Here is a 144,179-nt window from a genome sequence, read left to right as displayed (position 1 = left end):
CTGAAACAACTTCTATATTGTGTATTCAAATTCAAATCCAAAGACTATCAGCAGTGAATCTGGAGGTGACAGGCTGAATGGGAAGGTTTTGATTGCAAGGCCATCTGGCATTGTTATGAGAAATGTTCTTGAATGCTTAAAAGAAACCTAAACCACGTTGCTCAGTAGGTGCTGACTCCAATGAAATTGAACCATCTTAATGCAGGTTTGCTGTCTGAGTGTTGGAGAGACTGTGGGAAAATCAACTATTTCTATACTGATGAAGTGACTGTGGCTGAGAATCATGACTTTAAGGGAAAAAATCTGAAATGGAATGTCTGGCATGTTCAAGCAAAATGTTTTAAAATTGTAACTATTTTTTCTTTAACTTCCTGCAAGACTCATGCAAGAAATACCTTTTTAGAAGGCCAGAAGAGATAATGAATATACTGTTGCTTCAGTCTGGTCTTAGAGAGAGAGACTGAAAAAAGACAAAATCTATTTACTGTCACAGAATGGTCTGAAAGTGTTGGAGCAATACAGAAAAATATGCTTCTGGAGAATATGGAGACTATTACTTGGGTTGGTTTCCTGAAGTCTCTGTTTTTAGATTTCTGTGAAACTTGATTTGTTTGCCTGCTTTTCTTAAAAGTTCGTGTGCTGTGTTTTCCTACAAGCTTCACTGCTTGGATGGAACCAAAGGGATTAGAGATGGGATGTAAGGGCTTTTCAATCTAGGTCAGATTGGATTTAGCACTGACTGAAAATGACACCGGTTGTTTAGTATTCTGGATCAAATGTACAGTGGCCAGATTCATAGCAGGCTGGGTCATCTGAGGTCATAGTGCAGCTAAAGTTGAGAAAACATAGCCAAAGCTGAAGCAGCATTTTAAGACTGCTAAGCAGGGCAAAACAGCACCAACTATTCCCACACAATGTTTCCTTAGTATGTATTTCTTCTTCGTTTTTGAGGCTGAACACTTTATTCCTAGATGCCACATGTAATGCATTTATGAGCTAGGAAAGCCTGCATCAGGCCAGGCATAAATCTAGTACATTACTTTTAGTTCGAATTCCTGAGTCTGAAATACTTTGTCACTACTATGAATAAAAAATCTGTTTCTGAGCCTGTCAGCAGGTTCAAAAGCTGCTCCTTCAGTATTTGAGAGGGGAGAAGATACTCTTTGTTTTTCACTTTGTACAAGATTTTTTCAAAATAGAACAGTTAGGAATGAAAAGTCTAAATATCCCATTCAAAATGTGGATATAGAGAGCCTTGATCACTTCAAATTACTTTACTTCACCTTTAACTCTGTGAGTTCAGTTCCACAGACAGTGTCAGTTTTAGTGGCAAGCAGGTTCCCTGGACTTTACACAATTTGATGCTGAAGCTCCTGCCACAAGCTTGTCCACCTGAGGGGCTGTGGTGCCAGCAAACAGCCAGTGAGGAAAAGATAGGGAAGATGGAGTCAATGACACAGTAATCTTCTTTGTGAGTGTTTCTACCCTTTCCTTTGCTCAGTGGAGAAAGGAATGGGAAAGTAAAAGGAACTGGTTTCTGCTTTGGCACTGAAGACCTGCCTGCACAGCAATCTGGTGGCTTGTGAAAGGCAAACAAACACTGTTTGCCCAGGTCTCCTTATGGCCAAGCTGGGTTACTTCTGTTATGCCTGTGGGAGGAGGTTCAAGCTGGAATGCACTGGGTGACAGCAAATGACCAAAAATCAAAAGAATGAGGGTTTAAATTTTGTTACCTGCCTTCTGCATACCAAACCCAGGGTATCCACCATGCTTGTTGCTGTGGCATCTAAGAAATGCAATTCATTTATTGTTTGCAGTAGTGGAGCCCTGGTTCAAGACCTTAGTGAACTGGTGAAGCAGTTCAGACATGTAAAAATTAGATTTCTAAGATGTATAAATCTGCCAAAGCATGGGACCCTCTCTGTTACTGAGATCTTTCTCATGTCAGTGGGCAGTGAGCTCCAGTGACTTTGCAGTTGCAGACACTTGGAGCTGTGTTGGTAGAATATTTCATGTTTTAGGCACACAAGATGTTGTAAATCTTCATTCTTTATGTGATAAATTGTGTGTTAATGAAGATAGACCTTGCTTTGATAGGAAACCAGGTTAAAATTCTTCTGATGAGACAAATCCAGAGATAGCGAAAATAGAAAATTAGGATACAGGAGAAATGATGGATCCTGAAGAGGAATTTTTGTGTGCACAATGACAAATTCTGTACAGTTATACTTGAATATTTTTAACATTTGAGTTAAGATCTAAAGAGTGCATTTACAAACTATTAGAACAAATAATTACTGAAAAATTTGGTGCTGAGTTTTGGGCGCAAGATGTATTTCGCTATGAGCACACCTCCTCTGTTCCCATAAAACACAACCTGTCTCTGTATGTATAGTTCATCTTGCCTTATTCCACAAAAAGGGTCTGCGAATGAGTAACTAAATGGCAGAAGGGATAATTTGCCCAAAATGCTGTCTGAAGGGTTTGCTTTGATGCTTTCACATATCTCACGTGCAGCATGTCAGGAAATGAGCCCTCGTATGGGTTGATTGGTTTTTCCTTGGTTTGACTCACCGCTGCATTATTCCAGTTTTATATTGATGTATCACCATGGAAGTGACCTCTGAGCTTTTTATCTCTGTGTCTCATCAAGGCATTTATTAAGCATACTTAACTGAGCGCCTTTCAGTCCTGTGCATAAGGCTGGCAACTCTAAAAAGGGCAGAGTGTGCGTTGCTACTGTATATCTACTGTGTCTTCAGGACAAAATCACTCAGAACTTGGTGGTACACAGAAAAATCTCTTGATACCTGCAGGTGTCCTAGCACAAAACATGCTGAAATCACTAGGGACTTTACTACAGACTAAAAGGTCACCTTCTATAACAATTATTCCCTTTTTACAGCTCACCTTCAGTCAGAATCAGGCTGCACATTTCTGTGTTGCTTTCCTTTCTCCCACTGACATTGGATGTTTTAAGGAAGCAAACTCTGGCCTCGTCTATCATTCTGTCAAATGCTGAACATCAGACCTGTACTTGAATTATCAGTTGCATGTGGATTATGTTACCTGTCTCTGTTCTGATCCGTTTCTGTTTTCCATATGATACAGCTGGTGTAGGGTTTTTTATCATAGAAAAGCTATAACCTGGAAGAACCAACGTTAATTTCCTCTGGAGCCTTATGAAAAGTATCAAGGGTGCGCCTGACTTGTGGTGACAGAGCTTTTCAGCATACTCTGAGAAAGAACTGCTTCTGGGCACACATGGCAACCAGATATAACTTACACACACAACGGCGTACACACAGTACTAGTTAATTAGCTTTCCATCCATGACTGTGCTAACCAGATACTTCACTAGCACTTTTAATGTACCATCACATGTCTGAGATCAGATACTAGTAACACCCAGCTGCAGATCAGGTTGGGTTTCCATAAGACCACAAACAGTAGTGATAAGGTGAAAGCTTAATACCTTTAGAGTCTTACGAACCCTCTATCTCATATATTACATCAGACATTCATGAAAGGACAGACAGAATAAATTAGTCAATGTAAAGTGTATCTGAAAGCCGGAGGTAATCCTATAATTCCCAGTATTATCCCTAATAATGTGACTGGAGAATCAGTGATGAAATGGAGCAACGAGGTCATTGCATGTCAGGGTTCAGATAAGATCTTCTTCGGATTCTTTCCTGTAAGAACTAACCAAAGAAGTTGAAAGTAATTTAAAAAGAACTCTTTAAAGTAGTCTTTACTCTGAAGGGATTAGGAGCCCACAGATGAATATGATGTTCCTCAATCTCCCTGGAAAAAAAACCACCTTTGCCAGGACAGCCTCAAATCACTACAAAGAAATTGTAAGAATTCAGAACTCAGCTCTCAGACACAATGAAGCATATATTTGGTATGATTAAGGAATGGTACAAGGGTACTTTAAATGGATCCTACATGGGCAGCTGATTGAAAAAGCTTCTGGAAGGGTCATGTTTCTGGGAGAAGGAGAGCAGCTTTTGGAGTTACTCATCTTCTGCTCAGAGTTGCAGCAGAGGCAATAAAGGTGTGTGGTGGTTCTCAGGGAAGGGATCACAGCCATGCAATGGTCCTTGGCTGGAGCAACTTGGCCTGAGTCACCTGCTTGTGACTGCTGTGTCCTCTGGCCTGTGTGGTGTCAGCTCTGCAGTGGTGGCTTCTTGATGACTGCACTGTCTTCTTGGTTTTGTGTTGGACAGGTACCCACCAGCAGAAGCTGATGGATGAAAAGGGATCAGGGGAAGTGGTTGATGTGAAGGTTCAGGTGACATTTGACCAGTCCTGTGCCCACAGCTGCGTATTGAGACTATGGGTGCCTGTGGCCCTCTGGTTATTGGGATGGCAGTAGCAGAGGTGCCATCAGCTGGGACAAGAACATCTGATGAACAGGTCACCAAAAGTGCAGTGGTGCATATCCTGAGCTGAGAGGGGAGTCTGAAACAAAAAAAAAACTTGTTTGCTTTTCTTTTTGCAGAGAAAAGGTAGAATGTAACTGATTCCAAGACATCTGCTTATAAATTAGTGGTGCTGGTGATGTATGGGGCTTAGTACCACATAGCTTCTTAAAACCACTCCCTGTTCATTCTTCTCATAGGATCCTAGGAGAAAGGGTAAGCAAGAATTTCTTGTTCCCACTGGAGTAGACTATGAATGCAGGATGACTTTCCATGATTTTCTCAGGAAAGGAATTGTGGTTGGAACATATGGTCTTCTAATTTGGAAAAATCTTATATTTTCCAGGGTGCTTGCCATAAGTCAGGGAGAGCTTGGGCTCACAGCAAAGGCGGGTGGGTGGAAAAACTTTTTTTTTTTTATTTTATTTTTTTTATTTCTCCAGTTTGGGCTCTGCAACAGAATGTTTCACTCTGTTGTTTGAGATTTTGCCACTAAAACCTTGGGAAGAAAGGAACCTTCTTCCCCATTGCAAGGCTGGTATTGTTTGGGATACCCTGCTGGGCTTCTGAAGAGAAGTGATGACAGACACCCTGCAACAGACATAAAAACCAGCTCTGGAATCTGAACAGCAAATCAAGCGTGTGAGCAAAAGCTACTCTGACTTGTGTGTGTCTTCATCATCGCCTGCCAGTTTCAAAACAGGCTGTATCAGTGTAGCACTTTAAATGCTTCTTGGGAGAACTGACTGCTTTGAATAACCAAAAAGAAACGTGAAAGTTAACTTACAGCTATGAAATGTATAGTGCAGTTTCTGGAGAAACAATGCAATGTAGGAATATGGAGATCTGAGCTGTAAAAGCCTCTGTCAGATAAACCACCAGGGATTCTCTTGTACAAGACTGAGAAGATTCCTAGTCCTCCGTACAGATGTGAGACATCTACGCTCAATGAGAAAGAGCTGAGCCCCTCAAACAATTATAATTGGATCATTAAATTGAAATGTCAGACTGTATCTTTATATTGCAACAATAAAAGTGTAGTGAGAACCTCCAGTAAGAGAGTCAGATGATGTGCTATTTCCAACCTGTCTTTCCCATGGATCATGGGTAAATGTGCAGCCAACACACAGCATAGTTCCCATGTGAACAGATCTGAAGTAGACACAAGACTTTCAACGAGGTGAGCTCTAGTCCAGTTTGGATTGACGGCAGAAAGTGATTCCTGTGCATAAACATTTCCACTGCTGTGGTGTCTGAGGGTGTCGTGTGCTGATCTTACCTCACCTGAGAGAAAAAGGATGAAGATGAACAAATAGCTGCATTCATGGTGACAGAAGAGTGGGAGCAGAGAAGTGTAAGCTGACGTGGTTAACTCAGGCTTGGTTAGTCAAGGGCTGTCTGGGGTATAGAGACAGCTTCCAGCCAGGGAGGGTGGCAGTAGCAGCTTTCACTCCCCATAGCAAATGTAGCTGTGTCTGCTACATCTATCCATACTGAAGCAAGAGGAACCTTAGGCTAGTATACCTCTTCAGGTCAAACAGCAAAATCAGTCACTTGGCACACCTGAAATTGCTTGTTGAAATGTTTTTTTCCTGTTTTCCTACTTCTATGTTGATAACCATATATACTTGCAGACTTATAAATTTTACAGGGGTTAATTCATTGGGACTACCTTGGGGATAGAAATATTTGGAAACACTGGAATTCCTGTTTCTCCAAGTGTGAGTGGATGTTATCTGTTCATGTCTGACTGTGTCTTTGATATCTTCAGATGGAAGGTGATGGTGACGCCCCAAGCCATTTCATGCCAGCCATATATCACCGTTCTGGCACCAGTCCTCCTTTGACATCTGACCTGAGTACTATCAGTTGCAGAACATTCAGTTGCCTACAAAAGACAGCTTTTGCTGTAGGGAATAGCATTTCCTGCAGCTCCTGGCAGACCTGAGAGGCCAGGGAAATCAGTGTGCAGGGCTCTTTCCTCAAGACTGTCCAAAATGCCTGTTTCCACTGTAGAAGAGGCCCTCTCTACCCATACATACCTTGCACCCTAGAGTATTGCTTAGCCTTGCACAGAGGACAGGATAGATAGCACTCACTACATGAATGAACAGTTATTCAGCATCTCACTTCATTATTCCATGTTTTTTGCCAGATCTTTTGGGTCATGCGTGTTTCCAAAGTATTCTTTTTTTTATAAAACTCTCTCTTTTTGTGGACATTTCTACAGTGCTGATAGTGGAGTTACCTGAGACTTTGATATCAATGCATTAATTTTTACTCTGCCCCTGTGAGGTGTGGAAATGGCCCAAACCAGTGGTAGAGGGGGGCAACAGGGATGTTGAGAGTCTCCAATAATTTCAGCTGGTTTTATGAGAGATTACAGCTGTAGACAAATGTGGTTCAGACTTTCATCCCAGGGTGAGACACCCAGAACTGGTGACATGTTTGGGGAGCTGGCAGTACCCAAGCTGCCTAGAGCCACCTGAAAGCATTGCCCACTGCAAGAGTAAACTTGAATTGCTGAGAGCAGCTTTCATGTGCAGGAGCCATGAAAGTGGATCTCCCTGCACTCACTTTGCACCTTCCAGTCTTCCCAGAAAAAAGGCAGAATGAGGAAAAAAGGAACAGAGGTGTAAAAATCTGTGAATGGTAAACAGATAGTTTATCTCTGTGGTTTTTATTTATTTATTTATTGTTCATCTGTTTGTTTGTTTTTAAATCTCCCCCAGCGGTGTTGATATTCAACAGAATCCCTGTATCAAACCTACTGGCCAAATCCAGGTAATTTTGTTCACCAAAACACTCTGAGTGCTCCAGTTGAGAGCCTTAATGCTCTGCCTTTTTTTTTTTCTTTCAATGGATACTGTTTTTAGTGTGAGTCCTGGGAATCTTTGCACAAAATCCTTCTCCCTAAGCATGTATAAGACTTACATGTGATCAGTTAGTAGGTCTGAACTGTTGAAGCCAAGCACAAGCCTAACTCGTGGGAGAATATGTTGTCAGACTAACCATAGCCTTTCTGGAAACCTGGCAGAGACTCCCTGAGAGCACCAAACTGGGAGAAAAGTCAGTACAGGAGATTCCATCAATAGCTGTAGCTGAATATTTCCTTTTGCCAATGGGCTTCCCAGTTAAATGGAAACAGAGGAGGGCTTGTAACTCCTGACTGAGGTTTAGTGGCATAGGAGAGAGGGATATTTCTTTCAATGTGATTCTGACAATAACATCTACTAAGCTCCTTTTGGCAAGATTCACAAAATAACCTCTGCCAGTTGGTATCACCTGGACCACTGAATTTTTTCCCCTACATTTTAGAATTAAATATTCACTGTATTTTTTTTATTTTTGAAAATTGTAGAATTATTCTAGTTTTGTTCATACTAAGGATTATAAAGCCATAAGGACAACTTTGGTTTTTTTCCCTGAAATTTAATCTTTCCAGTTATTTAATGCAAACAGTTTTGTCTATCTGAGACCAGCACTTCCACCAAGGTCTAGTAACTGAATTCTGACTTTGCTTTTGAGCTGTGGGTCATCTGCTGCTGGGAGGGAGCATACTTCTTTCCAGCTCTGTAGTTAGAGCTCATAAAGAAGAAAGACCAAGTTTTTCTTGCTGACAGAGTACTTTGGAAATTTAGATTTGGGGTTTTATATTTTTAATATTACCATACCTTGAAAGGGAATAGATAATTAGGACTTTTTTTTTTTTCAACAGAAATAAAATGGAAGGGAAAGATGAGAGAGAGGTCCAGATCTCTGTCTGACAACATCAGTCTTTTGAAACCAGCACTGTGGTGGGCACTTTCAGTATGATGATTTGTTTGATGTACTATAAAATCTTTCCTACCAGTGTGTAGCTACCACCCACTTATATTTATTATGCAGCTTTATTTTTGCTTGGTAATATTTTTCTTGTGTTTATTTTAAAAGGTCTACATTTTGTGGTGACAGTCTCCCATTTTCCAAATTAACTGCTAGCAGATGTTGCTGTGTGGTGTGAAGCACACACAGCAGCTGAAACCACCAGGGTCTGGATACTGGCTTAGGAAAAAAAAAAATCTTTGTGTTATTCAAGCAAGTTTCAGGAGTGTCTATAAAGTGCTTATGTAGAATCTTATTCAGAAAATAAATTACTGTTGTTTTTATAGCTTTTAGCTGGTTTTAGTGCTTGGAATTACTGCTGAAACCTCACATGTCTGTACCATGTTTAAGAAATGAAATATCATTTGGGCAGTGTTATTTAGGAAAGGATTAGCTGCTGATACATTATATAAAGACAAATGCAGGTAAGTCCTACTTGGAGCTACAGCTGCCTGGTTTTGTCCTTCATAAAATCCCTGCCACTGTTGCACATGTGTGCTCAATCTTAGCTTGTGGACCGAAAAACTTCAGTGTAAGCAGAGCACTTTGAGTAGGCTATTTTTGAAACTGTTGCTGAAAATGAGATTGAGAATTGGGGATTGTACTTTTCCTTATGGAATAAGGTATTGCAATTTTGCTGGGTCATTAGGTATGCTTTTTTTTGGTTGGTTGGTTTGGTTGTGGTTTTTTTTTTTTGTTTGGTTTTTTTTTGTTTGGTTGGGTTTTTTTTTTTTAGTTTTTTTTTGCTGCATCTATGAAATTTCACCCAGTTTGGACAAACCATACATTTGTGAGAAGGTGAGGATGCGTGTGTTGCAGAGTTGACTGGCTAGGCAGTAACTAACCTGCTTGCATCATTTATATATCATGCTACTATAATTGCTCATCCAACTTATAACTAGGTAAGTTATAAGCACTCACTCTTCCCCATGTCTGCTGTGAGTAGGACAAGGGGGGAAAGGAGTGTCATAGTGTGGAAAGTAATTCACTGCCCAGCTTGTTGCTGGAGTGCTTAGTAGGAAGCATGGTTAGTGTGGCTGCAGCTCCATTATGAAAAGGTTTTAAGATGTGTTTCTGTGTGTTCTTTAGGAACAAAGCAAGTATTAGAGAAATATGGAATGGCCTGGATTGGGAGGGACCTTGAAGATCATTTAGTTTCAACCCTCTGCCACGAGCAGGGACACCTTCTACTAGACCAGTTTGCTCAAAGCCCCATCCAGACCAGCCTTGAGTGCTTCCAGGGATGGGGCATCCACAGTTTCTCTGGGCAAACTTATTCTAGTGTCTTGCTACCCTCATAGTAATGAGCTTCTTCCTAATGTGTAATTTAAAACTGCTCTCAGTTTAAAGCCATTACCCTTTACTTATCATTATCACATGTCCTAGTTGGTTCTGCATTAGAGCAGGGAGATAGACTAGAAAACCTTTAAAATTTCCTTTTAAATCTACCATTCTCTGTCTGAGCCTTGCTCTGTAGACTCCCTCAAAGATGTTGGAAAGTTAACTGGATTTGCCCCATTAGATACACGACTGTAGAAGAGCTGCCCACTAGATGTCACTGGCACTTCACTGAAATAAGATTTAAAAAGCCTTTTCTGGTAGGTAGTTAAAAAGAGATGATGTACAGGTGAGCATCACCCGTGTTCTTGCACGCCTCTTGGTGCCACTCCTGTGCCCGGGCTTGTGATACTTCTCACTCTACGGGACATCCTGTGTTGACCCAAGGAACGGAGCCATCCTGGGCTTGTGTGTGCTTACACAAGTTTAAGATTAGAAAATTGCACTGTGTTATATGTTAAGGTTTTGAAGAGCCTGTGGGTGGCTACAGTAATGCTTTTGGGGTTAGCACTGTGCAAGCACATTTGGGCAAATGCCTTTCTTGTTATGAAGGTATTTCAACAGTACTGTATTCACTCGGAATGCTAAGGATTTTGTTTTCTTATCTTTCAAATGCAACAGCTAATTCTGTATTTGATTCTAAGACAAAACTCCGTGCTGATATGGAATATGCAGACTTTTGTCTGTAAAGAGGACTTGAATGTCCAATAATCTTGTTAAAGAAGGGTTATCACAAATGTGGCAGATACACAGTAGCTGGTCTTCAATAGTGTTTTTAATGCAGAAGTTGGACAAATTATATCTGCTTTATTTCACTTGACCTACTAGAGGTCCCTCCAATTAAATCACCTATAGTTGGCCTACAATTGACCCTTTTTTTACTTATTTAGTCATCTGCCTAGTTTTCACAACAAGTTATGAACATTCAGACTTAAATCAATCCTTGAAAAGGTCCTGTCACTGAGCAGCGAGGCTCATACCTGATAATCTGCCCGTCACATAATATGAGCACAGATGACAATCACTTACCTCTTTTATGTCATGATATAAGGCTGAAATTGTCTAAAATGAGGAAGAAAGCCATTATTTAATCAATGGAATTGCGTCAATTGAGTAAAATTTGTCTCTAGTGTAAACAAATGGAATGTCTTTGCGCTCTGTGAAAACAAGACTAAATTACTTGCAGATCTCGCAGACAGAAAAACATAGGAAGTGGACTTGTAGGCTGACACATTCGGGGTTTTGGAGTATGCATTTAAAATAATTATCCAGATTACACTGGATTACTTAATATATTTTTTGCATTATGCATATGCACATTTAGTTTTAAAACAATGAAAGCAATATTAGTCTTTTTTTTCAGTCACGTTTGATTATTTGATATATTCCTTAGAACAACGTGGGACTATTACCAATAAATGTACTAATTAAATAAGAAAATGTCAAAAAACAGTTTTAACTTTTGCAGGTGGGTTGAAGAGTATTCCTTAGTGTGTCCTAGGACAGAGGAAATTTTGGTACATGATGTGAGAAAATGATCTTTTATTAAAAAACTCAAACCCAAATCCCCAAGTTTCCCTCTTGTAGCCTCATACCTATACAAATAACAGAACACAGTAAAGAATTTAGCAATATCTATATCCATACTTTTAACCAATTACCACTTTTTAGTACTATGAACACTCAATATTTAGTGACTACAGCCTGAAGATCAGTCTGAATGTGGAAAAACCAGAAGCTGCGTGGGCTATTGGGATATCGAGCTGCAGGAATTTTACATATACTTAAGTTTTCCACTGATTAGATGGAAGAAAATGTGAGTGTGTTAAAGAAGTATGTTTCTGATCTGTAGAAATTCTTACTTGCTAAAGTAAATTTTGTTTGTGCTTTTGGAACAGATCTAAAGTGACCAGCTGAAGTAAGATCAATTGTGTGCTTGATCTGATGCCTCTAGAATGCAAGATATGCCTATGTAAGTCTTCCTCACTGATTCATAAATTGGGATTGCTCTGCAGAGAACTTTGTAGGAGGAAGCTAGTCTGGGAACCAGATATTCAATATTTTCTCTTTTTTTTAAAGGTCCTGTTGTGTGGCCTTTTGAAGACAATGTTGAATGATTGAAAGAAACACTGTGAGAAAAGTGATAAACTGTGTGTTTAGATCTTGATTCAAGAGGCTTCCAGCACAGTCCCTTTGCTCAATCAATGCCTGAACCAACCTGAAAGATATTTAATAATCTCAGCACTTCATAGAGTTGGTCCTTAACTGCGACAGGTGGTGGCTGAGAGGCAAAAAGTAGAGGGGGGTGGGCAAGATTTCAGCACCAAAGATCACAGAAATGGTATAGTAAATATGCAAGGTGTTAGTCCTCCCCTCCCTCTTGAGTTGTCTAGAGTTGTGAAATGTCATGATTTTGAAGGGGTAGGAAGGATTTATCAACCAAACAGGTCTGCACCTCACTACGACGTTGTTCTCCTCTGTCGTGGTCTGACCAGGCTCTGGTGAGGAAGCTGACTGCCTGCTGCTCCATTAGCTGTGTGCAGAAGTTCCTGTCAGCCAGATTCATCCATGCAATGGTGGGACTGTCTGCCTACTGTCTTCATCATTTATCAAGGTATGCACCATGGAAGAGAGCATTTGAAAGATGCTGTGTTGCATCTTTCCCCGAGTTGAGGTTAGGTAATAGCAGTTTTGGTGGTGTTTTATTCATTTTCAGGAAGATAAAAGGAGACAGAAATGGTACCTTGGCAAAGCTGGAGATTTGGAGTCAGAGCTCTTGGTTCTGTCCTTGATTCTGCCAATATAGGAGAACAAATTATGAACCAAAGTTATGGAAGAAACTGGGGTTCCTTGCTGCCCCAAAGTGTTTGGTCTGGATTTCTGGCAACATGCGGTGAGGGAGCTTGGCACTGTGCAGTGCCTTGAGATCTCCTCTTCTTGGGTACTAGTAGCTCCCATGCACTCTCCCCAAGCCATGGACATTAACTCTTCGTAGAGGGATGTGAAATTGAAGCTTCTTTGGTTTATTTGAACATATGACATCTACAGCTCTCTCTTCACGACCAGCCCTAAAGTCGCAATCTGAGTAAACACCAGTCAGCAAGTTTGTTGCCAGTGGAGTTCCTGTACAGCATTTCCCTGGTGTTAGCTTTAACTGGACCAGACCTCAGATTCCACAGATGGCCTCTTGCAATGGGGTGTGTTTCTCATTTTATGGTGCTGGTTCTTTCTGCAGGCAAATTCTATGGGGAAAGGTGTGAGTGGGTAGGATTTGGGTAGGAGAGTCTGTAAATCCTGTGGGTTCATATTATTCTGGATTTTGAGAAATTAGTAGGAAAGTGGCTGCCAGCTCCAGTTTCATCAGGGTGATGTTCCCTGAAACACCCTTGGCAGCTGGCTTTGTTTATAGGTCAGTATAATGACGAAGTTCACTTCCTTCCATTGCAGGAGTTGCTTTGGATATCTGAATATATTTATTCAGAAATGCCTGACATAGTAGCTGATAAAGAAAACACTATGCTAGATCTTAGTAAAATAAATGAATCTAGTAGCCAATAAGCAGAGCGACATCTCTGTATTTGTCTGAGAATCTGATTCCTACAACTTCTAATTTCATGGTTTAGGGTCTTGTTTCTCTTCTTTTGTCATTTAAGATAATTTGTTACCTTTTAACTGAATTTAAAAAAGGTCTTTATTGTTACACTCTGCATAGTAAAGCATACTTAAGCAGCAAGGTAGAGAGATCTGTACCTTGAGAGAGTATCATGTTGTGCTGAGACTTCTGAGAGATTAGCTTTTGAAGAACCTCTTTGTTTTTATTCTGAATATGATCCAGTCCTGGGAATTTAATTTGCTTCTTCAGATCATTATGTTTGCATGTTTTCTTATCAAAGGAGGCATAAGTTTAGGGCATGAACCTGTAAATCTGTTTTCACATAATTTATTAAAAGTCACATGGTACTGTTGCTGTTGAAGGGAAAGATGCTGTTTATCTTTTAATTCTACAATGAATCTAGTCCTTTCAACATAGTTTTCATCTTTAGAGGTTAGTGCATATTCTGACTTCCTACACCATGATTTTCTGGTATTGGTAGGTTTGTGAATAAAACTCAAGTAAATTTTGTTTTCTTTCTGCATAGTCTCTCTACCCCTTCCATATCTCCTTACAGGGCCCATCATCCAATGAAGTCAAGTTACCTTTAGTAATGCAGGATTGGCTTTTTGCTAGATAGTCTTGTCTGAACAGAGGAGCAGAAGTTTAGCAGGATCTTTTAAGTTGTTTGGTTTTCTTTCAATTTTGCCAGCCTCCTGTGTTCAGAGGCCAGCTTGTTATGCTTTTGTTCAAAAGACTGCTCTCGTCCATTTCCCACAAAACTCAGAAGAGTTAATTGTTTCTGTGTTGTGATCCCTCAACAGTTGCTGAGGTTTGTGGGTGACTTTTTCTATAATTTGTGAAAATGCTATGGAATACTTTGTGGGATTTGCAGAAAAAAGTTTCTGATTTTCTCCTCCTTCCTTCCATTAACACTCTGAATATCCCAGGCAGTGAGTAAGAACCGATAGCGTGCTGGTGTGTTGTGTCAGCCAGGCACAGTGTGACCATGGGGAATCACCCCACATGTGCCACGTATGAAGCAGACTACTCATGGCTAGTGCTGGTCCTTTCTTTGCGGGGACAGACAAACAGCCTGATTCTGCTTGTACAAGCTGAAGCCACTTTTGACTCTAAAGCTGGTGGAGGGAACAGGACCATTCAGTTTTGAAAGTGAATTTGAAAGCCGCGTCTAGTTAACTTAGATGTCCTTCTGTTTAGGGCCTTGAACCTTAGGGGATGGGATCTGGAATGATCCCTTAAGGTCTTCAGCTTCCACATCCATCTCCTGTTGATGTTAATGGGGACTGAGCTCACAAGACAAAGACAGTAAATGTGGCCTCCAAGGGTAAGTACAGTTGTGGTTTCCCAAGCATTTGTATCCTACTTTCAGAAAAAAGGCAAAAAAGCTTCCCATTGCCAAAGGTTCAAATACTGTATTTAAAAGGGGCTTCCTCCAGGTTTCTAAAGGCAGCTGATCAAAGTGTGGCTTTGTGCAGAGAGCACAATACACCCAAATTAAGTTGCTCCCCTGTGGCAGCAGCAGCATGGCTGAGTGCTAGCCTGTGCTTCCCTGTGAGCCCGCTCACCACGTCGCTCTTCTTCTCCAAACAAGCAACTCTCAGCAGGCAGCTGCTCTCTAGGCAGCTTGCTTTTAGGTAAGCTTAGTACAAAGAGTGGGATTACATTATAACTATGAGGAATTAAGTGTCAAGGTTTTTTGAGTGCTTGTAACGCTAGGTTGTAAATTTAGTTGTAGCAGGCTCCAAAGACTGTAAAATTGTGACCTATCAGTCCAGAGGCTGGGACTCCTGTTTGACATTGTCTACTCAGGTGCCAATATTGCTGAATAGCAAGACTTGATTCAAACTGGATACTCTTGGTTTCAAGTTGGGAGTTGAAAATGCTGCTTCTAGTGTCTATGAATGTCTTTTGAGGGTGTGGGATGCTGTCAGGCTTGGCTGACTGGCTGATATTTGCCAGTGTTAAGACCCTCATAAGTTTAAACAACTGTACATTACTGTTATAACAATCATAAGGTATTTATTTTATTATGACTTGGACAGTATTTCATTCAGAGCAGCTCAACTCATCTTCTAGTATCTGTGAATTATGAGTTGGTTCTTTGCCACTCGATTCTCCAAAAACTTCTTGCTCTTGATTTTGCTTTGTTCTTCTGGTTTTGGGAGCTGTGGATGTAAACAGGTGACCTTTCATCTCACAAATGGCATCATGTTTACAGGATCTGCTTCACCTCTATGTTTCAGACTATGTTGCCATAACCCCATTTATTTCAACACAACTGATCTGCAATAGTGCAGCTGAAAGACAGAAAAGTTAACAAAAATGCCTATGGGCCACTATAAGTAGTTAAAAGTAATACAGCAATCTGACTCAGCCTCTCAGATGGCAAAAGTTCCTCAGCTGCATTAAAGTAAGGTGACCAGAATACTGGGATCCATCTTCATTACTTGATTATTTATTGTGTTTAAAATGATGATTAAGGGAAAGTTTGAGAGGAAGGTAGAAAATACAGAATGCTTGAATAATTAAGAGACAGAGGAGATTCATTAAAATGTGCTTTGTAACCCCAGACCGGTTCCTTACCCACTCTGTAGAAACACAAACTGCAGGTTTTTTTTTAAATCCACTACCAAGAAAACAAAATGTTGCTTTCTTTCACTTTCCCCCCTCATACTTTCACTCTCTGATCAGTCCCGTTATTTCTGTATGAATAAACCTGACTGCATGTCCATTCTCAAACACTTTTGTGCCTCGTCCACCAAATGGATGCTGTTTAATACCTTCTGATTTCTTTTCCTGGTGAACCTCTTCATTACCTGTATTGTTACAGACACAATTCAGTTCAAGCTTATTTTCAAAATAGAATCAGGATGATGTTTTCTTACTTGTATGATGTTAGCCCAGAAGTCCTTTCCTGGGCTCTTACTCAGCTGTTCCAGGAGCTGTATAAAACCAGAACCAAGGCAATGTGTGTGGTATTCCATACTTTTAAACTGATTCTCCTAGAAAGTCAGGATTTCTCCTTAACTGTGAGACAAATTCTTTTCTGCTCAACTTGATTAGCTGTATGTCAGGACTGAAAAATCTGACCATTATCATTTAACAGTAGATGTTCTTCATACTGTCCTTGAAAACTTCAGTGGTAAGAATGAATAGCCTGTTGCAAGAGACTGCATTTCAGAGGATAACTTGATATTTAATTTTTCTTGAAAATGACATCATATCTTAATTATTTTCCTTGTAGAAAATTCTGGTTCCTCAAAGCCTGATGTGCTGCTTAGGTAAGTTCACATTGCATGACAGTATGAAACACTGAGCACTGGGATGCCACAAGAAGATTTTTCAGGGGCTTAATGTAGCATGAACCAATTTATCAAATATCTTTTGTATTTATTTTTCTCAGCTAGCTTTCTAGGGCATAATTAATTTTTAGTCTGACTGGTTTCTAGCAGCTCTTACTTGTATAGAACTTCCCGGTTATTTGGAAGCTTTTTCTACTGATAATCTTTATGCCAATATGTAAAAACAAATACTAGAAGACAGCAGAGCTCCTAGAGAGCCATCTTGCTTATATAGCTGTTCCTTCCCTGGGTATCTGCCACTGCCTCTAGGGAGCAGGATGCAATGAAACTGTAGACACTCCTTTGAGGGATTCTCACTGAGCTGTTGACAAGTTCTTCATGGGCTGTGGACAATATACCACTATGCACTCGTGTCACACCACAGGGCCTCCCATTGACGCTTATCCTTTTCATTTGGCCTCTGACCTCCACTGCTTGCCACTTAGTGAAGCAGCAGTTCAGAAAAGAAAGCAAAAGTCAGACCAAAGTAGCTTTCATCTACTTTCCATAGCCTACCTTGTACTTCTTGCTGTTTTTTAAATTGCTAATAATTGAGATCCTTTATATTTTTCTCCATTTGAAATAAAATCCATTCTTGAGTATAAATGGTCAAAATAATATTGTTCCACTGCTATCCAGATGTGTGAATTTTCACCCTGACATCATCATTTTCCTTTTTTCTTTTCTTTTTTTTTTTTTTCTCAATACATATCAGAAGTAACCCAGAACTAACCCCAGAGATTTAAAAAATGTACAAATGCAAATTTACACGTTTGGTGCCTCTACAGTTTCTGACTTTCACACATGTTAGTGATCTGTGCTTGGGCTTACTGAACTGAAGGCAAAATGTCATGTTTAAGTGCAGTTTAGCCAATCCATGCAACAATGATTTTTGATGTGAGCATCTCATTCATCTGGGTAATTAAAACACTCCATTACAATTGTTCACTATATCAATGCCAACATTTGAAGTCTGGAATGGAAGTAATTGTATTACTCTGGATCTATGACTGTAGAGCTACAGCAACCCAACTCTACACACTGTGATGCCAAAGAATAATTTCAGTGGCCTCCAAGTCTGTTAATTGAATTATAGGAATACTGAAAACCCTCTGTCTTTAACCAGGGTTCTGTGGTGTCGAGGTGTTGTATAAAATCAGAATGAAAAATCACCTCCCATGACACATGGGCTGGAAAACAATCCAAGAAGCCTCTTCCATTCCTCTGCTTGATTCCCAGTAGTGGTTGAACACTACCTTCCCCCTCCCACTGGTTTTGGAAGTGGTCATCAAATGAAAGGGTAGAGCTAGAGGGAGGGAAGATGGTGATTTAATTAGAGATCTGAGGGGTCATTTTTTTCCCTCCCAGCATGTAGTATTGTTGTAAGTCAGCACTTATTGATGTGTCATGATTACAGACAGCCAAGAAACTGGCTTGCACATACACTCTTACAATGGCAGACACAGGACCCTTTGATATTAAGAATGAGCAGTTAATTTGTTTACAGTTAAACTGATCTAGATGAAAGATTATGTGAAAATAAAATTAGATGATATATATAGGAAGGACAACTTGAAGAGCAAAGCAAATGTGAAAAATTGAGAGTGGTCATTTACAACACAAGCAAAGATTTGTTGAAATATGTTCAAGAGATTTAGGAGGAGAGATTTTGCTGAAAGTCAACAGGATTTATATTCTAAACCCAACGTAGAATTTGAAATATTTTCTCTGGTATTTGTGCTTCAGTTTAGCAAAGATAAAATTAATTTAAAATGTTTAGGTTTGTATTTTAAGATGCTGAACTTTGGGAAATGACTGATTTAGTTTTAAGGATGTTTACTCGCTAAATCTTCAGTTTTGATCAGAGGTTTCACAGTTTTACCTAGTGCTGTGGAATTCAGAGTATTACTTGCAAAACTATCCTTTCTTTCATTCATTCAAAAGAGAAAATAAGATTCTAACCCTTAAAAGACTGGAAGAACTCATGATTTAAAAAGCTATCTTGTATATGAGGGTGGAGGGATATCTGACCTATGAATTTAAGAATATTTTTTAATATTACTTTTGGTAGAAGCATTAAAAAAGGGACAATCAAAACAAAAATTTCTTAGTGATGATTAAAAATCAAGACACTAGGGGTGAAAGGAAGCTGCTGAAGTTAATGCTGTAATCAAATTGCCTTCATTTGCTCCTTCATTTCATGGGGATAGAAGAGTGGATCACAGCAGAGTGTTTAATCCTTTTCCATGCCTCACAATGAACTAAGAAGGTGGTCCATGCTTAAAATAGGTAGACAATCATCAGACCTCTAAGGCAGACGATTGTAGCTTCATTCACACTGGTGCTCCATGGATGCCAAGAGTTTGCAGGATCGAGGCCAGTATTTATAACTCCATTGTTATAATGAGCATAGCTCTTTTTCAGTTCTTGATTCTTAACAGGTGCTCTCCCCCTGCCCAGTGTTCTGCAGAGTGTGAAAGCAATTGAAGGTATTATGGTTAGACACTAAATACATCATGAAGATTAACTTGATAAATGATCAATTTTGGCCTCATGCTTGAAATTTAAGTCAATTGTCTGGATGAAATGTGTAAATCCCTGTATAACAGACATTTATCTCTCTCCAGACTTTTCAATGCTCTGCACGAGATGAAAGCCAGCAAGCAGACAATCTTTTCTGGAGGTGATGCTGTATTTTTTTTTTGTTCCATTAGGAATAATTTCCTGGGATGTGGTGCCCAGCTGTGTGCATGCAATGTATACCAAAAATAAGGGACACAGGTACTTTGGATAGTGTTCCCACTGGTGATGTTCTGAATAGCCTAAGGTCTGAGAGATATCCCAGGCAGAAAATGGAATCTTACTTTCCAAGCATTCTCCCCAGCGTCCAGCAGGTCACACCCCTGTTCTTGGGGCTTGCCCCTGACAAGAGTGATGGGAGTACTTGTTCTCCCTAATAGACTTCAGGCAACGTGCTGCATATGCTTTAGTGGGAATATTTTCTTTTTCTCTTACATCTTTCCCTTCCTTTTGCTTCTGATCCTAGCTTCTCCCCTTCTTTTACCTTTTCTGGATGGATTGTACATTTTCAAAGCTTAAAATTTTCTTATTTTCTTGTTTTTCCCTAAGTGGCACAACTGAAGTGTTACAGGCAGGTCATCAAACAGTTTTAAAAAGGGAATTGTCAGGAACTCACATATTTTTGAACTATATATTTTTTGCACAGTAATTTTCAAGGGTTATCAGAGGAAAACATGAGTTGCTTTGACAGTGGTCCCATCACAAGCTCTTACCTTCAGGAATTCAACCTCCTACTTTTACAGCCTATTCATAGTCCCTTTGGAAATTTTAAACACAGCATGTTAGGATGTTGGTTAACAGCAAATAAAGCTGTGTGCTGACCTGCCCATGTGCTAATAATAAGTCATGAGTCTGTTTTTTAAGAAACTCTGTCACGAATGGTGGTTGAAAAAATAAATGAATGACTGAATTCTTACAGATAAGACCATCCAGATGGAACTGCTGGGGGATAGGTTAATGAGTTGGCTCTGCAGCCTTGACAGTCTTCTTTCAAAAAAAGGGGCACGTGTTGTTCAGACAAGCCCATGGCCTCTGTTTTCCAAAGGTGAAATTTACCATGGAGTGAAGGGCCAGCAAAAGGTCTCTGCCTTGATCTCTCATGCGATTGGAAGGACAGATAAGGTTTGTGCCAGCGAAACTTCGTTTTTAGGGAGTAAACTATCTCTTTTGGTGAGTTTCTGAAAAGTAATCAAGCATAGGCATGAATGTTTTGTACACTCCTGGTCCTTAAGAATTTGCAAAGAGTTATGCATTTATAGGTTAGATAGGGAAATACATTATTATCTTGCTTATACCCTCATATGAGTTGCATAAAGACTGCCTATGTGGGAAACATGCCATCATTTTTTGCAAGAATTGGATGACTTTAATTTTTGACTTTGTTTTTTGTTATATCACTAGAGTAATTAGTTCCACTTTCCCATAATACTAATCAGTTCAGCATATTCTGAAAGGACTTTTTGTATTGCAGAAATTACTTCCATTTGCATGCAATGCTGGATTTACTTAATATAAGAAATTATGGTTTTGGCTGGTAGACACCCTAGATATTGTGTATCTTTTCTGGGGGGAGGTGGGAGGTGGCTGAAGGGCAACACCAGTAGAAAAAGCAGCAATATACAGCTATTATCTCTGTTGCAACAGCATTTCAGTTTCTGGGTGTACGTGGTGACTCTGTTCCTTTGTTTCTTGGACAAAAACGTAGCATTGATAGCAACAACTAAACTCCTTGGTCTTGTGAGTTACTTCCTCTTCTGGCTGACGGACAATTTGCAGAGTTAGTTCCATGATTTCTAGTGTCTCAAGAGTGCATTAGAGTTTCACAGCAGGAGATTTGTAAAAGGGAAAGGAATGGTGTACAGGGAATTAAAAGGTCTGTAAAACTAGAGGCTCGCTCTCCTGTGAGGAGTGATCTTGTCTAAATCAATAAACGTCCACGGTCTGTGTTTTTCAGCTGTGATTGTTAGGATTGTGTGTTCAGTCAGTGCGTGCTGAGCAGAGCCGATATTGGCTTAATAACACCAAAAAATGTATTTACAGCTATTTGTCCAAATTCTGAATAACTGCTCCTTTTGTTCTCTGTCCTTTGCTATTCCCAAACCATAATGCAAACAGATTTTGGCTCTGAGTCCAGTGAAGTATTTCTAAGCATGCTTAACTCCAGGCACATGACTACTCCAGTTAACATTTGTAAGACTTTCTACAGGCTTAAAGGTAAGCACGCACTTAAATGGTTTGCTAACCTGGAGTCTCATTTTTCCTGAGTATTTAGAAGAACAATATTTTTAATGACTGTGCCATATACAAGAAAATACGTTCTTGAATAAAGATCATTACCACCTGTCATTCATTTTCCATTATTCTGTATTCTGTATATGTTTCTGCTGAGCTGTTTGTTTTGAATCAAAAACTGCAGTAAAGGGGCATCGATGAAAAGCTGCACTGTGATATAACAAGTAGTCAAAACCAATGACTGGGCAAAAAAGTCTTAGAAGTCCAAGATTTTTTTTGCAGAAATGCTGTGTAAACATATGAGGGAAAAAAAAAAAGAAATATTACTAAAGAGTACGAAAGCAGGAATGAAGTGTATATGTGTATATTTTTACTGCAAAAGGGTATCTTTTTGCTGCAGCTTAACTGGTGCTTGCTAAGTCTTACCCTGTGAGGTCCTACAGACATTACAGATTTCTACCACATGGCAGCTAAGCAGGCTTAACTCTCACACTCGGTAGTGACTAACTTTGCCTACTCCAATCTCTTAGAAAAACTGTAGTGCTTAGCTTTTGTTAAGTGGGATAGCTAACATTTAATTTATAAAGTTATGCAATTACCACAGCAACTACCAGAGTAGTATTGACAGTGAAGGAGAAACCTCTTTTATTTTATAATAATTATTACGTAGGTTCTAGTTCCAGGGTAGCAGTTAGAGAAATGAAATTCAGAGGTATTAGGCAAAAATAGGATCACAGTTGAATTATTAAAAGTTAGAACATGAAAATGAAAATGAACTAGCTTGTTATGAGGAGAACATGTTGTTTATGAGCTGTTCGCTTACATGTTCTGATGTTCCATCTGCCTGTGGAAATCCTTTGCCATCCCTCATAGACTAAAATATCATTCTGAAGATAGAGGCAGGATTCAAGCAGTTACAGTCTCCCCAGATATCTTCTGATGAGGTGTCAGCTTCCTTTTGGCAGAGTCTGAAGGATAGATAAGGGACTGTGGTTATAGGCACAAAGGGCTTTTATGACAAGGTGAGAAAGAGAAAGTTTCAGATTAGCAGGAATTTGTATCTTTATTGTGCTTTTAACTTCAGTTTCAAATCTTAAAACAGATTTTTGCTGATACATGAACTCACTGAACTAATGTCCTCTAGCATTTTAATTTCTTCACTCTGACTCTCTCACTTCAAAGCCTGCTCCAAGTCTAGAGAAAAGTCTGCAATCCACTTGATTTGGCTACAGAAATGTGGGTTTCTTGTATGTGGTCACAAAACAGGGGGAGCTCTTGAAATATGTCAGTGAAGAATAAAAAAGACTACTGTATATTTTGAAAGATCCATTGTATTTGTACCTGGGTAAAGAATACTCTTTACTGTTAAAGTAAGGACTACTAATTTTTGAGGAAAGAAATAGAAGAAGCCTCAGAGGTAGACTAACTGAAAATAAAATTAAGTACATCAGTAAAACAAATTTAAAAATATAGGCAGGATGTATTTCTTTCTTTTCCCTAACTGTCTCCTATAGTTGTCTTATCCTCTGTTTTTATTCATGTCTTTGGATTTGCAAATCTCTTTCACAAATTCATGTTTTGGAGCTTTAAAATTGTGACCTGTCAAAGTTCACTCTAAACCTGAGGGATATATCACATTCCATAAAATCGTTAATACTATCCATCAGATCAGATGGAATTCTAATAAATGCAGTAGTATTTCACCACTTAGGAAAATGCCCAGCATTTTGTATGGCCATCCTTTGAGATAAAAGTCAGTGGTGTGTGAATTCAATTATTTCACATGCATAAAACTTTCCAAATCACTCTCGAGTTCACATGTTTTAGGTATACCCATATCTGTTGTGTTACTTCAGGGAGTGTCAACTGTACTTTGACTTTGTGGAAAATGAGATCAAAAAGAAACAAGATTTGGTTCATTGGAAAAGGACAGTTAGAGGGAGTGTAGCTGGTGAAAATTCAGGAGGTTTTAAATTCTCTACATGGTTGAAATAATCCATGTACACTGGGAAAATGGTATTATTTCTACCATTACAGTATATAGAAACTGCAGAGTAGAAATCAGCAAAGAACATTAAGACCCCAGATTTTGGCCTGAACATTTTTCAGAAGTGATAAGAAACTCAGGTCACTGTTATTTTTACTAGAAACTGGATATGTCCAAATGTAGCACCTGATTCAGGTTATAAGCCAGGTACAAATATTATTCTTGTGGTGGTCCATCAGATTTATCAGTCTATTCTCATTTGCAGTGGGACTCTCTGTCCAGCAACCATAATTTGGCCTTTGGTGCTTTGGGACAACTTCCACAACAAGGCAAGTAGTGGCCAATACTGAATGTACCTGAACTCGGGTTCTGGATATGTGTGTCAGTCAACAGACCCATCTTCATCAGAATCTGCAAAGGTAGATCAGTGGTCTAATGCTGAAAATAGCCACTTCTCTTTGTGGTTCGGGGTAACTGGTAGGTACTCAAATGTTTTTCAGAGTAGAACATTTAAAATCATAAAAATAGATGCAGTGCCTAACTCTAGGGGCTTACTTCAAAAGTCCTGGTAGTCCATATTTGGGCAAAGCAAATGTCAACATCTTTGCAGTTTTTATGGTGTGAAGGCTCCTGGATAGGCATATGACTATTTTCTGTTTACTCAAAAGCAATTTGTTTATGTCTGCTATATTTAACTGTATAATATCATTTGATGGCAGATGAGTATATAAACAATCCTAGGCTGGTCTATAACAGCAGCATCTATCAAGATTCTGGCCCTGTCTGCTCACTGGTGCTATCTGAATTTCTTACTTTTCCTTTTCTGTGTACTGCATGAAGTCTCTCCTCTTTGCGTATCTGTACAAGGAGATTTATTTGGCAATAAAAATGTCCACTTAAATTGAAAGTTCAGTTATTTACTATATAGAAGTGAATAACCTTCAATAAATCAGTCTTTCTTTCTCCCTCCTATTATTATTTATTGTTTACATTACTGTAACAGACATATCTCCTGTAAAGCCTTTCAGCTTTAATCCACCAAAGCAAGGAAAACATGATGTTGAAGTACAACTAATGCCAAGGAGCAGCAGACCCTCTGAATTTTATTTCCCACTGATGGATGAAGGGCTGCTCTGTGTGATGTCATGTATTGGAGAAAAGCAATTTTCACTTGTTTTTTGAGGCAAGAATTATTGTCTCTTTTTATGAGTTCTGAGGGCCTAGAAGAGAAAGACAAGGGTCTTTGAGAGGGATGTGTGGATGCCACCACAGAGGGAATGGCAGAAAGTAGACAGAATTCTGCAGTAAAAATGCTAGATAAACCTCATAGACAGTAGGAATAGCTTGTGTAAAAACTCAGATGCCCATCTATAACCCTAGACACCTATGTGTTTTAAAAACATGAAGTGTCTTCTGGAAGGAAGTCCTTGGTCACAGCTGAATACCCTGTACCTTGGAGTGCTCTATTGTAGTGCAGGGATGATGAATTCTGTGAACTCAGTAAGGATTTGTTTCTCCGAGGTGGACCATAGACTACATTCATTTTGTATGATTTCTGATTTGTATATTGGAGGTGGTAATTGTGCACCAATACAGACATTTATGATGTGATTAAAGGGTATTCTTATTTAACCCTGTTAATGCTTTGTGTCACTTCATCCTTTCTGTAGATGTTTCACCTCTTTGTCTACACTTAATTTACTGCTTGTATTTCTGAAAATCATTCAAGTGCACCAGTGACTGAAAGAGCCTGACTAAATGTTTTCTAAAGAAAAACAGGGCAAGCCTGTAAAATAGTTTGCAAAATGTACTTATCAGTGTGTGCTGTGGTATTGTATGTACTCTGTGTCACATGTGGCAAGAATCCCTGGTCTGTCACTGCAGCTCTTCCTTATGCTGAAATTGTTTTCAACCCCAATGTTATTTGTGCCCTTATTTTTGGCAGCAGGGTTAGCAAGTTTAAATTTTGAAAGTCAGGGAATGAGAGAGATACAGAACTGCTTAGTGAAAGGGTCAGAAAGGACAGGCTAGCTGGAAGCAGTCGGGACTGCTTGTGGGGCAGAGGAAGGTAAAATCCTACATGGAGCCCAGATGTCCCTCCCCCACACTTTCATCTCACCCACCCTATAAGCTTCGTGTCAAAGCCGACTTCTTCCTGTTGGAGACGACTGAATGCGATTCCTTTCAGAGGCTGTCAGCGCTTCTCCTGTAACTGCCCTGTAGAGATGCTGTTGAGTGACACGAAACACTTTTTCTCCTGACAGGATTAGCGAGCCATCTCTCCACACTGCCCAGCTTCCCCCTCTGCCTCCACCAGCTCTCTCTATGTGGCCCAAAAGGTATGCTTGTGTCTTGGGTAACAAAATAGCATTGCATCACTTCTCCTGTGTTTGCTACTGACAGAGGAACTCTGTTGGTAAGAGAAAACTTTCACTCTTCACACAGCTCCATTTTTGGAACCAGAACAGGAATTGTTAGTCTACGTCCATTTCTTTTATGCCTCTCCATTTATGTCTGTGGAAGCATAGGGATTGTCCAGTGTTATGCCCAGTCTGCAGTCCTGCCAGATGCGTTCCTGGTCTGTCCCCAGTCTTCTCATCAGGTGTTCTGCAGGAAGGAAAAGATGACAGTGGTGGTTAGCCTGCCCCAGCGGAAATGCCATGACTAATCTCTGATAATTGAAAACTTCCCTCTTTCTGGGAAGATGTATGATAAAACCTTGCTAATGGAACTTCCAGAATGAGAATTTTTATCCTGGGTATTCATTTTGACTCCTCAAGTAACAGTGTAAGATAGGGAGCTGTTTTTTAGGCACTCTAGTGGGTAATCAATCTAGCAAGTTTCTGGGGGGAATCAAGAAATAGGTACTAACTTGCCTCTCCCAAGTTGATGCCTGGTTATCCTGTCTGTTTCTTCATTGTCCCCCTGATGAGTTTGTCTATATTGGGGTACTCAAGCAGATCTTCTCTTTCATTTGACTGCTTCCCCTTCATCAAAAAGTTACTGTGTCTTTTTTTGAATAACTGTGCTTAATTAACTTACGCTAATTAAGCATACCAGCCAGATCTTCAAAGACCAGTTAGTCTTGCCTTGAATTTAAATGTATACTTTTCTTATTGTGAAAATATACATGCAAATGTGTATGAAAAAGTAAATTTGTTATATGATTACATATAATAAAGAAGAAAAAAGATCACAATTTTTTTTCATTCCATATGTTAGTATATATTCATCTAAGCAGGTATTCAAATTATTCATTCAGATTGCAGTAAGCATGTGTATTGAGATCAATGTTGGTCTGCTTATGGGCTGAATCTGGCTCTGCAAATTTACAATATAATGTTACTACATTACAATATGCTGTCATGTTCAAACCTTCGAATTTATTAAGCAGGATGTAATGTGCCAGATCTTTCCAAATTTCTCAGTGTCTTAATACTGGATGTTGGCAGTCTTATCATTAACACAGCAAGCCAAATGACCCTTGCACTAGATTTTCCAAGCAGATGTCAATGCAAGAAACTAATCTCAGTTTATCTTAAATTATTGTACTTTCAGATGGTTATTCAATCTGTGAAGTATGGGACGATCCATACTCGCATTATCCCAAGGGAAGCTCTTTGAAAGAACTGCGACCTCTTTGCACTTGAAGGTTAGAGGAAAGCATTTTCTTCCAACTCTTTACAATTCCATTTCCATATGTTGCCAACTGTACTAATCTTTTTGCCAAGGAAAAACAGCCCTTTCTGTCCTATTCCACCTTTAATTTGTCTTGTTCATATTTATTTCTGGAGAAGAGGATTTATTCTCTAAAGCACTCTTTTCTTGCAAGCATTATGGTCTTAGCATGACCTGGCCTTTTTGGAATCACTGTAATTTGAAAAGGGACACTTGGATGCTGCGGTGATGAGCAGGCTTAAAAACATTTAGGTAGATTAAAAAGATTGAGTTGCTGAGTTTTGTGACTTCTATTTAGATTTTTTGTTTCATTTAACCTGTAATGTCAACAGAGCCAAAACTCTGAAAGGCACACCAGATAGAAAAGCCAGTTGGAAAATGACCTGAAACTGTTGTGGGCACCACACTTTGAAAACGAGTCTTTTTATTGTCTGGAAAGCAGTGGTTGCAGACAACTATAGTTGTGTTATTATTAGCTGGTGAAATGCTGAGGATATATACTGAATATGTACAACTGGAAAATCCAAGAAAACTCATTTCAGACTTGAAGTTTTGGTTTTCCAATGGCAGGAATTTTTCTTTGCCTGATTTTGAAACCAAAGAAAAACTGTGTCACAGGGCCTGACTTTTCATCAGACACTTGAAATCAATTATGAGGCATGCTGAAGAGACTTCATGTGCTTTATAGAATCCTCATTATTTTCCTAACACAAGCTTCCTCTGTTGCCTAACCAGCATCACTAAGAAAGACAAAATGGTTGTCTGCTATGCAACAATTAGGCCATAAAGAGAAAAGAAAAAAAGAATGAGAAAGGCAAAGGCATTATAAAACTAGAAAGAAAACCTCATATACAGTGACCTATCTTAATCTTTACTATCAAGGCACAAAGTATGTGTTTCTTAATGTCCAAATCTAGCTAAATTTAATCTATACGCTGTCTACCATATTCCCTCTAGGGAATGCAATGCCAAATGAGCACACAGTGTTCTCACATTAAAATCTCCCATCAGCGTTGCTGTGGGTTGTGGGGGATATGAAGTCAGGCAGTCTCCTTGCTGCTCTAGCCTGAAAAAGAGGCCAAAGTTCAACAGTTTCATTAATTCATTCAGGAAGAGAGGAAAGTAAAAACAAACCATGCATTTTCATTGGTTGTCCATGTTTCATTGATTGTCCAGACATCCAACTCACTTTCTTTTTCCCGTTTCCCCCTTTTCCTCTTCTAGAAATCAAGGGGTTATAGAATTTTAATGTCAGCAATGAAGATACTTAAACGAATCATTCCATCATTGTCAACTTTTTGCTCCAAACTTCTTTTGCTTCATTACTTTATCAGTCTGATAGTAATTTTTAAGCATAAGCTCTTTATTTGATTATGGTTCTTTACCAGTGAAATTTTACTTATTTTCTTTTCCTACTAGTTACTGAACAAAGACTGTGTTTCAAGAATGCTGGCTGGTTTGCAGAGCCCTGGCTGTATGAGATAGCTCCTTCTCCCTCTAAAAATGCAACCTCACGTTGCATAGAGCCATTAAACTGTTGGGAAATCTGAGAAACCCTGTGGTCGCAGGAGATGCAATCCTACATTGACTGCAAAACTCCCTGCCAGATGAAATAAAAATAGCTATTAATTTCACCATGTTACAAGCTAAGAGCGCATACAGGAGCCAAGCTCAAAAGCCATCCCTTTGTACAGGCTTTCCCCCAAATGTAAATGCAGTCATGCTGTCAAATAAAAACAGAGGCAACAATATTTATACAAGACACTGCTGTTGCACTTGTAAAATCTGAAAAAAAAAAAGCTTCATCTGCTACTGATGTGTATCAGTTTGAGAATCCCACTGGAAACTCAGAGATCATATTCACTGTGCTAATACATATTTCACCCTTACAAATGTACCAAAGTTACAGCACCAAGACCAAAGAAATGAAAGAAGGTCCAGAAGTATGGAGGAAAGCAATAGATTACCTTGGTTAACTTGGTAGTTCAGGAGTTCATGAGAAGTTTGTGACTGCTGTTCTTTGTTTTTCTTCTGCAGAGCAATTTCCCCTGTCCTCTTCCGCCTCTTTCATGTTATTTATTTTCTGGTAATGCTGACCTTCTGCATCAAAAAAGAGTTTCCTCCTCAAAGAGGGACTTCTCTATGTGAAAAGATTTTTCTTGAATATGAGTTCACATTTTGTAAATATATTTTCTTGCTGGTTTTTCTGTCTTGTGCATAAAACTTTATTCTAGAGTTTAGGTAAATTCTTTAAAAGTGCATTACTTGGAAACCTACATTCCCTGGTTTTCATTAAGATCTGAATTAGTCTTTTAAGTCAGATTTGAAAATAAAGCTGAGGCTCATAAGTCACTTAGGTACTCTTCAGACTTTCGGGGTAAATCCTGATAGCAATTTTTTCCCTGTGTGTTGTTTACAGTGATAGTCTAATGTTTAGCCAATGCTTGGCTGTGGAACAACAGAGAGTTGTAAGATGACCAAGCTCATTTCCTGAGTTGCATCTTTTTGTTTTCATAAGAAGACTTTATTTAACATTTCATTTAACAAGCCTTGTGGACTATCTCTTGATTAGATTCTGCCTTTCTTGCTGCTTGCATGAGCTGAGAAATGTAACCTTAAAGCCAGAGCCAATATAAATATTTTTTCATAGAGTGATGTAACAACCAGCTTTCTGTTTCGTGAAATTTAGATTTACTAGAAACTCTAATACTTTCCTCCATTTTTGGTCTGTCCTGAAAAATCATTTCAGTTGGTCGCTTATAAAAGTGAAGAAGCATTGTAGGAAACTGCTGCAGAGTCACTATGAGGAAAAAAAATAGTTACATTTTCAGAAGGAAGATTGTGGTATCAGTGTTCTTAGCATTAAATTAAAAAGTGGCATAGGATAACCTGTGTGCACTTCATTTACCTCTGTGTAAAGTGAGAGTCCCCTTGTATTATTTGTTCACTCTTTCGTACATTCAATGCTAGGCAGACAAGTTATAAAAATCTTCATCTAGTTTGCCTTGCAGTCAAAATCAGCTATAACTTTTCCTCCCTGCGTAATTCCTGAATTTAATTGCTGATTTGTGGGACTAACTTTGTAGGCCTGTAGTCTGCTCTTAGGTTTCATAGTGGAAACCTGGTTTGACTTCAGCTGAGTGAGGTTACTCTGCAAAAGTGTTGTGTGGAGACCAGCAACTAGTCCAGAAGCAAAGTGTCATGGTAGGTATTTCTGGAGAGTATGAATAAGAAATTGTGGATGATGGTAGCATCTAGGCCAAGAGGAAATGGAAATTTGTGCTAAAGGCATAGTTTTGGGGAAGAGACCAGCTGAGATAGTCAAGACTAACGATTGTCACCATGGGATATGCCCCTGAGAGGTTCAGCCAAAGGACTTGAATGTTGGAAGTTTTTCAGATTTTTTCTTCTCCCCCCCCCAATGTAAGATTAATTTATAGTGTTTGGGCAGGGGGGAAGTTGGGGGATGGGGTCAAGTTGATGGCAAGCTGCCAAAATCCGCTTAACTTCTTTATCAAAAGAAAAATAAACTTTAATCTGCTTTTCTGATGTCTTTGAGTGTGAAAATGGGTGTGTTGCAAAATGAAGGCAAAAGCTGCTCTGCGGCAATGAATTTCAAATTCTTAAAGTTTATGGGACATTATTAAACCTGTAGTTATGGTGGTATGCTAACTATTGCCAAGTTTTACTAGATTTACTTGAGTTCACTTTAAAAAAAAGAAACATCTCAGAGAATTACTGCTGCTCTTAGTTTCCAATGGTCAATGTTCAATTGCTGCTTGGATTTCTCTGCTGATTGTTTTGATTTGCTGCTCAAAGGCCAACATGTAATTCACTCAGTCTGTTCCTGAGTCTGATTATGATTTTTATAGTGCCATCTCCCAGTCTCAGTCTTTATAGGTTTTTTTGATTGGTGTAGGGCCATTGCAGCTCAGTTTTCTATTGTGAACTTTCAGTGAGATGTGCCAGGTCTGCAAGATGGTATTATGTTTTTCCCCTTCTGTCTGATTGTTGTGAAACTACACTTGAATTCAAGGATGCCAAAGCTCCCCAGATATTCTAATTTACTCTTTGGTATCCCAATTAACATGGTGTTAATAAGTTCTCCAGTTAATGAATTTACCTGGCTCTTCTGTCCATTGTCATAAAACTATTCTTATAAGACCCTGTTAAATAAGATCCTATTTTTAGTCACTTTAGGTTTGCCAGACTTTAACTGTTAGGTTTAAATTTTGTCAGGTGTCTGCATCAAGCAGAGTGTGTTTCCTTGGACGAAAAATACAACACCACATTCTAGCATTTTTCAGAGTAACGCAAAGGAAAAAATACTCCATTTCATTTATATTTTAACTTTAAAGTATTGAAAAGATAAAAAAAGTATTTGTAGCCACATGCTTTTAATCAGATACCAGAAGCCAGAGGTTTGAGTATTTGGCCCAGAAATATGTTTTTGGATGTATCTACCCTAAAGAATCTTACCTTATTTGATGAAACTACCACCTTTTTAAGAAATCTGAATTTAAAATTTTTTTGGAAATATTTTAGTTTATAAAGTCTGAATTATACAAAGCATTGACATTTCCTGGGTGTTGAAAATTTCAGTTTTGCTCAGCTGTTACCAAGGTAATTTCTTCTTTAATTCTATATGGCAAAACGCTTTCAGATATTGTACTTTGGAACTACTAGTGCTAAGAAGCTAACTCCCAATTCTGATATCTGGAAGATTTTAAGTAAGGATGGTAAAAAAGAAAAATAAATGTCCTTTGTCATATGAAGACACTTTCTCTTCGTTCATGGTTAAATACTCATAGTGGTTATGGCAGATTTTGGTGGTGAAGGATGCCTACAGACAGGCAGTTGAAGGTCCTGTCATGTAACAAGTACACTGGAAAAGGCTGAATTAAAACACTGGAAAGGGGCAGATAAGGATTTTCCTAAATGTTAAGTTTGTCGTGGGTAAAGAAGCTTTGACTTGGGGAATTTTACTTATATTAATTTATTGGCAATTAAACTTTTAATTCCTGATTCAATTATTGAGCTCCACCAATGGGCTTTGGGCTTTAGTTTTGAGGTGCTCATAGTTGTGTTGGAATCAGCAGGACCTTGTGGTGACCAGCCCTGGACCTCCTCCACGCAGAGTCCCTGCATTCCCCGGATACCCACACCCTGCCATTTAGGTCCCGTGGAAATTTAGGAACATTTCCTAACTTAGAGTGTAGGTGAGCATACCCTGAAATCTGAGTCTTGGAGAAGGCATTCAGATTTGGTACACTGGGTATGGAGCTGAATCTTGTGTTTTGCTATTCCATGGAATTTTGTTTTATTGGATTTTCAATGCTTTTCTGCAAAAGCTACAATTAAAGTTTTGAAGAGGAAAAGAGATGTCAAATAGATTTTCCAATATTTTTGGGTTCTTGGACTGAAAAGCCACTGCAGCTAATTTATCCCTCTAAACATTAGGCACTGCTATTGAAAACATGCAGAGAAAACCAGGATAGAAGTGTCCAATAAAAGCATGAGTTTAATGGAAAATTTAAGAATACAGGACTGGCAGAAACAAGGCTAAGTATTATAATGTTTTCATCCTACAACATTGTTATGTTGATTTTTAAATACAGTTCTGATGAAAATAGTATCCCAGCTTATAGTTGAGCTGCAGTCAGCTCCCTTTGTGCAAAACACTAACGGATATGAATGAGTTATGCCAGCGAGAAATAAAGATAGAATATGTTATTTAAAAGCCATGTTTGTCAGATAAAAGGGGGAATAAATTATTATGTACCTTTGGAAAAAATACATTAAAAATACAGTGAAGAGAAAAGCATTGGGTGAAGAAATATAGTTAAAAGAGCACATCTGTTTCAAATTCTTGTTTGGGGCAAAAGATCCTCACATATGTTTTTATTTTAAATTTGCATGTGTGTTGTTATCCTTGTGTAAACTATTAGGTAAATAAATGTATTGAGAACCCATTTTCCAGTGAAGTTCAGTTAGGAATATTTGTACACACTGTGCAAGAGATAATTTGAAAGCTAATTGAAGCTTTGTGAGGAACCAATTGCCCGCAGGTCCCTTAATTTAAAATACCTGCCTTTTGTGTACTAGTATCAACCAAAGGCATTTATTTATTTTGAAAATGAAATAATTTTCCCCTTTAGTTTGCATTTTTGACATGCCTTACTAGACTACAGCATAACACAGAACCTTGTCACAGTTATAGCTGTAGCAAGAACTGAACTGTAGAGGAAAACTTGTTTAGTTTTGGTTAATGAGAAACATGTATTCAGCCATGATTGGTTTAGATAGTGATTTTAGATACACTCTTGTAAAGTTAATAAGTTTTCTACTGAATAGATAGGGGGATCTCATGCTAATAAACCTAGCAGTTTGGACATAAGGAGGAGAAATTTCGGTGCCATTGAAATTTTTGGTAAAAACTCCGTCAGTTTCCTTCAGTGGAACTTGTGTTTTATCTCACAGCCCTTGTACGAGTCTCCCAGTCTCAGTCTGCACTTTTGCAAAGACTTGTGGTGAAAAAGTATTCACTTTACATTGCAAGGTCCCTGACATTAGAAAAAATAGTTGCATGAGCAGAAGATCCTGTTCTGCTTTTGTCATCAAATTAAATTGCCTAAATTAGGAGCCTTGACCCTTTCCAAGGTCAGCGAAGAGAAAGGGTGCAGTGATCCTGGTGGGATCTGATTCATCCTCTGGATGTGACTCAGGAGGGAACCCCCTTGCACTATGCACAGGTGGGAGAAGCCTGGCTGTGGAGCTGCCCATTACTTCTACGCTTCCCTGGAGAACACGAGGTCCTTGGGTGGTCCAGGGAGCATTGATAAGCTCTATTGCAGGCACTTTGAGGAACAGTTGCTGGAATATCACAAAATAGAAGTCAAGGTGGAACTTTTGGATTTACTCCCCAGGTAGATGGGAAACAAGAGCTCACCTTCTGATGTTGACTGGGAGAGCACACAGGTGAGAAAGAATTTTTACTGTTTTGCACAAGCTAGAAACACGTTGGATATTGGTCTTTGAATGAAAATAACTTAAAGGACTGATTACGCTCTCTTCTTCACTGCAGAAAAGTTAATGATTCAATATTACCTCTGCCACTTTATTGGTCCAAGAAATAGTCATAAAAAGTAGCAATAGAGTCATTAGAGAACTCTATTAAAGCCATCACTGTGCCTCTAACTACTGCAAGGAAAGAAAAAGGCTTCTGGGCCAAAGTTTTCTGTCCAAGATTTTTGCTCTCTGTAGAGACGAAGGAGACTAAAAAAGAAATCCCTGTCTGTAGTTCTTGCCAAATAGGCATGGCTTCAGTGTTTGGAGAGTCCCTCTTGGGAGATCAGGAATGGTTCAATGTAGAGATATTTACAGAGACTTAAAACTTATAATGAAACAGTTATCTTTGCTCTCTCTCCTCTTTCTAAATCATATGAAGTCAGGTGGTATGTTCTCACAGTAGTATTAGTAACTGTCAAGTCAGACATAAAGCAAAAAAAATATTCCTGACTTGGGTAACAGTTAGAGCTGAGGATGAAAAATGTCGGTTGAGAAGTGATTTTTGCGTTGTCTCCAATAGTAAGGTGTTGCTTTTGCAAATCATTCTCTACAAGATGATCTGGTGCCAAGTCTCATTAATTTCAGCAGAAGCTTCGTGAGAGTCTGGGGATCCTGCCTTTCAGAGCAATTTATGTGACTGAGGCTGAGATGTAGAAAGAGCTTTGTGTGTTGGAGGGCAAGGTGGGGAGCTGCTGGCAGGGGGAACTAAGGAGGGAGGGAGCTGGGGGGAACTAGAAGGGTAGTAATGCCATTACAATCAGAAGAGTTTTCTTGAGTTAAAATCCAGCTGAAATACATTCTCTGTTCTACTTATAAAAATACAGGCCTAATAATCCTGGATTGCCAGGGATCAATCCGGTCTCCACTGAGAGCACTGAAGTCTGTTGGTTGGTTTTACAAGCCTGGGGTTTCAGTCCCTGTCAGATCATTCACATACATATATTTCTGACTTGCACAAGGTTGCCAGAGCACTGCAGGGTTGGTTTATACCCTCCCTTATTTTAATGCTAAAATGGAAACATTTTGAAACCCAACTTGGGAAAAGTGAAATTTTGAAAGAAAACACAGAAGTCTCTGTTAAATACTCTGGAGCTCATGTTGCATTATAAAATTCTCCAAAGCTATCTTGATAAATGTGGGAGATTGAGGATACATCACCCTATCTGTTTTTAGACTTTCCTCTCCTCTAGCCATTAAAAAATTGCTGCTGTGGTAATCATTGCAGCTGATGCTCTTAGGAGTAGAAACTCAGTTTGCCATACTGAGGTATACAGAGGAAAAAAGTGAGAATATACATTGAAGAGCACATTTTCCCTTTTCTCCGTGTATTTTCTTGTACAGGACAATTTTTTCTCGGGTTTTTGTTTGGTTGGTTGGTTTTCTTTTTTTTTTTTCTTACCCTGTTTAAGACCCTCAGTTAAAAAGTTGGTATGCTTACTTTTGGGACTTGTTTGCTAACCTCCTCCCCAGCCCAGTCCTGTGTTCTCTTTCACAGAGGTCAGCACCACCCATGAACCAGAGAAGGTTTCACAAGTCGCTGAGATATGTGCTGCTGAAAAACCTGTCTTTGGGGTAAGTTTCTCCTTTCACCCTCTTTTAATAAAAGTTTTGCTGATGTGATGAAGTCTGAGCACTTGTCATTATTAATAATTAAAAAATAGTATCTACAAGTTCCTGAAAATAGGAATATATGTGATTTTTGTGCATTCAGAGTTAATACCTAATCTACTTGTGCTGTACGAAGCATAATATAAATTTGTTTCAAATAACTTTATTGCCTTCAGAGACTTCTATCCTTTCCCCCTGGCCCCCAGTCTCTAAACACTTTTAACCTCCCTTTTCTAGATTTTATTCTATGCTCCATATGTATGAGATCTTACTTTGAACACTTATTGTTAATTTTTATGAGTGGTGTAAAAGAGAAGCATGGAATCCAGGTCAGTTGGACTGAATCCATGGGAAAATGCCCCTAAAAATTAATTTATGATGGATGAGATTGATGCTGAAAAGGCTGACTTAATTTGTTTCATTATGTTTGAAAAATGAATCTGAAGGCTTGACAGCACCAAATTGAGGTGGGTACAGTAAAGCCAATTTCTTGGCAATCTTCACTCATAGCTTTGTCCATGCATCTCTTTAATAATTAATATGCTGATCTTTGGCAGCTCATGAACAAAATCCTGAATTAATTTTGCACCCAGGGGAGAGTACAAATCATCAGAGTGATGCTGTTGATGGTGTTTATTTTCCAGAAACTTCAGTGGTGTAAAGAGATGGTTCTGAAACATAGACCGGTGAAGGGAGGAGCAGGAGAAATAAGGTAGTCAGAGTAAGAAAAGAGGGTATTTCTTACCACTGTGTTCAAGTAAGAATGGAGATGGAGTGTTGAAGACTGGGTACTGCTTAACCTGTGGAAAGCACAAGTCCTTAGCAGGGATTTGTACTTCTGCATACATCATAACTGTTTAGTGCTTAGTGAGCAATGGTCTGCTGGTAACAAAAAGATGTCAGCAAGTTAACTTCTCTTTGGAAACAGAATCATCTTAAAGCTTCTGAGATGACAGGATTTCTCTTGTTTGCCTCCATTGAATCAGATTAAATACAGAGCATATTTTTTTTAACTTTAATGTCAGAATAGCTCTCAAATATGTTATTGTGAGAACTTCTGTCATGAACAGAAGTATTAAGTGCTGCCCCTTCTCATTTGACTAATGAAGGGAATGATTAATGAATTGAGAGTGCAAGAGTTCACACATAATTTCCTTCTATTTGATTTTGAAAATGCTGGGTTACAAAAATGTTAAGAATTCCCATTTGCAGAAGAAAGATAACTATTAGAACAGAGCTCCTACCTCAAGCTTACTGGAGTGTTTTTCTTTAACATTTCTTCTTTTGTCGCAGGAAAATGTAGAGATTCTGAAAATATTTTTCAGTTTTAAACAAAGGGAGCTGTGTTTCTGGGTTAGTCAATGGTGGTGCTGTCTGTGCCTTCATATGTGATATTGACACTCTGGATCTATCACAAGAAAAGCTGAGGGTTTTGCATTTGATTAATAATGACAGGAACCTACCTCTGGCACTATGAATCTATCACTAGGAAAGTTGAGGGTTTGGCATCTGATTAATAATGATGGGGATCTACCTTCTTTGTCATCGAAATTCATTTTGGGGAAAATTAAATTTTCTTTTAAAAGAATACATTTAAGCCCAATTATAGATCAAGCCAAATTTGAGAAGTAAAGGCAAGAGTAACTGCCTGCACCTTGTGGTACATCCGACAGCAGGGCTGTAAGCTGCTGTTACCTGTGCAAATGGTGTTTCCATGTGCAAAAATGGAGAAGCCTATGGCCACTTAGGTGTTTACAAGCACACAATGTGTGCATGTTTATGGCTGTGCACAGGCACACGGACTTTGGCTGTGGAAATGTTGTCAATAAAGTGCAAAACCATAGATGTGTACATAAGCACATTCCCTGCTTATTAGCAACCTGCTATAAACCCCTGTTGACATAGCTATTGGTTGTGCGTAATCATCGTGCGCATTTTTAACTATCACATTAAGATTCCCAGTTTCTTGTAAAATCGGTCACTACAGTATTTTCTTTTTTTTATTAATACCTGTGTGTATGAGGTGTCTGACAGAGTTATTATCCACTTTGGTGATGAAAAACTCCTGCTGAGGTCGGGGAGAACAGGATTGCAAAGACCAGCACGATGTCTGTCTTATAAAGCGCTCATTCTTCTGACTGACCATCTGTGTGTGAAAAAGGACTGCTCTTACGCAGCAGTAGTTTTGTTGAGTTTGGCCTTGATTTCTTTTTTCCAGATTCTGCCTAGAAAAAGGGAGGGAGAGAAGGAAAAAACCAAATTTCATTGGGGAATGGAGGAGGTGGGGGTGGAGGGAAGGAGGGTTGAAAGCTTAAAAAATGAGTGACTGGTAGAAGAGTACAGTAAAGTCAGTGAATAATTTTACTGTCCTGGTCTAGCAGCTTGGGAATGTGCCATGTTAAACAATAACATCTTCCAAGTGAGAAAGACAGAGAGGGAGGGGAAGGTTGGGGTGAAGTGAAGGGAGGGGACTGGAGGTGAGAGAGGGATTGGATCCTTGAGTACAGTCACTGCCAGTCCTTGGATCAGCTACTTTTTCTTTTTCTTTTTTTTTTTTTTCATTAAATATTTGACACTGAGTCAATTCCCAGGATATAAAAATCTGTACTAGTCTGTTACCATTGCTTGACAAATAACATTACAGGTAGGCTGCTGTCTTTAGGTTTTATCCAAATAAATTAAATTGTTATTGCTTCTTTGGAGCCTTATGGACCTCACTTCTCTAAAATCATTGTACTGCACTGAAGCGATCCAGAGGCATGGTTCCAGCAAAGATGTAGGGCTGCCATGCATCTTGGCCTAAGTCTTTTTTCATTTCTTTCCATTTGCCTACTGAAAATGTTATCCAGAGGCTTTTGAAGGCTTCACAGACATATCCATGTTTTCCAATTGCCTTGTAGGCTTTGTCATTGAGACACCTGCTGCCAGTTTGCTCTTAGCCAGGACTGCAGTGCACCTCTGGGATTTTGGCACAGAAGGTATCTTGGTCAGCATGCTGTGCTGCTAGGAAAAATTAAGGTACCTATGCATATAATGCACAGTTACTGGGTGCCTTGGAAAGAAGCGTGCTGCTTCGGAAAGCTTTGAGTAAGCCCAACAGAGCATTTCCTGCTCTGTTCCAGGCTGTTTTCTATACCTGGTTAGCAGCAGTGCTGTGCTGCAGGAGTATTGATTTCAGGTGTGCCACGCAGAATAGAGGGGGCTTTCAGGGCATGGTGGCCCAGAACAAAGGGACTGTCAGTTCGCTGAGGGAGAAGACTTGTCCTGACAGAGACGGTATTTGAGCTTGAGCAGTGACCACCCTCAGCCTGGGTTTGGGCTTGCATGAATGCAATTTTTGTGGTGTCTTGCAGATGGCCCAGCATCAACACATCAGGACAGCGACCCTGAGCTGCTGCTGGAGCTGTGGTGGATTCGTGCTTAAGCCTTTCATCAGTGACTGAACAGATCCCATGAAACACATTTCTCTGGAAGGGTGCAACAAAGATGAGGTTCAGCTGCCTGATTGACTGGTAGGTTTTTCAGGAGAGTGTGAAATTGTAGCAGGCTCTAAGTTTGTTGTGCAGGAGGAGAGAAAGGATGAAAAACCTGAGAACACCTCTGGGATATTGGATAATTTCAGGCATTTAAGCCAATGGTGGTAGGAGACAAGCCTCTGATAAACACTGAACTGGTCTGAAAAAAACCCCAAAAACCAAAACGCAAATCAAAAAGCCAACCAAGGAAAACAAAATATATATAGGAAGCTGAGCTTCTTATATCAGATTCTTTCTTATAGAGCTAATATGTATCATAGCATTGATGGAGACGCAGCAAGGAGGTAAGAAGAGAAATGTGTTGCCTTACTAACTCAGAAGCCATGTCGGTTAAGAGGTGTTTCATGTTTTTGGGAGGATGGATGTGGCAAGCCTCCAAGAAATGGGTGAAAACCTTGTGGAAAACACTTCCCCAATCAGCTAGAACATCACAATGATGTAGAAGGAGGAATGGCAATCACAGGAGGGTGGAGGTTACTGACAAAAATCTGTTCCATGTTATTCAAATTATTCCTGAACTAAAAACGTGGATAAGAGGACAAGATTTGTGAATGGCACAAAACTATTCAGGAAAATCTAAACTCAAATCAACTCTGGAGAATTGCAGATGCTATTAAGATGTTGAATGACTGAATCTCTTGTCAGGTTATTTCCTTAATTCAGGTTATATCTTAATAAAGGAAGAGTGGCAAGACCAGTATAAAATTAGTATAAATTATATATATGCCGTTACTAGGAGGACATAGCCATTTCCCCCTGGGGGGGGGGACACACCTCAGGTGTCATTATGGCTATCTCTGAGAATATCACCTCAAAATGATGGCAGAGTAATCTAGAATGCTAGGAGTTGGTAGGAAGGGAATGGAAATCATACAGATCAAGAGCATCCTGCCACAGATCATTCACACCTGATCTTCTATGTGAAACTCTGGAAACACTGTATTTTAAAAATTCTAAGGATTTTAAGAGAAAACAAAGAGATGGATCATAAGGATGATGTAGAATGACTTCTACATGACGAAGATCTTGATGGACTGCCTAGGCTGGGAAAGAGTGACTGTGAGGGAAAGATGATTGTTGTCTTTAAAAACCATAAGGGTGAATGAAAAAGGATAGAGAAGGTAAATAAAGGACTAAACAAGAACTGTGAACACTCAAATTCTCAGATAGCTGATTTTAAACAAGCAAAAGGAATTGCAATGAAGTTGTGGATAGGCAGGTTCAGAAAGTGATTAGTCAAATTAGAAGAAGATAGGTTTATGAGTACATAGTAAACATGATAGTGCAGGTGCAAACTCTCAGTTCGGGAAGTCTCTAAGCTGGTACCTTCCTGGGAGCTGGATGGATACAGCAGGGAAAGAATTACTCTGTATGTACCCCTTTTCTTATAGCTGTTGTTACACTGGACTATATACACCTTTGGCTCAGTCTGGTAGTGCTAGACTATGAATTATGTTTTTTCCCCACTTAGTAGCATGAGAAATGACTTCTTGTCGGTCTGGTACAAATGGCACAACACATCACAGAGTGAATGGAGAGGGTGTTTTGTGATGAGGTGGTCTCTGCACAGCACATGAGGAGAACCATGCTTGTGGCAAGGGTACCCACATTCCTCTCTGGCTTTACAACGGGAGGGGATGATGGAAAGTACTACAAAGCAAAGTGCTCTTCATTTTATACAGATCATATGTCCTAAGTGATTGAAAACACATTTTTACAACAGAGAGAATGAATGGCCACAGTTAATTTCGTAGATGGGAATCTGCTCTGGGAAAGTGAACAACAGCTGATCAGAGGGTCATGTTCTTGCTGATAGTGTGGCTGCTGATGTTTTTTCCATATCAGTGTTAAAGAGGGAAACCAGCAGCTCATATGCCAATGGAAGGGCTATCTGTTACGAGTGTCAGCACTTTGTAAACTACTTCACTATACTCCCTGTCTCTTCTCTTTACCTCTTAGCCTCTGCTTTAATAAATATTTTAGATGGAGAGATATTCTCCACATGACCCAAATGTGCTGTGTAGATGTACTGTAAATGTGTAGAAGAACAGAGCCTCCTTTTACCACCTGCTCTGGGTTCCACTTGTGAAAATCTGATGGTAGAATGAGCAGAACAGACTGAGGGAAGTCATGTGAAACAGTAAATATGCTCCAATTCAGTCATAAAACCTGATATTAAAAAAATGTTAGTCAAAACACTTGATAAATCTGTGTGGGTAGATGCTGATTTTTAGAATGCAACTTAAATGAGTTGTGCTGCAGTTCTGCAATATTTAGTTCATGTTGTGGGGTTTTTTTTTCCTTTTTTTTTTCCATTTCTGATTTTTGTCCAAAACTAGAAGTGCAGGAAATCCCTCAAGAAATGCAGTTCTGGAGATTTCCAGCTTACTTTGGGGCTCTAGAGATTCAGATAGTTTGGGTAAACCTGTGAACTTTTGGATGTTTATCTGAACTGAACCTGAACTCTAAATCTTCTAGGGTTCACCCAGCTAAGTCACAGGGAGGAAGGCCTATAATGATAATTTTAATGTTATTTTCTCATTCATCCATGGGTATGACCCTCCCAGCCTCCTGAGAATTTCTTTGTGCTGCATGAAACAAAGAGAAAGCTAAATAGTGTGTATTACATATGCACAATTAAACATTGTACGCACCATTACAGTTTCAGCTGCTATATATCCTAGTTGCTGATCTTCGCAGTAGGATTTAGTTAGAAAACAGATGGCTGTTTCCAGCCTGGCACCCCTCTAATGACATCTTTCATGCTACATGAAGATAACTTAGAGAAAATGTACCAGAGACAAAATTACTAAATTATAGTAGGCAAAGCAATAAAAAGAACAAAAAGCTCTTAAAAAACACATACATGAATGTGTAGTGTTCATTCTGTCAAGCTTTAAGAAGTGACTATAATCACTTTTTCCTTGTCTGACTGTCTAATCACAGCATCTGAGTTCTTGATGTTTATCTATGGAGACCTCTGGGAAACAGGGGAGCAGTTTATAATCTCTATTCTGTAGAAAAGAATTTTCTATAATACCAAAGATAACATCATACCTTTCCTGATGTCAAAGGCAAAGAACTAGCTAATTTTTCTTGCTGTGAAATTTTCCTAGTAGACGTTAATGTAAGAAATCCACAGCAGAGTGAGGAATGGAGTCACGATTTCCTTCTACTTTGTCAAACTATCCACACATACCCCATCATCCACAACAATTATCACTAGGTCAAATTTGTACTCCTGTATTATGTGTAAGGAAGCCATGATATGTTCCCTGAGGGTTCTCTGGTTTGAAAACACACAGAAGTGCTACACTGGCCTAGCTCTCATGTCTTCTGTTCTTTTGAGACTGTATCAGGAATAAGAGTGCTCTTGCACACATTGACACACAGGTGTGGTGAAAACATAGTGTATATAGTATTACAGTGTCCTTCCAGATGCAAGAAAATGAATTGCTAGAAAAGAATGTGACTAAATTTCCGTACGTGTACCAGCAGATAAAAATTTTGGTCACAAGTCTGGAGAAGCAGTGCGCTTTGTTCTAAAGCTTACTTCCCAAATGCCTTCCCAAGTTGTACTTCTAATGCTTATGAAATCATTGTGACTGTATTACCACATCAGCAATCATTTATGGCTTTGGAGCTGCCTGTCACTCTAGGGGATATTCAGAAGAGCTCATTTGATTTTCAAAGGAATTTGGAAACCATCGGCGCTCTGTGTGAGCTCCCGGGTTTTCCACAGAACTTGGCATTCAGCAAGGCTGCGCTGCTCTCATCAGCTTTTCTCCATGGGAGCAGCTGCACGTTGAGACCTCTTCAAAACTTTAAGGACTGCTGTTAGATCCTTTAGGCATATGAAGTGTCTGCTGCAAAGCTCAGACTAGGCTTGATTTTTGACAGGACTCTCAAACAAATTACAGTTACTTTATACTTTTGAACAGGAACTGTGTGGGATTCAATAATTTTGTGGGATTTGCAGATTTTTGAAATTTGGCTAGCTTTCTGTTTTCTTCTGAGTGTGGATCCATGCAGACACGAAGTTCACAGATATAAAGCTCCAAAAGCTGTAGCTTAAGGAATGATTTTCACCAGTCTTTGCAAATGGAGTTTCCCAGCCTGGCATACTTATTGCACACTGTATTTCACATTACACTCAGTCTTCCTAAAATATCACTTCCCGAAGAGTAGGCTTGAATCAAAACACTCTGTAAGCTTATTCAGCTTCTAGAAATATCCTACTGGAAAAGTTTGTGTTTTTTCTCCTATTGAAGCCAATGCATTGGGACAATGAGGGGGAGAAAGGTATTAATGAACAAATCCTCCAGAGGCAACAGCTTAGAAATGTCCATGCCAGTAGGATGCAGGAATACCTCCTAGATGTACTTAACTTCGTGTGTGCAACTATGTTTGCATAGCAGATCAAAGAAGATTACCTTCTATACACAAAGTCCCAGGAGATCTGAACCAGGGGAATTATACTTACTTGAAGGATACAACAAGGTGAATTTTTTTATGATCAAAGATTGCTTTGGGGCTTTTCCCACAGAACAAACTCTTAGCCTTAGATGAAGATATAAAATTGATTCAAATGTTCACGATCTGAAACCTTTCTAGTTTATCTAAATATGCATTGTTCCTCTACTTTTGTCTTAGTATTGATATTTATTTTGTCATCCAAAGAATGGTTATGATTTATTTTGAAACCAAAGTATTGGATGAAATTGGATTATTTGCAAAAAATACTTAGAGTGGTGAGACTTGCAACATCTTTTACTCTGAAAAGGTTTTACAGAGAAGTACACTGAAAGCAGGTCACAATCAGCAGTAAGATTCTAGCGCTGATGTAGATTCATCTTGGAGAGATAAAATGGGATTATCAGTGGAAATTAAAACATTCAAAGGAGTGAAGCATAAGAATAAGCAGTCTATTTCACATGCCCTCAAAAGAGAATCTTTCAACTGGGGCTTCAAATAAGGAAACATTTCCACTAGAGGTGCAATTAGGAGAAATAATTGGGTTGGTTGAACTCTGGGTGAGTTGAGCCCCAACCTCAACTCAGGTTGTGACTCAGGTCTGATTCTGCCCTGACCAGAACACATACTCTTTGGGGAGACCAGATTCACCCCTTTCTGAGTCCCAGTGCCACAGGTTGAAGCACTAGCTCTTAATAATGTCAAACAGTGAGGCAGCTAAGATCTCAGGCCTGATGGGGATCTATGCAGCATGGTTTGGACCCCCTTTATACCTAGGGCACTGTAGTGTGCTATGACACTTTTGATTTCCCTTGTTGCACTTATTTGTGAGTCATACAATTCTATCAGCTCACAGTCCAGTTTCTTCTCTTCTGATGAATTCTGAGAATGGTGATTAACATCTTATGTTTTGTTGTGCCATGAGTTGCCATGGAAATGAGCTTGAGATTGCAAATCTAATAAGTATCCTATATTGTGGAACAAAGAAGAGCAGGAAGTGATGACACTTGTGGGCAAGAAGCTTTATGTGAAAGTTTGTTGCCTGAGATCAGTATGGGTCAGCCTGACTGTCCTGGTAGTGCCTATTTTGTGTTTTAGCACATCAGGAGATCGTACTGCAACTTCCTCTGATGAGGAGTAAGTCATTACATAAGTATGGATTTTAGAGCCTCATTTTCTACATGCTTTTTAAAATACTGGGCATGAAATTCTTGTTGCTTACTGGATGAAAGTTTTGTAGTTGCAAAAAAAGGGAAGAAAATATGACCAAAAGCAAAAAAAAATGTAGCAAAAATTCAAGAATGGCTAAGAAAAATGCCAAGGCCCTCCATTCTATCCCAGGATGCAGTGCTCTGTAGTGAATGTACCGAGGATATGTGTAGTATCAGAGCAATGTTATACGATGCCTCCATTGTTAAACTGTCAAAACAGCTGTTAATCTGCAGTGTAGGGACTTCCCGGGGCAGGCATTGTGTCTTGACCTTTGTGTTTTATAGTCAGTGGTCCTTACTTCCTTCACCTCTAATATGCTTCAAAATCATACAGGATTTTGCAGACTGAAAGAAACACAAAGTTATTAGAAGGGGTGGTGCAATCTCTGAACAGCTTACTATTATTGTTTCCTAGTCAGTGATACTGCCAAGTGTGTAGGAAACTGAATTCTTCCTGTACAAGCATTTTTCATAATTTGTACCTTAATTTTTACTATACTGGGTAAAATCACTTCCTTTCCTGGTTTTTTTCTCTTTGGGCATGTGAAAAGGCCGGAAAATTCTAAGGATAATGCAGCTGCTCAGTGCTGTCCTTTTTCAGAACTACGGTGCATGCAGCATGCAGGATTGTGCTGGGAATTTCTCCCCTCGTGCTCGAGCCCTGCCTACGATTTATAGGAGAAGGATGGAAGGACTGACATTTGGAACACAGCGATGCCTATTGCTTATTTCCCAGTAGAACTTTCAACTTAAAAGATTGAGATGCTTTTCTTTATTAAATAGAGTGAATACTTCAGTGTTTTCAACTCCAAGCCCATCAGCATATCTCCATATTCTGTCGAGGGGCCCAGCTGCCAATTCTCTGTGGAAGTGCTGTTAGCGGTGGTGCTAATCCAGCCTGGTGGTCTGAGGAGAGGAGAGGAGCCAGACCTTTGTGCTCAGGCTCTGCTGTTCTCTCTTGGGTTTGGCTGCAGTCGCTGAAAGCAAACCTTTAAAAAAGACTGGTTTGTGATAAACAAGGTGGGCACTGCAGAGCCAGGACTTGCCCCCCCTTGTTTGTGAAAATGTTATCTGCTGCCTTTGAACCTCTGGTTCTTGAGCTGTCAGCTCCTCATGAGGCTGTATTGTACTGGGCTGAACCGGGCTGAACCGGTCCAAACTGGTCTGAACCGGTTTGAACCGGTCTGAACCAGTCCGAACCAGTCTGAACCGGTCCAAACTGGTCTAAACCGGTTTGAACCAGTTTGAACCAGTTTGAACTGGTCTGAACTGGTCTAAACTGGTTTGAACTGGTCTGAACTGGTCTAAACTGGTTTGAACTGGTCTAAACCGGTCCGAACCAGTCTGAACCAGTCCGAACTGGTCCGAACCAGTCTAAACTGGTCTGAACTGGTCTGAACCAGTCTGAACTGGTCTAAACTGGTCTGAACCAGTCTGAACTGGTCTAAACTGGTTTGAACCAGTCTAAACCAGTCTAAACCAGTTTGAACCAGTCTAAACCAGTCTAAACCGGTCCAAACCGGTCTGAACCGGGGGATTTGAGGGGTCCTGCAGGGGGTTTGGGGGTTCCTGGGGTGGTTTAGGGGAGATTTTGGGGTCCGGGGGGGAGGTTGAGGGGATCTGAGGGGACTTGGGGGGTTTTGGGGGGTCCTGGGTTGGTTGGGGGGAGATTTGGTGGGGCTTGGGGGGGGCTGAGAGGGAGTTTTGGGGGGGCTTGGGGGGGGTCTGGGGGAGGGTTGGGGGGGATTTGGGGGGCTTGGGGGGGATTTGGGGGATCCTGAGGTGGTTTGGGGGAGATTTGGGGGGGCTTGGAGGGGTCTGGGCAGGGGGCTGGGGGGGATTTGGGGGGGTTTGGGGTGTTTTGAGGGGTCCTGGGGTGGTTTGGGGGAGATTTGGAGGGCTTGGGAGGGTTTGGGTGGGGTTTTGAGGGGTCCTGAGGTGGTTTGGGGGAGATTTGAGGGGCTTGGGGTGGTCTGGGTGGGGGTTTGTGGGGGATCTGAGGGGGCTTGGGGGGTTTTGGGGGGTCCTGAGGTGGTTTGGGGGAGATCTGGGGGGACCTGGGGGGGTTTGGGAGGGAGCTTGGGGGGTCCTGGGGTGGTTTGGGGGAGCAAAGTTTTATATGCAGATTACTAATTTTAACCTGATTATTGTTTGAGAAACCGATAATTGGAAGAAGTCGGTTATTGCTTAACAGCTTTAGTGGTAAATGAGTTCCAGCAGCTTGCTGGGCTGCCACTCGCATGAATCCACGTGCTTCTCAGCGAGACGCTCTCGTCCCTCTCTCCTCCCCTCTCTCTTTCTCTGAGATCCTTTGCTGGGTCCGTATGGGATTGAGGATGTAAGCCCCTCAGAGGAGTGTTTCAATATATGGTTAGGATTCTAATTTTTGGCATCAGCTTTTTATTACAAGTTGTTGCCTGGCTGGAGGCGTGAGAGAGTGGGAGCAGGGAGGGTTCTCGACCATGTGTGAAGCAAGGAGACAGCAGTAGCAGAAATAGTACAATAACTTTTCTCTGGAACATGAAAATGGGGTCTGGAGCGATCCCCTTGGCCCCTAATCTCTTGCTAATTGATATCTGTTGCTAGCTCTGGGGTTTATAGCATGGGCTGTGACAGTTTTGCTGCAAGAAAGGGTCAGGATTTCAACCACAATAAAAATTGCAGCTCAACTTAGTAGCATGTAAAGTATTTTTGTCTAGCAAAAAAAAGGGCACTTGAAGTATGAAACCTATTTTAAAATAATACGTATTCTAGGTAGTGATGCTCATTTTCAGTACTGTTTTGTGTTGTGAGTCTAAAAATGTAATAAAAATGCAGATGTGTCTCTATGATAATACAGAATAAGCTCCTGAAATGCAGCAACTTGGTTTTTATTTTATATGAGGCAGGAGTTGATTCTTAATAAATAACAACTATAAATGCAACCTCATTTCCAAATGAAACCAGTAATAATTATAAGAGATTGCACAAAATCATTAGTAAATGGCAAATACAGGGAGTAATATCCTCTGATTATCAATTACAAAACCCAGAGATGATTACAGAGATTACAAAATGTTCAGGCTTTATCCTGTGAAGTAATTTTGTGTAGTTGACTCACGAGCAGACATTATTACTGTGTGTGTAGTACCACCCTAACGGAGCACTGATGTACCATGGTTGATGGGAAAACCAGAATAACACGGATTCCCTACAGCACAAAGGGAGCAAAAGTAGTGGACTGACCTAGCACGGAGCCAAGTCTGATCCAACTAAAATTTTTTACTTTTGTCTGACAGGAGCCCTGCTAAGCATAACCTGGTCACTTTGTGATTATGAGGTTGCCTGTATACCATGTTTCCTTGTGCTCTGGGTTGTGCTGGTCTTATAAAATAATAAGAACCAGAGCAGCCTTTTTGAGCCACCTTAGGGCTGGATTTGCTGGACTGTAGCATGCTGAAGCACCTGGATCAAGGGTCCTGAGAGGCAATACTGAAGATCAGAGGTTTCCAGTGGGGTGCAGGCACTAGGTGTGTGTGGGTTTTGTGCTTTAATCTCAGGTGCTTTTACCTCCTCACAAACTACACAGGTAACTGAGGTACCTAAATGAGAGTCAGAGATCCCAAAGAGTCAGAAGTGAGGTGGACTGCATGATCTCTACCATGCTTGCCTATAAGAGAAAGTTTTGTGGTCTGTTGTATTTTGGATGAGTTTTGGCCCTTCCAGAAAGTACTCAGGGAACAAATGAATGTACAGAGTCTGTCTGAAAGAGAAAAGGATGAGAGTATTCCATGGAGACGTATTAAAGTCAATCCAAAGTGAACTGATGACTTTACAACCCTCAAGCAAATTACCCCAGGTCATTTTTTTAGTGCAACAGGGTTGTGTATGAAATATGAAAATGTGTACATGACCTTCTTTTAAATGGCTGTGATTTATTGCTTCCAGAACCATGAGGGAATCAAAATGAGTTTATGAAGAAATCAGTGTTATGTGGGATTGCGAAATGATGCTGGATCTGATGAATCCTTTCTGAAACCCTTTAACCACATGAAATCAGCTTCTTTACTCAGATGTTGCAGGATGGATATCTCATCCACTCTGATTCCAAAAAACTTCAGGTCTCTAAATGATTTTCAGGATGGTGATGTTTGCTTTTTTTTTTTTGTTGTTGTTGTTCTGTACAATTTTCTGCATGCACCTATGTTTTGTTATAATCGTGTTTTTAATTTGGATGATGCTGTTTTTATTTTCTTTGGCTGCGTAAAACAACCCCATTTACCTTTTTCAGATTATTCAGCAACCTTTTTTTCCCCTCACTCTGCTAAATATGTTTCAGTTTAAAAGCTACTATATTCTTTCATATTTATAATTTGATGTATGATTTTCCTGTTTTCCCCATGCTTCTCAATACCTTCATTCTGCAGCTGCTGTTTTCAGGTGATAGTTCTGAAGCAAGCAGCAGAAAAACAGGGAGAACCCAAAAGTTTTGTTTGTTTTCTTCAGAAGATACTCTTACTTCTCTGAAGAAATAAAATTCTTTGAGCTGAAAAAATGGGACAGCACAGCCTTCAAATCATAAAAGAATTACTTGTGTTTGGGAAGGTACCGTGGTGTGACTTCTGATTTTCTTTGCCTCTTGATGTTTTCTACAGTATAGGAGTAAATATATCTCATATTTAAAACTAGGTTTTTATTCTCCTTTTCTCTGTGTGCTTTTGTGAACAACTAGTGCAAAATCAAGTAGCATGCCTAGAACAGGCAGAATTTCCTCTGCTTCTGGTAGGAAATAGGCAAGAGTAGTCTGTGTGACAGGACTGTGTGCCGTATGGATTACGTTAATTCTATATGCATCTCACCTTGAGGTAAGTCTGGCCTCACTCACCAGGACTTTGTGGTTGTGTATGAAACAATGGGATTTCTTTTCCTCAACCCCCTCCCAACTTTTTCATTAGAAAACCTTTGTGCTCAAACAAGATTAGCCATTTTAGTCAGTTTCCCATGTTTTGATGAAGAATCATATTCCTGTAATATTTATTTTATTATTATTGCCATGTGTTGTTGTTATTACCATTGTTTTCAGTCAAAGGTGTGAATTTTTTTCAGTTTTATTTTCAGAAGCACATTTTTTTGGGGGGGGGAGAGCGTCTGATTTGGTAATATACTGTCCTTCAATAGGGATGAAATCAGCTCAGGAAGGGTTTGGTTCATGTGTCAAGGATACAGATTTTGGGACTGACCTTAGAGAATTAACTTGACAGGTTGCTTTGTTTCTTCTCCTTCTGTTCCCACATTCTGCTTGTGTGAACAGAGCAATTGGTGCTGAGGGACTGGTGTCTGCATGAAGCATGTTTCAGATGCCCTGTCTTGAACTGTTCTTAACTGGAGACTCATATCCATAACTTGTGGGGGTGCAGTAAGTGTGCAGCTGGAGTGGAGTTTAGTTTCATAATCCAGTTTATGAGCCCTAAGGATGTTTGAAGTGCAAACTAAAGTATGGTACGTAGGATGATGAGGACACTTTCTTGAAAACCTTGTTCTGATTTGAAATAGAAAGTTAGTGGAATCAAGTGCTACCTTGATTTCTTGTGCTCAGTGACTCCTGACACATTGCTCTCTATGTGAATATCCCTTGCACAGTTAAATCTTCAGAAATGCAGCTGTGATCTCATGCTAACTTAAGCATTTTGGACCTTTACATTGTTAAACAAACAAACAAACAAACAAACCAGACCCACAAGTCAAAACCTAAGTACTGTAAGAAGTCCTCCGCAATATGCATTAAAACTGTGTGAATGAAACATCCAGTGTTTCAGATCACTTATAAGGCATCTGGAGCGAGTATCTTGTGTGCAATTTTCATCAGTTCAAAATGTGGACTAATTTTTCCATATCAAATGGCCTTCATCAGTAAGCTTTTCAAAGCCCCGTGCTATCTACAGTGTCAGCTACTCTTTTTACCTGACCTGGATTCTCTTTCACTTGCATTGCACCTTCACTTCTACATACATTCTACTTTTGCCCAGTTTTGTCTTACCATCTGTAAAATATCCACTTACCATCTGAGACAAAAGCGCCCAACTTAAATTTGGGAGCATAAGGTGTCCTATTAAATTCAGGGTTATCTTCATCTGTCACCCACTGGTGTAAGGAGAGCTACAAATCCAAAGAAAGTAGTTTTGTATTAGCCATATTTTTCTACGTATGTATGTTTATAGGAAAACTATAGTCTAATGTGCTTGGATGTTTCTAGTATGTTAAATACATACGACAAACAACAACTAACGAGTTTTAAAACTGTGATGCTTATTCAGTCCACTCAGTGCTCTTGAATGTGAGCCAACATTAATTCAAGCTCAGTTGATCCTAATAAGTAACTAAGACCCCATTTCATAAACATGCAATTCTAGCTTGTTATTTCTGGCACTGCCATTAAGCAAAAGTCTCTACCCTCAGAATGACAGAATTAAGGGATTAGGGATAAACTGAAAATCGTGAATAATTCACAATTTCTTCCCTTCTCTCCTTCCCACCAAAGGCAACTCTAGAGGGGCTCAATAATTGCTCTCAGTTATACACTTTTTCTTCTGGGAGTTATGCACAGGAGTGTGATCTACCAGTGCAATGGGATTTGCTCATATGAATGGAGTCTGTAGGATTGGATGTAATATCTGATACTTTCTATTGTCATCAGAGGGTCACTAGAACAAAGCACCAATGCCTGCACTAAAAAGTACTACTTATACTTATCCATCCTGAATAGGGATCTTTAGTGTCTCCTTGATGTATGTCGTCCCAACAATATGTATGATTTTCCAAAAGAAATCTATGACATTTTTTACTAAGATTCAATCAGGGTGATTTCTTACACCGGTCCTTCAGATAATGTAGAACATGGAGTATACTTGTTCCTGAAATAGATTTTCTTTTCAACTTCGCTGATGTTGCAGAAAGATATTTTATGAAAATCTTGTCAAATAGAAGAAGCTTTGCAGCAAATTCTCAGGAGATGCATTTTATTACAGAAAATCCTGTAATGTAGGATTTCACATTAAAGCAACATAGATTGAACAACAATGTATTTCTCAGTACAGACATTTCTTACTCAACTTTTATCTCTGCCATGCCACTGGGTTTCATGCAGCTGTTGAAGTCTTAGAGCTGTAGCATATAGGTTTAGAACTGTCCTTTTATGTGTTTGTATAGTGCCCAGCCACTGGTGTCTTTGGCTCTCTGAACCTGTAGGCATTACAGTGATATGGAAGAGAGTAAAAGGTAAGGATACAGGTAAGGATACACTTTGTCTCTCTCCTACAGCAAGAATTACTTGCATTCGTAAGGTCTGTGTGTTGCTAACATACTCTTTTCCTCAAAGGCTGAGAATTCTTGCAGATGCTACAGTGTTTGTATCATGCTGCTGTATTTTTGCAGCATTGTGCCAAAATAATAATCAAAAAAAATCAGTTAAATTTAAAATTGGGATACTAATGGCCTCATAGACTTGCTGTCTTCTTTATTCAGTGTCAGTGAATGGCTCTGCTGTTCAGCAGCGCTCATTAGTCTTTCTCAAGCGGTTGCTGTTGTCGTTATTATTCTGGGTTTTCTTTTTTCTTCATGTGCAATTGTTATTTTTATCAAAGTATGTGGGGAGAATGGTGTGCACACAACTGTGTGAGGAACAAATTCAGAAAAGGCCAAATCAGTTTATAAGAGAAATAAGGTGTATTGCCATCAAGTTTTGGGTCAGTAGCAGGGCACCAAGTGACTTTGGCTTTCTTAAAAAACAGACCAAGGCTTTTAATTTCTGAACAGAACAGGGGAATGCATGCAACCCACAGAGACTGGAGTCTCTCCAGGCCTATCTAATGTAACGAGAGAATTCTTTGTGAAATGCATAAAATGATGACATTTTAGTGGTGAGTGAAATATTTGATTACTTTTTCCATAACCTAAAATAGTTGGAATGTTCTTTTGCAATCCCATTCCCGGTGAGGACTAAGGATGTGGAACCTCACCATATATATTCCTGAGAGACATCTCCAGGACAGTGTGTGGTGATATGGAAAAATGGGTTGAAAAATCTTTTTTAAGCCCCAAGGAAAAGTTAAAGGCATGCTCATCTGAGGAAACATCCAGAAGATGAATTCAGTCATGGTCACAAGTCTGAGGAGAGAAAGGTTGGACCGGTTGAAGTTTGGTGAGTGCTGTGGTGGGCAGTAAGATAAGGATGAGTGCCTGACTTATTCTGGCTTGTCTACGTGGCTGTTTGCAGAAGGGGAGAAGGGACACACTTCTGGCTGGCATCCTGGGACAGGGCAACACAACCATGGTCCAAGGGAGCACCAATTTGGTGCCATTCTAGAGGGACTGACTGCCAAAAAGACAGCTGGGCCCTGAGTACCTCTTTGTCCCCTTTCAGCACACACTGCTCTCTGCCACCATCCTATGGGGATCCACATCCATGCCGACCTCTCCTGGGGCTGGTGTAATTTCTCCTCAAGTTTGTACATGTACTCCTAAGTACTGTGTTAGGGGCTTGGTTTTGATGCATGGACAGTGAACAGCTCTGTCACAGTTTAGCATCATGCTGACGCAAGCCATAGCCAACCACAGAGGAAAAGGATAGTCTTTGCCCTATGGAAATGGCAACTGGACATTCAGGAGGAATCTCATGGATTGAGATTCCTGGTACACAGAGAACTGCATTGGCATATGAAACAGGAATACACAGGCATTTGGTGATATCTCTTTGAACTGCTTGGGGTTGCTTTCAAAGTAGACCAAATCTTTCTCTTCCCATTAACATCATATTCCTGCTAGCAGAGGATTATGTATATTTAGTCACTGAGGATGGACTATACGTTGTTCAGCATGGCTGTTTTATCAGGCTCAACGGATAGGTTTTCATATTTTATGTTGTCTGAATACAGAAAGACAGTTTATCAAAAACTAGTTTGCAACTGGACTGTGTTGACACAGCATTTTGTGGGGACACAGAACACCCAGAATGGCTGTTTCTAATGTAAAAAACATCAAACCATTTTAAACTGGACCAGTTTCATTAGGGAGTTAGACCATGAATAGTCTGGTGCAAAGGAGCTAATTTCTATAAGAGATTGAAAGACTGGAAAGGGCTGGTAGAAGTTATATATTGACAGAAGATGAGCCAGACTACATCTTGCCTGTTCTCCAAATTAATTATTTGTTTCAATATTTATAAAAGTGAATAGGAAACAGATGGTAGAACTGAAGATGCTTGTTAGGTTTCTGTAATGGAGAAAGGAGAAAGAGTGAGAGGAAATCAGAATCCCATCGTAAGAGAGGAACAGGAAATTAAAACGTCAGACAACTGACAAAACTGCAGGACCACACACAAATATAAAGAGGTTTCTCATAGGATCTCCAAAGCATTTTAAATTTAAGTCTTCTCTCTTTTGCCACCCAGAAATCTGAATAAAGGGGTTTTTTAAAGAAAAGAAGAGGAAAGTCCAAACGCAAATCCTCAACCCAGTTGTTAGAATAAAGTCAAAACTTATTTGGAAATATGTATGACTAGTTTGGAAAAGTCCTACTGTGATATCTAGTGAGAAGACATAAAGGAGCAGAGACAGGAGTTCCTGACTGGTGTATGGAGTATCCATATCCTTGTCCTTGGGCCTAAGAATCCATGGTCTTTATTCTACAAAGACTAGTGATGTGGCAGACAAAGGTCTTGCAGATTATGATTATCAGGGAAATGGGGTTGTGTTTATCCTCTGCAGTCATTCTGAGCACCCAGGGCTTGTAGTTTGTCCTTGCATTTGACTGAGTTTATGCTAATTACCCCTGAGGTGCAAGATGTGAGAGATGTGGGCAAGGCAGTCTGTGGGTAGAGGAGTAGCCTTACAGTATATGTTACACCTAGAATGTCAGAGTGGGGGGGTGGATGTGAAACTGAGAAGGTAAAAGGATAGGAAGGCTTCATGTTGAATAAATTTGGTGAAATTGTGCCAGTTGTATTAACTGAAGGTCAGGATCTTCAATTTATGTGGGATTCTGATAGTCCACCTGCAGCCAGCACACGGCAATGTATTCTCCTCGCATGTCAGTAGAAGACAGAACTGGAAAAACCACGTTGAACTTAACAAAAATCTGTTTGAGCTGCATCATTATCTGAACCAGCTGGATTTGGAAAGAGGTTGAGAATCCAGATAGGATTACTGGTCTCTTCCCCTCTCAGAACAGCTTCTAGCTTTAGAGGCACAGGGAGGTATGTGCTTTGTCCAGTACCCTTCCCAGCTGGGAAGGGTTTACTGTCACTCTAATAATCTCTACTTCTTTAGTTGTCCCTTGCTTACATCTCTTCATATTCAGCAGTCATCACTGAGTAAGGGTTGTCTGCTGACCTTTCCTTCAACAGCAAATTCTGAGCCAACTCTGCTGCTCTGCTGAGATAGGGATGTTTTTCTTTCTTTCTGTCTTTTTTTTTCTGTCTTGTGGTAGGGTTTTGTATGTCTCACTTTGACTTTGGCCAAGTGCCTTACAAGCTATGGACTCTGAATGTCTGCCTTATTTGGAGAAAAAGTAGGCTTTTCAGTTGGCTTGACCTCCCAGTAAGTTTCCCACTCTCCTTTGACCTGCTTCTGCCTTGCCACTCTTTGTATTGTTTTTTTCTCTCTTTCACATGTAAGAGTTCACTGATCCTTCTTCCTTCCCCCCAAAGGAGACGAAAAAATGTAGTAACTGCAGCTAATTGTTCCCCAGTCCTTCTGCTGGTGTTTGACGTTCACCCCAGGAATAAGACATTTGCAAGTTCACTTTCATACCAGGTCAGCAGATGCTGCTGCTAGGGATTATACTGTAACTTGTAAAATAGCTTGCTTGAATCATGAATATGGACAGGTTTGCCTCATAGAGCTATTGCCCACTGCATTTTAGCATAGACTGGCAAGTTCAGCTCTGTGCAAGCAGGCTCTGTAGTCAGCCCCTGAGGAATAGTCTGTTCTATCTTTATATTCCAAGAGTAGGCTGTTTAGGTCAGTATTGCTGAGGATAACTATAATTTTAGACGTAAATTCTGATCCCTCAGTTGGACCAATGAGACAAGTGCTAAGCCTTTAAGCCTTTTAGATCAACTGCAGACCATGGTCTACCAGAAAAATGGCTTTGTCTGCAACCAGCTCTTCCTATAGTTAACAACTGGTGAACCAAAGAAAGTGAGTAGCAGAAGTTGGCATGGTGAAGTCCTTGGTCAATGACAATAAGATGCCTGCAAAAAAGATGAATCTTGTGATTTCCCTTGTATTTGCTTTCAAAAGGAAGCATTGGAAGAAGAGGAGAAATAATGCAAATCAATGGTGCAGCAGTCCAGGATCAAGCAGAGAGCCAGTTGTGTTCATTCTTTATTTGTCTGGTGGTCTATAGCGGGAGTTTTTCATAAATTCATGGTTTTACATGGCCCTTGTTGTACGCAGGTACCATGGGAGCAGCAAGTAGATTTGGTTTTAGCTGGGTGCCAACAGGAGGAGTTAGTGCTTTTGCCTTTTGCATTTCTGCTTTCCTCCAAACATGAGCTTCACACGGCAGATAGATATTTCATGAACCTGGTGTTTCCAAAAGATCTGAACTGAGGTTGTCTGAACTTGTTAACTTGTCTGAAGTTATCATTTACTGACCATGCGAAGAAATCAGGGATGTTCAGGTGAGGGACACTAGGAAGGAGTGTCTTTGCTTATCACTGAGTAAGGTGAGACTCACCTGAGTTTTTGTACAATTTTCATCCGCTTTTCTTCTGACACCATTTCTGATACAGCCAGATCTAAATTCATCCCAGTGGCTACTCCAAAGATGAGTTGTATTTGGTCCATTGAATTTGTGTCTTAGAGGCTAAAAGAAGACATACATGTTACAGAAGTGTTGCCTGTGACTGATTGAAGAGAAAAAAGAATTCAGTCCCTTGTCCCAGCCTGTTCATTTCTGTGGGCTTTTCTTCCTTGTCAGAGAACCACAAAATGGGTAAGGTTGTAAGGGACCAGAGTAGGTCATCTAGTCCAGCCCCCCTGCTCAAGCAGCGTCATCCTTATGCACAGTGCACAAAACTGCATCCAAATTTATTTTTTTCAAGGCTCTAGCTAAAGGAAATGGACAACCTGGAATAAATCTTAAAGATATTTTCTTCCCGTCCTCTCCACTTAACTGAATCCTGAAATGTGTTTCCCTGGCATTCTTCCTGCCTGTCTCCCCCATCGTGCTCTCATAGGACTGTTGTTACACACAGAAAGATGTCATTGTGATGGACAGGAGTGACTTTGTAAGGCTCAGTCCGGTGTGGAGAAATGTACTGTTAGGCGTGGAAGGAAAAGGATCAGCATCAGCACAATATCCAAGGATCTGATGTCTTTTTCAGAGTTATGCTTATCCGTACTCTCAAAGCATGCCTTTCATAGTGTTTCTTTCACCTGCAAGCCTTGAAAACCCCAGCCCCTGGTGGGCTGCCTCCCTTTGCATCAGTCCCCATTTTACCACACAGCCACTGCTGTCTGTGTGGTCTTTGAAATTCGCACAGCTTGGTGGCAACCAGTAGGGAGGGAAAATAACGTGTTTTATTTATTTAGAGTCAAGCACAGTTTAAACTCCATTCTAAATAAATAAAAACTCCTAGCCAGATTTATATAAATAAAAAAGCAGATTTTCCCCTCTCTTTTGGCTGCTGTTGAACAGCATCAGTTTCAAGACCACACAAGGAGCTGTGTCGACATCTCAGAAATGTGCAGTAGAAGCAAAGGTAGGAGGGGTAGGAAGGATCTTGATAGCTTGCTTTGGACTTCTAATCCATGGAGGTTTCCTGTGGACATAAAGAAGTAGTCCTGACATTGTGGTGAGTTAAAAAGTTAGAAAACTGTGAGCATCTTAGGTCTCTAACACAGGAATATTTCTATAAAAGACCAGTTTTATTTCAGATGGTTCATCCACTCAACCAAGTCATCTGTGCAAATTGTAGGATTAGTTGACAGAGGTGAGCACTATTATTTCAGTCTATTAGTATGGCCTAGAGGTCATGGAGCACCTATAAAAGGCAGTGATTTGAGGAAGAAACATTTTATTCTTAGGAGGTTGGTCACATTTGTCTTTTGGGGCTTGAGTTTGGATTATACAAAGGTTCCCAGTTTCCATCAAATGGTGCTCCCACACAGGTGCTGACAGTGCCATGTCTCCTATTACAACCATCACTTAGGGAAACTCCAAGCATGGTTTCATTTTCTTGGGAGTGAAATGTATTATGTCTGCATAAGGCTTCAGATCTCTCCTCACTTGCAGACCTGCCAAGCTATCAGGAAGAGTGACAAGCAGCTGCTATATGGAGCACCTGGGTTTTGTTACTGCAGATGAGAGACCATAACAGGCCTTAAATAGATATCTACTTTAAGTGGGTTCCCCTTGTGGCAGCATTTACTGCACTACTCGTGGATGAGGATGGGCTGGAGAACATGATTCTGCTGGTTGCAAGATTAGGCCGAGAACAAAAATAGCCCAGTTAATGATTGTTATTTTGTGACTGGTCAGAGGCCACTACAATTTTGATAAAAAAATAAAAATCAAAGAAACACTCTTGCAAAGCAAAGCTTTTCTCACAGTTCATTACCTCTTTCATATTCTGAACTTCCTTGGGCTGGCGGACAAAATGATCAACAGATGTTAGTCCCATTGAGGAAAAATTTCAAAGAATAATTTTTAAAACATGTCCTTTTATAGCTTGCTTTTCCCATTTTATATATTGTATTTAAAGTTATGTATGGTCACATATCCCACAATACTTTGGGTTGTCTTGTTTTGTTAGTAAAACACCAACTCACTTTTCTCTTCCCGGTTAATGACACTGCTAAGGTCACAGCTTGTCATAGGCAATGGTGTCGGAACTCCTAAACATCTTCCCTAAACTCTTCTCCTGAGGGTAGTACATCTCAAGGCTGTATTGCTCTATGGTCCAGTTAGCAGTAAAATGCCATTTTTCTTTGCACAGATGAAGTAATTACCTACTTCTGTGTGTGCTGGGCCAACTTGCAGATGATTGCTTCAGCTACCAGAAACTTCAGATATTGCAAATGGTCTTTGTCTCAGCCCGCTCAACCCAGAGACGTGAAGAGTTTCCCTCCTGGTTCTACCTAGTGGTGGCTCAGTGAGTCTTTTTCCTTGAGAACACTCCTTGCCTCACTAGAAAGAACATACACTTTGAAAATGCTACTTAAGGGTAATTATTCCATTTAGTTCTTATTATTTATATCAGTTAAGCAAAAATTCTTACTAGTTCTTAGTAACTTTGAAGGTGGGCACTTGGTGGTGGACTTGGCAGTGCTGGGTTAATGTTGGACACAATGATCTTAGAGGTCTTTTACAACCTAAATGATTCTATAGTTCCATGATGCATGAAGATAGGTAGTGTGGCATAGGATCATGCTGCCTGCCTGCCTGAATTTCAGGGCCCCTCAGGTTGTTCCAGGTGTAGGGAAGTGGATTCCATTTTCATGTATGCCTATTATTATTTCAAAAAGAGATGCTACATTTTGAAAACCTTAATGTAGGGAGCTAGGACAGATAGTGCAACATACTTTCAAACTTGAATTATATTGATTTTTAAAAAAATTTTCCTTCTTTAAAAAAACCATTTATTTAATGCTTTCTGCTATGGATAATGTCAGTGACAGTGGACTGTATGTGCAATAAACAGCTTTTTGTGGTTATTAAACACCTAGATCTTGCCTTGCAATTTAACCAGCCGCAAGGTCATTTATTGCATTTTATGCTGAGCTGCCATGAAGGGTTTCACTTACTTATCACAATGGTCTAAGTAACCACAGCAGAGACCATTCATTTTCACAACACAGAACAAAAATTATTTACCTGATTTTAGCTCTCAATAGTAATGAGAGATGTTTAAGGCCTTAAAGATAATTCGATGTATGAGTTTTAATTAATTTCTAAAAATGATAGCTGAGCTATTAGAACTGAACCAGAATGCAGGTGGTTCTATACCTTTTTTGTTGGTGACTATGATACTATCTGGCAAGAATGGGGTCCTGGAGAAATTCTGTGCAAGTTTACATAAAATGATCAGCAGATCCAGGTCTTGGGATTCTCAGGGAGATGGAGCTGCTCTTCCATTTTAATTATTTTAATGGAATTCAGTGTAAATATTAGTCCTGAAACATCAAAAAAATTCTAAGAAATAAAAAATGAAATCCTGCAGGAGGCTATGTTTAAGGAGAATAAGCATAATAAGCTGTGTAACTGTAGGCAGGCTAATCTGGTACTGATTCAGAACAAAAAAAAATCATTAAAATCTTCTTAGGACATACAATTAGCTAAAGATTGTAAAGTAATTGCTGTCAATGAAGATACTTCTATTTAAATCTACTCTTGCCAAATAACTGGATTAGATTTCAAATACTGTGGGCAAAGTTAAATGTGATGACAAGCTGCTCACTTAATAAATTAGATTAAGATAATTAGCAGGAGATAAAAGCACTCCATACTGCAAGGATTAAAAATATTTTGTAAGAAGTATCTATAAAAAGGTTATCATCATCATAAGGATAGAAAAGTGTTTTTGTTCAGGAAATCAGTCAGGCTTATTGCTAGTCCACTGCTATTCATTTGACTCTTTTCTTCGAGTTATTTGTAAATAATTATGAAGCTATTGCTAAAAAAATATTTTGATGGAATCTCATTTTGTTCTGGTAGGACCTTTTTGCTAACCAGGGGGTACTGTTTGATAAGAGTATGTTTGGAAGAACAGAAATTTTATCGCAGACAAATGTGAGCCCAGAGGTGTGTATTTAAGAGAAAGAAGGCCTCCCATGTAAGATTTCTGAATGCTAGAAATTGGTGATCCTGGAAGTTTTAGAGTACGTGGTAGTCACCTAAGCTAACATGAGCTTTTAGGTTGCTTTTAGGAGCATGACTACAGTATTGTGTGAGCAGGTGGGAGAATATTGTGTAGCACTGGAGAGCTGATTATTGTTGTAGATAGGACTGATGAGCTCTTTATTAGATAAGCAGGTTAATTTCTGGTGTCTCTTAGCAAAGGGGATGATAAACCAAGAAAATATGGGTTAAAACACTGCAGGAGTGCTCTAAGGGTCTATTGATACTACAGATGTTTAAGACTCTCAAATACAGTTTATAACTTTCATGTATAGCACACAATAGATACCAAAATATTTGATGTTATAATTTTATCTATAAATATATAAGCATTTGTATAAAGAAGGATGTATATATATGTACCTGTAAGCTTGGGAGGTTTGTGGTAACACACCTTCTTAATTACAACAGCATCCATGTAAAAATCTTAGCCACTTAAAAGAACAAATTAATTCTGTTATTAAGTTGTTGTAATTAAACTTGCTTTACCTCATAAAATATTTTTGCGCTTAAAATGCAGCAGTATCTGGTGTGACTAATATTATATACACAACTATAGCTCCAGACAAGCTTCATTGATATCAGTGGCATAGCGGACAGTAGGACTTGGCCCCCTAAAATTCGACATGTCAATCCTAAAATAATTTAAAAAGGAATTTCTATTATCTCCTCCTCCTCCACACTGTTTGTAACCTGAGAGCATCCATGTGGCTAAAATGCAGACTTGTCTTCTCTAAGCTGAAGACATTCTGCTCATATCAGTGGAGAAACAAACTACAAAATAAGGCTACCAGATGTTCAAAAATGTTTAAAGTTCCTTTTTTGGAAAGGTAGAAAATTAAATGCTAAATAAACATTAAAATGCTATTTTTTCTATATAACTATTCATTTTAATGGCACCCCAAGAGTTCATCCAAAGGTCTCTGGGTCACTAGGGAGAAAGTACAGTATATTTTGGCTTCACAGCCTTCGACTTGCTACAAAGAGCTAATTCTTCCAATTAATGAAATAAATGTTGCTGATATAGATGGGTTGACAAATTAGTTTAAAAGCTAGTTTATTGAAGCAGATAGCAAGTCTGATATGGCTAGAATGCTGTAAGAGGCCTCCCCTGGCAGGAAACACTATTAATGACTATTCACACCTAGTTTACTCCTTTGGATATTTTCTGTCCACAGTAGAACTGCAACAAAACTAGGAAGTGTGAAGACTTTTTGTCATGTAAGGCTTTCAATAGGGCTTTCTGTTTAGGGCAAAAGAAACCCAATGGGACAAGATACTCAGAGAAGCTGAGGTAGCTGTAAGTCTGGTATTCCCTGTTGGGCATACTAAAGTTTGATGTACTATTTAATAAAAAAGCAGGTTAATTTATGGTGTCTGTTAGGAAAGGTGATCATAAACCAAGAAAACATGAGAAAATAATTTCAGGGAATGCTCTGAAGTTTACTGTACTTTTTCTGGGATCAGATGCTGAAAAGTTAAATAAAGCAAGGAAACTTAAGGGAGAATTTCAAGGCTACAAGTCTTTTTATGTGGGTAAAAGACTCTTGGAAACAGTATGCTTTCCTTTCAAAAATACATTCCTCTCCTTGGGACAGCATCCTGAAATAGCTACATTTTAATTCAGTTTGCAACAGTTTATGAGAGCGGATGTATTGCAATGTTGGTATTTCAGGAGTGGATCAGCTCCATGGATTAATGCATTTACATGCCTTTTTAATGGTGGAGGTGGGTTACTGCACACCTGAGACCCTCTGTAGGGCATATTGATGTCTGGCTGCAATTTTTGGGCTTTACAACTTTTAGCTAACTAATGTGATAGCCTCTCTGTTTCCAGACAGGAAATAACACTCGCTGTCAGCTGTACTGTATGTAGTGATGGAAGGTGTGTTCTGCCTTGATACCTAAAGACATAAAAGGGGTTGCAGAGAAAAGTCTGAGGCTTTCAGCTGGTGCCCATCAGTGTAACGTCAGAGGGCTGTAAGGTGATACAGGATGTTGCACACTGCAGTAATCTGGATAGAGCAGAGCTGGCTTTAAATCTGCTACTTGATGGACCACAGTCAGACCTCCTACAGCACAGTGCTCAACCAGGTCTTTGCCAGAGCACAAATATGTATATAGCAAATGCAGGGATCCGTGTTGCTGTAGCTAAGCTGCTTTTTTCCCTCCATGTGTTTGCTTGTTTGGAGCCTGGTCAGCTATGTGCTGTGCTGTGCTAGATACCAAAGAAATGCCGCAACTGGGCAGAAAGCAGTAGTGGAATTATCATTCATGGTCTCCGAGTCCAGCTCAGTGAGAATAACAACTTCAAGAATTTGAATTGAATTTCTTTGCTACTGTATGAACTTTAGTGTTAATTAGCTGTGTGAGCAGACACCTGTGCAGAACTAGCTAAACCTCCAAATCCTGACTGGACATTACTCTGTGGGGAAAAACCTTGCTTATCATTTACGTTCTGGTAGTAGCTTAGTCATAAAAACAGTTATATTTCTGATACATGTGGATAACCTCTTATTGTTTAGAGAGCCCAGGAGAGAAATCTATGCAACATACCAACACAAGAATTTTGTTATCCCTTCTCTTGGGAGAAAAGTATGCAAAGAAAATAATTAATTTGTTGTTTTAAGAAGAATATATTTACCTTCTAAGAATTCCATATCACAGATTGGTTTGATTGCTATCATTAGCCTATCTGCTGCTGCAGTGTTTGCTTTGTTTCTTAAAGAGAAAAAAAATGTGGTAGTATATCTCAAACACCTGGGATATGAAGAGTATAGATTTGTATTAAAAAGGCTGGGTTTTTGTTGTTGTTGTTTTGTTTTTTTTTAATTTTGAAGACTGAATAAAACACAATCTCCACATTTTCCAGCTGTGCTCTGTCTACAGATTGCTCTAGAATTTCTGTGCCTTCAACCTCATCTCTCTCTTTTTAATTTTTTCCCCTCCAAACACTTCCAAGAGCCAAGAGGATAGTTGCTGTTATGCGATAAAGGCTCTGAAAGGAAAAGAATAAATTAACATCAAATGGGTTTCTCCTTCTCCCACTCTGCCTACAGAATGTCTTAAGGAGACCACAGCACAGTATCAGTACTGGCTCCTTACACATTCTGTATCCCAAGAACCCCTCCGATTGCTTTGCAACCTCCAAAAACTTCACTCCAAATAAAACTCCTAGTTTTGTCTTTCTTCTGTGAAATTATTGGTGGTGTCTTCTGGAAGGTGCAAATTGATGAATTCCCTCAGTTCCTCTTAATGTCTGAAAGAACTGGGATTGTCAGGTACTTTTCGGGGGCTACATAAGGACACCCTGCTTTAATTAATGTCCAGTTGGATTCAGATAATGGCATCTCGTGTTTCACACTGTTAAAACTGGTATATGCCTGATGTCACCTGTCTTTGTCAAGGGTACCCCACTGTTGTTGTTTCTATCTAGCCTACATACTAAAGAAAGAGTGTAAGTAAAATGTCAGCACTTACTGACATTTTTGTTGTAACTTACTGACAGCATTGTTTTTCAGTTAATAGTCTTCAGCAAATCAAAGGCTTATGGTTACCTTACATTTCTTGGTTCAGGCAACAGAGGTGAGGACTGACTTTTGGAAGAACACTTTCCTGGGCATGGCAACACCTCTGGTTGTAGCTGACTTGTGGGTCCTTCCTCAGCTTTACAGAGACCTATGAGATACAAAAAGCTGACAAAATGGTGAGTGTAAAGTTCATTGCACAAAGATGGGATTTATTTCTGAACGTCAAAGTGACAGCTTGTTTTGCCATGATTAACAAGGGAAAAAAACCTCTGATGCTTGTGGTAAGAGAATATGGCTGAGAGAATGGAGGGATGGCACTTTAGCTGCGCTGTGCTAATCTTTGTAGCTTTCCTTTGTCTTTTATGAGAGAAAATAACCATGTTTAGAGCTCATTGAAAGCAGCCAGAAAACTCTCGTCACTACATTGTATTAGCTTTGATCTGGTGTACTTGATTATGTATCTTTTGTTTATTACAATTTTGATTCTTTACTCTAAAAATTATACTCAGAGTATTGAATCACTTTTCTCCATATCAGCGGATCTGCTTATTGACATCCTGTTAGAGGTCTTTGCAAATAGTCTTCAAAAAGGAATAAATGAAAGACACCGGTGAAAAGTGAAGTTTGACCAGAGGGCAAAGTTCTGTCAAAAACACTTTATCTTTCTTTGTTACTGAGACACGACCAGATGTTTGTTTATAACAAAATGCTTGCGTTGGGATTTTTGAAAGCCCAGATGAAGAAAACTATCTAATTGCTTCTAGGAATGCAGTCATGTGCTAGCTGCAACCTGGGTTGATGTACCTTAAAATACTATATCTGGAGATTCTGTGAGTGAAATAAAAGTGTATACATTTTTGCTGAAAGGAGATAGGGCTGTTAGTTCAGACACACACTGAACATCTGCTGTGCCTGAGCCTTGTGGTTTGACTAAATTAAAATGTCACATTAAAATGATCATCAGTCAATCAGAATGCTTCCTCACTCTGAGAGACATAACATCACGCTCGGTGCTGCAGTTTCCAGAGAAGTCAATGTGTTATGCTCAGAAAAAGAAATCAGAACAGTGAAATGTTTCACAATTGGGGTTTGTTTGACTTGTGTGACATCACAGACTAATGTTTAACCCAGGATCAAACAACTTCGATTTTGTTGTCCCAAATGATTTTAAATCTAGCTAGTTATTTTAATTATAAATTGTGATTATTTTAATCTTGGCTATTAACTCTAGTTAGCAAAATGAAATGTAATTAATATTCTAACTTTTGGAGAGTTTCCAATCAATAAAGCTGTAGCACAGACCACAAATTTGTGTTGTTTCAGTGGCACAGAGATCATTTTCCTTTTATTTAAACTCCTGGATAGCTATTTAAGACTATCAGACTACAGATCTTATGAATTATAGAAGCAGAAATTTCCAGACAAGCTCTGTTTTATTAATAAAAAGAAAGGCATTACTAAAAGAAAACCCAATTCTACCAGAAAAATTAAGATAACCCCCTTTCACTTAGCATTTAGCTGTAAGTTGTCCATGGTAAAGGATTATTTCTATAAGCACAATACAATTTGCTAAAAATTAAGTAAACATTTGTCTGAAATACCTTATGTGATGACTTGCAAGGCCTTTTGCTGTATAAATTTTGAATTACTTAGAATTAAAAGCCTTCTTGCATTTATTAAGACATTTAACAAGTTCAGTTTTGGTTTTTTAATGAAGTAGAGAAGGTGTATTTTCTTTTGCACAGTGCATGTAACAATGTAATTTCTCAAGTTTATTTAATGTAGATTAGTCATAAAATGTATTGAGCACTGTTGAAGTACTGTGCTAATGAAAAAAAATTTCCATAAATCAACATACAGCAAGCTGATGTCACCTTTCAGAAATACCAACTGTATGTTGAGGAAGCATCTGGTGCAATTTGGATGTTTTTTTGTCAATTAATTCAATAGCCAAATGTGAAAAAGAGCTTACTGCAAATATTTCAAAATTCTTGCTGATGGAAGTTACAGACCTGTATTGAGAGACTGGAATCAAGGGACAGATTATGCCCATTTGGAGCCTGAAGTAGGTTATAGCATATGGATCCTGTGTGCTTCTTCTGCTCCCCTTCTCATTCCTTCCCTCACACACTCCTGGAACTGCAATGAGAGGAATTCTTCCTTCTGTGGAAGCATCAGTGATCCTTTTCCTTTGCAGACAGGGGATTTCTTGGAAGACCAGACAGCTGCGCTTTGGAGGCTTGGCCTGCCTGCTGCACCTTTCCCTGGGTAATACTTGACCACTCCTTTATTGGAGGGATGCTGAAATAGGCCTTGCAGTGATAGATCTCACTGAGATGAAAAAATGTGTTCGTACTGCAGACCTTAAAAAGACCACACTACATTGGATAAATGCCATGTTGTCAACCTTTTTTAAAGAAAAAAAAATATTTGAGTGCTAGACTCGTTTGAAAAATTAAAAAATTAACTAAGAATCCAGTATTATCAGATGATCCCATTATCAGAGATGGTAAGGTATAGTATTTAGGTGTCTGCATGTTAAACTCTCCTACCTGAAGCTGATCCAAAAAGTCACATTTGCAGGCAAAAATGTAGTTCTGTGTAAAGTTCTAAGGAAGAAAGCTCTGTTCCTTAAAGGGAAGATGATAGTGGCAGAACAAAACAGTGATACCTCAAAATGAGGTAGTCATTACTTTCTCATCTTGGATATTTTCTTTCTATTGATAACTGACCATGTCAGATTGCTGATGTCATGTCCACATATCCCAGCTCCTTTCTCATTGTAACTTTTACTGTCTTCCAAAGGAAAAAACACTGTAGGAGTAATGAGCAGCTTCTTGATAAAACAAGTAAGGTTCTTGTTACTGAGGGAAGCACTTTCTGTCATTTAGTCTGTGATCACCATGTGTCCAGGATGAGTGCACCTGCTCAAGGGTAACAGTGCATAGCCTGTCAGCTCTTCTCTACCTGCCCTATCACATGCTCCCAGCTCCCATATTTCTACTGAAGGGCAAATCTGACACAGCTATGCACAATGCTCACTGCAAAGTCAGTTATCATGAGAGCAGTTAATGCACTGTAAAGTTATTCCTGAGCTTGCCTTGTGGTATCTTCTCTATGCTGTCATGCCTTGTTCAGTGTTTTACTGACACTTGAGAATTTCAGAAAAGCATAAAGTAATCATAGTGTATTATTGTCATCTGCATTTCTCATGCGTAGCTTATCATAAAAGGTTTCTTAAACAATTTCTTGGGTTTTTTTCCTTTAAGTGTTACTGCAAATGACATCATTTGTGTGTGAGCTTCAATTGGATATGGTAACACCTTGTAAAGTACTTTAACATGACAGAAATAATTAAATAACATTTGGGTTTGGTTTCAAAGATCTTCCCTTTAGGATGCTACAGTAAATTCAGTCCCAAGATTGACACCCTTTTCTCTTTATAAATTTACTTTTTGGGGGCCAACATTTCTTCATGGTGCAACATAATTTTTTTAAAAGGAAAAGCTACAATACTGCTCTATATCTACATTGGCTGTCCTTAGCCTTTGGAAAGAACATGGATTTACAATTAAGCATCAGGGATGCTCTATTTGGGTTTGTTAAATCCATTAACAAGCAATAAAATCTCTGGTTTTCAATCTTTCTCACTATTCATGTATTTTTTTCATCCCACCCTTTCACCCTTGGCTTTGATTTTCTTTCACTTTTGCCAGTTTCTTTACAATCACTAAATAGAAGTGATGCCACTCCTGCTTCACAGCTCAGCAGACAGGGAACACTGTGTTGGGCCATGTCTATTCAGCCTCTGCTGCTTGTGCAGTTTGTTATAACTGAGCTTTGTCCATTATACCTCTAAAGCCCCTCTGAATGAAGCCTATCTAGTAAGGCCAGGCTCTTAAAATGGATGTGAGTACTACAGGTTCCTTACAGTTCTCTGTATTCAGCCATTACAGCACAACTGTTTTTCACAATATTCTTCTTTAACCCAATATACTCTTGCACTCTCCAGCCTATATAATCCTTCAAGTTCTCAGCAGGACCTAGGATTCCAAGAGATTCACTGAGATGTCAGTGTATTTTCAAGCTCCAAAATGAGGCTTTGTTTTTATAAAATTAAAATAATTTAAAAAAAAAGAAAGAAGATGCTAGAACAGAATAGATTCTGTAAACACAGTTCAGAAGTATATGTATGGAATACAACACTCCTAACTAAAAGTCTTCATCATTTCTTCTCCCTGGATTCTGACTAACCCTGGATGGAATAACATACAAAACACAAGGGTGTCTCATGAGAGCAAGGCACGTTTATCCTCAATAGGCAAGAAAGGAAAAGGACCTCACCCTGTTAGTCACTGTGGTGATTAGAACATTTATTGGTTATGGGGAATGATGGCCTTTGCCACAGCCCATCTGTAATGGGTAAAGTTGGTTTGCAGTTAGTTAGGAACTGCTCTCTGGAATGAAGCAGACCTCTAACAATATCTTCTTTGCCCTGAGCAATTGCAGGTGACATCCACATTGATACTGAGGAGAAAAAGCTGAGAGAGAAATAGCAGGCTGAAAGAGGTCTAAGGGAAGCATTCCAGAGGTTGCTGGGCAGAATTCAGAAGGAAATTTCTAGAGAGAAAAACAGGATGCCTGTGTGGATATTTTGGTGAATCTAAAATCTTACAAAGAAAAGGAAGAAAATCCCAAGAGAGGTGATGCCCAAAGCCTGTCATTTGGTTTTTTTGACACTCTTGAGTCCTGATGATGCCTGGCATTTGGAAGGAGGGATAGGAATGGGAGAAACAACCCATCACCTGGAGGGAATTTGGAAGTGTTCATGGAGAGTGCACAGCATGCAGGAGAGGGAGTGATAAAAGTGCCACTCAACAGGGGGAGTTCCTCAGGGGAGCACTGAACACTAGCACAGCAGACAAATAATTCTGGAAACACTTTGCTAGCTGTTGGCTGGGGGTATAGCCAAGGCAAGGACTGAATATAGAGGCAAGAGCTGTTATTCAGTCAAACTCTGTAGCTGCACAAAACATGATGCAGAAGCCTCCTCTGAGTCTGAAGCAGGTACAAAACTTCTACACAAAGCAGAATACAGGTTGAAAAATACCACGCTGTGTTTAACTTACGCTTTTCTGCATGGCAGTTTTGGAGGACTGGAGCACTTTTAGTTTAGATGTAGGCAGTGTGTTGATGGGATCAATATACTGGGGTTTCAGGAAAAGCTGGAGGCAGCAAAAGGTGAAATGTAAACATGAATATTTACAAATAAGTGTTTCTCAGCATATATGAATACAAAAGCTTCTGCTGATAAAATTTGCAAATGTATTTGGGGGAAAAATATCTTTTACTAGACCGAAATCTTGTCAACCCCATCAAGAGGGTATTCTTACTGGAAATACAGGAGACTTACCCACTAAAGCCTTTAAACTTGTCTTTCAGGTATCAGGGATGTTTACACCAGGTTAAGAAGTGATCTGAGGAATGGGTTTGTCTCCAGAAGACTTCCTTTGCTATTAGGTGTGTTGCTTGTAGACCAAGTAGGTAAACTGTGGTGTCACAGTGAGAAATTTGAGCTAGGGAAATGGAATATTCAGGCTTAACTTGCTAGCATGGGGTGAGGGTTTTTGAGGTCCAAGCTTGCCCTCAGAGGATTGCTCCTGAGAGCTGAGTAGGTCTTTTAGGCCTTTCCATGAGCTTGGCTTCACCTGCTGAACTTCTGCTGGCACTGCAGTGCTCCCACAAAGAAACATTGCCTGACACCCCCTCCACTGCTCGTTTGGTGGGACCTGCAGCCTGGTCCATGCGAGAAGCAATGTGGCATGTCTGACCACAGTGGAGCAGCTGGCCTAGCTGGCCTCTCTCTTTCCCTCCCTCCCTCCCTCCTGCAGTGCTGGCATTGGCTCACCTGCAGAGCAACCTCAGCCTTTGGGACTGTGACTTTTCAGGTTACAGTAAGTTCAATTAGAGTTAAGGTTCACTGCAAGCTGCTGATGAACTGGCAACCGCTGTCTTGATGATCTGTTTGTGATTATCCTGCTGAGAATTTAATTTAGTTTTATTTTTGCCTGTTGATATTTGCTGTACGAGGGACCAGACATTGCATTGCATACTCTGCATGAAACGTTATGGTTGCTTTTCAAATATGTAAATAGAGACAAGTTATTTCTCTCAAATCTCTAGCTATTAGGACTCATTTTTAGTGCTACATACGTTTACTACAAATCCCTTCGTTTTGGAAGCCCCTGTTTCTGTTCTCAAATCTCAATCTCTATTTAAAAGTAATATTAGAGTTGATTAACTGTAAGGAAAATAAATACTTGCTGATTAAGCAGTGCCCCTAAACACAGCAGATAGATTATTTTCAATGATGGATTCAAACACCTTCAGGAACTGCTTGGTCTTTCTGTTTACTATTATCAGTGCTGTAATTTTGTTATCAAGACTGGCAGTTTCTTCTCACAGAAAAACTTTATTGCAAGGCTGACCTGTCTAATACCTCCCTATTAGTAACAGAAACAAATAAGAGTTGATTGTTCAGCTGCTGTCATTTAAAAAGACTAAATCAACCTGCCACAAAAGAATAATTCCCTCTGGTAACTTTATCCATTTGCCCTTGGTGGTGACACTGTGGATACCACCCTGGTTGAACTATATATTAGTTCCTAGGGAAGCACTTTGAAATATATAGCTCTGCACAATGTTGTAATTGAAAAAAATTCAATAGCCATGCATGGTTCAGTAATCTGAAAAGAATGCAAAGGTTCAGTTCTAATTGCTTTGCACAATTTAGTACCATTTTTTCTGTGCTTTCCAAATGAATTTATTCTGTTCTATGTGTATCTATTATATGATTTGGCAGCACTGCCTATATACAGGCAGCTCTGTTTTTTAAAAACATGTATCAGTATTTTCATTTTATGTTTTGACCACATTTTAAAAAGACTTACCTAACCAAATGACCCACTCTGGGTGTTTGCTCTTCCATCAGGAAGGGTGTCTGCTCCTCTAGAGTTCTGCAAAGGATTTGGTAACCTGTCAAATGAGTTAAGAGCCTGATTTTAAGATTATCCATTAAAGCAGTCTTTCTTTTATCATGTGTTGGAATTGAGTCTCTACATTCTCTTTGGATTGGGGAAGCTTTAAAAGCTGCCATGAAATATGGATGCTTTATAGCATCCACTCAGATTGACTTTTATTTATTTTGCATACAATTCTTCCATGTTTCTAGATATTAAACCCTGTTAACTGCCTATCTGTGGAGAGCAGCTATTCTGAAATCTAAGGAAAAATGACTCTGGACAGACAGTCATCAGATTGGAACTTCAGCTTTATCTTAAAATTGCTCTTTTATTTTAAACAATTGACATTACTTTATTGTCACATTTTGCTCTTAGTGCATTCCTCATATAAATCCTACATATAGTATGACCATACTTGAGATCAATTTTTTAAAGCAAGTTTATCTAAAGAACTGTTAATAATATTAATATCTATAAATACCCCTGAGATTAAATCACCTTGCTTTTTTCAAGGCAAATTATCATACTCTGACAGGGATGGTAATAAAAGTTAATTAAGGTGTAATTCAAAATATCTATATCTATCTATCTATCTATCTATCTATATCTCAGACTTTTTCTTCCAACTAACTAGAGGAATCTTTTGGTTGGTGGGGTTTTGCATCTGCTTATTTTGAGATTTCTGCACTGTTTTTGTAACGATATGGATGAAAAAAGAGTCATACTGGGAGTTGAAGCAGGCAACACTAATAGGGTCAAATTGTTAAAGAGCTTAGGAAAAATGCTTGCAATATTTTTTAAGGTCTACATAGATATATATGTACAAAAGGCATGAATATAAATACAATCACACATTTCATGTGCGCCAAAATGTGTGCTAGTAAATATTACAGTGCTTTTGGGAGGCTTATTGGAAACTCAATCCCAGATGAGGGAAGTGTGTGGGAATAAGTATATTGTCAGACTATCAGGATGTGAATGGTATAACAGCAGAGAGAAGCAACTTTCTTTTAAAAAGTAAATTTAAAATAAAATTTGTCTTCTCTACTTCCGGTCAGAAAACCAAAGACAAATGTAGACCAAGGAAGAGAGAAGATAAAGAGAAATAAATTAAGATAAACTGAAGTAAAAACAATAGATGGTTGAGAGGAAGTGGAGATCGAAATTCTTTTAGATGTCACTCAGTGGAATTGCACAATGTTCTTTGTTCTGGACAAGCAGGCTTCGGAAAGTCTGTAGGAGACATGGAGGAGTTTCTAGATGTTGGAGTCTTTTGTATACATGTCAGTCTCTGGGTAGTTCTAGATGTAAATTCTTGAAGCACCCTAACTTTCAGCATATTGGTATCCCAATGATATGGTCTTATTATTCAAGAATTAAACTCTTTTATACAAACTAATTTCTAATTCCTTATTGGTATATTGATTATAGGATATAATACTGTTTTTAAGATGGGTAAATACCCATAAAATTCAAATACCTTAAGATAACCAGTAGTAATTTCCTCTCTTTAGCCTTTTTTGATAAATCCTGCAAACAGTTTGGAAATGATTACTCAAACCTTGGCTAAATAATGGTCAGATCCTGACTGCTTTCTGTGGAGGCAGGTATGGAGTCAACTGGAGGTTATTTTACTAGAGCTGAAAAAAGAAGCCTTGAATTCGGAATTAATAATAGGATATAGAATGAAAGAGTTAACTTCTACAGTTTCACTGCCATTCTTCTGTTGCAGGGACATTATTAACAAAGGCTTGATTGTTGTTTTGGCCACAAGTATTAAGTACAAAAGAACTTTATGAAGGTCTCAGACATGGACTGGCATTTAGACTGACTGTCCTTTTCCAAAGCAGCTTTTCTCCTAAATAAGTGCATTATTAAAACATGGTAGCTTTCATTAAATCTCTATAATCTTCCATCAGGAAAATGGCATTAGTCTGCTAGCCAGGAAAATATGGTAAGTCCAAGCAGTATCCCTGTTATTAGTACTTGATTGTCAGTTGGACTGTTTGATCAAAGGCATGGAGATTTTGATGTTGTTGTAGAGCAAAACTAGCCCAATATACTCAGGACTGTGTGTGTGTGCTGGGGTTTATAACAAGTCCAACTCTTTATAAATACTCAACCTAAAATCCTAAAGACTGCGCAAAATACTACTCTTGCACTGATCTAGGTCCTTCTTGAGTGATGTGATTGTGTCACTAATGGAAATGCTCAAACTAGCATAATTTATTAGCATGAGAAAACAAATAAGTGCGTAACATGTATTTACCAAACATAAATGTGTCTTCCTCTAAAGGTTGTAGTACTGGGAACTGTAAGTGTATACAAAATAAAATTATTATTTTTGCATTTAAGTTTTGGTTAGATTATACTAAATAACTTGATTTAAAATCACACTTCTAAATACAGGTTCAGATGTGAGATTAGAGGCATCTCTAAGGGATTAATCCATCTCTTTGGATAAAAGCACTAGAGATAGAGAACTGGCTAATAACAGTTACTGATGTGGTTTTTTAATGAGTGGATTTGCATGTTTCTGTCCAAATTGTCTTTATGATTTATAATTAGTTCTTGTCTACTCACCACTTTTGAGGAAGTGACATAGTCACACCAGATTGAGGTAGAGAGTGGTGCACAGGAGATCTATGTGCATAGTGTCTGAGTACACACCACCACAGAGAAGTACTCAGGTTGTCTCTGTCATCATCTTTCTTCTAGGGAAAGGCAATAATAGAAAAGATCATGGAGCTGTTTGTGCTGGAAGTCCACTTGTCCCTTGCCCATCATCACTGCTCTTCCTGCTTCCGCTGAAATCACTGTCAGCTGCCATTGACTCCAAGGGAATGAGCATGAAGTCCCATGTGAGAAATATGAAAATGATGGTAGTCCTAGACTTCTGAGTTATATAGGAATGCAATTATCTTAAATACAGGCTGTTACTACCACCACAAAAAAGGGAGGGAGATGCAATTACCCAGAGAGCAAGTGGCATGCTTTTCATTGATTAGACTGTCCTGTTTGATTAAATTCCTCAGAATTTTTAATTTGCTAACCCTAATTGCTGCCTTACATTTTTCTTGTGTCCCTTTGTTCTAATTCATCTGCTTTCAGGTCCAGATTTATTTTTTCAATACATTCAGATTCTCCACAAACTTATCCTGTCATTATGTGTTTTGTCTCTCTCTGCAGATGGTTATTTGACAGAAAGTTTCCATTGACTTCAGAGAATGGGTCCTGTAAATACCCTTTGTGGTTCTCAGATGGAGTACTTGCAAAATGGAATTGATTAAAAGGTCAAAAAACATTACTGTTGCAATGTCTGAATTGCTCCATCAAAGTGATAGTGTGACAAATGTGTATAAATCTTTTCATGGGACTGGTCTGGATTTAAAAAGAAAAATTCTATCTTTTAGATCAGCTTTCTGATGTTTCCCAGCAAGAGAGACATTTTCAAATTATGGATAGAAACTAGTCTTTCCTCTTATACTAGTGTCAATTATTAGTAACTGTGGATGTAATGAGGTTCTCCTAGTCTGAGCTACAGTAGTAATTAGATTCATAGTATTTAATCTATTTTTCAAACTCTGGAAATTCTAAGTTGTTCAAAGCAACTGTTTTGAAAACAATAGCTTCATTAGTATATCTTGCTAAGGTGAGACTTTTTGCAGAAAGTACATGTAAACAAAGCATACCTGGGTCTTTCAACATCAGCATCACTGATGGGGAACCAGTAAGTGTAAGTAATTCCAGACTTTTTTCTCTTGTAGTACATGCCATAGGAGAAGACATAGGTGTATGATCTCCCTTGCTCAGAAAGTCATGGAAGGCCAAAAAAAGTCTCAAAGGTAATGATACTAATTTATAAGGATGTCATGGCCTGGGTTTGGCAAAAGGTTCATTTCTCAGCTTATTTTCACAGCAGCCTTTACTGTCTTGTTATCTAGCTATCCTACAACAGGATACAAATTTGCCCCATACCATTTAAAAAACACCCCACGAATAATTATTGGCCACTGCATCTTAGTTATCTTCACTGAATCTGAATGGAGACAACATAATTGGAATTTTTACTGCCAGCTAGGTAAGCCCCATATGGCACCTCCTCCTTGTGATTTTCCTAGCAGCAAAATGTCACTGAGCTGATGGGTACACTCCACAGTAAAACACAGACCTTTGCTCTATAACGAAAGCAAAGCCTCAGTGTGAATAACCTCTGTGGCTCTCCACTCACTTGAGAGCAGAGAGAGATAATTTATGTCTGTCTGCAATATCATGAGTGAACTGGGCACTTGAACTAAGCCTCAGGAGCTTTAATAGGGAGTTGTTTCTACCTTTTCTTATGTGCTCCTGTAAAAGCAGAATTTATTTTGGGATGTAGTAATTTGTCTCACTCTTGTTTTACCTAGGCAATCACTGGGCAGACTTTAAACTAGGAGGAGGGCTTTAAACTAGGTTTGAAGGGGGAAGGGATTGAAACCAGGCTCTCCAGAGAGGAGCCTAAGGGGGGGAAACCCGAGTTAAGAGTGAAATCAGCAGCCCAGCTGAAACACCTGTACACCAATGCACACAGCATGGGTAACAAACAAGAGGAGCTGGAAGCCATCGTGCAGCAGGAAAGCTATGATGTAGTTGCCATCATGGAAACGTGGTGGGATGACTCACATGACTGGAGTGCTGCCTTGGATGGCTAGAAGCTCTTCAGAAGGGACAGGCAAGGTAGGAGAGATGGAGGGGTAGCTCTATGTGTTAGAGAGTCTCTTGACTCTGTAGAACTTGAAGTCAATAACAATAAGGTTGAGTGCCTGTGGATCAAAATCAGGGGGAAAGCCAACAAGGCCTTCCTGGTGGAAGGCCTTCTGTTAAGGAACACCCAACCAGGATGATGAAGGTGATGAATTATTCTACAAGCAGCTGGCAGATGTCTCCAAATCGCCAGCCCTTGTTCTTGTGGGTGACTTTAGCCTGCCGGATGTCTGCTGGGAACTCCACACAGCAGAGCAGAGGCAGTCTAGGAGATTCCTAGAGTGTATAGAGGATAATTTCCTGCTCCAGCTGGTAAATGAGCCTACCAGGGATGGGGCCCCGCTAGACCTTCTGTTCTCAAACAGAGAGGGCTGGTGGGAGATGTGGTGGTGGGAGGCTGTCTGGGGCACTGTGACCACGAAATAATAGTTTTCAATGCTCAGGGATGCAAGGAGGGCCATCAATAAAACCTCTACGCTGGACTTCTGGAGGGCAGATTTCAACCTGTTCAGAAGACTAATTCAGTGTACCTTGAGAAACAGCCCTTGAAAACAAAGGGGTCCAGGAGGGATGGAGGTTTTCCTTGCCCTTCCTTTTGCTATTGATGTATCTGTAGAAGGACTTTTTGTTATCCTTCACAGAAATGGCAAGATTAAGTTCAAGTTGTGCCTTCATCTCCCTGATTTTCTTTCTGCATGACCTAACCATATTCCTAAACTTCCAGCCCTTTTTTCTATAATTGGTAGGCTCTCTTTTTTACCCTAATTTCCTTCAAAATCTCCCTGTTCAGCCAGACGGGTCGTCTTCCCCACCAGCTTGTCTTTCAGTAGACTGGGACAGCCTGCTCCTGTGCATTCAAGACTTCCTCCTTGAAGCACTTTGGCCACAACAACCCCATGCAGTGCTACAGGCTGGACACAGAATGGCTGGAGAGCAGCCAGGCAGAAAGGTACCTGGGAGTGCTGATTGACAGGAAGCTGAACATGAACCAGCAGTGTGCCCAGGTGGCCAAGAACGCAAATGGCATCCTGGCCTGGATCAGCAACAGTGTGGCCAACAAGTCCAGGGAAGTGATTCTTCCCCTGTACTCAGCACTGGTGAGGCCACACCTGGAGAACTGTGTCCAGTTCTGGGCCCCTCAGTTCAGGAAGGATATTGAGGTGCTGGAGCAGGTCCAGAGAAGAGCAACAAAGCTGGTGAAGGGACTTGAGCACAAGTCCTATGAGGAGAGGCTGAGGGAGCTGGGGTTGTTCAGCCTGGAAAAGAGGATGCTCAGGGGAGACATCATCACTCTCTACAAAGGAGGTTGCAGCCAGGTGGGGGTTGGTCTCTTCTCCCAGGCAGCTATCAGTAAGACAAGAGGGTGTGGTCTTAAGCTCTGCCAGGGGAGGTTTAGGTTAGATATTAGGAAAAAATTCTTTACAGAGAGGGTAATCAGACATTAGAATGGGCTGCCCAGGGAGGTGGTGGATTCTCTGTCCCTGGAGGCTTTTAAGATGAGACTGGATGTGGCACTTAGTGCCATGGTCTGGTAACCATGGCAGTAATGGATCAAGGGTTGAACCTGATGATCTCAGAGGTCTCTTCCAGCCCAGCTGATTCTATGATTCTATGACTGGCATCGTGATTGTGCACATATTATTTGTAAAGTTTATATGTGTTTTGGGTGGATTTAAGAATGGGCTTAAATTTCAGAAACTTCAATTTTTGGTCGCGGATTCACAGAAAGGTTGAGGCTGCAAGGGACCTGTGGGAGTCATCTGGTTCAGTTTCCCTACTCAAGCAGAACCACCCAGAGCCAGTTGCCCAGGACCACGTCCAGAAAGCTTCTGATCATCTCCAGTGAGGGAGACTCCACAACCTCTCTTGGCAACCTGTGCCGGTGCCCTGTCATGCTCACAGTACAAGTGTGTCCTGATGTTCAAAGGGAACCTATAGTGTTTCAGTTTGTGTTCACAGCCTCCTGTCCTTAACTGAGCACCACTGGAAAAGCCTGACTTCATCTCGTTTGTGTCCTCCCTACAGGTATTTATACATATTGAGGTTCTTGATCCTATCAAGACAATAATTTCAAAGGAAACAGGATTTGTCAGGGAAAATCAGTTTGCCTATGGGTTTGAACAAAGTTGGTTTTGCATGAGTACCTATATCTGTAGGATGTGTCACAGGTGCCTAATGTCCACTCTGTTGTCTGCAGGCCATTTACAGACCTGCCTTTTGATCACAAAGTAGCACTTTCACTGCATGGACAACAGGGCTGGCTGGCCCCTGCATAGTTTGAGGCACACATTTGAGGCACATTGTCACATGCAGGGTGAAGGGAAAGATGGTAACAGGGAGCAGCCACGAAGTACTGAATTAGTTTGTGAGACTAGTAAGTGGTGATGTGGCAGATGAACTGTTGTGGTGGGCAGATGGCAACCAATAAACCTGGGTTGGAGGATGATAAGGAATGTCTAATTGAATCAAGACAAGTGACCTTGTTTCTTAAACAGTGAGAAGTATTCACTGTGTGAGACTGTCCTCTGGAAACATTTAGGGATTGCTGGTGTTATTGCAGTTTATCTAAATTATTTGGATAGCAAAAAGTATTTTTAGAAAAATATGACTGCATAATCTAAAGTACTATATAGAAACAGTAGAAATATTGCAGTTCAGTAAAACAGGAAAAATAAACTGTGACAGGACAGTGCAGTTCTGTGTTTTACAGTGTCTAATGAAATGATAGATGGCAAATGTCAAAGACAGAATGTGCTACTACATAATCCTCTCAAATGCTTTTAATTTCTCAGAATTAATTCACTGTTCCTCCCCAGACCATTATTTCTTAGCAACATTTGTGATTTCTCATACAATAATATTACTTCAACAAAAGCTCCTTTGGATGAGTGTAGGCTGTAAAGTAGCACACTGCCAAGTTAGGAAATAGATCTTTTTCAAATAAAGTCCTATAACAGGAGAAAATAAACACACAATATTAAGGAGAAACTTCTGGAGAGGTTCCCCAAATTCTGTCACCACTGGAAAGGAAGGCAAATCCTTATCTTTTGTAGTTTTTCCTGGCTAGCAAGAGGAGTTGTACACAAAAGCTTCCCCTGTTCCCTTTGATCTGCTCTTACTGCTGTGCACCAGTATCAGGTCTGGTCTTAGCTGATGACCCGTATGTGCATGCTGAGTCCTGGCTTGGTGCCTGGCTGGTCTTGCAAAAAGCTCAGGGTCTGCCAAATTAGAGGGCACTGTCCCTTCATGTCTCTTAAGCTGCAGGTCTTTACCTCCTTTTAACTCTGTTTCATGTTCCTGCTCAAATTTATATCTGCTCCCTTGGTTTTACAGTGCAAGAAACTGAGCATGGGAAAGAAAAATAGGAGCATGTAAACAGGTAGTGCACTGTAATCTAAGTGCTGAAGCATGGCTCTCATCCCTTCAGTTCACCTGTTAAAACAGCTCTGGTGGCTTTCAGATACCACACATGGCTGTCATGGCTTTGCCAGCAGTGTTGGTCTGCACTCGTAATATTCACGTTCTGTTGTATTTTTGGCAGGCTACTCACATTTTCCTGAGGAAGGAACACATTCAAGGGAAGAAAAACAATTCAAAAGCATGGAGCTACTGAAAAACAAGGTTCACTGCCACCTCCCCTATGATAGCATTGCTGTGAGTAAAGCTTCATCACCAGAGTTATGTACAGCTATTGCAGTGCTGGGCTGTCAGTTCTTGTTATTTAGAAACTGAGCAAATGGATTGCATTACTTCTTCAAACAATCTTCTGAAATCAGGCTGTTGAACAGAACAACAGGCACCAGTGCAGCTATATACTGTCACATGGTTTGAATTGAAGCAGTCATCTTTCCTCCACTGCCCCTGCAGCCTCAAGGAGTTCCAGAGTTGGTGCACTACCAGGGAAGTACAGAACTGAAATGCAAAATAACTGTGCTTTCTTTTTCTTTTTTTTTTTTTTTTTTGGTTTGTTTGCTTTTTGTTTTGTTTTGTTTTGTTGTTGTTGTTGTTTTTGTTATGAAAGTGTAGAGCTGTTTCAGTTGGTCCAGGGCCAAATTAAAATACTCAGTGAAGAAAAAGCCTTACAAATACAAAAATATAAAGGAGACCATAACATGCAGTGGAAATTTTAGCCTTTTTTGAGGATTCCAAAGGCTTTTTGGGAATTGTGGTAGTCTGTGAAAAGTCTGAAATTTGTGACAGTTTCAGTAGCATCATGGAACCTGTTTAATAAAAATTCCTGTCACTTTGTGGAGCATTTGTAGTAAATTACCAGACTAGGAGTACCCACACATTGGAAAATTTAATTCTTATGATGCTCTGCTACCATTACGGGCCCTTCAGTATTTCAATATTGCTTTGAAAGTAAAGCAGCAGTAGCATAGAATTCCTTTTAGCCATAAGAGGGCAATGGGTACAGAAATCCATCATTCTATATACAAAACTAACTTACAAATGATGGAAATATAATGATTTCTGTTTGCATAACCTATTTTTTTGTTAAATGTGTGCTGAACATAACTAGAATCACAGTTCCTGAAATATACTATGTGTGACCCAAGTGCAAGGCTGATTATAAATAATGTTAAAAATCTGTGGATATTTTGCTTCTGTGGGACTTCTGTGGTCAGTAGCACTTATTTCTACTGTTTGCTTTTGGTCTTCTGCATAGAGATTGTGCAGAGCCTAAAATGTTTAAAAATAAAGTTTAATAGACAGAATCTATTAACTAACAGTCCCACCCTCTTGCAGTTATAATTTATGACTAAAAATGTGAGAAAAAACCCCTGCATATAAAATCCTTGAGTATCACACTGATGTCAGTGCTATCCTCATGTAACCACTATCAGCTTCTTTTCCAGTTAACAGATTAGCAGAGACAGTTTGTCTTTTCCAGTGGCAGTGACAAGAGGTGGCAAGTATGAAATATGACCACGTTTGTGTTTGGAAGAATTCCGGTATTTTATGCTAAGAAAATGTTCACGTATTAAGTAAAAGTGAGAAGAAAGTGAGATGAGAATAATAGAAATAATTCCTTAGTTTTAAAAGTACAAAGACTTCCTTGTTAAATCTCATTAAAGACCCCTCCTTTTGAACTGCAGAGTAAAACCTGAGTATACGTTCTCTCTTATTGCTCTGATGATGCGTAATGTGACAATTTCTTTCCCTGATGATGCACTTTTGTACCTAAGTAGTCTTATATTGCTCTGATGATGCATGATACTGTGATTTCTTTCCCCAGTGATACACTTTTGTACTTACAAATGTATCTGGCGGATTATGATGTAGAATACAGTTTTGTATTTATGACTAAAAGCCAAGTTTTTGTTCTTTACATACTGCCTTATCCGAGGTATCACGTTCAATCAATAATGCTATGAACAAGTTGCTTCAAGCACATATTTCTCTTCCTAGCACTATTTACTTTTATTTTGACAAACAAACTAGAACCAGGGTAGTCTAAAATTCAAACATGAATTCATTTTCATCGTGTCAGCTTGTAACCAAAAAAATGTTTAAGCTTGCTAGAAAGAGGCACATCAATGAAAGTTAAGGAGATTTAGAAGTCTAGGAAATTAATTTTATTAATCCAATATGACATATGTATGCTCTTTCACAAGAATTTTATTTTATCCTGTTTCTAAACCCACTAAATACTAATGAGGGGAATAGCAGTGACTTCTGGATGTATTCATTTAGTCTCTTTCCTAATTTACTCTTGTGGAGTAAAAACCCAGCAGATATGCAATGCCGTGGTAGGCACCAGAGACAACAACTTGAAATGCATAATAAAAATTCTCAGTTTATTAGATTTGTCCTTCTGTGATTAAAAACATATCTTAGCAGCAGACATCTGTTGGATAACTTACGTGGTTCCTTATTGTCTTGGTATGTGAGAAAATACTGCAGGCTGTATTGCTCGGCCCTGTTAGACCCTGGTATGTTGTGGATGCACAGGAAATTAAGCATATGCTCAGTGGTGGAGTTGTAATAACATGCAAGTTTGGTGTAATCTGTTGAAAGAGTGTCATTGCTTGTCCTGTGCCCTATGAAAAGTTAAAAGGGGAAATGCTTGGAGCCTTCTTTCCTTGCCTGATCTCATGTGATATATCTCGTTGGCTATGAATCAAGTTTGACAGAAAAAATAAGTATGCGATAAGCAGCACGCTGGCATCACAATGATTTTGCATCTACTCCTTTGAAGCCTTGTACTATGGCCATTGCATGAAGAGATCACTGTACACAGAGTAGGGTTATGGAGCAGAGCACTACTCTCACTAATTTTCACAAGTGAAGTTAGATTATTTTTTTTCCACTCAGTAAACATACTTCCTTCAGGTTTCCTTAAATGGGATATCTCTTTCCTTAGTATAAGTAGTTTTCTCCCTGTGAGCACAACTACCACATCTCTTGCAAAGAGACTGCTTTGAAGTCAAAATAGCACTGTGGGTTGCCAGCATGCAGCAGGTTTTGTTTGTGTGTACCTTCAAAGCAAAAAAGACCTTCACTGTTATGACAAAGTGTTTCAGAAATATCAAGGGCCAAATCTGTGTTTTGCAAATAAATATGCAATGAAGGCCATGAAAAAAGTCACCAAGGACATAATATTTATTTACATACCCATGTTTCAGCTGAAATTTGTGTGCTACAAAGATATCAAAACAGATAAAAAGCTTTATGAGGTTAATTTTCAAAATTCATATGCATAAAGGCATATTCAAACTGATGATAGAGAAGGTTTAAATCTTCGTATTTCATGACACAAAATAGCCTCTATGGAATTCTAGGAAGGAACTCATCTTGAACCTAAATATGCCGAGATACTGGGGTCTTTTCCCCCAAATCCAAGTCAAAGAGGGACTATGTAAGAACAGTGGGCTGTTTTGATATACTGTGGTGATTAGCACTAAAGTGTATCTCCATATACATCCGAGAGGGCATAAACAAATATATCCTGTCCTTGCTGACAGCCTAGGAGCTGCAGTAAGTGCTGAATCCTTTTTACAGTGAACACTGTATTATCAAAGCACTAAGATTCATAAATGGAGCTTTTTGCCTTTTCGGGATGTGGACAACATCTGAGGTTCTGCCTCTAGAGCTCAGATTTTACATCAAGGTAATGTGATCAATACCAGGAAATGCAGAGGTGAAGGTGCATGCTGGGCAATTATCAGTCTGCCTCTTCAGGACTTATGATTATTGTTGCAAAAATCATAGTTAACAAAGTACCAAAAAAGTGGGGGCTCCTCCATTTCTTGGCCTTCTCAAACTGACACTGGAAACATTGTACAACCGAATGTGATGGATGCCAATATCAAAGCAGTGGATTAATTTTATTTGCTGCACTATACCTGCTTTAGAGAGCACGGAAGTCAAACTGGATGATTTTATGATGTTTTCTGGTTGTTTATGGACAGGTATGGGAAAGGCCTAAGAGAATGCCCCCCCCCCAAGTGCTTATGTCTGGCTCCAAACAGTTAACTTGAAGAGGCATTTCAGCTGGATTCACTCTGTTAGCTGTATCTAGGTTGAGTGATAGAGAAATTCCTTGGAACTAAGCTATGAGTGTAATGTGAAGAAAAGTCAACATGTGCTATGAGAAATCAGGAATGTCTTTTTCCAGTGTTTCACTTGGTATGTTGTATGAATGAAAAGTTTTCTTCCTGAGACAGTGCAAATGGTACAATAGCGTACAAGACAGCTGGCTTTAGAACTTGGTAAAGAGTGAAGAAGCTTGAGAAATTCTCTGCTGGGAAGTGATGAAGAAATGACTAGTACCTAGCAAGTATGGAGAATTTCTGTCTGATTCATAGACCACAGGCTAGGAACTCCTTTGGGCTATGTTCTACTGAATTACATGAACGGAAAAGGGCTTATTTTTTGTAAGATTTGTAACTTATCCTTTACCAAAGTCTTCTAAACAAGTGTTTGATAGCTAACCTGCAACTTCTATAAGTGATCCAAGTGGTACAAGTATTTTTCCATCTACAAGATTTCCTTTTCCTGTGTTTTTGTTTAATTTTCCCAGTGTCTGATTAAGCAGGTTAATTACTTTGTGTATAGGTAGTATATTTTTCTTAAAAAGAAGGCCTTTGATAGTGCTCAATTCTGACAAATTTAGTAAGTGTATATGCTACCTGATGTCAAAATTTACCTTTTTTTTTTTATACCTACAGCTAAAGCTGTTTTTTATGGCTGCTTTGGTCCAAATAAATATTCCTGCCTCAGTGGATCAAGACAAAACCACAATCTGTAGTTGCTTCTTTTAACAAATATCAGACTGGAACAGTAATTTGCTCACTCATGGATTTTCTGGCTCCTTTATTAGATGTTATCCAGCAATTACCACAAAAGTCTAGAAGAATCTTAACCCTCACTTTTGGACCTTGGACGAATCTGACCATATTCTGATAAGGAAGATTTGAAGCAACAGGTATGTACATAAATTTTACATTTTCAAGTAAAGCTGTGGGTATAGACAAAAGAGTCAAACAGCACAGAGGTCCTGCTTTCTGATGTAGTCATAGTAAAGATGAAAATCTCAGTCTCCTCATTTGATCTAAGGAATTTAGAAGGTATCACACAGGAAATCTTCGGTAAAATCAGGAATTGTTCCCACTCCTTCAAATTCTGGCTATCATGAAAATGCTTATTTTTGTCTTTCCTTGTCGACTAAGTGATTCTAGGGGATTTGCCCAGTTTAAGGAAGAAGCTGATCCTGAATGTATTTTTCTTAGTATCATACTTTTCATTACAGGACTAGAAAGCTCTACCGTTTTTTTTTTTTTTCTGAAAGAGGAACCCCCCCACACGTTTTCTCCTTATTTTTAATAATACCGCAGACTTCTTTGCCTTGCAGTGAACCAGTTCCACAAGGAGATTGCCACATCAGATTATGTGAGTTTTCTTCATTTCCAGGCAGTGCTATTTAATATACATCTGCTGTGTAATAGATGCAACAAACCAAAATGATTTTCAGTTGCGTTAGTCTTTATTGGATCTGACCTCTGGTCTAGGAGGTGAAGGTAGAGTGGAAAATGAAAGCTGATTTGGTATTAGTCCACTATTCATATTAGAAAAAGTAAATGCTTTTGCGGTTTTCCTTACAGAGGTGTCTTTATTCATTTGACATGCCTTTAATAACTAATTCTAGTTGTCTGGTTGCCAAGATAGATTTCCTACAGGCAGACTTAAAAGTGATTTTGTCCTCTTTGAATGCATAGCTTCAAATGATCCCAGAACAGCAAACATTAAACTTCTCCCTAGACCTCGAGATTTTCTGAAGCACTGTAATAACAAAAAAGGATATGACCACTTGAAAAAAAAAAAAAGAATTAAGCATGCTCCATATGATATTTGCAGGACAATAAAACTCTTTGTTTTTCCATGTAAATTAATATCTCCTTTCTACAGTAGGATGTATGCTGTGGATTTCTCACAATGCTCATTTTATGGATTTTGGTATCATTATTCATAGTTGCCTGGGAAAGCGAATGTTTTGTAGGCTTCGCTTGAGAGCAAGGAGCCAACAGAACCCAAATTTTTGCTTTCACAGATGGCTTTATCACATTGTCACAGAGCTTTAAATGTGTATCCAGTGTTCGTGTACCTGTGTATCCGTGTATCCTGAATGTCTATGAGCATATGTAAAGCTGGCATGTGAACTGTGAAGTAGTTCCTTTTCACTTAACTGTGCTATGCACATAAAACAATTAGGAGCAATTTTAAACTTGGCTTCATACACAGCCAAATTGAGCTTGGGTGTGCTGGTTGCTTAGAGAAAGAACATGAGAAAGAATATTGTAATTTCCAGGCAGGAACTCACACCGTCAAGGGATGTATCTGCTGTGGGGCTGTCCCCCTGCATTTTGGGTTATGTTATGTCAAAATCTGAAAGCTGCCTCTCTAGTGTACGGATAGCCAAAATCCATCTCCTCTTTGGGTTACTGAAGTCTAATAAGATATTAATCATGGGTAATTACAACAAAGCTTTTTACCTCAGCTGAGTCTTAAATCAACTTGGTTTAATAATAAACAGAAGCAACCTTTCAGCTGAGAAGGACTTGGATAGACTATTTTTCAGCTGAGGATCTTGGTATTGTGATAGACAGGTTGTGCTTAGTGACTGGGTCACCTGATTCAGTGCAAAGAGTTTCAGCCCTGTCCTGCATTGAGCAGACAGACCAGTCCTATCTCTCCCTAATGTTGAGTTGTTTAATTGTCACCTTCTGAGAGGTGATTTCATAGGATGCCACACACTCTTCCTCCCAGGATGTGCTCTCCATTGCTCCTTTGGCAAGCTCTTAAAGCACTGTTGACAACAATATATTTCGACATAAGAGATCACAGCAATGGCTAGTGCAGTGCCCATGCATTTTCATTTCACTTTAGAAAATACCTTGTTCATGAGCCTTGGGTCCATCCCATTTAGCTTTTTTAGTGGTCACATCACAGTGACAGCTCAACAGTTTGATTTTTGTTTTTCCCCAGTTTTCCTAATAATTTACTCTCTAATGCTGTATTGAATGTTTACAGAAACAGAAGCATAGACAGGTGACATATTTAATTGTCTCGGAGACCGGTTTATGTTCCAAATGAAATTACAAACTCTATCTGGATGATCTGTCTTTGGTAAAACCATGTTGCACATTTTCTATATAACTGTACATTTTTTTTCTCTTAAAAATTTGCGGCTTACTTAGTACCCATGAACTAGTAAAGGTCAGGACCACTGTATGACTCAGTTCCCGTGCAAACTCTCAGTGGTGCAGGAGTCCTGTGATATAAATTAAATTTCATTTTTAGAAAAAAACAAAGTCATGCTAGACCTCCTTTGCTGCAAAAGCGGGTTTTTTTGTGCCAGTGATATGATGAATGATTGCTCTAGAAACAACCTGCAGCTTATAACATTACCCTGCCAAAATAAAACTATGAAAGAAAACTTGCACAACACAAACCTGCTTGAGGAATTGCAATTTTAAAAGCAGAACAGTTGTTTTGAAATGCAAATAAATATTTTGGAAAGTTTCTAATAAATACTGTATTATTTGTACAGGACACCGATTCTCACGCCATGCAAGTTATAGCCATTTAATTGTATTTTATATGGTATCAAACTTTCTGCCAAAATCTGGTGTTGGAATGCTTTTCATTGTTACGGGTCTATCAACATTACATCATTTACTGACTGCATCATATGTGACACACATGTCTGTGCTTAACCTTTACAGTTAGGATATCTGAGCCTGCTTTAATCAAATGTTACACTAGTAAATGGGTGTTATTCTTTAAAGCTTCCTTGCTGAGGAAACAGGTCTGAGTTTTTGTATGTCCACCCACTAGAGGTTGCTATCAAATTTAATAGAATCTCAATTATGAACAAATTGGCATTTATTAGAGTCCAAAATTTAGGCTTGGCTGCTTTTGTTCTATTAATTTAATCTTTGTTTCTACCCCAAGCATCCAAAAGCTTTGACCAGGAAGATGCATGTTCATATTCTCAGGAAACCAGTAAAACCAGCAGCTTCTTTGCAGGAATAAAAACGGAGAAATGCCAGAGCTGTTCAAATGTAAAAGTTTATTCCTTTGAAGACGTGTCTGCTGATACCCCCAACACATTCTGCCTATCCTTCACTGCTGTTGATCTAGAGAAGAGACAGGCACTCCCTTCAAACAACCTTTTCAATGATGCTGTGGGCAAAGCCTTCAGAGTTGGATTTCACACTCCTCAGGATAACCAAGAACAAGATTTGCTCAGTTGTTGAACAACACAATGTAGCTAGAAGGAATGTCCCACAGGGGCCTTTCCTCTGGCATCCGTTGATTAAGCAAATGACTATTTCTCCATTCTGAGGCTTAGGTGACAACTTACACTGCAATTCATGTCGTCTTTTGGGAAGCTCAGATACCTTGGAGGGTTTCTTTGGTGAATGTGACTGACAGTAGTGTGGGAAGAGATGATCTTTATATTCTGTTCCTTTCAGAACAGAAGGAAATAATAACCCACAAAGAGAAAACTTTGGTTTATAAAACCCTCTCCTTCCTCTCTCTTTGCTTAGCCTCGCCAGGTGTTTGTCAACTCTGCAAATGTGAAAGACACATACATAGCAAAGATTCTCCTAAAATGCAGGTGCAAGACTATGGTGAGATTCCTACCAAGTTTCTGCTTCCATTGTTTTCAGTAAAGTTCAAAAGATACAGTGTATTGCAAATCCCAGGCCAGGACTTGAATATGGAGGTAGAAGTGCTTTGCTGGCAGGACACCGAGAGGCCTCTGGATGTGGCATTGATGTGGGCTCATATGGTGCAGAGCTCACCAAAGGCAACAAAAAGAACACTGCAGGCCAACTCGATCAGGCTCTGAAGTGGAAGAATGAAGCCACTGATACCAAACTGATTTCACTTGCTTTAAGTAGGTATTATACATAAACATGTTGCAGAGGTTGAGCTAAACGTTTAGCCCTGATATTAATGACACCATTGGAGATACTTCACACAGCTTCTTAAACAAAAGCTCCAAACTCAAGGCTTTTTCCCACAGATTCCCGCAGTTCCAGCTTCTACTGCTCTGTCCTAATTGAAATACAGACTTCAGGAAGGTCAGTGCAAATCCAGTGTGATAAAAATGGAGACAGTAATTTGATGCACAAAATTTTCTAGGATCCAGACAAAAAAATAAAGACAATATATAGATAGCCATCTCAAACTCTGTTTTCCCAGAAAACAAGGAAGACCAAGCATGGCTAAATTATTAAGTTAAAGATCCTCTCTAGACTAAAGGTGGTTGGTTTAGACAAATACAGATTTTAAACAACACTATAAAAAGTAACTTTTGACAGCTTGCGTGTTTGTAAATACTAAACATTAATTGAGAAAGACTGTTACCTATGAACCTGTGGGAAGCTAGAGAAATTATAGGAGGGTGGGTTGTGGGGGTTGGCTGGTTTACTACTTGACTAATCAAAACATTTCTGTGCCATTAATTATTCTCATGGCTAAACCTTGAGTATGTGGGTTAAAGACTTTAAAATTATCTGATTTGCAGCTCTTTTCTATTTCATTTTCTAGGTAGTGTAAGTGATTCTGTGTCATGAGAAAATGTATACAACACTGATAAATCCATAAAGTATTTGACCTTTAATCAATCCTAATATTTTCAATCCACAGAGCCTTCTTAAATGCCTGTAACCTTGGCCCTTCCACTCCCATTCATCACAATTACTGTTTGAGCTGTCTGATGCAATGCACAAAGCATTGCATGTTGACATCCAATATTTTATCATTAATAAAATAAAATTTAAAAAAAAAGTAAGAAACATTCCAAGTATTTTTCTGGTTTGATATTTTCCAGTGCAGCGCCCAGGAGAGGAAAAGGGACAGTTGTGATTTATGTTAGTGCTAGCAGATATTGTTAATTAGTGTTTACTGTTAGCAGAATGTAGATATAGTTGGTTCTCTAAACAAGTTGATTCTTGAAGTTATGATAATTTTCAATGACTGTTGAATGTTTTATACTGAAAATATTGTTCATAAAATAGTTAGGTAGACAGTATGGATTGCATTTTAAATGAGATTTTAAGTAATCTGGAGCAGAAGTACACGTGAATTAAGAGAGCTTTGAACAAAACCATGCAGATCTTATTCATGCTATAGTACATGAGTTAGGGCTAATACAATTGTTACAAAAAATCTAACATTTTCTTCTATTCCCCAATACTTTTATTATTGTCTTGATCAAAGAATGCTGCAGTGATGGATGGAGATACTAACAAGGTTTAGCCACAGAGGGCTTGGCTTCTGTAGGTGGCTGAATAATTCAGTGCAGAGAACACTGGACTCCTCATGAAGGAACTTGTAGTTGTGTTGTGCATCCAAGCACAACATCCAATTTGCCTCATTTTTTGGGGGGTCTTTTACTCTTTGTGTGCCTTGTCAGTGAAAATGTCAAGATTTTTTTTTTCTTGGATAGTTTCCTTCTACACACATTCCTGTGTCAAGTGCAAAGAATAATGCGTTTGGATTAAGATAAGTATGATCTGAAATTTTCTCATGTGTAGCATTGGGCTCCACATCACCTATGATTCATAACTTCCATGAGACAATAGGTGCTGCTCAGGATTTTTGCTGAAAGTGAACTTCCATTTTCTTTGCATTCTGAATGAAATATGAGTCCTTGGATCTCTTCTATATAAAAGCAACATTTGGATATGTTACCATGCTGCTATTTGTCCAATTTCAGACCTATAATATGCTCCCCAGACCACTCACACCCAGTACCAAAATACTGTTTCACTGGAATCATTTAGGTTGGAAAAGAGCTCCATTAACCCAGCACTGCCAAGTCCATCACTAAACTATGTTCCTAAGGGTCAATCTACACATCTTTTAAATACCTCCAGGGATGGTGACTCAACCACTCAATCACTTCCCTGCACAGCCCGTTCCAGTGCTTGATAACCCTTTCGGTGAAGGAATTTTTCCCAATATCCAAAACAAAAGTATTCTTTACACACACAGACACACACATACATATATCTTTATGTGTACACTTTTATATATATACATTTATATGTATATATCCTTCAGAATAAGGAGGTATCATGACTATTTCAATGTTGAAAGGTCAAAAGTGGAAAAAAAATGGCAACATTAATTTTTTTAGACATGTAAGCTCCATCTTAGCTGGAAGGGTTTTATATTCTCTTTCTCCATTGTGAAGATTTTTCTTAGCATAGTTTTTATAGGTCTTAATTTATAGTAGGAATTATACTTTTAACAGAAATAATAAAAAAATTACATGGGAATATGATCTAAGTCCCCTCTCTCTCCTAGTGATGTTTCTCTGTTTTTTTCCAGCTATATTGCCAAGCCAAACAATACGATTAAAACTTAGCACTGATGTGTAAGAATTAGCATGATATGTCTCTCTGATGTTGGAGGGAAGAATGAGTATGATTTCATTTTTACTGCAGTTACTATGTAAACTCTTTCTGCTTATGCAGTTTTATTTTTTGTGGGTGGAAGTTTCACAGGAAAGCCATGGAAAGTTTTACAGACTTTCTGGCCAGGTTGGTCACTAGTCTCTCTGACATTGTGACTGTTGACAAGACTGTGTGACGTTACTTATGAGATAAAAATCTCAGCCTGCTCCAGAGAGATCAGGGATCACATCATTTGAGTGTGGGAAATATGGACTGTAGTATTAATGTACAAGGGGTACACACACACTAGAGTGCCAGACATTCAGTTCTACATAAAAGAGGTTCTGAGAGAAACTTGTAGGTGTAGAGACAGACTAAAGTGGTTAATTCTGCTGTCTTTAGTGAAACTAGAGAACGCTAAAGGAACTAATAACCTATTCCTAAGCAATAAAAACTGTGGCAGCAATTCAATTCTGCTGAGTACTGAATATCCTTAACTCCCAGAAGAAAATGGCTAATCATCAGAAATCATGTTTTGTGCCATTCATGCAGAGGACATATAGTTTGAGAGGTCCCAAAGAACGTCCATTTCCTATTCCTCATCTATGCACAAAAGTTCAGTTGTGTAGATTTTGCACATTTTTATGAGGCTTAATCAGATAGTACATGCAGATTTGTTTCAACCTGGTATAAAATGGCATGGCAAAGGTTTTTATCTCTGTCTACACTGACAAGGTTTCCCATGATGGAAACTCTGCAAAGAGCTCATTTTAATAGAAATTCTGAAATTTAGCTATTCTGAGAATAGCTAAATTTAGCTTGGAAATATTTTCACAGTTTTGTGGAACAATTAGGTCATCTCCATGCAATGATGTAAGGATACTAGAAGTACTCTCAGGTATTAACCAGCATGTGTCTGTTTTCATACAGGGACTAATGGTATGGATGGTCTGTGGCTTCACTTGTGTTTCTGTAAACTCTTCCATATTGCCCTGTGGAGGGAAACATGCAAAAAAGCTCTTTTTTGATGCCACTATACTGCTGAAAGAGACTTTGAAGATCTGACATATATTTGAGTGCTGTGACATCTTCCTTCCACTCTTTAACTCTGCAGGTGTATACATCCCCTAAGAAATCCGTTCTTGTATGCTGTAGCTCATGTTATTAGTCCCATATTTTAGGGGAAAGCATTGCTGATATTGTGAACGAGTACTATTCCATAGCTCTTGATTGTCCAGAATTCAATCTCCTGCTGAAACTGTTTTTTACTGCTTAATGTCAGAGATGTGACACTGGTGAGACTTGTCATAGGCCTGTATACATTGTTTTTGTTTTACCTTGAACATATAACTGCTACTGCAGTGCTCATTTATTACTACATAAAATTGTGCCAGTTCTCTTGGAAGAGATCTGTGAAAAATGTCACTTGAGATGTTTACGTGGTAAGTAAATGGACTGGACTCAGTGATAGGCAGGGTATAAGCAGAGCGAGTACCAGGGGAATGTATCCCACTGTCTGATACAGTCCTCCATATAGGCAGATGTTATGATGGTGTTTCTGAGCCTCTGCATGTGGCAGCCATTCCCCCTGAAATGTGCCTTCTTTTAAATTCCCACCCCAATGCGCAGAGGAACTGTTCAAGCTGCGGTGGGACGCCCTTTCTGAGGACATGAAAGTGGTCATACATTTGCTCTTCAGACAAGTGTTTGGGATGTTAATAATAGTGTTGTCTGAGTAAATGGAGTAAGATTCATCCCTCATATTTGACTCTCTTCTCCCCTGCATGTGTATCCTTAGTGCTTGGAGCCAGTGTCCATTCTCTTCCCATTCTCTGCCTCCTGTTTCCTTTCATACCCAACACTCATTTGAAAGAGCCAGCCATATACAGACACTGGAACTGTTTATCTTGGTTGAGTGAGCATTATCTGTTCAGCTTTTTGCCTGAAGTCTTTTGTGTTTCCTTTTTCTGAACTTGACTGATTTCCTTGAGTCTCGTTGCTTAACAGCATGACTTTATTCAGATACTAAATTCATAGCAGCTGACCTTCCCCCATAACCATTTTCTCTCCCACTCTAAGTTTTTCTGAGCTCTTGTTCTTTAACAATTCTCCTTTTGGGGAGTTCTGAATCAGGTTTTGGATGTCAATGACCTAGGACAAGTTATTCCTAATTGCTCAGCAAATACATTCTCAGGCCAAAATGTGATTTCAGATCAGAGAAAAGAAACCTGGCAGTGTGGTAACAATAATCTCTGAAGATGAGCTGAAGTTTATCTATTCCTGCATGAAATTTCCATACAGTTATACTGAATTTTCATTCTTTTGGATGTTAAGCTGAATGACTTCCCAAAGGTAGGGCCAAAGAAAATGCATGTCACTTTTACAGTGCCTTTAGTGTTCAAAAATTTTTACAAGGATCTAATTAAATATCATTATTCTTTCTGTGTATTCTGACTTGAGTTTCAGGAGTACCCCTTCCCTTGCTTCGAATACAGGGAAGGAAGAGATAAGAACATATATGTTACCCAGCAAGGCAGAAGATGTTCCTTTTGAATGTATTTATGAGTATGCTGTCGTATATGAAAATCTCCTCCCAAAAATTCCTCCAAATTTGCTTATCAATGTCCCTTGAAAAACTTGGGAACCTAAAGTAAAAACACATGAAATTTTTTAGTCTGTAGTGTTGCTGGATTTGTCCAGTGAGCTTGGCACATTTCTGCAGACGTATCAGCAGGAACACTGATTCTTATCACCTATTCCTACCTCCCATCAGCAGGAAAAGAGTTGTGTGGGTAGTGCTGCATCACACAGGAAAGACAGTGGAACTAAAATAAGAAGATAGAGCTCTCTGCCAGGAATTAGTAATAAAATGAAGCTTGCATCCAAGTTTCTATGAGTGAAACGATACAGTTCCTTTTCGGTAGATGAGTCTACAGAGACATTGTGGTTGCTCATGTCCACACATATTTATATATGGCAGCTTTATCATTGAAATATCAACAGCTCAGAAAAAAAAATCTAAGTAAATACTTTTTCTTTCATTTGAATTTTGTAAACTGTTCACAGCTGTTACTTCAACTGCAATGTGGGAATATCCTGTAAAGGGAGAGGAAACTTCATGGACTGAAGTTCAGTTCCTGCATATTCCTTCATCAGGGGCTTATGACAGTGGCTTGTCCATATGTGGAGGGGCCAGAATTTCCCCCTGCTAAGCTCACAGAGCTGTAGGAAGCCTGGGCTTGTATGGGTATGTACCTTATGTAAGTTTTATACTGCTGCTAAGTGACCACGAAACTTGTCTGCACTTGCAGACCCTCGGACAAGCATGCTTTGGCAGTCAGTGAACTTCACTTTTGGGGCTCACACTATCTATATTACATGGTGTTGGGGAGGAATGCTACATTTCCCAAGGGGAACTCTGGGATGTCTGGAGGAATCTGTTCATCTCCTTTTCCAACTCCCCTACATGTTCAGTGCAGTGGAATCCATCGCACAAGGGTTTCTCCAGGTACAGGGCCATCATTCCCAACTGGTATATGCATTTATCCACCATGTAGTGGCTCTGTAATCTTGAGAGACTTGATGTTCCAGAAATGTTGTCAAAATCCTGTACCATTGTAAGATTTCATACGCATGGAGTCATGAGATGTGAAAACAGGTACTTCCATGAGCAACAGGGCATGAGCAACTCTGTGGCTTTCTCCAATATAAATATATGAAGCTGTGGTTGACCCTTCTTTTTATTTCAAATACAGGTAGGATTGGTTGGAAGGCTATAAAGCTGTTAAGAAGCCATTCAGTAAGACTATATGAGAGTATGCATTTAGCACTGTTTTCTTGGGAGGCTAGGCATTGTATATTTAATCCCTTTTATTTGTTTTGCTTCTGATGCCTTCAAGTGTGTTTGGGTAATTTTTCCTCATTACCATATGGGATAAAATTTACATTCCTTTAAACCAATAAAGACAAAACCAGAAAACCTGTTCTTGCTTCCAGAAGCTGAAGATGTAAAAAAACACCAAACGCTTAATCCTGTAGTAAAATATCGAGCTGGCAATGCTGCTGCTGTTCTCTTATACCAGAATATATAATGCATACTCCCACAGAAAGCAAGTGTTTAGCTTCCAGGGAGCACACCCAGACTTCTCGAAGAAACCCAGCAACCACAGCAAAGACGCAGATTGAAAGGATCCCCTAATGAGTGAATATATCCAGGGCTTTTAGTTCCCCATCTGCTGTTTTGACAAATACTTGTAAGCTGTTTTGCCAGCAGATATCACTATGTGTGTCCAAATTACAAGTGAGAATGAGAGAGAAAAAGCATTTCTCTACTCATAAACGACAGGCAGATTTAGGAATGTCTGCTGGAGTTTATGTGCATTATTGGACACATTTTTAATTCTTTTGTCAACCTCTATTATGAAGTCATTTCACTTCAATGCAAATTAAAACATAATTTGTCACCTTCTTACGTTCTTTTTTTTTATTATACATTTTTTAATGTCTTGTTTGATCATGGCCCTTAGAACCATATAAAAGCCTTTAACTGTCTAAATTGAACTCTCTGGCCTTTCTTGTCAAAAAGAGCTCCTGGATTTATTTCTGTGTACATTGAGACTATAAAATGTTACTTTCTTTTCTCTCTTCTTGAGGCAAAGAGCTATAAAAATCAAGTTTCATTGTCATTTCAACCTTTGTTCTAAAACATTATGATGTGTAGAAAATTGATTAACTGAAATTTAGTATATACAACAAAAGGAAACTTTGTTGAAATCCAGAGGGCCATTTCTGTTCATTTGATAAATGTATTAGTTTCTTTGGTTTCCTGAATTACCAGGTAAAGGGCAACATTTTCCAGATCTAACTAATTTCACTGAAACATATGAAAGACAAATAGCAGAAGTAAAATCTAAAATATTCTTCCCATGGGCCTTAAAAAACCCACCCTAAACTCTTTGTTTTGAAAAGCTAAAGTAAGAGTTCAAAATTAAATGGATGATTCATGTGAGATATGCGAACTGAGCAACACATCAAGCTGTCGTACCAACTGAAATGGCCTGGGTTTTCTCAGCACTGTTAAAGAAAAGAAACAAGAGGTGAAAAAAAATAGGTTGCTGTGCTATTCCACCTACATAAGTGTCGCTGCATCTCAGGCTCACAACAAACCAGACCCTCTATGATGAGCTCTCTGCGTCGGGTGAGGGCTTTTAGCTTCATGGGTAGAGGGACAAATTTTGCTCTCTTTGTCTCCCCCAGACACGGAGGAGCTGAATATTGCCCAGGGTCTGTAGGAAGAGGATGCTGCTCAGCAGTGGAGGTCTTGTGAAACCTTTACTCACAGTAGCAACCCTACTGCTTCCACAGCTGCAGCTCTGCAGTCATATGTTATTCCTCCATAAACCTATTCCCTCCTGCTGGTACTTTCCTGGATGTGGAGTGCAGAAGAAGGCTACCATCCCACCCTAAGGAAATTCTCAGATGTGTAGACAACTGCTTTACAGACTCCCAGTCTCACAGTCGCACGTGAAGGGACCTACTGGGTTTTACCCTGAATCTTGCAAGTGTGAGGGGTACAGCAGCCTCTGCAGTCAAGCAGCAAGAGAAAAAAGCGGTTCAAACTAATAGAAGTATTAGTTATCAATTCACTGACATGATCATAGTATGTTTCTTACTGAAGGTAATTAAAGAAGAAATCATGTTCTTGTGTTTGATATAGCAGATACGTAAATGTAATGCAGCAGAATGTAAATATGAATAATTTTTTTTGGAAAAAAATTATAGCATATGATGCTGCACTTTTTTTTCTTTTCTTGAGTTACAATAACTTCAAGCAAATGTAAATGTTCCCAACTGGACAAAAGAGAATACTTAATTTAATCTACTATGTGAAAGACATTATAGTCCCCAGCAAATATTAACCACTGTCTCTTGACGCACAAAATATCCTTTTTGCCAGTGTCAGTCACATTTATTTCAGTCTAGACAAAATAGCTCCTAGGTGTTGTAGGGAGAAACAATGGCATCTGAGTGCCTCCTGGAGAACATTCAGACCTTGAGCATATTTTGGTTTCTGTTGGAGTTGAAATTGATGTGATAGGTCTGGAAAAATATAGAGCTGACAGTCTATATACACAATCAAGTTTTTAGTCCACACGGATAATGAGACCCAAGAACCCAGCCACTTTTTGCATGCCACTGTCAATTTAAAGTGCATTTTTAAATGAACAGTGGGGTTACTTGGGTCTATTAATTACAGTAATTGTTTCCTGCGTGGAAACCACATGTATGAGATGTGAAAGGCGCGTGTGTGTGAGAGGGAATTCTGGCGTGTGTGAGACTGGTGCAATTCCCCTTTGAAGATTTTTTTTTAATCCCTAGAGGGGGAGCTTGTAATGAGCAACAACATTTACACTGAAGACTTCAATGCTCCTTGTTGCCCCATCTGCTGCCTTGCCTTTCACATGGAGATTAAAGTCAGTGGTTGAAGCTGCTCCTCCTTTTCCGGTGTGGCTGATATAAATTCTACATCAAATAGAAAGGAGGAAGGGCAGGTTTCGCTGTCAGCAAAAAATGAAGGAGAGGTCTGACAGCGGCAGGAGCAGGGGCTCAGTTTTCATTAATCTGGAGGGCACCAGAAGAGTAAACATAAAACCTTGGAAAGATGCCTACTGTGCCCTTTAAACAAAGAGCCTATGATTGGCATAATAAGAAGAGCAGTTGTTTGTGTACAGCTTGATTGGACAGTATTCTCACGACAGTTTTCTTGTGGCAAAGCCAGAACAGAAGGAAATTTGTTATTACCTGGGCTTGGTCACCAGAATAAGGAGACTGAGCTGATTTCTGTGATGTGAGCAGACCAGGGGAGAAGTATTTCTGGCAGATACTCTCATGTTAGTGCCCTGATACACAAAAGGATAAAGTTCTTGTGAACTCATTAAGTGCTGGGTACCAGAAAAAGAAAGTCAGAAAGAGATTAATCTGACAAGTTCTACCAGTTTTTTTGAGTGAAAGTGAAAAATAAAATATGTTCTCCCTGAAAATTTTACTTTTTAAAAAATACTTCACACTTAGAAGCATTTTTGTGGCGACCAAGTAATTTATGCAAGTATTAATATAGAAAAATTTAATTAAGATGAAATAGTTCAATTAGTTCTTTTAAATGCATGATTTAAAATAGTGTCTTCAATTAAATATATAAATAGAATAGTCTCTGTAAGTGAACTGCAACAGCATAATAGCTTGCTATATTTTTTATTTGCTTTATTAGCAAGGAAAAAACAAACTTCTCTATGAGTTGTTTTATGTTTAGGTATGATTTAAAGCTCTCACAGTATCAGGGGATATTAATGGGTAATTATATTTTTAGTTTAAAATGGATTGATTATTCCTTCCTGAGAGAACTCCAATGCACAGAAAAACTGCATAGAAATAACATGTCAGTAATATCACACTACTGTACAGATTTTAAAGATAAATTTCCATCTGGCAAGCAGACATTCAGGAAGGAACTGTTGTTAATGCAGCTTTCACACAAAGTTCATCAGGGATAAAACCTGACTTGAAGATTCATTTCAACTTCTCACAGTCGGCAGATGTAAATATACTCTAGATATTTCTTAAAGAAATCAAGCACAAATATTAAAAACTGAGTTTATTCTCTTGTTCCACTTGAAGTTTTGGACTACTCAGATGGTCCTTCTAGAAAACAAGAGCCAAACAGAAAAACAAAAGGAATTTAAAAAAAATTACAACTACAAACCGAGAAGAACCATGCTCTGTAAATATTAATACTTCACTGAAAACTTTAATGTGCTCAACAAATGACATTTAATTTAAACCCTGTGAGGAAAGATAAATAATAAAAATATCATTTACAAATTAGAAGGCAGGAAGGGAGCCCAAGCTTTTTGGACTGATATCTCTACTGACTTCAGTGGTCTTTGGAGAAGGTTGCCTCTCATCTGAGCCAGGGCAGGGCTGCTGGCTGTCACAGGATGCAGAAGAGAGCCAGTTCCTCTTTTGCATTTCACCACAATACTAGCCCTGGCATTATACAAGGTAAGATAATGGAATAATACTGAGGTGTTCACCATAAAACACATTGAGTTTGATTTCCTGAGGCACATTTGACTGATAAACATGAAGAATGATACCATCTGTTACTGTAGTACCAATTGAACTGAGGTGTTCAAGGATTATTTGCAAAATATTCACAGCATATTTTGGGAGGGAAGAAAAATTAATCAGAAAAAAAAATGATACTTTTAGTAAACAACCTGTAATAGAAAGTTATCTTTGCTCATGGAATTGAAGCTAAGAATAACTGCTACTAGTAAACAAAGTAAATATTAAATCCAGAAGAAGAAATTAATAGAGTTGGTTGAAAGATAGAATTTCAAAATGGAATGATAGCTGAAATTTCAAAATATCATTCAACTTGAACTGAAGTGTCAGTCTCAGAATTTTATTTAGGAAAAAAATATTAGCAATGGCCTTAAAAATATGTTCAAACGTATTGAAATTTTAAATAGTGATGAGATCAAGGTGTTAATGTAAAATATTTTTACATTATTTATCTACATTTTGTAAAGGAAGGAAGATTTGCTCGAAGTGTTTGCCTTTTTTTTTTAAGTAGTGCTTCATAGCTGAAGGAATAGATTTGACTGACACATGCTTAGTCACAAGGAAAGATGCAACTACTGATTCATATGCACCAATGGACTTTTTCTATGAAGGCTAACTGTTAAAGTGCTCATTAAGCATGTTTCAGGCTGCTTATGAGATCTCTTGAGGTAAATAGTTTAAGAAAACAGAGTCTGTAGTATTTATCACTAATAGGAGTCATACGAATCTATCTGGGAAAGAGTGTGCCTTATGGATATTTTCTTATTTTCATTGCGTATTGCCTTTCCAACGGCCATTATAAATTCGTTCTCCATTCTATAGAAAGCTGATTTATGTGCAAGTTGACTCACTGTGGTTCACTGAAACGAAGGCTTGTTTTAAAAGTGAACACTATTGTAACTCAACCTGGTAAGTGTGGGAGACAGCTGTCTGCAGTTCATAATTTGAAATATTGTTTTAATAATTGTTTCTTTCCTTTTCTTAAATCAGTGGTAGAATATTGCCATTATGGGAATTTAGGTAGAAACACCCATTTCTTATAGGAGAAACAGACTTGCAGAGAATGGGGTTTGGTGATAGGGCACCTGTTAGTTATTTTCTCAGTCAGTCACAAACTGAGGTATGAATTCTAACAAATTCCCCTTTTCAATTTCAAAAGCTCTTCAGGAAATGGGTTTACACTGAATTTAGAAAACTTGACTGTTTAAAACTAGTGCCAAGCTAAAGAGATGTGTTAGTCTGTGGTAGTGGTGTGGCTTCATGCTTGGCTCTTGAAAAACAGGATATGGTGCTTTGGAGTCATACACAAATCCACCCCAGATCTGTGTCTGAAAATATCTGCTCTTTGGAAGCTTCTTGTCTGTTGATGCAGAATGATGTCTATATCCCGAACGACAGTCCTTTGTCATAAAACTTCCCTACGTGGGAACTAATTGACACTCAAAAGTTAAATCTAAAACTGGGTCCAGCATCTGTTGTCACAGTACCTTGGGTGTTGAGGGTGACTTTGAAGCTGTATGTAGGTTCCTTACAGTTAGACCCAGGACGTCCCTTCTCCTGTCGCATGCCGGCTCTCAGCCTCATGTAGGCAGGGGCAGCCTCCAGATGTGCTGGGAGAGCATTTGGTGAGGGCAAACTGTGGCTCGTGTGCAGGTGGCCCTTGGTGAAGGGCAATTACACCCAGAAGCAGTTAGTAGAGGAGCAGGCAAGGAGGGAGGCAGGCATCTGCAGAATAGCTCAGATGCAGTTCAGAGGTTGGGATGAAAGGAAAAAAGGAGTTAGATGGTAGCAGCCAAGCTAGAAAACTATGTCTCTAGTTGAGCAATGAGCTTTAAAATGGAGGAGAGGAGGAACAAACAGGGCTTATTTTCTCTGTGGCAAACAGGGTAAGGCTGGCTGAGTTGGAGAGGCTGGGTTAGGCAAGTAGTTAAGAAAATATGGCTACATGTCAATGCAGAGTGAATAGGCTGGCTGACGAAGTCAAAAGTCGTTGGTCTCTGTGCTGTGAGCTGGAAGTACTCACTGAGTATAAAAATTTGTCAGCCTACTTGGCAATCTGTGTATACACTAACTTACCTAATATTAGCTAGCCAGATTTCAACTTTTGCCTTAGACCCATTTGTTTTTGTAGTCACCTATGGAGCTACTGCAGGGCATAAGGCTCTGAGTTTAACAAATTCTGGATAAATAATGCCTTGATTCATCAGTATTTACCAGATTAAATAATTTCTTAGTACTCATATTTAGACTCCAAGATTTCTTGTGGTCCTGCATAATAAACTGTTTGTGCAATTAGCAATAAATTTGTCACTGCAAGTCACTCTTTAGAGCTGGGAACAAGTATAACATTTATTAGTGTGTTAGAGTTTGCAGTTAAAAATAGCTATCCTGTTCTCATATGGCAAGTGCACTTTCATGCTTGTTTTCTCCAGCTCTGTAGATACAGGGAAGGTAACAGAATCAGCATGAATATGCAAGAGAAAATGGTATTCTTTGTATAGAAATGAAGTTTATTTGCAATGTATTTTGCTAAATGAAAACCAGCAAATTTGGTTTCATTGCATTGCCACCTCTTTCAGCATTGTATTTTCGGCTTTAAGGAGTGTTTAATGCTACCTGTTCTAATTGCAATAGGCCTTATCCAAAATGTGCAGCCTGGTGTTATTAATGTTATTGCTATACAAACGTGCAATGTAGTACATTATGCAAAACCAAATACCACCTGGTGCCCAGCATGCAGCTTTAGCATTTAGTGATTAAACAACACACAGTGAAGGACTTCCCTCACACTGAACACTGTGGTCTAGCACAGGCCAATGAGGTACCAGTCTTGCAGATGTCTTTGCACTGAGCTCTATGGTGAAGTTCCTGAGACTGCTGCTTGCAGTGCAGTGACACTGTGTAATGCAGGCATTTACTTTCCATAGTGTTTAGCAGAACTGGTTGTTATTTATTTGGAAATCTCAGACATAAAGTGTTATTTGATTTAGGGAGCAGTCTGTGTAATTTGGATATCCCTTGGCTCCTTAGGAGACACCTTAATTAATACCATTTTCTTGATTAGCTGATTCCTAATTAAATTTAGCACACTGTATATATTTTTTTAATTTGCTGTCTATTTTAATTTCCTTTGATTTAATTTTGTAATAAATCTTTTAGACCACGTATCACAACTGTTAGCTTTGCAAAATCAAAAGTGATGCAATATAGAAAAAAAAGTTAAGCTCACGTTGAGCTTCAACCTGTAAGAGGTTGAGTAATCTCTTTTATATCAGTAGGAGAAGAACAAACTGAGCCCTCACATACCTGACCCATGAGTAGAGGGTGGTAGTTGGGGAAGTTGAAGTCTGAGAAGGAAAAGGGGGAGACCTGGGTCAAGAAGGATTCCAAAGAAAGGATTTAATTATATTGGAATTAACTCTAAATCATTCAACTGGACTGAAACAAAATTAATTATAAAGCATTTGTTTTGAAGAAACTGAGCCAGAAAAAGCACAATGTTGCCAAATAATATTTAATAATTGTATTAAAAAATTAGAAAAAGGACCTTTTGGGACTCTTAGTAGATCATTGAAACCAACTGCTCTTTTGATGAAGTATGTGTCTTTCTCAGATTAAATTACAAGGGCTGTCTCATGTTCTCATGAGATTCTGTAAACCTATATTACATTATTTTGGTAAAAGCAAAATAAAAAGAATTAATTGGTGATCACAGACTTTCTAAGAAAGGGCAGAGCAGGATTTTAATGAGCAGTTACTCAACTGTCTGTTTCACTGCTTTTCCCCAACTTGAGCCTCACGTTTTCTGTGGCACTGGGAGAAACTGCTTTTCTTGAACAATTTCACATTTCCTGGCCCTGTTCATGTCTTGTAAGTGATGACGTGTCTTAGAAAATAGAGCAACAGAGAGTGATGGTTCTTGAGTGAGTTGGGAAAAAACACAAGGAAATCTTAACAAAGAGAGAAAGTGATGTGTTTACCTTTTGCTTTGGCTTCAGCCATGTCTAGACACAGCTTTATGTGCTTAATGGTAACCCCAGAGCCTAGGGAAGAGTCATCTCACTCATTAATGCCTCCTTGAGGCATTTGCTTCAAGGAGGCATAAAGCAGTGCCACTAAAACTTCCAAAATCAGGTCTAGCGGGACCTGGCAGCACGATTTTGCCTTCTTGAAAACCAAACCTTGAACACTGTTGATGTATGCTGCCAAATGCATCTAGCCCTGGAACAGGCTGTTCACATGCAATGCAACTCTCCCTGGAAACTCCATGGGTGTGTATTCACTGCTAACTAATTTCAGGCAATACTTCAATGTTTATGTTGGTTTGATGGATAAAACTTTCTGAGATGTTTTGCATAGAGAATTCAAATGTAGTCAAAAATGAGAAAATTTTAATTGGGTTGGACAACTCTATGTTAGATCTCAGGTCCTCACAGCTGTAAGCCTTTTTTCTTTTCAACAGTGTTTCAGTCAAGAAGTGGAATTAATGTTGGATTTATCTTAACATTTCTGATCTTTTTTCTGGCTCCTTTCTTGCCCATTTTGTGACTCCCACTGGGAGATAATTGAAGTCCCTCCTGGGAGAGTTTCTGCAGCAAAACTGTTTTCTTTTCAGGCTCCTTTTCTGTTTTGCCTCACTTAAAATTGATGGAAATACAGCTGGATGTGTTGGTCAGTTTTTAACAGGACTATGGGTGACAATGGTGGGCAGGATGGCTGACATGCTTTCTAGTAAAATAGAAATAAGGCTCTCGGATTTTTTAGGTATTAGATTTATAATTTTTCTACTGTGTTAGGCAAATTGCCATGCCGTAGGTTTCACAAAAATATTTCTTGATAATATAGGGTGTGTGAAGGGTGGGCCATTTGTGGAACAACTTGGAGGATGGGAAGATTAACTTCAGACTTCGGGATCTGGGCGTTTTAATGCTCTCCTAACAACTGGTGTGGGACTTAATCCTCACAGGCACATTTCTCCCAAGATATTTCTTCTGTAGAGAAATTTGTACTGTCACTTCCAGGTTTTGGTGGAAGAAAAGCTAGTGCTGAGTGTCCTGACTTTGGCTCTACATACAGGTGTTAAATCTTTGTCTGAAGTTCAAATCAGAAATTCTCTCTAAAAAGGGATTTGGCAATCTCCCAAGGGTTTTGTAGTTATCTATTGTGGCAACGTATGATCATAGAATCATTAAGGTTGGACAAAACCTCTAAGATCACTGAGTCCAAGCATTAACCCAATTCTGCCAAGACCACCACTAAACCATGTCCCCAAGCACCACATCTACATGCCTTTTAAATACCTCCAGGAATGGTGAATCCACCATGTTCCTGGGCAGCCTGTTGCAATGCTTCACAACCTTTTAGATAAAAACATTTTCCCTAATATCCGACCTAAACTTCCCCTGGTGAACCTCACAGTCTTAGAAACCTCAAGAAAAGAAGGGCATAACAAGGTGAAAAGGAATAGAAATAAAAATTCATGGCCAGGCTGATAATTGCTGAGTGGCACCTTGTGTGTAAGTGCTTAGTCAGTATCCATGACCCTGCTCCTGCTGAACAGTTTAACCCCATCTGGGAAAGGCCATGGATTTACTGGAAACCTACAACAGGCTCTCTCCCTTAATCCCATATAATTTTTTCCTCCACAAATTTAATGTTGTGAATCAGAAATAAATAACTGCAAAATACGTCTGGAAACTGAAGGATCAAATGGAGAAACCTGAGATGTTTCTCCACTATGTGGGTCAGATTGGTGGAAATCCTTGCTTTCCAGAGAAGCAACAGTGCCCCCCTCCAGGTAGGGAACCTGGGGCTCCTGTCCGGCTTTCTGCCATACAAGATGCAGGGCAAAGAGAATATTTCAAGGATATTTTAAAAAGCTGTGATTGCTTAGAAAGCCAGGTAATTCTTGCACATCTTGAACTATCCAAATCACTCATAGCAGGCTTAGATACAGAGCAGATCCCAAAGAGGTTCCTCCAGGGAGCGGGGGGCTCTGCTGTGTATGTGTCTGACTGTGCTCCTCAGGTAGTCCCGTACCATCACTACATATCAATTGGTAGAAGTAAATCTGTTACTGTGGCCATTTTAATGTCCATAAAGTGGCTATAGAAAGAAAGTAACACCACATCACTGTGGTCTTGTCTTTGAACACATTCTCAAAGATATAATTAAAAACACCAAACTTATTTCAGCCAAAGTTCATAAGTGATGGGTCTGGCATCATGCCGATTGCAGGAAGGCTAATTACACCATAAATTAAACTTTTTTTTTCCTAACCAAACATTATGACCTTTAATAAAATTGTTTTTACAACCAGCTGTCAATAAATCATCCAGGAAAGCTAGTGAGAAATGTTCTGTGAACACTCCACTTCTGTGAATTTCATTAGCTTCAGTTTATTTGATTTTTTTGTGAGCTATGGTGGTTTTTAAATCTCAAATTAAAAGCCCCGAACCATAAAAACTAATTCAAGAACATTAGCATCTTGGTCTCTGAAAATGAGCCTCTCTAATTGCAGAAATTAGTCAAGATTGTATAACGATCAGGACGTCATTAAAAAAAAGAATAGTGAGTAGGCTGTGCTTGGTTCAGCTACAGCAGCTCCAGAAAAGCTTTTTTTGTGTATACCCTTAATGAGAGAAAACTGTCCCTGGTAGACTGATTTGAAAGCACTATGAAAGCCTTTTAACCTAGCAGTTTGATTTCTGAGACACCAGTTTTCTGCCCTTGTTTATTCTCTTAGGCGCATCAGGACTTGAGTTTGGACACGTGTAAGAAGTTTTACTGCATGTTGTACCGTTGCGTCTGCAGCGGTGAAGTATGAGGTAGTGTCAATAGGCTTTACTTCAGGAGTTCTTTTTGTTTTGCATTCTTAAGGCTCCTGTACTACTTCATGATAATTACAAATATTTGTAGGAAATATACTATACTGCTTGATTTGTGACTTTAAGGTGGACATATTTTAAAGTTAGGCATTTTTATTAGATTAGTACCAGAAAATGAAGCTGTTAACATTCTACTCCTCTGCCTCATAAAGCTCTTCTGAGTAGAAGAGTGGTGTTATTTTGTGTTGTAGAAACATCTAGAAAGCTTTTAAGTTTGAATCTGATAAGACAAGATAGCAATCCTTATTCTCAGCACCTTTTTTAGAATTGCAGGTTTTCTCACATTTCTGTTTTCCTCCCTATATGTTTTGGCATGATAATTTCAGGCCCTTCATAGCTCTCACTGTTCACTTGACTTTCCATAGCTCATTTGTGTGGCATATGTGTTATAAAAATCTGTTACGTGTTGCTGAGCCCCGCATGGCTTCCATGAGTCCCTGTTTATATGGTTGCTGACATCTCATACAGGTGTCTCTATTCTGCCTTGTGTTGTATATTCAGAAGGTTCCCCAGGAGTTCATCTGTAAAGTGTGTCCACTCCCTCAGTAATATATTTTTTTAAGGACACTAAAATGAATACTTAATTGAAAGGAGAAAATGAGATTTTCTAGAACCTATTTTTTATCAGTAAATTTAAAAAATTACCTATTTTCCTGTATTCTCCCTTTTTTTTTCCAGATCTTTTTTTTCTTTTTCTCTATCTCTTGTCACAAGCATTATCCGAACCAAAGGTCTTTTGGCATGTCTATACCAAAAATATGAAAAATTAAGGTGAGGTTTTGAGTCTTTATTCATCATTGCCGGTTTCCTGGGAAGCCTGTCGCTGTTCATGAGAAATTTTGAGACACTCATGTCCCTCATTCCATGAGCTCTTCTGAGTCTCAGTCCAAGACATCAATTTCCCTGCTGCATGTTTTCCTCCTCTGGGTCTCACAAATACGTCCATTCACTTATTTCTTGCCATACCTGCATGCACAGTGCCAAAAATAGCCTTTCAAACCCAAACACTATAGTGTTGTCATTCACATTGTTCCCCAGCTTCCAGTCCCACATATACCAATGTCTAAATGCAGACATATATGTGCACACATTTATCTATGGCATGGTGATAGAAGTGTCAGTTTTTATTATGTGACTTGATCTTATAATGTGGGTTCCCTTAGCTAGCATATTGTAGCCTTGTTATTTCTGAAGCAAAGAACTTTGTGTTTATTGCTGATATTTTATCTTTAGTGAGACTGTTATTATAGCTATTCTGATGATCTTTAATGTTTTCAGACTGAATTGCAATTTATACAATTTTTTTTTTCTGTAGGCATTTATGACATTTTCCCATGCCTGTGGGACATGGAACTGTCACTTAAATGTCTTGGCAAAACAGTTTGAACTACTGCTCCACCCCAATTAAATACTGAAACATGAACTCTGAACTTTACTGTGAGTAAAATAAATCAATTATAAATTAGCAAGAGGTAGGCTACTGATGAGGGTAAGAGAAATCAGAATGTATAAATATCAGTTACTTGAACTCCATGAAACACACACACACGTCTGCATGTGCACGCACGCATAATGTTAGACTTGATCTGGACTTTTTCCTTCTGGCTTCATTAATCAACTAGCCAGTTAATCTGAAATATTTCACGTCAGCTTCACAGATCTGTTTTATGTATATACATTTTTAAGCTTTTATTTTGTTTGAGGTTTTTTAATATTACTTGGCTTGCCCTTCCATTATTCTTGAACGTTTAAGGTTTGGAAAAAAGTAAATTACAGACCCCCATGGACTGATGTAACACAAGAAGGCAGATGTTTTTCCCTCTTCTCAGGTCACACATTGTTTTTAAACTGAATGCACTGAGTCCAATAAAATGCTTTATACAAAATACCAGTTTCATATAGTAGTAGGCATCTCATTCTGCAGCCATGTTTACTGTATGTGGAAGTCATAGGCACTTTAAACAAAGAGCTCCTACTTAGTTCCTATTAAGTACTAATTTGAATTGATATAACTTTATCCATGAGGAATATGCATCATAAGTGTCAGAATTGCCTTGGTGAGCATATAAAATTTTCACAAGTTCTCTACCTAGTGGTCTATTAATCTCGCTTTTGATTTATTTATTTTTCCTTTTATTTAAATAACAAACAACTGACTTTTGTAAAGATGCCATACTTTTCAGAAAAGATTTTTTCCATATTGACTTAACAGGTAATTCTACAAAGTGAGTACTCTCTTCACACATTTTCACCACGTGTGAAAAGGGAAACCCTGGCAACTGAGAGAAGAGTGTCACTCCTTAGCACTCTTGCTCTGTGATATGACCTGCTTGTAGGATTTTGTATCAAACTACTGCTGGTTTTGTTTTCTATTTCCTTTTTTTTTCCTTAACCTCTTTAGCATTATCAGGACTACTATAATTGGGTTTTTCTTATTGCTTGGCTTTGTCTTGCAGCAAGACTCAAAGTTCCTAGAAGAGCCACCATAAACACTAATTATATCAATAGAGAGCAATAGAGGCAACAGCCCCAGGCTCATCACACTTGTCCAATTTTAAGGACGTTTCCATGAGATTTTTCCGAGTTTTTGAACTGGTGTCCTTTTATTGCATTTTACTTGTGCAGGATATAAAAGATAAGCATTCCTTCCGTGGATAAATTTTTGGTTGCTGATTATGTACCTGTTACTTTATGCATGCTCCGCTATTTGGCTTGAATTCTGAAGTGAAAGTAAGAGGCTTTTTAGACTGCTAAAGAGTCCCAGGATTGTGGGAGTGCACAGGGAAAGTCAAGATACCAAACACCTGTTTTCACTAAACTTGAGGATGTTGGGTAGGTCAAGAGGAGAGCTGTGGGTTAGCTCATTCCACTGTAAAGCAATGAAAGCCATAAAATATTATGAGCAAAAAGCCACCTGTTTTTGAATTAGTGCTTGCCATCTACCTTTGTGGTTTAAATTGAAAGTTCAGTATCTAGACAGCCTGTGTTCCTTTGACACAGCGTATCAATTTATACAGTGCCTTCCCAATCAGCTCCATCTCAAAGCTCTTTGCAAAACATAAAAGCAGGTGCACATATGCATCCCTTCCTCTCCCAGGCACTGCACTCTAACAGGAAAGCAACTTTTCTGTTAACAAAGCGTAAAAATCAGACAAGTGTCAGAAACTACATTCAATACCAAAGTACTAGAGACAAATTTCAGAAAGATAAATCCATCATGGTGGATGGCTGCAAGACCATTCCTTGATTTTCTTCAGGTGTTGTATTCTACAAAAGTAAATGCTTTCCAAACAGCTCTCCTCTGACAGCTTCATAGTCCTTTGTTGAACAGAAAACCTGATGGTCTGTGATATTGGTTTGTTCAGATTTAAAACTTACATATGGAAGAAGAGCCATGAACCTGACAAGAGTACTCTGTAGTCTGAAGGGGCAAGGCCTCACTATCCCATTATTACCTTGACCAAAAGATAGCTGGCTGAAGGCAAGCAAATCAGCTTTGAGAGAATTTTATCACGACATGCCTCAGGAGGTGGTAACCTTGGCAGATTTATTCTGTCCTCCTCTAAAGGTAATGTCAGGGCAGCTGATCTCAGGGACTGAATGCCATACAGGTATTTTTTTTCAGGCTTCAGTGTGTGTCTTTTGACTCTTGTTCTAAAAAATGCTCGCTGTTATTGATCTCAATGATCCCTCTGTGCCTGTTTCTGCTTGTGGCGTGGGCTATTCAGTCTGTTGTATTTGCTTAGTGTGAATGCAGTTCAGAGAACTCTGAAGGATGAGGCTAGCGTGGCCACGTTATGCTCTCAGGAAAAGCTTTTTTCATCAAGTCCATGGCTTTTAGGATATTTGGAGCAATGTTTTTTGCTGTTATTAATTTACCTATGACACTTAAGTGAGAGTTATGCTCATCCTCCCCTTCCCACACTGTTAATGAAGAGAGAATCCTTGGGCCGGTGATTCAGGTATCACATAGTCTGAAGAATCATTTCTGGAGATGCTTCTCTTCTCTTCATAGACAGCTTTTCTAGCAAGTGTGCAGCAAAGCTCAGGCCAGGGTCCCTTTTAATACTTTGTTGAGAAAGAGATGTGAGCATAAGGCTCTCCATCATCCTGAGTCACATCGGTGCATCTCTGCCACTACATCTAATGAAGCCCTAACATCCAGAGGTGCAGCTTTTGTAAGTACTCTAAATAGGTAGCACTCTACCATTTTTGGTGCAGATGACAAAGTCTAAAACCACAGCTTACCCCCCAGAGGAGGGCATTGAAAATACAGGTCTGTGAAGGTGTCCTAGTTACAGGGGCTGGGACCGGTTTATCACTATTTGAGTATAACCAAAACTCTGTATTCTACACCCTCTATGTAATTTCTGGTGGACTGTTAATAAATAGATTGTTTGCAGCAGCTGCCCAGGGCACACCTGACACCTCAAGCTACAAGCTGGGTGTTAAAGAAACCCTATGAAGCAGGGGAGTGTTCTTTTGTTTTCACACCAATGGCTCAGCTGTGATAACTCCCCTCCAGAAAGGCATTAACATCCTCACACCCAGCCTGAGGGGTCATTGCTGCTAATGGGCCACAATGGACTGGCATAATAGGCAGCTGCAACACCCAGACCATCAAAAGATTCCAAAAATATCCCATGACTCACAGAGTTAGATCACCCATTGTGAAACTCCCAGCCCTGGGGGAGGTACTAGGCATTCCCACCTGAACTTGAGCATATATAAACTTCAGGTTTGGGGATTTCTGGTACCACCTGTTGGATCCAGAGGAGGACCAGAACTTCAGTAGGACTGCAACTGCCACTCTTGGCAAGACTGCAATCGTTACTTCAACAGGACTGTGATCATCATCTGGACCAACAGCTTTTTCTTTTCTTTTACTTTGCACCCAGGGGGACTCTGTGGTGCTCAACACAGGGGCTGGTGAACATTGTTCTGTTCTTGTCCCAGGGTGTTGGGTTATACATCTGTCTTTGGGGGTTAAAATCAGTTTTCTCTGTATAATTTTATTTATTGTAGTCTTTTTAGTAGATTGTATCTCTGACTTGTAATCTCTTGAGTTAGGTTCATTTCTCCTGCTGGTTTACTTTTAAACCAGCACAGAAGAATGCAGGTTTCTGCAGTGGTTCATGTGCTCCCTGGTAGAGGTTGTTGTGAACAGGCTGATTGTTCAGCCCCACAAGAAAGTTTGCACATAGTGTACAAGGTTCTTGTCACTCACCTTCTGTTGGATGTGAGAAAGGAGCTTTATCTGTAGTAAGGAAAAAAATTATGCAATATGGTACGTTGGGCGCAAGGAATAGCCATATGCAGTTCAGGCTTGTTCTATGTCATCTTTACAGTTAACACACATTTGGCAAGCAGTACAAAATGCCCAGGAGAACTTCAGCTTGCCTGTGTTTCAATGGGTAGATATTTTCACATTTCTCTGTGGTTTTGTTTGTATAAAAAAATATTGTCCAAAGCAAAATATTCCTTCAGATAATGCTATAAATTTTAGTCTAGCTCTGATTCTTATTTGTTAGCTCTGGCTTATTTAAACTCCTGGATCAAGTAAGAGAAGTTTAGTTTTGCAAGCAAAGGAAACAAAAAGTAATGGCTAAGAATGTTAGAAAAATGGAAACAAGTCATCTGAGTCTCCACAAGAACTACACACAGATTAACTGATGGATTTTAATGCCAGTATTTCAAAGTTAGCTTGTATGACTTTTATTAGAAAAACGTTAGAAAACCCTTAAAAAAATTGTTAAAAGATTAATGAAGTGGCTACTTGATTTAGTATTCATACAGGCTGCTATTTACCAAAAGAAAAACCTCATATTCTGCCCTGCATACTCCAAATCCACTTCCTCAGTTTCTGAGCTCGTGCTATCCACCATTTCTAAAGCTCTGTGGTAGCACCATTAATAATCCTTTTGATATTCTTTTCTCTAATAAACATAAATCATCGACAACTCATTTGGTATTAGCATGGATGCCATAAGTCTTTCTGTGGTATTCCATCCCTTTATAGAAACAGTCAGTTATGTGGATCTGACTAAAATTCAAGCAACAACACTGCTGTGGATGAAAACTTGAAGGAATCTCATTTTATGTTATGAATATGGGTACCGCTAGATTGTCTAGATTGTGGCAAGTGGGACCATGAGGGAGACACAAGACTGATTCCTGCCTCCTCTGAGCTTGGAGAGGGCTCGCTGTAGCATCCAAGGAACCTAGTGGGGCTCCAGGTGTCAGGCCCAGGGTGCAAGCCCTCCTGCACAAAAAGGCAAGTCCAGCCTAGCTGGTCCTGTTGTTTTGCTCGTGTCAGCACAAAGTTCTGGGCAGTGGAGACCTGGGCACTGTCACCAGGCAGTCACTGCTGCCTTTTGGCTACTCAAGTCAGCAGCGGCAAAGGTGTCTGCCATCACAGATGGAGGTGCTGGCCACAGAGCTGGGCTGCTGCTGTCAGGTCTTTTTTTCTTGTAAAGCTTCATCTCTCAGAGCTGAGATGATGTATGAGAATTGTGTCTCTGATACTATCAGGACTTCAACTTTTGCTGTGAAGGACTTCTGCTTTTCCAGGCCTGGAAGTAGAAAGAGGAGCAAGAAGGTCCTCCTCAGATGGCTTTTCAGCTAGCGTAAATTGTTGTTGTTCTATGGCAGTCCAAGGATAATTTCCACAAGTGAGGGTTTGCTTGTTTTGGCTTTTAAACAGACCTCCTAATTAATCTCAGTTGGAACTCTGCTTGTATTTCATAGCATGGGGCAGTGCCAGGCATGTGGTAGCTGGGCAAAGGAGGATAAGCCCTTCATACTCTGCTCTTCCAGCTCTGTGCTCCGAATTTACCTGCTCACAGCAGCATTTCTCCAGCTGTGGGGACAGGTGAGGTGATGGGCAAATATGTCTGCAGTATCACAGCATATTCATTGCCTTTGGCAGGTGGAAAAAAAGCAGGATTGAAAAACTTAGTGAGGTCAACAGGGGCAGAGTTTCCCTATTTTAACTTTGAATTTGGCTTAGTATATGGATCTGCAAACTGTGATTGTTGGTCCTTATAGTGAAAACAAAGCACTGACATAGATGAGAAAAGGGAGATAAAATTATGGTATTACTTTAGCCTAGTATCGACCATAAAGATGAATTAAAGAAAAAAACAGAATGACTCATTTAACGTGGCAAAATAGAAACCCTTCTCTTAAACTTTATTGAACATACACGCTTCTCCATAACCACGTCAAAAAATAAAGCCAGTGTTGAAATTGCTGAGGGGCAATTTAAACTTTGTTCTTGATTAAAAACATGACTTTATATCAAAATTTTAAGTAAGGTTTTGCTTATTCATTTTGGGTTTGTTTTTGGAGGATTAGTTATGTGCAGTTAGACTGGGGAAGCGGAAGGCAGACTGGTTTATAAGCTTCACATGACTGACTATTTTTTTTCATACAGTTGGCTATTATTTTGGCAATAATTGCAAATGATCTTTGCACTGCAAAGGTATAAAATGTCAAATTCTCGACATCTATTCAAAGTAAAGAAATATGCCAGTTTCTTAATGAGTCCAAATATTGGTCTGCATGATGTGATTGAGGTAAATTACACCCTTTTAGGACACAAACAATAGTAATAATTTAATTTTTTCCTTTAGCTTTTAAACTCTGGTTAAATGTTTTTTCCCAAACAGCTTCTTTTAATATCTTTGATTTGCAGTATTTCTACTGATGCCAATTGTTCTGCTGAAGTTTTTCAAAGGATATAAACCGCAGTGGTTTGTTCATTGCACAAGATGCCTAGAGATTTCTTTTTGTCTGTAACTGTGCTGTATGATTTTTATGTGAAATTGATTCTGTACAACTGTAACTAATAGGATTTTCCTGGAAACAATCAGAACATCTTGTACCAATGTTTACAATAAATATATAAGAAGAAATTGATAGCTATCTAACAGTTTCCAGGAAGGTGGAAATTAGAACGAAGCCAACCTCTGAATGTTTTTCAAAGAGACAGATTGGGGTTTATTTTATTTCTATTGAAACTTGTCATGTTATTTGAATTCCCTTGATATTTTTTTCATACTTCAGAGCCTTTTTTAACATTGTCCATCCATTGAACATGCTGGCCTTACATGGTGCCTGGAAAATGTTAATTGAGCAATCCTGAGTTTAACCCTTCCTTCAAATACTTTGTAAAAATACAGCTGTTAATAACGTTTATTTGGCTTCAATTTAGATATGAAAAAATCCATTTCAGGAGGTTACTGAAAAAAGCTTTAGACTTAATATGTGTTCCCCACATATTAAGAGCAATGGCATGTGCTGTAAAGAATAAAAACCACAACACACAGACATCAGTCCTCATGGGCTAATGGAAATCTAGACCTGATTAAAAACCCATTTCAGGACTTTTTTATTGCAGGGGTGGGTTTGATAGCTGTCAGTGTACAGGAAAATAGCACATCTGGAATCTTACTGTGTACTTGTGCTGGCTGGTATAACTCAACCTGTGTGTCAGATTTTTTTTTTTTAATAGCCAAGATTTATTTGGTTTCTATTAATTTTTTAAAAGTCTTTGGTAAGTATGCTTATTAAGTACTAAATTTTTACCCTACACAAATTGAAAGCTATATTTTAGTAGTGAGCAGTTTCCTTTTTAGAAAAGTAAGAAAGGCAAATGCTTTAGTAATGTAGAGAATTATTTGATTACAAATGTAGTCCCTTGGCTTCACAGGGATGACTATTTTGCAGCTTGTTTAATGGAAGTTGCATTTTTCTTATGAATTTTCTATCTATTATGGGAAGTCTAAAAGGAGATATTAAACAAGTAGTAGACTCTGACTACTATTATATCACGAATTATTTTCCCATTAAGAAAATGTATATGCCTAGGAAATTGTAAATATTGTTCAAAAAAACTCTTGGATTTGCTTGTGAAACCTGAAACTTCAGTAGAGGATTTTTTTCCTAAGCAATGTCTTGGAGAAAATTGAACAGTCAGCTACAGATCAAGAACTTTATTACTGTTTTAGTTGCAGAACTAACCATAATATTAATTAAATAATTATATTTGTGATCATCCTTAAGTTAAAAGCAAGAAGAGAGCAATAAAAGTGTTTTGATGGTCCCCCACAGCCCGAGATTTATTGTCTAGTAAAATTTTAATAGTGCAGTTTCAGAACTCTTTTATTTTAATTGCTCTAGAGATTTGTATAGCTGAAATATTTAATATATTTTCATATATTCAAATCATGGTCTTAAATCAACAATGACATGGATGTTGCCTGGTTCGTCCTAAAAATCTCCAAAGATTGAACTGTGCTTATGAGTTATTAATGTTTTGGCTGGCTTACTCCACAGTGTCATTTTAGTCCTGTTCCACTTGGCAAAACCGTGATATTTTAAAGTTCTTACAGGTTAAAGGTACCAGGGGAAACTGTAAGTCTTCAATGGGAAAAGAGCCAGATGGAGATAAATTTTAATCACATTCTATTAGCTTCAAGGTGGCAATGATTTTGAAGAAAATTATGTATTATTTATTCGATTTATATACAGTATAGGTGGACACGCATTTAAATGTCATTCCAATGTTAAAAATGAATAGTTATAAAAGTCATAATAAAGGACCTTTAGAATGTCACTACAAAGTGCCCAGAAAAGTTCAGCCAATTTATTTTGGCTGAGGTGGAGAAAGAAAAGTATGACTTTCTGGGACAGAGTCACCCATAGGAGCAATCATTCATCAAGTAGTCATAATCTTGACACAGCAGTGTCCATCAATTTTATTTTCACCAAAGTCAAGTGAAATACTTGCACATTAGTTATCTGTGAATTTTCTATGATCCCCTAATTTTGCTCCCAAATACGCCAGTATTTTCAATTTTTTAAAGGCTTTAGAGCAGGGTTCAGTAGTGAGTTGTCAGATAATTATTTATGTTTTAGAAAACGTACTGTGTGCATTTCCCAATATCTTAGAAAGTATTATGCATGAGAAGCAAACTGTACTTGTCAAAATATATGAGCAAAGCATATGTAATTAAGGAAGGGTCTGGCTTTTGCTTTTCTTATTAAACTGCAATTTTCAGAAGTATTTGATTTTAGAATCCTGTGATTCCTGGGTGGTCAGTGAGAGATATTCTGGGCATTTATTTTTCTCTGAAAAGCCAGAAGTTTGACAATTCTGGCTTTTACTGGGCTCTAACCTGGGCTCTTGCCCTAGGTGCCTACCTTCTTTTCCTGATTAGTCAAAGAAGTGTAAAGCTAGGGGCAGAAAATGTTAATAAGCAAAGTCTGCTTTGCCAGACAAGGTTCCTCGCATGCCCATATTATAAGCCTCTAATCAAACTGAGAAAGGTATGAAGTTACTGGCAGGCTTGAGGACTGGAAGGACAGGAGTCTGCAGTTAGAAGTTATTGAGAGGTACCATTTTTTTTAATCTTGTGTAACATGGGACTTCTCTGATTTTGACAAGTAACAACATTTTGTAGTATAGTTTTGCATTGTTTTGTTGCAAAGGGCCAATCCATAGCGCCTCCTTTTTTAATTTCAAAATGAACTGAAACTAAAATGGGCTGTACACAACAGGAGGTGTGCTCCACAGAATTTCTTCAAAGTACAGATGGATCAAGGATTGTGGATTAATAGACCAAGGATTACTGGACCGAGGATTATGTTTTTGAGATGCGCTCCCCATCAAAACATTGCTGGTATAACGTTGGGCATGTTGGCTTGTTGTGCTTATCTGGACAAGAGCAGCTACTTCAAAATGAGCTGGAGTAATTCACCACTGCTTTTGGATGCTTGCAGAGGTCCACCAGGTTTGTTTTCTTTTATATCCAGAAAGTTTAAATTTGGCAGTGCTTGCATGAATGGAAAATTACCGATAAAATTGTGAAAATATCTCCATGAGACTGCAGCTCTTATGTAGATTCCTGAATTTCAAGACAGGACCAGATCTCAACAGTGATCTCTTAGCCATTTCTACCAACCATTCTCTCATGAAGCTTATAGATCTGAATTCAACCAAGGCTTATTTTTTCAGAAAGACACTTTTGCTATTAAGTCTTCAAGTGTCAGAGAATGTATTATGTCAAACAGACTATTTTAGTGCTAATTTACCTACCAAGGAAGAATGCACATTACTTTTACCCTGATTTTGTCTGCTCCAGCCATTGGACTTTTTCATATCCCTGTCTAAAAGCTTGAAGTAGATGTGATGATTTATAAGATGGGAAGTATTTTTGGCATGGATGAGCTAATAGACTCTGATCAAGTCAAGCATTCAAATTACTTTGGATAAGTTTGAATCTATACAGTCTTTCAGGAAAAGACAAGTTTGCCAGACAGAGACCCATTCCTCTAACCCTTTTCTGAACTATTCCCAGTTTCTGAACATCCCTTTTATGCAAGTTGGCTGGAGAGCTCAAGCTCAGAAATACAGCTTGTCTTATGCTCTTTTAGTACCCAGGGTAATTTACCCTATGATCCTAAGATGCCCAGAGTAAAAAATAATTTTCCTTTTAAAAATGATGAGATTTATAAACCTTACAGAGCTCTCTTTCGGGATAGTAATTCTCATCATTTCAGCTGTCACACCAGATTTACTGCAGTCACTTTTTTCTGTAAAAATTATGAAGGAAAGCAATGTCTGCAATTGTTAACATCATTCTGGATATGAAACATCTCGTGTTTCCTAGCAGACTCTAAACAAGAGAGGAGAAAACCTTTGGCAACCCTGAAAACCACGAGCAGAAAGTTGCTTTTCCTGTGTCCCAACATGGAACATTTGAGTGTAAGGGCCAGAACTGCAAGGCCTGCCTGGCAAAATACAGATGAAAGAAGGAACGTTTTTAACCCCTTCTTGGGTGGACCAGGGTTTCTGCTTCTGAAAATGGCATAAGAGGTCCTACAACAGCCATGTCTGTCATCTTATTTGCTCTACCACAACCTGGTAGACATTAGGCATTGGCCTGTTGATGTTAGCTCTGATCATGTTTGAAGACTTATTTATTTTTAGCATTCACAGTAGCTCCATTATTGTACATCTTTATTAAAATTTATATTTTATAGAAACTTTTTCACATTTGTTCTCTATGGAGAAAGATTTTTTTTCTGTCTGCTTGGAGTAAGGGAGCTTTCCAGCCACAGACCTCAGAAGACTGAGGAAAGAGGAGTTGGTGCAAATGTCTTGGGGGGTTTTAATCCAATCTGAACTGCAGGTCTCTGTGGGTAAGGAATATTCCTTGTTGAATGGACTATACATAGCAAGGAGGTCTAGTGATATGAGAGTAAAAGCAAAGCCCTCTGCTCCTGTCAGATTTCAGTACACCAAACTTTAGGTCTGGTTAAAGATAATTTTTATAATTTAGTAATTTATCCCCCATGGTTTCTAGTCCTGCTCCCAACTTTGTTTTCCCTTTGCCAGGTGAATATTCTCTAATATAACAAAACCAAAAATAGAGAGTCATCTTAAAAAAAAAAAAAAAAAGGATACCCCAGTGGAAAAATGGTTCTGGTGGAAATGTTCCATGCTTGTAAGCAAATGTGCAGATTTCTGCTAGAAGAGGGTAATTGTACAAATGCCTCTAATAAGCTGTAGAGTTTGTTTCATTGAGTAGAGATCTGAAAGCTGAAACAAATGAGTCTTTCTTCCAGAAAATATGAGTTTGTGACATTCAAAGCTATTCAAAGCTGGAAAATACTGTCCCTAGATTATAAACAGGGAAATGAAGTGCAGAGATGATTATGTGATTTGCCAAAGATTTCAGAGAATTGTGGAAGAGAGCTTAAGTGTGACAGCACTTCCTAGGAGAAATAATACCTCTAATGTATGTAAGGGTAGTTTAGCTCCTCAATGCCTATGAGTCCTGCACCTCTGCACTTAGTAGCTATGAAAAACATCCAATCAAAATGTCAGCATCTTGTATGTGTTCATTTTTCATAGGTGCAAATGAAAACACCAGATGGAAACCAACATTTTGCTGACCATGGATATGGTCATTTTAATGACCGTATCAAGCATTCTTTTCCTAGGAGGACATAGATGTACCACTACTTCTCTTAACAGAAAGGGTCACTGAAAGAGTTCAAATGATGGTGCATTTCTAACCACTCTGAGAGAACTGGCTGCACTAAAATGCTTCCTGGTTTATGTTACCACAAAAATTGTAAAAACAGTTTTACAAGCTGTTGTGCTTTAGTGCAAAGCAAACACATTAAAAACACTTAATGACCATTGCTTTGTGCATCTTCCTGTTAATTTATATAATTTAGTCCTATAAAAGAATCAAGAGTTGTTTGTTTGAGCAGCTTAAGATGTTTATTAATAGTTATTGGTCGTGTTGTACTTGCAATGTGAGCCTAGACAGGAACGCAGAGCTGTAACAGTGCTGTGCTAGCAAGAGAAGTTAACTTTGCATTTGCATAAGCATGTAGGAAATAAACCAGTTATGATACAGTGGAATGCTGTTAGTTTTTTTTTCTATGGGATTATAAACTGGAATTTCATATTCTGATAGTCTGCATCCTCAGACCCTGAGCCTAAGGGACCTCACACCTCTGTGGTGCCTTCCAAAGCCGCCACAGAAGCCCTCCACATAGCCCACAGGCTATGGAGAGATGCCTCTGCTACTGCAAAAGCAGCAATGCCACGTGTTGGGAAGCACTGTATCCCCCCCTCCGAGGTTCAAAAACATGTGCCAGTGACACACCCATCACACAGCAACCCCACAGCAATCAGCACCCCATCACTCCACAATCATGTGCTCCACACACACCCAGCAGGCTCCCATCCAGAGCCAATCAAGTGATTGGGGCATGAAAGGGAGTGTGATTGGGGTGTGATTGGGGCATAATTGGGCCATAGTGGGTGTGATATTGGGGTGTTATTGGGGTGTGATGGGTGCACAACTGCCATGTGATTTTTGCACGATGGGCATGTGATTGCCATGTGATGAGCACATGATGAGCAAGTGATTGGAATGTGACTTGGGCATGATAACTACACGGTGGTCATGCAAAGGGCATGTGATTGTTGTGTGATTGCTCTGTGACTGGCCCATGATGGGTGCATGGTAGCCACTGGTTCCAATTACAGCTCAAGTCCAGCTGTAAAATTCTATTGGCACCCACATCTTAGGCACAGCTTTCCTGCCTCCCTTCCTGTATCACCAGGTTAATTTGCAGTATATGCAACTGATTTGGCAGATATATGGGTTCCAGAATAACTTGGCATCAGCTACACATATTTCTGGCAATTTTTCAAACTTTTCCATTAGTGTGGATCTCAAAGCTGGTCTCGCTTCATTTGTAAATGCAGTTACTTGCCCAAGTCATGCATGGTGCCCTGTAATAAAGTTATTTCTCCAATAAACTCAGACCTGTTGGAAGACTTTGTGCTGGAACTAATTATGCTTCCTGACATCCACTGAGGAGTGACTCCCAATTTGCATACACTCGCCTTGTATCTTAATTCCTGACCTGTCTTTGGAACTTGTTCTGTGTATTCTGTACAGTAATGTGGTTTTTCATAAGTCATGTAAATTATGAGTTTTGTCATCTGTAGTTTCTTTGTCAGAATATTTCTCTGCTTTTTTTCATATCTCATATATGAATGAAATCCAAAGACTCAATAAATGAGGCTTTATGAATAATGCTGAAAATTTTCTACCATGGGGGTTTAAAAATACACTAAAAAGACACTGTATTTCATGTTTTGAAGTTCTGCTCTAATGGAGAAGAAAGATGATAAAATAGGAGAGGAAGAAAATGGTTAGTGGCAGGAGAAATGTGAAGACATGGTATGAAGGATACTGGGGCACCACTTTCTTTTCTCTCAGCTCCTGCACAGTGCCTATACCCAGTTCTACACATTATAGAGTTTCTTTTGGTATGTTAGTGAAGAAAAAAGAAAAAGTGGTGCATAAATTTTAGGCTGTCTTTTTGCAGAGTGCCAATTTTACCACTGTTCTTCTCTTTTTCTTTTATTCTTCTCAGCATCAATCATGTCAGCCAGTATTTACTTTGATAATTCTGCTTTCTTCTGTTATGAGTGACTGGGCTGGGTCCAGTTATGTTGGAATATCTTGTAGAAGCAGGACATGTGAAACTAAGTTTAATCATGACACAATACTTTCTGGTAGCCTAGATTTACTAGGAAAAAACACTGTCCCTACAGTGAGGTTAAATAGGTCTGTAGGTGATATTGCTGGAGCAAAACACTCCCTCTAATTCACTTACAAGCGCAGCTTGTGATAGGAATGTGATGTGCCAGCTGGATAGAATCCTGCTAGGAATGACTATAAATCCTTTTATTAAACATGATTCAGCTTGTCTTTACTTCCCTCTCCCCTCCACTAGTTTTCTGAATTGTAGTTTCTATCTTCTTTTTTATACAGTAGGAAAAGTAACCCAGATGAAAGCTTTTATTCTTTGCCTTATGAACTTCTTTTCTTAGATCTCCTAAAGGGAAATTGTTCCTGGAAAGTTTGGACAGTTGTTTTGTTTCCCTTAATACTTGCAAACACTAAAACACCGCAGTAAAAGAGAGGTTTGTATTGCCATATACTGTTTGGTGATTTTTTTCCCCCTTTATGACTTTTCCCTGTCTCTTTCTCCTGTCTTCTAGTGCACAGCTTGTAGAAATACATCACATTTCTGTGGTGCAGCAGAGTGGGAGGCAGAAAATATGAATCTTATTAGCAGTTTGGCCAATGTCTTCCTACGTGAACATGGGTAAGTTATTTATTTCTGCACTGATAATACAGTGATGTTAATCACCTATTTCATGGGGCAAAGGTGGCTGGTCTGTAGCATTCTTGAACTGTTTAAGCAGTTAAGATGGGACTCCCAAAGTACATAAAGTATGACTGTCATGTGTTTGGCTAGCATGGAGATTTCTGGGCAACCTGAAGCTCCTCTGTGGGGCAGAGCAAGTGGCTACAGCTGCTAATGCTCATACCACCCAGATGCCCTGGTATTTTCTGGGAGGCAGCCCAGACCTGCTCTTCAACAGGTACTCAAGTGAGTCATTCTCACGTTCCACCCTGTTAAGATTTTGGTATGAAACATGTAGGATTAGCAAAGTTGGCTATCTCTATTATGTGAAAATAAACAGAAAGGAAAATATGCTGAGCTCTGGTGAGAAAAATTATCAGAGCAAAGAGGGGTGGGAGAGAGCAGGTGCTCCACTCCCTCCCGCCAGGTGCAAGTTTATACCTGTATGCCTGTTTAAGCCACACTTTAAAAAGTGCCAGCGATGCGCCAAGCTGGTACCAAAGTGCAAATATTAGAATTGATTCATACTATAATGTACCTTTCAGCCACCCTCTTGTTCCCCAAATTAAATAAACTGCATGGGTTAAAGAGTGTATTCCTCCCCACAGGTGTCAAAATCTTTGGCTCACTCTGCTCAGCTCCCCTGATCCTATAAATTACACATACTGTGTTAATTTTGGCCTCCTACTGCCTTATTTTCCTACTTGTTGCACAGCTTTACAATGTCAGAAGGGACATATTTTTCCTCCCCTTCCTTCTTGTCTTTCTAGTTGTGCATTTTATTTAACTGGGACTGTAAAATGACAGCATTAGTGGCCAGTCTGGCATGAGCTTCATGTTTTATTTGATAGAAGGCACTACTTACACCGTAGTGTAAGTTTAGTAAAAAGACATGCTAACCTACTCCTTTGAGTGCAATTCTTCTTTGCAGTGTGTGTAACAAAAAGGTGCACACTTGGAACTGACAGGGGTTAAGAATAGATCTGGCAAAAGTTATTCTTCTCTAGAAAATGAACAGAGAGAGTGAGCAATCTCCAGGCTCACAGGCAGTAGCTGAGCATCACGCTCAGATTCACAGGCTGTGCAAAGCCTATGAGACAACCTAGGAATAAGGAAGAGGAGGGAAAGCTTCCCCTTGGTAATCAAGCTATTTCCCAGTTTATTCTGGTTGGGATCACCATCCAGCAAAGGCTCCTGCATGCAGTTTATACACTTACATAGTTCCATTGAGGCAGGTGTGATTTCAGGGTGCTGCCCAATTTATCTTATTTAAAATTCTGTCTGAAGATTCATTGACTTCCAGGACTGGGTCTTTACTGACAATCTTTGGATCATTTAATAAAAATGCATCTTTTCAAAGCAATCGAGATACCAGGTGGAACTCGTAATATGAAATATGGGCCTGTTTTTCCCCAAATTCTTTAATATTGAAGATTCTCAATAGTTTTATTACAGTTTCTTGCTGCTAAGCCTTCCTTGCAAACTACACTGAAGATTAAAGTTTTTTGAAGGTGTATGAACAAGTTCAAAGGTCTTAAAATTGCATTAGTTGGTAGGGTGTAGCTGGTTTACCACAGTTACCAAAACAGTACTTCACTTCCACGCAAACACAACATACAATTAAATGCATTCATCTTGTTCATCAGACTGGAATTGAATCAGCTTACACAGTTTAGCTGTGCTTGATATATGCACATAACATGAAATGGTCTGAAAAAATCCTGCCAGGACTTTTTTTTTTGGTCTTCTCTCCCCCAGTTTACCAGGAACTGAAACTATAGGGGAGTAATTTAATAAGAATATGGGGGTAAGTAATGGGAATTTAAAGGAAAAGTTATAGTAATTAAGATGTTTTGCTTCTGCTGAAAATCACCTTAACTCCTCATGCAAGATTTCAGCTTTTGCAGGTAGCTTTGTAGGTCTTCATAGTCAGAAACCTGATATTGTCTGTGGCCTTCATGGACAAGAGAGGCAGTATGACATGCTCGCATTCTATCGATTTTCCAGATCTGAGAATGCTAATATTTTTCATATGCAATCATATTGGTGTTTACATTATTTTGGGATTGGAAGTATGTTTTGATGCTTTATGAAGTCTGACATTGCTTGAAAAAACAAATTCTTAATAATTGATTAAAAAGCATAGCTGTACCACTTAATCTGTCTGTGCAAGAGGCATTTTTCCTCTGGGACAGGACTAACCCAGCATTTAGTTAATCAAGTTTTAAAAGCTGTGAATTTAAGCTCTTTGGGATATATACATTACCAATTGCAGGAAGTTGGGAAATAAAAGGAACTTTTCAAATAAAAAGATGTCAATTTAATAGCAAAGGAGCTGAAAACAGATGTTTCACGCAAAGCATAAGAGTTGTGTCATTCCTTTAGGTTTTCAAAGTCACTTCTTGTCAGATGCATTGGTTAAGAGAGAAAATTAATGAGCTGTGTTAAGTTTTATTACACAATCTTCTGATGTGGGAAAGCTTCCCTGCAGGAACAGCTCTGTGCATGGCTTAACTGATTTAGACATGCCTGGTGCAGTATTCTCCAGAATGTGTTGGAGATCAAAGTAGGGAGAGTTATTCAGGTTTTATGGCAAGGTAATTAAAAAAATATGGGGATTATTACATAGAAATCATACTTGCATAAATTTGCTGGTAAAATAAAATCAAATAAACACATTTAAAAAATGAGATCAGGAAAATCAGCCACATTTTTTTACCATTAGAGATGCAAATCTGCACCCTGAAGTCTACACAGTTGGCTTCTTTCTTCCACTGCAGAGAGTTTGGCCCAGTTCCATTTTAGTGGTGTTTTCATTTACTTAAAAAAAAAAAAAGCATACTAAGCATACCGAGCTCTCCTGTTTTGTGACAGTGTGAAGATGGGCACTTTATACCAGGCACAAAGTGGTCCCAGGTAGAGCAGTCACAAGACTTCCCCTGGTTTCTGAGGTGATTTCATCTGAAAATCCCTTTTCATAGAAGAATCTTGTGTCTGAACATTTGTTAATATCTGTTACAGTACAGACTGTGAGTGAAGAGAAGGTTTGGACCAATAACTTCTGGATAAAGGGTAAAAAAATCCCTAGAAAACTGCAAAGACTTTCTCGGGTACTTCTACAGGATTTCTGAGGGGAGTGCATACAAGCTCAAGAGACACTGTGTTCATCCTTTCTGGCCATTTACAGGAGAAGTGGATGCATGCACTATACTCCAAATAGGGGCTCAGAAATTCCAATCTAGAAAGAGGGAGAGATGATGTGTTGTAAATGTTGAAGTGCTGATTGTGAAATGCAGAAAACATTTCTCTCTGGCTGGGAGAGAAATGAAGTAGATGATTGTGAAACTTCTGTTTAATCAGAGAGCTTCCACATTCCTGTCACATAAATATGCAGAAAGGATAAAGCTTATAGCTTCAGCTGTCCTGAATGCAGTGATACCATATGATGACAGAACACACATGCATATGCCTCTATAAACATATACACAGTTGAAGTCGAAACATATAATACTGTCAGGACTGAGCTTTCTCTCTCCGAGGGTGTGCATATGACTTCTTTGGTCTAATTGGGTTTAAGACTCTATGTGTGTGCGTATATGCAAGAGATGTAAAATAGAAGTATAGTAGCTTTTGATGTGAAATAAAATTTTCTTGTACCAGCTACAGGTTCCTGAGAGACTACATGTGAGGATCACACTGAAACCTATGCAGTTGAAGCACTGGCAACAGAATAACACACTTGGCTGTCATTTTTCCAGTCTTCTCTGCTGCAGTCTTAAATTTCATGAAAGAGGAGCTATTGACTAGTAACTCCACAAAGATGAAATGGTTTAATTTGGACAAGGAAAACCTATATGAAGTTTCAGGTAAAAATTCCCCCATGCTTTGCTCTTCTGGGTGATGAAAGAATTTCCTGAAGGAACTAAAGAAACCACCCAACAATGTCAAATTGTCTAAAGGTACTTGATTGTGAAATGCTGGACATCTTAAGCTTGTCCCAGTGTTTGGCATGGTGGGTCTCTTCCACTTCTAACCTCTTTCAAAGAATCAATACATACTGCATCTAATAATGATAATGAGTATGTATTAAAGAGCTGGAAGCTTATGGGCAGATCTGAAAATATTGCAGAACTTAGTTGATCTTCATGCTCCCTGGGTATGCATGGCTGTTAATCACATGTGTGCAATCTTGAAGACAAGGACCAGAAAACTCATTGAGATTTTGAAACGACAATAATATAAAGCCAGTTGCAAGATTTAATATAAAAATCTGAGCAGTAAAGAATTCTGTGATGTATCTGGTTCTTGTTTGATGTACTTCTACTGACACAGTTAATATAGTGTTTGCAGTGCACACATAAAGCAGATATGCCCAGATTCCTCTCTAAAGAGTTAAATTATTTTATAGTCATGCATGCTATCTTTCCTGTTACTTTGCCCCCACAATTTCTATAGGCTGTATTTATTTTACGTAAGTTGTTCTTAACAGCTTTCAACATAATTTGTTTTAATATAATGGTAGAGATCGATGGTTATAAAGAAGGCTATAAAGATTCTTCTAGGAAATTTCTGTGTATGAGGGAAGTCCTTCTTTTTGGGGATTACCAAACTTTGAGAAAAATAATCCTCAAATGAGGTATTCAGACACATACTTTCTATTCTCAGGTGTTAATGACTGTGTATTGCACTACAAGAGAATAAAAATCACCCTCCTATACATCAGTCAAAGTTTTCAAAATATTTCAGCCTCCCCCCACGGAGAATTGAAGTAGTATCTAAGTCTTTCTAAAGGCTGGTGCCAGCCCTTCAGACATAAGGTTTAATTTTAGCCTTACTTATTTTGTATGCTTGAAAATATCAGTCAGCTGAAGATTTTCATGCCTTTTCTACAGACATGCTCCACGCAGGTGTGAATGTTTTCTGCAAGATCTGCAGAAAGACAGGGACATACAAAGCCTATTGTACAGGCTGTCATGTCCGGCCAAGGTCAGTCTGACTCGAGTGTTCAGGATGCTTAGAGCAATAGCCTCATTATTATCTGAGTCATCACAGTGACTGCAAGCCTTAGGAAAAACTTAGCTGAGAAGTTAATTTGTGTTTGGGTTGGTTGGTACATATATGCTCTCCACTTGCATCTTCAAGTGGTTTGTTTCATAAGTAATGTGTTGATACCGGGTCCCAGAGCTGCTGCTGCTGCTGCTGGTTGTTTCTCCCCTTCATGGTTCCCTTGCTGCCTTCCTGATCCACTGTAGGAAAAAGGCAGTATGTTGAGAACATCCTCCATCAAACCCTCTGCTCTACTGGAGGGACTGAGGAGAGACTGGGGAGAATATGGACTGGCAAACTCTTGACTGTGTCTCTGTTTCTCCAGGGCTTCTGGGGAGGAAGATGCTGAGTCTCAGCACAGAGTACAAATTCCTTGCCTCTCTGTGCTGCTTTGTGCTTGCTTTTCCAGGCAAAGTAAAACACTCTAGAACTATGCAGCAATCCCTTATGGTCAGCATGCCATCTGCTGCTCTCCTTCAGCAGGGAACTCTGGGGACTACAGGCCAGGAGCCAGTGGTGGCCTTGGCATTAGGCCCCTGAGATGCCTGCATGCTGGTGGAGTCCTAGCAGACCTTTCTTCCCCAAATCAACATGAACCCTCGCTGCAGCTGTGTTAAGGTCAATGACTGGACAAGGCTGACTCTAAGCAGCTGGCTACTCAACATCATTATTTCTCCCTTTGTAAAATGGCATCATCCTTTGCAAATTCCTTGAAATTCTTATCTAGAAGTTGCTTTAAAAATTGGAACATTATTACTATACTAGGTTACTGTGGAACTAGAAAAAAATTTACCCTGAACTTTTTCTCATATGTGTTTATGACTAGAAGGCAGACAGAAGGGGCCTGTATCTAGACAGACTCATAAGAGTGTTTCTCAAAGCAAAAATCATTCCAGAGGCTCACTAGTTCTATCTTCCCTATTTGGAAGAGACTCTGTTATAAACCAAATTAAAGCAATTAGGCCATTTATGGCTAGAATTTTTTATTTGCTCGCTAACATCAGTGTCAGCAGGAGAACGATCACTGGAGGTGATGCTCTCAAATGTGTAACAGTAACAGTGATGAAAGATTTTAAAGGGGAAACAGGACCCTATATAACCTGCTTATTCTGATTCTAAAAGGATCAAATAGAGTCTGAAACTGTCTCTGAACTGTTGGGATGATTTTGTGACAAGATACATGGCTTGGGCAATCTGACTATGGGCCGACTGTGTCTCATATCTCCTTGAAGGGATATTTGCTCTTTGTCAGTTTTTCCTTTGGGATTGCACCATCTTTTGTGTTCAGCTGTCTACATGGATGAGATTTTAATAGGTTCTTATATGAAGCAGTGCAATTTAATGATTTTGCCTAACTAGAGGTATATCAGTTTATTTCAAGCAAGGGCATGCCTTTCTGACAAAGATCTCTCTAATCCATTGAATATGTTGTGTTAATGCTTGTTGATTTTTTGATGAGTGTAATGATTTGGTAATTATCTTTAAATGCTTTCTTTTCTGAGTGTGCAGTGTTTAAGGTATGGTTTTATTGATTAAATAATGGTATATACTTATGTTACAGCAGTGCATTCCTGTACGAGGATATCTTCCTGTAAATCTTCTTCATTTATAAATTAGATGCACCATGTATTCAAGCATGGCATCAGTTAAGCTGTCATGCACTGAGAACTTTGCTGGCCCAGTCCTGATACAAGTGTCCAAACAGGTATGTAAAACTGTGCATTGAGATGTTCAATACAAATTCACTTAAATCAGCAAAGCTGCTGTAAGAGTAGGAAATATTTTTTCAATTTTTTAGTAAATATTGTTGAAAGTGAGTGATTTTGAATGGAATTTTTGTTGTTATCAGGGCTGATATTGTAGAAATAACTCAAATTTCTGATGTGAACAGTGAGTCTGCTTCCCTTCACGTCGTGGTGTGCTCAAGGGTTAGGACGTCAACCCACCACACTTAAATGAGTAACCTTCATTCAATTATCACATAATCACATAACCATTTACCTTTCATATATACATTTGCAAAACTAATGCAATGCGAGTGCAAAGATGAGGTCCAACACAACAAGGAGTGAAACAACACACTGAAAGTCGAAAAGCAGCCACAAGATGTGCTTTCAGAACATGAACCTTCTCAGTCAGGAGGAATTTCAGTTCTTTGCAATTAACCCTGCTCTAGTAATCCATCTACAAGAAGGCACAGGCTAGTCACCCTTCCAGAAACTTCCAGATCTAATATAAGATTATAATATTGGGATCTAGACTGTTTGAAGGTGGCACAAATAATAGCAGAGAACAAAACACAACCCAAATATCCCTAAATTCCAGTAGAGAGATTATAGTTAAACCTCCCTTGATATACTTCAAAACCAACTTGTATTATTTTCTGTGCTTGTTCTTATGTTCACTGCAGGTGAGTGACAACTACTTTATGGGCCAGCTTCTGTTCTCAGTGAATCACAGGAATTCTGCTGGTGTCTGCAATGGGAGCAGGAGCAGCCTTCATGAAGCAGTCATATAAAAGAATAAGGGGGGAGGGGGAAAGTAAACTTCTTTACCAGTGTTTTGAGGTTAAGGTTAGAAGATTACTATAGCTGTTACAGTAAAATGATTCATTCTATAGCTTTTTCTTTAAAGTGTAGGTGCAGCAGTGGCTTATTATGCACATCCTGATCTCTGTGTACATACTCTTGCTACATATTCTGATTTTGGCAGGAAGCAAATCCTGGAGTCTATTTTGCTTTTCATTTGGTGCAGACAACTTTTTTGGACTCCATGTGACAGATCAGCTATTTATCCCCTGCTGCTCTCAAAAATTTTTATAATAACAGCCTTAAAAATCAGATTTCTTTGGCAAATTTCTCCAGGATAAAGTCACCCATAAAATGGAATAAAAATGCCTTTAGGCTTATGAATTCTCTTTCTCTCAAGCATCAAAATGCTGTTATTTTGAGAAATGTTCTTTGTTTCTCTGAAATCTGAACTTTTTCCACTTGGAGACAGTTAACTCCCTGAGAATCTCACAGAAATGGTATTAGATGTTGATCTCTTCGTAGGAGAGCAGGGGGAAGCAGACAGCCAGACCACATCGATCCGGGCTGCAGGATGTGTTTAGTGAAAAATCTATAGAGCTCAGCTTAGGGTGTCAGCTGTCAGTCTGCAGAGCATCTGTCAGAGGAGTATTTGCTTCACTGCTGCTGAATGTGAGTAATGCTTTCACAATATGGCAGTACCATGCTATAGATTACAGTTGTAATGGAGCACATCCTGAACAGCTGAGCCTGCTCTCTCTTGCTCATTCAATAGCAAGAGTTGCCTTGCTATAAGAGCTTGGGGGATTATGTACTCCAAACAGCTGTCTATAGCACCATGGATTTATTTGGGCTAAATGAGAACTTGCTTTCCTTAGCTAAATCAAACTTTATCAGACAGTTTTACTGTTGGCAGTTAAAATAAAATGTGTTTGCTGAACAGTAAACACCTTGTTACTGTTAGGAAGGATTATATAAACAAAAGGCATACACAATGAAGTCTTATGCCAACTGACTTACTGTCAAAATAATATACTGCTGTTAGCGGAATTGTGCTCACTTGAAGGAAATTATAGGTCTAAAAACACATCTTGAATGACAAAGAAACCATTTTTCCACAAATAATCTCTAAAAAGTTTAATACACTGTTCCTTGTAGAAGTAGTTTCAGAGACCAAGGATGCTGAATCCTCATACAGGAATGTTAGGAAAAACCCGGTGAACTGTCTGAAACCTTCAAAGGTTTACTGCATTTGCATAATGTGCTGGATCAAGTAGATTTAACATTTTCCACTTATGAGATATGTGAGAGTTGTTTTTGTTCAACAAAAACTACAAACTCTCCTTTTCAAAATGCCGTTCTTTCACTTATTAAACTCTGTAATCTATGCAATTACAGAACACTCATGAGCGACAGAATACATGTCACAATAATATTAGACTATTTCTGTAGTGTAAATCATCTTCCCTTCACTCCTTGAGAAACTGAAAATAAGGTGGATATTCTGTTTTATAGTCACAAGGAAGAAAGGCAGGTCCAAGCAAAGGAAAGCCACCGAAAGGAGTAATGCTAGCTACAATGAGTTTTGGATTATTCTTCAGAGAGATTGAAAATGAATTTATTTTCTTTGTGTTAAAAACTAAAATCCTGGTTCAGGAAAACATAAACCTAACATTACCTGCACTTTCTCACTCCGTTCTGAATTTCACCATGCAAGAAGATTTGCATTTCCTCCTATAAATGTGCAAAGCATTTCTTTTAACTTAACAGTTAAAACACCAGAATTCAGCTGAAATTACCAGGAAATGTCTTCTGCTTGCAGAACCCACTATGCCAGTATGAGACTGTAATGTTGACTGGAAAGATGGACAGTACCTCAAAGGTCAAGAGCTGTAGGCTGAATTTCAGCTAATGATTTCTCAAGGATAATTTGCGGAAAGATTTGTAAGTCTGCAAATTCTTGGGAAAAACTCTCTAATTTACACAAATGTGTTTTGTGGAACCCTAGTTAAGCATTTATTAGTATATTTAGGTGTATTCCTTACTATGTATATGTATCATACTTTGGAAAACTTATTTTTCCAGGAAGAGAACATGCTGGAAGATTGAAAAGAGGAATTTTAATGGTGCCTTATAAATTCTTCTTCATCCAAAACTGGCTCCAGGTGAACTTAAGATGAAGCTTTCCACACATTTCCCAACATAATGTCTTGCTTCCTTAATGTTATGCCTGATCTTAGAAATGTTCCTTTTCTTTTCCATGTTCTTACCAAAAAGCTTATAACACATTATTCTGTAAACAAATACACCAATTTTTTGGCAATTATGTTTCCCAGTCCTTTAGGGAAACTTGAGGACCTAGTAATTATCCCTCTGTATTGCTTGTCATGACTGTATAGTTTGTAGCACAATAATATATAGACAGGTTGTTAAATCCACCTTATTACATCTTAGAAAAAAAGTCATGAATGAAAAGATTCCTTCTATGTCATCTTTCAGCAACAGAAAAAGATATCTGGTTAATAAATGTTGCTGCTGTAACAAAGACAAGGTCTAGAACTTCTATTTTGTTATGGTAACATATTGGGTGTTTGGGTATCTTTCCATGAGAAATTAAGGGTAAGATAACTTCATGAGCATTTGCTATTGGGTTTTTAAAGTATGTATACAATTTATGCTGGTGCGCAAGTGCTCTGCCTTGGCTAATTAATTAGATGTCCACACTGCTGACCCTTGACATAAACCTGAAGGATCAGGAAAGATGATCGCCTATTTTAATTATTTTCTGAATTCAGGTTTTTGTTTGTGTTTTTTTCTTTTTTTTTTTTTTTTAAATGCAATTACATAGAGCATATTTTACGGAGAACATGATACTTTAGTGTTTTATCCTTCCTTCAGGCGTTAAATGGCTTACTGTTCCAAGAAAAGATCTGCCATTTATGAAACTGAATGCAAATTTGATAGCAGACTATACTTCTTTTTAGCATGTATCGAACTGCTTTCTACGGTGCGTGATATGGCGCAGGCAGAACTGTGACAAAGGAAGATGCATAATTAAAGTCAATTCTCCCATGCACTGACAAGCTCCAGGGTGAAGCAATTACATTTCCTGAGCAAGTAGCTCTGTAAGCAACAGGTCAAGTGAAGCACAGTTTCCTTCAGATTTATTTCCTTCTGTCCATTAAATTTCTTGCATTGTAAGTACACCTGACAGTGAGGAAGATACGTGTCACGATTATTAGGAGCTACTCACACCCCAACTGTCTGGGTAGTTCATGCGTACCCTTTGGCCAGATGCCTGCTGCTACACAGAGGGTTTAATTGCAAAACTTGGCCTGCCCTCCTGCCTCAGCTATTGCACTGACCCAGCTACTGATTATCACTGTATTTCTCAGAACTTAGTTATTTCTCTGACCTGCAATCCTTTGTCAAACGTGGTTGACATTTGGGAAAGGTTTCCAAAGTTAGAAGGAGATAAACTGTGTGATTGCGCAGGCTCATTTCCTTAGGGAAGAATAATACACAAATACATGTATATGTATTTGCAGTGATTTATCTGGTAACATATGTATCAAAGCTGTAGGTAATTTGAGATTTTGCGATACATATAAATGCTGTATTCTGAGAGCAGCAAAGTGAATTGAACCTGAAAAGCTGAAACACAAAGGAACTTGAAAAATTCCTACCTTGGATCTGCTGCCAGAAACATAAAGTACGTTACCTCTAAAAATAAGAGCCCTGTCTTTCACATTATGTGAGTTTCACCTTTAAACAGGGATCAAACTCTTTTCTTTGTAAAAAATAAATGCACCCCTATACTCTGGCTACTATCTTTCATTACTCTTCATGGGAATTAGGCACACAGCCTAAAAACCTCTAGCAAAACTTACCATTCCCTCCAGGGAGCTGCATTTCTGGACTTTCCTAGCCTGCATTCACCTTATGTTTAACTGTTAGTTAATTTTAAATTCTCTACTGCCACACCAATGTCTGAGTTTGTCCTTCCTCTTGATCACTGTTAAAGCAATGACCAGCAGCTTTATTTTTAACTAAGGGAGTCAGCAGTTTGCAGCTGTTCTGGGTTTCTACCTCTGGCAAGCAGAGAAATGCACATCTTTAGTGCTGTTTGCTGTACTGTGTGTTTGATTGAACTGAATCTGGTTCATATATCTGCTGTTATAGTGTTATCCCTCAGTTACAGTGTGGGACTTCTCTTGCAAAGCGGCCTTTGCTGTGTTTCCAAGTCATGGTGGTAAGGGCACTAACTACTTCATCAGGTGATCTTAGCCTTTTCATTGCTCCACCTGCAAAAAACACCACCTTGAGTTTTTTGAAAGCAGTGTTTGACCTTTCTTTCTTAGATCATAAAGCCCATGATCACCTGCTCGTAACCTGGCTCCCTGTCAACAAATGTTTCAGTGAGGTCAATAGTCATGGACAGCAAAACATTCTGTTAGGTTTGGTTCAGTTAGTTGACTTGAGGTGTTTGCTTGCAAGAAAAGACTGTAGGAAGAAGGTACTGGCTTGCACACAGAGGAAGGTCTCCCAAGGAAAGGACACAACTGTTAACCAGCAGACAGAACGTTTCCATCAAATGGGTATTTCAGGAAGGCACACAATATCACGGCCATTTTCTTTCTGACATGCAGGCAAATTAGTCACATCAAAGACACTTTATATGCTTTGAATTGCTAAAAGCTCCATAGCTCTTTAAATAATTGCCAGATAGAATATGTGTTTGCATGTTTTTGGTAACACACATTAGTTCTGACCTTCCTCCAACTGAAATCAATGGGGATGTGGCCAATTGCATCAAAAGAAACAACACTGATGCAGATGACTGATTATTGAGAAATATGTCTTTGAATGTGTGAGAAATAGGACAAAAGAAACAGAGGAATACAATCCCCATTAGATTTAAAGAAGTGTTTGCATTCAGATTGTTTTTAATTCTACTCAAATGGTCTTGTTCCAGAGCAGATTTAAAACTATGCAAATACCTGCCTTTCTCCATTTCCCACTTTTCAAGATGGCAAAAGTTCCAGGCAAATCAGATTGATCTGAGAGATTACTGGCACTGTGGAAACCGAGAGCATAATCAGTATGATTAGAACTTTTTTCATGATTACTGAAATGTCAGACTTTTCCCTTGATTTGGCCTCAGATGTAAACTTTGATCCTGAGCCTAAAATATATTCTATTCTAATGTAGTTATCTCTAACCTGAACCACAACCGGCATACTGGAATGTAAGCTCTGGGATCTGCAGTGAGCCCTCTAAGCCACATTATCAGAACGGAAAGGCTTTAAGATTGACTTAAGGCACTAAGAAAGCTGGACTGCTCCTCATCTCCCTGTATGTAACATCAAGGGAAACAATCCGGCTGAAAGGGACTGCGAGCGCAGGCCTTGGACAGTGGGCATCCATGTGCAACTGAGAACAAGAGCTGAATTAATATCCAGAGTGATTCCTTCATGTATGGGGAAACTCCATACGTGATGAATGGCTACATGCAGGGGATGCAATCACTTTTCTCCCTCTCTGATTTCCTACAGAAGCCCTAATCACAAAACATGCACTTTTTGTCTCAAATGATTTTGAGGGTAATGCTGTGGATTTATACAGATTACTTTATGCCACTCTTGGCAGTGTCAACAGGATTTGTGTATGTTTCTATTGGCAGTGTTCATAAAACCTAGACTATCTGCAGTTACAAAAATGAACAAATAGATCTGGAGGTGTTTGATTTACTTTCTGAGTCTTGACATTCTACTAATACACTGATTCTCACTACCTGAAACCTTTAAACTGTCGCAGACAACACTCAACCCAACTCTTAATAAAAGAGCCTGCACTGCACTGAAACCCTTTAAAATAAATAGAAAATAACCTTTTTTTTTCCCCTCCCAAAGCACTCACATTTGTTCCTTCAAAATTAGGATTCAGCAAATAGTTGGAATACATCTGTACTCAGAGGAATCCACATCAGATCATAAATTTGTTCATGTTAAACACAAACATATGAATGCACTCTTATATGCAGGGACTGTGGAAGGGTTTAGAATTTGCACACTTTACTCCGTGTAATGCCAGGGCAATGTTTCACTCATCTACGTAAATAGAAAGCAGACTTGTTGCATTAAAGGCATAAGTATCCTTATGCTCTGCATAAACATCACAGGATTCAATTTTGAGAAGGAATCACATAATTTGTCATATCTTTTATTGTGATTGACTTCAGTGATGGGCATACACAAACATACGATTTTCCACTCAGTGTATCACTGTATATCTTGGTGTTCATTTGCTGCTAGAATAACAGGAAAAAAGATTAACCCCAGATATGCAAATAAGCTTAATTGAATGAAACAAGACAAATTACCCCTTTGTTGGAGCAGTTTCTGGTTTGGCAAAGCTGCACACACTACAGGAGCACCGGGAGAGGGCTCATGAGGCTGCCTCTCATTCCTTCCCTCTTTTTCTGAGGCTTGTGCAGAGCTGTACTGGGGTGACAGGTACCCCAGCATGGTCAAGCATTGTAGAATGGTGTAAGTGGCCCCAAATATATGTTACCCCCACTTCAGTATAATTTAGAGAAATGTGAATTTACTTGAGCCTTATGGTCTCTCTCAAGAGCCCCAAGTTGGCAAATCAAAACAAAAAAAAGCAAACGAACATCCCCTGAGCCTTCCCCCCTTAAGTTTATAACCCTTGCAATTGCAAAGAAGAGAGTAAATGTGAAAACAGTTGACATTCAAGGCCCCTGAATTGAGACTCTGCTAAGATCATTAACCATGTGTTTGTACATTTTCAGTGTTAGAAATTGTAAGGAAACCTCAGGCTTCTGGCTCATGTGGGCTGGCGCTGCTGGTGGCGTGGGAGATGCCCTTGGAAGACCCCTTTCATGCCAGCTGAGGCTGCTGGCAGAAGTCAAGAAATCATTTGTAGAGCCTGTCCTCAGGCTCTCTACATTGAGGCTATTTATGTTATACCATAAAAAAACCCAATAGGAAATGGTCCAATACGGTCATATCGTTAAAGAAACGTGTCTTAAAAACAGCCTCCTACTGATGATGGAATGAAATCTAGAGGAAAAAGATTCTCTTTTAAGAAATATGTCTCATGGAACGTCTTATATAACTTTCCCACCCCTGAAGCTTCATTCTTCCTCCCTTTCCTGGAAAAACTGGGAAAAAATAGTGAAGTCTAAAAAAAATCTATTTGTATATGTATGCCAGATGCAAGTTTTGTTAAGCCATCTACTTCTTGTGAGTTATCTCCCTTGAGTCTATTCTTTATTATCTTTTACAAACAGATAAAGAGGTTTTTCCTGCTTCAAAAAATGTACAGCTTAAGGCCTAATAATGAAAAACCTTACTTACAAGAGGACTCCCATTGAAGTCAAAGGAATTTCTTGAAAGCATTTGCAAGATCAACCACTAGGAAGAGAAAGCAGTGAACAACAGATGATTGTAACACTGAGGAAAAATAACAAAAATAAAAGATGAGGGATGGAAATGTATGATCCTGTAAAATTATGAAGAATAATAAGAATATCTAGGACCATCACCTTTAAAAAAATTGTCTCTTTTAATTGAACATTGTATCTATATATGGTGAAGAAATACTTTGTTTCACATGAAAATTGCAGGATGCCCTGGCAGCCAGGAGGGCCAACTGTGTCCTGGGAGGCATCAGGCAAAGCCTCGCCAGCTGGTTGAGGAAGGGGATTGTCCCGCTCTGCTCTGCACTGGTGCAGCCTCACCTTGAATATTGTGTGCAGTTTTGGCCACCACAATAATAAAAAGGATATAAAGCTGTTAGAGAGCATCCCAAGGAGGGCAACAAAGATGATGAAGGACCTACAGTGGAAGCCACAGACATCACTTGTCTTGTTCAACCTGGAGAAGGGGAGACTGAGGGGTGTCCTCATAGCAGTCTACAACTTCCTCATGAGGAGAAGTAGAAGGGCATGCACCAATCTCTTTGCTCTGGGGACCAGCAATAGAACCTGAGGGAAAGGCATAAGCTCTGTCAGGGGAAGTTTAGGTTAGATATTAGGAAAAGGTTCTTCACCCAGAGGGTGGCCAGAGAAAAGTGGAAGAGGCTCCCTAGAGAAGTGGTCACAGCACAAAGTCTGACAGAGTTCAAGATGCATTTGGACAACGCTCTCAGAACATAATGTGATTTTTGGGGTTGTCCTGTGCAGAGCCAGGAATTGGACCTGATGATCCCTGTGGGTCTCTTCCACCTCAAGATATTCTATGTTTCTATGATTCTACATAGTGGTCAGGTAGGGCCGATTCCATCACTTTTCATCAACAGAGATATTAATCTCATCTCATCTCACAATTTGTTCTTCAGTTTTACTTTGATTAAGAATGGTTTAAGATTTTCTTAGGTGACCTGGATTTACTTGGCCAGGCTGAATAGCGCTTTGACTCTCTGGGCTGAAGTTGACTCATCATAAAATCATAGAATGGTTTGACTGGAAGGGACTTTAAGGATCACCTAGTTCCAACCGCCCTGCCATGGGCAGGGACACCTTCCACTAGACCAGGTGGCTCCAAGCTCCATCCAACCTGGCCCTGAACAATTCTAGGGAACAAAATTACTCAAACTGAAACCTTGAAGGACAGTTGCTCATAGAAAATCTTTCTAAAGTTTTAAAGTGCTGAGCTGCTCTCTCACCATCTCTGCCCTTAAGGCTGTTGTAGCTCTATGATGGGCTCAGCCCACAGGACTGGTCAGCCTTATAGGGAGAAATAGTTTGTGTGTAGATGAGAAAATGGATAAGTTTCTGAGTGTACAGCCCGTCTTCAAGTGAGCAATATAAGTAAGTGAAGCTTGGAGCAATTATTCCCAAGCTATAGTTACCTTGACACGTTTTTCTTCTCTTTTTAAACTACAAGAAGAGATTTTTTGCTTCAAAGTGTGCCCATTTGTTCAATGATACCAGACAATCTGACAAAATCTTCTAGCTAGCAACCTTACTCTCTTTTAAGAGGACAATCACCACCATAATGCAGTTCTTGGCTAAAGCTGGTCATAATAATCACTGCAAACTATTTATTCAAAGAGCTCTTTTTCTTGGCTCTTGAACAGTTTCTTTATAATCCTACTTTTGACATTCATAAGTCTTGAGTCTGTGAGGTTTGCAAACATATTTGATCTGGGAACAGCACATACACAGTTTGTACTTGCTACTCTGAATTTGCTTATCCAAGGTTTGTGATTGATCATAACTCCATTTTGCGTGTTAACTGGATGATTTATGTGTTTATAAAGTGTATCTGCTTCTCTGCTTCCTATGCATTCAACTCAATTTATTTATGAAGCCAACTTCTGCTACTGGGCTAAGATACATGTTCTACAGATATTCACGGAGAAGAATTTTCACTGAGAGCACACAGAAAATGAAATACAACTAGAATTCTCCCAAAGATAACAGAATATTTTTCTTCCCCTCCTAATGTTTAGACACCAGAAAATTCAAACACCTGAATTCAAACAGTATTAAATATATGTACTTTGGTTTTTTTGTCTCTGTCCTGTTGGTCAAACTAAATAGTCTTAAAATAATACTAGGTGCTAGAATTATTAGTTTGTTAAATGCATGGGAAATGGCACATTGTAACTGCTGAAGCAAAGGACACTGAAGAGGTTTGATCAAGACATTATTCTGATAAGCATATACCTATATTAATCTCTGCACTATCGGAAATCACTTTATTTTTACATATTTAGTGCAAATGTCACGTAAGTTTCCTGTGCAAGGCACCCAATATTTTTATCACCCTTCCTCAATCTAACCTCAAGCTTTTAATTTACGTGGATTGTGACATTCTTGTAAAGAATATGATGAATAGGAAACTAACTCCAAAATAGGTGTGAATGTATACAACTTGTTAGTTCCAGATCTGTAGAGTCTTCCTAAGGAATTGAATTTGTGTGTCTGACTTACAAAGTGCCAGATGAAGAAAATTCTTTATTCAATCCTTATGAGCTTCCCATAGAGTGCAGCTGAGAGTAAATACTGTGTTACTGTCATTCTCAGATTTATTTTGGAATGGTCTCCTCCAAAGGCATATATAAAAATATATACTTATTTTTATATGTGTATGTACATAAATAGGCACATCAGCTAACATGCACTCTCATGCTATGGAAAAAAAGCCCAGACAATTAAATAATCACAAGAGATAGATTTGTTCTTATGCACTACTAGAAACTGAGTAGACATTATGTCTGTGGTCTCCTTTGGTTCCATCCTGGATGGTTCTGTTAGCTAAAATACATCTGTTGTCAGCACTATCAAAAAATAAAATCTATGGTTTTAACTTAAAATGTGATGGGATATTGCCTGGAATGTTTTCTCATATAGACAGTGTTATCTGAGTCCTTCCTTGGCAAGAAGTTCAATCTGAAGACAGTTCTCAGATGGTTTTGACAGCTTGGTTTGCAATGCCTCTGGAAGGAACGCTCCATTTTCCTTGCAAGGAATTCCCCCTCCCTAATCCTTCAAACTTTTTCATCTTTTGGGAAACTCACACTTGGCCATGAAATCTCTTTCAACTACTATTAGCAGTTCTGGAAATCAACCTTTTTGCTAGTGGCATTAGTGACATAATCTATGCTTAGAGGACCCATGTGTTGTGTCACCCACATGGCCTTTGCTGGTGGCTGCAGCATCCCAAGCTGCAGCCTGGCTAAGCCTGCAGTGAGCACAGAGATACTCGAGTCCTGGTACTTGTTTGTTGCATTGGGGGAAGCCACTGCTGCACGTTTTGGCACTCCAGCATATGGGGATAGATGAAGCCTTTCGCAACCTATAAATTGCACCTAAAAATAAACCACACGGAAGAGGTATATCACAAATTTCAGAAGCTTTTCTTTTTTTTTTCTCTTTTTTTTGAGAGACCAGAACTCATAAAGCAGCATTGAGAGGGCATTATAGGAAGGAAGCAAGCAGTAAATTTGTAGTTTTGCCTCTAACAGCTGGTTTGGGAGGGACTAGCCATTAGGACAGAGAAGGAGGAATGTGGGATGTGGGAGTGAAAAGGAGATTGTAATAATACTCATAATTAAAATAGTGCATTCTAGCTACAGATTTCTGGAAGAAATTTGATTCCAAGAAGTGCAAGAGGCCATGAGTGAAAATTCTTTCATAAGCAGGAAGTGAGAGAGGGAACTATAAGGAAATATTTTGTTTATTTTGGCCATCGTTCTAAAAAAACCTGGGCTAAAAGCAAAGAGAAATGAAAGAAAAAATATTGATAAATGATATGTGAAAAGTACCTAGATTTTTGGAAACTGGAAAGCCTAATTATGAGCACTAGTAACTAATCAATATTTTGCACTTTATTGGGAATGGAAACTTGCTTTGTCTCTTTCAAACATACAGTAGTTAGCTGATTAATTGAGTGGTTTGTTCAGTACGATGACCAGCTGTTATAAATGTTTTAGTAATTTTTTTGGCTCTAAAAGTAAACAGGCCTTTTTTTGTCTTTTTGGCTGGGCTAAATAGGAGAGCACATAGCCAATAAACCTAGATCTTGTTTCAAATCCTGAATTCTGTTTTGAGTGCATAATAACCCTATATGTGTTGCTGTGTTTCTAAGCAACCTCTCAAGATGCAAAAATAGGTAGTTATTTTGCTGTGATTAAAAGTTCTTTAGATGTTGTATTTTGCTTTACCAGTTCCCCTCCCACCAGCTCTAGCCACAGCTTAAGAGAAATTCCTCATAGGTCCTTGAGGCCTGGTTTTTGAAGAATCTGGCATGTATTTTTGGAATAGGCTTCTTTTCCTTCTGGATTAATGTCAAGGAAGCAACTGGAAAGCACTAGAGATGCTGTCTGATTACAAGCACAAACACTCCAATGTAATCCCCACTAATATCACTGTACTTTGGGCTGTGCAGTGTGTGAACACCATGGTCATTACAAAATGCATATTCCAGGTTATGGTTGAGGAGATGAATGGAGATATATTCAAAAGTAGGGAAGGCAGTGTGGCGAGGGGCATGGGACTACGGTTTCTTCAGAATACTGAATCTTCTAAGAAGTTTGAGAATGGCTTGCAGCCGTGAGAACCACATTTGTCAAAATGCATCCCCAGCTGTGGGATGGCATAATTCAAGTATCAGACACTGCCTTTCCTTTGGATTTGGAAAGCTGAAGCCTATCCACGTTTGTGCTTGATTCCTTGCTGAGCCTGAAGATGTTGTCGGGCTGAAGAATGTCATTGTGTAGTTTCCATTGTCGGCTGTCACACTGCATATGTTTTGGGACTGATCTGAAGTTTTGTTTGACATCATGACTTTTATAAGAATCAAAACCCCCAAATCCCTCAGATGAAATCCATATGGCTTTGTTCACAGGCTGAAATAAAATCATGCTCACAGCCTTTACTGCAACTGAGGGATATTTGGTGGGAGTCGTTTTTTGCTTAATAAAAGCATAATGTTCAAGTGCTGGAAATGTGGATATTATTAAGTACCTGCTCTGTGAGAATAACTCAAATGCTGTTTTATTCCCTGCCCCTTTCGTTAGTTCATATGCACAAGGGTCAGATCTGAGGCTGACATGAAGAATGATCTCCGCAGCCTGGCATGGACCCAGCTTCACTTGAACTCTGTTTTAGATATTATTGGGGGTTTGTCTGCATTTTGGCTCCTTGCAGCTCAGTGCTGAACATTTGGCATAATGTGTGGTAAGGGTTATTACGATACACAGAGGTGAGGTAATTCACATAATTTCTGCAGTGTAGGCAAGTTTGCCTGGCTGCTAGAGCGGTTAAAGCAGGAAGCTTCCCAGTGTGCCGAGATGCTGATTACTAAGGGTCAGGCCTGTGCTCACCATGACATCATAAAACACAACCAGGGGCTGATTTATTTAAGAACTGTCATGTCACTGGTTCTGTCAGGAGAAAATCAGAGGACAGAGAAGATAATGGGGAGCAGTAGGCTTTCACAGGACAAGATTTATGTTGAAGAAGAAAACACTGATGGCTCCTTTGTGAACGATATAAGAAATGTTTTAGTCACTAGTGGGCCTGAGTTATGGAGTGGCACTCTTCTTTTGCTGCGTCATTTCTGAAATAAAGAAAACATTAATAGCAAGTCTGGCATGAGAGGAAAAACTGTGACAAAGCTCTGGTCAAGTATTTAGACCTGCTTAGCCATCGCACTGGACAAATTCAACTCCGTTTGTCATGGGGAAACGCATGCAGTGATTGCATATGCATAAACATCATTGTAGTCCCTTCTAAGGCAGTAAGTACAGTGTTGAACAAGAAAACTTTCCCAGATTGTCTTCCAGAAATAGCCATGGACAAATGACGCTTCCAGTATCCCACTGCTGGGCTTCTGTGCCACCTGCTCCTACTCATTGTGCAGGACAGGGTATGTAGAGCTGGAAACTGCTCCAATACTCCAAATGCTGGTTGAGTAGTGCAAAACTGGCATATAGGTGGTGTTAACCTGACCAGTTCAGTAATAACTTATAGAAATATATTCCTTTCTCTCTCCTCTCAAAAACTGTGTTTGGTTCTTGAATATCAACTCATCAGACACAAAAAACCTATTTTTTCGAGGAATTTACTAAGACTCATGCTCTATAAAAGAAATGGAAATCCCCATTTGAATGAAAATGTAGCATGAGCAAGGGAACATATTTATAAATGGATAATGTAAATTTACATACCGATAGGGTACTTCACAGCTTGTCCACGCATGCAATTGTAAAAACATGTGCTTAGTATAGCTAACATCTCACTTTAAGACCATTTTCCTGGCTTGATGTACTAGATTTCAGCTTCAGCTCTTTAAAGTATTGCATGGAAAATGTATTGCTGGCTCTCATGCCAAAGAGTAGTCAGCGTTTTGTTTGATATCCTACTGATTAGGTAATTTTTGTAGTTCTAGTACTTCCTTCATCTGGCTGCCTTAAACCCTTTTCAAATGTGAATTAGAACTTGCAACAAGCAGGCGGTAGTGTTATGAAGGGCAAATTAGACAGTCAGCTTCACTCCCTGAAGACCTTGAAGTATGGGGCTATAAATGCAAAAAATGGTACTCTAGCTTCTCTGCTCTGGTCAGGAGACTACAGAGCCACTCATTTTCCATAAATCTACAAACAGTCTGTTTTGAAAATCTTTTTTGGGTTACAGCCCTGAAAGTCTGCAGCTGCTAGAAAGATAAAATAATAACAAACACCAACTGTTTGCAGGTGGGGACAAAGCTCAAGATTTTTCAAGATCTGGGTCACTTCAGAGCAGCCCTTCGGGTCCTGAGTGTCTAATTAATTAATTAACTTCCCATAGGCTTTTAAAAGCTACACAGATCCCCATCTCCTCCACCCTTTTCTGTGCTTCTCTTCTCCCCAAGACTTCTTGCACCCAGGTTGGAGTGGTTCTGAAAGGTAGGGTTTTTCTGAAATGCAGAGGAAAGCTAATATTGGCAGTGTCAGAAGGAGTAACTGATGTTCTCTAGGTTTTGATTGTTTGCTAATGATCTAGAAAACAGTTCTACTGTCTTTTTATTTAGGGCTTAGAAGTGGCAGCTGTGCTGCTAGGTGCTTTAAATACGTAGTTCTGCTGAAGTGAATGCTTATATGCAATTCAGTAGAAGATATCTTCCAAAGACCGTACCTGAACTGGGCTAATATACACATTTGAATTTCAAAAGTAGATTGCTGAGGAGTAGAGTGGAGAAATTATTCCCCTTAGATGGGATTTATCAACCACTCTTGAATCCACTGTTATAGATTTTTCATCTTTAAGTTAAGATC

General features: G+C 39.1%; 2 long non-coding RNA genes across 3 annotated transcripts; one reads left to right on the top strand and one right to left on the bottom strand.

Moving 5' to 3' along the window:
* The first annotated feature begins 35,655 nt into the window (after positions 1-35,655).
* Positions 35,656-131,887, top strand: LOC127469163 (uncharacterized). Its single transcript, XR_007903875.1, has 12 exons — positions 35,656-35,703; positions 39,093-39,251; positions 64,415-64,544; positions 79,675-79,787; positions 84,460-84,564; positions 107,378-107,499; positions 121,667-121,773; positions 125,476-125,681; positions 128,423-128,566; positions 129,915-130,061; positions 131,212-131,333; positions 131,475-131,887. It is a non-coding gene; the product is annotated as an uncharacterized LOC127469163 (long non-coding RNA).
* LOC127469164 (uncharacterized) lies at positions 56,677-66,859 on the bottom strand. 2 transcript variants are annotated; one of them, XR_007903876.1, is made up of 3 exons: positions 66,381-66,859; positions 64,396-64,533; positions 56,677-56,803 (listed from the first exon to the last, which is right to left on the bottom strand). It is a non-coding gene; the product is annotated as an uncharacterized LOC127469164 (long non-coding RNA). The 2 variants fall into 2 exon arrangements; XR_007903877.1 differs by lacking the exon at positions 56,677-56,803 and adding an exon at positions 61,212-61,272.
* Positions 131,888-144,179: the final 12,292 nt, after the last annotated feature.

This window comes from Manacus candei, unplaced genomic scaffold (assembly GCF_025592945.1).
Source record: "Manacus candei isolate 608988 ecotype Guabito, Panama unplaced genomic scaffold, ASM2559294v1 h1tg000017l, whole genome shotgun sequence".
Classification (NCBI taxonomy): Eukaryota; Metazoa; Chordata; class Aves; order Passeriformes; family Pipridae; genus Manacus; species Manacus candei.
The sequence above is the reverse complement of the archived record's forward strand: the minus strand, read 5'-3'. Positions and strand labels throughout refer to the sequence as shown.